The 123,964-nt window shown below is 44.2% G+C and overlaps 2 protein-coding genes and 1 long non-coding RNA gene across 7 annotated transcripts in view; 1 reads left to right on the top strand and 2 right to left on the bottom strand.

Annotated features, from left to right (window-relative positions):
• The window catches only part of LOC115089536, an 11,640-nt gene extending 8,885 nt beyond the window's left edge, over positions 1-2,755 (bottom strand). Inside the window, exons 1-2 of the mRNA XM_029597599.1 lie at positions 2,676-2,755; positions 1-1,351 (exon numbers count right to left, since the gene is read on the bottom strand). The exon at positions 1-1,351 is cut by the window's left edge and continues 154 nt beyond it. Coding sequence (XP_029453459.1) covers positions 1-1,148 — 1,148 coding nt within the window. The 5' untranslated portion in view covers positions 1,149-1,351; positions 2,676-2,755. The remainder of the gene's footprint in view (positions 1,352-2,675) is intronic.
• A 56,765-nt stretch (positions 2,756-59,520) lies between these two features.
• On the bottom strand, positions 59,521-108,263 carry CNBP (CCHC-type zinc finger nucleic acid binding protein). Of its 5 annotated transcripts, XM_029600798.1 has the most exons (6): positions 108,108-108,263; positions 105,709-105,751; positions 63,540-63,680; positions 63,332-63,424; positions 61,637-61,835; positions 59,521-60,072 (listed from the first exon to the last, which is right to left on the bottom strand). In XM_029600798.1, the coding sequence occupies exons 3-6, from the start codon at positions 63,661-63,663 to the stop codon at positions 59,955-59,957; spliced, it is 534 nt and encodes a 177-aa protein (XP_029456658.1). In that variant the 5' UTR covers positions 63,664-63,680; positions 105,709-105,751; positions 108,108-108,263; the 3' UTR covers positions 59,521-59,954. The 5 variants fall into 5 exon arrangements, with proteins under 5 accessions (XP_029456658.1, XP_029456657.1, XP_029456659.1 ...); XM_029600797.1 differs by lacking the exon at positions 105,709-105,751 and having other exon boundaries at positions 108,108-108,258; XM_029600799.1 differs by lacking the exons at positions 105,709-105,751; positions 108,108-108,263 and adding an exon at positions 107,954-108,080.
• A 289-nt stretch (positions 108,264-108,552) lies between these two features.
• Positions 108,553-110,624, top strand: LOC115089535. The gene is made up of 2 exons (XR_003856147.1): positions 108,553-108,610; positions 109,643-110,624. It is a non-coding gene; the product is annotated as an uncharacterized LOC115089535 (long non-coding RNA).
• Positions 110,625-123,964: the final 13,340 nt, after the last annotated feature.

Below are 123,964 nucleotides of genomic sequence, written 5' to 3'. Positions count from 1 at the left end.
TGGTGTGAAGGATCATTTTCATCAGTGTCTGTAGCAAAATCAGTCAGATCTGCAAGTGATTGGTTATGAATGTCATCATGATGGTTTTTATGCTTCAGTTTTAGATTTAACAATTTCAGATTCCTTAGCTTGTTGACTGGAAGATTAAGTTGAAGATTGCTTTGAATTGAAGTCCTATGTAGCTGATTATCCGACGTCAGATCAGATAACCCAACCTGCAAGGTTCCTCCAGTTTTGTCCTTCTTCATCATATCATTCACATTAGCAATATTTTCTTCTTCCATCAGTTTACTACCTGTGGTTTCATCTGAAGTGTTGTTCATTTCTCTTAATATAATTTGTCTTCTGTTTTTACTTTGGTCTGAAGTCCTCTCCTCGTAACTTTCTCCATTTAGCTTTTCACCAACTAGGTCTCTCAGGCTGTTTGTAAATGTATCAGCAGACGTGTTTAATAAATCCTCACTACTGGTTTCTTTTTGGGCTTGATGATGAACCAGAATCAGAAGCTCATTCATGTGATCCCTACTTCCAGCCATCTCTTTCTGGCTCTTTGATATTTCAACCTGAGGAGAAAGATCCTTCGGTTTTGGTTTAGTCATGTCATCCCCCATCCCAGTCATCTCCTTCAGGCTGTTTGATGCTTCTACCTGAGGAGGAAGCATTTCTGGTTCTGGATTAGTCAAGTCGTTCCCAATTTCAGTCATCTCCATCAGGCTCTCTACAGGTTCTACTTGAGGAAGAGCCTCCAATTCTGGTTCATTCATGCCATCTCCAGTTCCAAACATCTTCAGGCAGTTTGATGCTTCTAGCTGAAGAAGAGACTCCAGTTCTGGTTCATTCATGTTATCCCCAATTCCAGACATCTCCTTCAGGTTCTCTACAGGTTCTAACTGACGAAGAGCTTCTGATTCCAATTCAGTCATGTAGTTCTCACTTCCAGTTGTCTCCTCTTGTATCTTTGATGGTTCTACCTGAGAAGACAAATCATCTGATGCTGTGTCAGATTTGTATTCATCTTTGCCAGCCAGCACTCCTAAGTCCTTCAAGGGTTCTTCTGCCTGAGAAGTAGTAGTGCCTGATTCTGGTTCCCTTTCAGATACCACCTCCACCTTTTGTTCAGGATTCATTTCTGGTCTGGCACATAACATGTGGATCCGAGTATGTCTTCCTGGGGAAAGGCTGCTAGAAATATGGGAAATGTAAGGGTCTTTGTTTTCAATCCTGTTACCTTCACCCAACTATTATCTTGTCTCCAGGGATCACTTGGATGTATAACATCAATGTCATTTTAACTTGCCAATCTATCTTCCACCTTAAAAAGGCAGCCTTATTACAGCCATATATAAAAGCCCTGCAATTAAAATTAAATGAATTAATCAAATTGAAATCACCTATGAACATTATTTCCAATAGGGCTAAATGAATCATTTTCATACGGATAATTAGTTATTAAAGTATAAAATTGTATTTAATCAAAAAAAAAGTCATACAGTAAAACAGATGCATTTAATGCATACTGTACTTTAAAGTAATACTGTTTCATAACATAGCCCTGCCTGCAGCAAGCTATGGCTCAGGCTTATGCAGTAGCTTTCGGGGATTTTAATTTGGTGAGTCCCGGAAAGGGAGCGGGGCTCAAATCTGCCCGTAGTGACAACTTCTGCTTGTTGCTAGCAGTAGTGTGGCTTCTGTGATTTTCAGATAAAAAAATTTGTCATCCAAAATTGCTTTGCTGCTACCATAGCGAGACATCAGTACAATTGGCAGCTATGAGACTCTGCCGGACTCTGGGGCTCGATAAAATCTCCACGAAAACAAAACAAAACTGTGAGCTCTAGCTATAGTAGAATCCGCTTCTCTTTTTATCTTATTTTTAAAGGTCTCTGGAAAGAGGATCTTACCATCGAGGCGCAAAAGAGACAATATTTTCCTAGGACTGACTTGCTTGCTTGTTTGTACCTTGGCAGCTAGTTTTCCCCCCATTTCAAAAACTCTGTATTTATTGCTCTTACAATTACATAGATTGCACCAGGGCATAAGCATCAGTGTGCCAGAAGGAAAAAAAAAGGGCATATACACTTCTGTGAACCTCTTGCACAGTCTGAACGTGCTGAATGAATATTCAGCAGCTGTCGGACCCACAGGCACCTACTACAGAGAGAGAGAGAGAGAGAGAGTCGCCTGGTTCCCTTGTAAAACATTTGGTTTATTTACCGTGCAAAAGGAAGGATCAACATCAGTGTTCTGGAGCTATGTAATGCTTCCTAGAAATATGTTTCACTTCTGCACTTATGTGGATAAAAACAAAAATGCAATAGCTTATTATTTATTTACTATTTCAACTTATCACCAGTCTTTCCAATGTGTGTTCGAAGCGAGGGGCAACAGATGCAATATATAAAATAAAGAAACAGAGATATAGAATACATCGAATAAAATAGCCTAAAATCACTAAAAAAACAAACAAACAAATAATCATCATGAGTGTAAGTATTCTCTCTGGCAGCTAAAAAAAAATAACTAAGAGGAAGGGGGATCTAGTAAAATAATAAGAAAAATAAACAAATAGGTTCAAAGTTTAACAAGTTCAAACGCTTCATATGGCATAAGATCACAAATACGATGCCATCGATTGAAACAACGTTTCACATTTCAGAATGTTTTAGCTTTCATACCTCTGGATTGTGATTTTTGTTCATTGGTCCTTACCGAAAGGCGCCTGCCAGCCTTTCTTTGCCACTGCCTTCAAGCTCTCTCCGACTCTCGTTTGAAAGATGGGAACTGGCAATACTGTTTGGTGACCAAGGGTCACATGATCAGGGTTTCAATTGCCCTCTCGGAGCTCAGCTGAATTCCTCGCACTTTTTTCAGGCGCATTGTTTTAGGGGGCGTTGAAAGCTTTGACTGACGGCGTGGCTAGAAACCCTATCACCACCAGCGGCGGATATATCCCCACTTCTCCCCTCCCCCAAATGAATTTTATTTGTTAGAGACCCACTAACAATAATAACACTAACACAAGACCTTGCTGTGCTGTACAATTTTTTTCCGAACTAGGGCAACTTGCTAACTGTTAAATGGATTTCCACACTACTTTATTTTTCCTGAGGACACTGCATGACAGCTTGCAAAAAAGAGAAGAAACATCATTTTTAGCACCGGTTGTGCCATTAGGCAGACCAGTCAAGCGCCTAGGGCAGAGATTCTCAATGCTTTATATATATATATATATATATATTTATTTTTTTTTACATTTTTTTTACAAGTATGAAAGGTAACTGAATTCTGAATGATTATGAAAGATGTGCAAATGGACAGTAGCCAGTTGAAGCCCTGATGAATGGAGCTACTGCACACAAGTTTCAAACTAGTACTAATTCAGACCCTTTGGTTGTCCGTTCACTGACTGGCCAATAATGAGAAATAAAATTCACCTTTTCTCACATGGATAGAAAAATTATCACTAATTTAATATATAGTGCTTTTAAAATCATTTACAGAATTAAACTGGTTTACCAAATATTTTAAACAATTACAGAAAATTAAAGTTTTATTATGAAAACTAACACTCATTACATCCAGCTTATAAAGGAGATTATAAACCTTTTTTTCCTAAACACCTGTCAGATATGTCAAAACCTCACAGGGCAGTCAAACAATTTATTTAAAACTGTTCCCAGAAGAAGGGACTACTGGGAGATGATAAGAGAGGTCCATAAAATCTTGAAGGGGAAATAGAGAACAGTTATTCACCCTTTCAAACAGAACTAACATCAGCAGACTCTCCATGAAGCTAATAAATGCCACTTTTAAACCAAATTGGAGAAACTATTTTTTCACCCAGCACACTACACTGTAAAATTTGTTGCCAGCTGATGTGGTGAAAGCAGCATAGTCTCGTTTAAAAATTTACCAAACGTAAATATTTCAAAACAACAGACATCAAATACTACCCAATAATTAAAATAGGGATGAAAAAATTCCCCTGCCATCCACACCTGGTAACTTTTTGATTTCCAGTCATTCTGAGATTGTTGTGAAGGAGGGTGAACAAACTTTATTTATTTATTTATTTATTTAGTGTTTTTTTATACTGGCATTCACGATAGGCATCACATCATGCTGGTTTACATTAAACTTTATCTTCTCTCAAACATACACATTCATTCTCTCAAACACAATCATATATGTTCACTCTCAAAGTCACACATATACACCCACTGGTTCTCTCCCCATCATACACACACACACTGGCTCTCTCCCTCTCTTACACACACACACACACTGGCTCTCTCCCTCTCTTGCGCACACACACAGGCTTTCTCCCTCTCATACACACACAACATACACACATTCACTGGCTCTCGCCCCCTCATGCGTGCACACACACACACACACACTGGCTCTCACCCCCTCATATACAAACATACTCAGTCAACTGGCTCTCTCCCCCCATACATGCACAGACACAGGCTCTCTTTTCCTCATATGCACACATACTCAGTTAACTGGCTCTCTCCCCCTCATACACGCACAGACACATAAACTTGCTCTCTCCCCTTTGTTGCACTACCTGCCCTGAAACCCATGCTGCTCCTTTCTCTCCTACTTCCCCCTAGCCTTGGCCACTTTCCATTGATAGTGCAGTGAGAGAAATCCCATGAGCCCTGTCACTGCCACTGCTGCTCATTTTAATCCTTTTGCTGCTAAGGCTCAGAGAACCCCACCCTGCCACTGCTGCTGCTCTTTTTTTTCCTCTCTAGCCCCACAGTGTGGCTCCGCTGTGCCTGTCTCTCTCCTTGATGTCTGCATAGCAGCCCTGCCCCCAGCAGATCTGTGTGAATGTCCCTGTGCACACATGTGCTGCAGTGATTACTCACAGTTCAACACCCACTCATTCACCATCACCAACCCCTTCCCTCCCCTTTCTCACATCCTCTTTCAAACTCCCGTCTCACCTCCATTCTCTCCCTTTTCTCTCACTTGCTCCCCTTCCTTCACCTCCTTCACACACCATTTCCTTCCTTTACTCATCTGTAACTCATTCCCTTCTCTCATCTCCAGTCCTCAGCTCTCATACTCCTCTTCCCATTCACCCCATTTCCTTCCTTCTCACTCACTATCCTTCCCTCCCAATTTTCACTCACCCCTTCCCCTACCCTCCCAGCCAGTCATTCTCTCCCTTCCTCTGAGTCACTTCTTCCCTTCCCTCACCTCATCTCCCATTTGAGTCAGCCTCTCCAGTTGTCTTCTTTCTTCCTGCAGCAGCTACGGTATGTCACCATTGGATTTGGGCCCAGCCATCCCACTGCATGGTCTTCTTCAACATCTTTGAGTGCCCCTGTGCAAATACTCTTCTTGATGGCAGGGTGTCAGATCCCTGCTAGCACGTCACTACCTGGCAGCCCCATGTGCGGGTTCTTACCTTGCTGGCGGAGAGTGGGTGGGAACCCCATCAGCTTTTCATCTAATGCTCGTTACCCCACTGAGCCTGGGCCACATTTGCATTTATATAAAAAAAAAAAGGCCACAGGGGTGTTTGCTGCCTGCAGGGTCACTTTCTGCCACCTTAAAATTTTGCAGCTTGTCATACTAATGGTAGAAGCGCCGTAGGTGTGACGGACAGTGGAGATGGGCGTCTAATCAACCGCTTGGCTGGTGCCTGGTCCAGCAATGGCCCGGCTCTAATGCAGGACTGGCTCACCATCTTACTGTTTTTTTTGGTCATCGCCCACACCTTGATTCATCAAGAAAGATGGAGAGTTAGCAACCAAAGAACGTGGGAAGATGGTGGGCCTTCACTATAGCCACACCACCACGGGGTCTGTAGTACAGTAGTAGCATTTTTTTTTTTAAACAGGAGGTGAACCTTTAATAGTTTTACTGCAGCATGTGACCAACAACATTTTTGGGGGTCACATATGCAGGCAACTAAGTGGTCAGGCAGACTTACCTGGTGCCAGCCAGCTTTGGAGGAATGCAGCAGTGCAAGATAAACTAGGAAGAACCAAAGCAGTCAGGTCAGGCTGCAAGTGTAATGTGCAGCTATGCTGGCACTGGCTACCACTCCAACACGGGGACACAGCCACAATGCAAAGTAGGAGCTGGGGGGGAGATCACATGACCAGCCTACTGGGGCATGTTCGATCCCCCAGTAGGCCAGTTCGCCCTGGTCACAAGCAGGGTAGAGAAGGATTCAAGGGTGATATGTATGCCTCAGCTTGAGACCAACATGGAGACAGCAACTGACCCAGAATCCTCTGCTATCTTAGCCTTCCTGGCTATGTGAACTTTAAATGTCTTACTGAGCCTAACCTGCAGGAATTCCAAGGACACCTGGACAGCAGTTAAAGCTGGAGACACTTTGTGATGCCTAATTATAGGGTCACAAAAGCAGAAGGAAATGGTTGGAACTTCAGGCTAGACTGTCACTACAGGGGCACCATTTACAGTGGCATCTGTAAACACAGCCTAAGATGTGATAATTGCCCTGACCAGCAAGATTCTAACAGAACAAAGGACTATCTAAAGAGTGATGGTAAATGGGCCCCGCCTTGGAGAAATAATCAGAGTAGTTTAGGGATAATCTATCATGCTGTTGACATGACAATCAATGTAAATGATTCTCTGGGTACTCACACACTTTTAGAATTTCTAACCTAGTACTATATTGTATTTTACCTATAAAAGAAGGATCAGTTCATGTATACAATGAGATGCTGGTGGTCAGTTTGTCAGAGAAGTGGATCAGCATCTCCCAAGAATACTTATATTGATCAATAAAAAATGATACTTTCAACAAAATCTAAGTGTTCTTGTATCCCTGGGTAAGCGTCATAAAGTGTAATTTTGTGCTTAACAAGGGGAGGATCAAAAGCTACAGGCTTGAGCATAGAACCTATCAAGGTTGATGACATGCCAGAAGATGCTGAAACCCTATCATGATTGTAAGGGAGACCACCGCAGCACAGGAAGAATCTTGCTGCGGCACACTAGTGCGCCATGGCACAGTGATTGAGAAGCTCTGGCCTAGGGTAGTGTTTGCCAAGGACCAGCAAGCTACTTCATTAAATTACATGGGGCAGTTGCAATATTGATGAGTGAAGGAGGGGATAGTGGATGGGAGAGTCACCCAGAAAATGAAAGAGCAAGGGGGTATACTATTTCCCAACCTGGTCTTTTATCTCATGGGTCAGCTTTGCAGCTGAAGGTGACCAGACAGTTTAAGAATTTATTTTTTTTTAAATTGTTCTTATTAAAAAAAAAAAAAAAGCAGTCTTCCCCCTTCCCTCTCCCAGATAATCAACAGTATTACACTTAGAAAAGAAAAAATATAATCTCCCTCTTCCTCCAAGCCAGCCATCAGTTGATCATTACAAAATAATCCCTCCCTCTTTCACTTCACCATCCAGTCAGCCACAAGTTGCTATTAAAAGAAAAAATTTTTTTTTTAAATCCCTCTTCTTTCCTCCCACCTAATCTGCCACTAGCTCATCATTACAAAAAAAGGATAGGAAATTCCTCCCTCTCTCTCCCTCCTTCCTACCAACCAGCAACACTACTACGATTGGTATCCTCACACTATGGACTTTTTTCCCCATGGGGGTCGGTCCCAAGACACGATCTCTGGGAGCGAAGCAACTGTAGCTGAATGTTAATGAGCCAGTATGAGACTAAGTCAGCATCTGCTCTGCTCTCAGGCCCTACCCCATCCTGATTTCTGTATGGTAGGCAGAGCCTGAGAGCAAAGCAGATCCTGACAGTACCATGCCAGCTCATTAACATACGAACATAAGAAAGAACATAAGAAATTGACATGCTGGGTGAGACCAAGGGTCCATCAAGCCCAGCATCCTGTTTCCAACAGAGGCCAAAACCAGGCCACAAGAACCTCGCAATTACTCAAACACTAAGAAGATCCCATGCTACTGATGCAATTAATAGCAGTGGCTATTCCCTAAGTATAATTGATTAATAGCCATTCTTGTATGTCATGTGATTTCTTGTAAATTGAGCCCAATGAAATTTAAGGTTAAACTTGACATACTTTTGGCCTTGTAGCAAGGCCTTGGAATTTTCTTCTCTCCTTTCCCCCCCCCCTGTGGTGTGCTGATTTTGTGTGAGTGCCAGGGATCCTGCTAGGAAATGCTTATGGTGGGCATGGCCCACTTCCAATGCTGCATTGGCAGCATCAAGCAGCAGGCAGTTTGGCTGCTTGGGAGGAGGGGGAGTCTGGCGCTCACTCTCTAGTGCCATATCAGCAGCATGGGAGAACAAGCGATTTCGCTGGTGGGGGTTGGGACTTGAAATGCTGCAGGTGCTTTGGCCACACTGGCGTCCATCAGTTGCTGAAGCCCTTGAGAGATTGTATCTGTAGCTCTGGAGCTGCTATTTACTCAGTCTAAAATTAGACTAAAATTAGGATTATCACTTTTGGAAGAATCTGGGAATTTATGGGTGAAAATTGGTTTAAACTGAAAGCGAAGGCTTCTTTATATACTAAGCTTGCAGATCTAGCCCAGAGGTCTCAAAAGGCCTGCTAAGCAAGGATTAGATCGCCTGATCCTGTGCATCCTTGAAGGCTGTGCTCCCCTCTACAGGAATATAGTGATCTTTCTTGTGAATGTACAAACCAATGCATCCACTTGCTTGACCCTTAACTTCTCCCTCATCCGCTAGCAGAAGATGCTAGCATAAGGTGAATCCCAGTCAAAAGAGATCAACTTGAAGGATACTAATGAAACAGGAGAGTTAGGGCATCCCAACAGAGGTTCTAATAAAAGCAAACATAGTCCACATGCCTATACGTAAAAAATCACCTGAACTAAAGATTTCCAAATTATCACTATCAATTGAAAAGCAGGCTGTTAATATAAACAAATAACACAGTTTGAAAAGTCTGTATGTCAATGCCAGAAGTCTAAGAAGTAAGATGGGAGAGTTAGAGTGTATAGCAGTAAATGATAAGATTGACTTAATTGGCATTTCAGAGACCTGGTGGAAGGAGGATAACCAATGGGACAGTGCTATATCAGGGTACAAATTATATTGCAATGATAGGGAGGATCAACTTGGTGGGGGGGTGGCACTTTATATCCTGGAGGGTATAGAGTCCAACAGGATAAAGATCATACAAGAGACTGAGGGGGTTATTTTCTAAGCGTTTATCGCGTGTGTTAGGGCCCTAACGCACACGATAAACCCCTATCGCACACGAAAAGGGCCTTTTCGCGTGATAGGATGCAAATTAGGGGGAGGGGAGGAGGCGGGGTGGGGAGGGAAGAGTTGGCAGTAGTGCACCAAATAGCACCACCTTTCACGGTGGCACTATTCGGTGCGAAAGCCGGCAACTGGCGCACCGCCATGGTGCGAATGCTCAGGGCTTTCGCAGGCCTTTCCCCCCCCCCCCCCTTCGCCCCCCTGCTTTCGCAGGATTCATCATTCTGCGAAGAATGATGAATCCTGGCCTAAGTGCTCAGTACAATCTAGAAATCCCATGTGTGTTGGGTAAGAGTATAAGTGATAGGAGTATACTACCATCCACCTGGACAAAATGGTAAGACAGATGATGAAATGCTAAGAGAAATCAGGGAGGCTAACCAATTTGGCAGTGCAGTAATAATGGGAGATTTCAATTACCACAGTACGCTGGTGCAGGATAAAGATTTAATCACCATTAATTTCTATGGTATACTTTACTTGAAAAATTGAACATCAAGGATATATATAGTTCAAACAGGCAACTCCATGAATTCCAAGTAGTACTTTAAACTCGGTCCCCCGACACGGTCCCGTGTTTCGCCAGGCTGCGTCGGGGGGGACCAGGGGTACATTCAAATCTCTAAAATGTCACCCGGAGCGCCCGGGTGACATTTTAGAGATTTGAATGTACCCCTGGTCCCCCCCGACGCAGCCTGGCGAAACACGGGACCGTGTCGGGGGACCGAGTTTAAAGTACTACTTGGAATTCATGGAGTTGCCTGTTTGAACTATATATATCCTTGATGTTCAATTTTTCAAGTAAAGTATACCATAGAAATTAATGGTGATTAAATCTTTATCCTGCACCAGCGTACTGTGATACTTGCTTATGTGCAAGGTTTTGCTTCTTTTCTCTCTAGATTTCAATTACCCCAATATTGACTGGGTAAATGTAACATCACGATATGCTAGAGACATAAAGGTCCTGGATGGAATAAACGACTGCTTCATGGAACAATTGGTTCAGGAACCAACGAGAGAGGGAGCTATTTTAGATTTAATTCCTAGTGGAACGCAGGATTTGGTGAGAGACGCAATGGTGGTGGGGCCACTTGGCAATAGTGATCATAACATGATCAAATTTGAACTAATAACTGGAAGGGGGACAATAAGTAAATCTACAGCTCTAACGCTAAATTTTCAAAAGGGAAACTGATACAATGAGGTAAATAGTTAGAAAAAAACCTGAAAGGTGCAGCTGCAAATGTTAAAAGTGTTCAACAGGCATGGACATTGTTTAAAAATACAATCTTAGACGCGCAGTCCAGATGTACTCCACGCATTAAGAAAGGTGGAAGGAAGGCAAAATGATTATTGGCATGGTTAAAAGGTGAGGTGAAAGAGGTTATTTTAGCCAAAAAAAAATCCTTCAAAAATTGGAAGAAGGATCCATCTGAAGAAAATAGGAAAAAGCATTAGCATTGTCAAGTTAAGTGTAAACATTGATAAGAGAGGCAAAGAGGGAATTGGAAATTAAGTTAGCCGTAGAGGCAAAAACTCATAATAAAAACTTTATAAAATATATCAGAAGTAAGAAACCTGTGAGGGAGTTGGTTGGACCGCTAGATGACCAAGGGGTTAAAGGGGCTCTTAGGGAAGATGAGGCCATTGCAGAAAAACTAAATGAATTCTTAGCTTCTGTGTTTACTGAGGATGTTGGTGAATTACCAGTTTCGGAGATGGTTTTCAAGGGTGATGAGTCAGATGAACTGAACCAAATCAATGTGAACCTGGAAGAAATAGTAGGCCAGATTGACAAACTAAAGAGTAGCAAATCACCCTGACCAGATGGTATGCATCCCAGGGTTCTGAAGGAACTAAAAAATGAAATTTCAGATCTATTAGTAAAAATTTCTAACCTATCATTAAAATCATCCATTGTACCTAAAGACTGGAGGGTGGCCAATGTAACCCCAATATTTAAAAAGGTCTCCAGGAGTGATCCGAGAAACTATAGACCATTGAGCCTGACTTCAGTGGCAGGAAAAATAGTGGAAACGATTCTAAAGATCAAAATTAGAGAGCATATAAAAAGATGTGGTTTAATGGAACACAGTCAACATGGATTTACCCAAGGGAAGTCTTGCCTCACAAATCTGCTTCATTTTTTTTGAAGGGGTTAATAAACATGTGGATAAAGGTGAACCGGTAGATGTAGTGTATTTGGATTTTCAGAAGGCGTTTGACAAAGTCCCTCATAAGAGGCTTCAAAGAAAACTATAAAGTCTTGGGATAGGAGGCGATGTCCTTTTGTGGATTACAAACTGGTTAAAAGACAGGAAACAGAGTAGAATTAAATGGTCAATTTTCTCAGTGGAAAAGGGTAAACCGTGGAGTGCCTCAGGGATCTGTACTTGGACTGGTGCTTTTCAGTATATTTATAAATGATCTGGAAAGGAATACGATGAGTGAGTTATCAAATTTGCAGATACAAAATTATTCAGAGTAATTAAATCACAAGTGGATTGTGATAAATTGCAGGAGGACCTTGCGAGACTGGAAGATTGGGCATCCAAATGGCAGATGTGGACAAGTGCAAGGTGTTGCATATAGGGAAAAATTACCCATGCAGAAGTTACATGATCTTTGGTTCCATATTAAGAGCTTAACCCAGGAAAAATATCTAGGCATCACAATGGATAATACATTGAAATCATCAGTTCAGTGTGGTGCAGCAGTCAGAAAAGCAAACAGAATGTTAGGAATTATTAGGAAGGGAATGATGAATAAAACAGAAAATGTCATAATGCCTCTGAATCACTCCCTAGTGAGATCGCACCTTGAGTACTGTGTATAGTTCTGGTCACTGCATCTCAAAAAAGATATAGTTGCACTGGAGAAGGTACAGAGAAGGGCGACCAAAATGATATATGGGATGGAACATCTCCCCTATGAGGAAATGCTAAAGAGGTTAGGGCTGTTCAGCTTGGAGAAGAGGCAGCTGAGGGGGGATATGATGGAGGTCTTTAAAATCATGAGAGGTCTAGAACGGGTAGATGTAAATCGGTTATTTACACTTTTGGATAATAGAAGAACAAAGAGACACTCCATGAAGTTAGCAAATAGCACATTTAAAACTAATCGGAGAAAATTATTTTTCACTCAACGCACAATTAAGCTCTGGAATTTGTTGCCAGAGGATGTGGTTAGTGCAGTTAGTGTAGCTGGGTTTAAAAAAGGTTTGGATAAGTTCTTGGAGGAGTTAGCTTAGGAAATGGCTTCTGCTACTACTGGCATCAGTAGCATGGGATCTTCTTAGTGTTTGGGTACTTGCCAGGTTTTTGTAGCCTGGTTTGGCCACTGTTGGAAACAGGATGCTGGGCTTAATGGACCCTTGGTCTGACCCAGTAAGGCAATTTCTTATGTTCTTAACTTCTTGATTGCCCTGTGCATAGGGAAAGCTTTCACAGGTTTTTTCCTGTCTGCCATGATAGTATCATCTGCCATCTTATCTTCTTCCCCCTTCTTCTCTGCAGTTTTCAAAATCTGCAGTGCTTGAGCAATTAAGGAGACAGCTCCTTCCTAAATAAACAAATCACCAAAGATTTGTCCTCTTCGCTGTAAAAATTCTCCAACAATCTTCCCCACTATCATTCTTCCGGCCCACCTTAAGTAAGATTACTGATGAACCAGATTTTGAGGATTTCTCCTTCTCTGGATCTCAGTCTTCTTCTCCCCAGACCATAGATAACACTCCAAGGAGAGGAAAATGTAGAAGGCCTTGCACTTGCATTCTACCCAAACAAAAAGCTTTGTGCAATAAAAGGACAAATTTGAGAGACAAAGGAGAAAGCCTCCACTGACAGGGAAAAGGCTGATGCAGAACTAGAGGAAAATGGAGTCCCCGGGAAGCCCCAGGAGCTCAGCTTTTCCCCAGGAACCACTGGCAAAAGAACAGAGGGCCCCATATTCATCTTTTCTGGACCACACAGCTCCAATATGGCCACTGTACGTGTCACAGCTGCTAGCATGCCAGCAAGAATATTTTTCAAAACTGGCCCTACTATTGTGTAACCCCCTTGAACTGTGGTTGCCTGCAGCATCTGCCACAGCCCTACCCGGCTTCTAGCACTGTCATGACCTCTCCTCCATTACTGCGATCATACCGAAAGCTTGCTGTCAACTCATTTTCTCAACTTTATTCATAGAGCCCCATGCGTGGAAGCAGCAGTGTGGGCAGAGGACAATTAAGCAATAGAGATAGGGGATAAGGCTGAGGATACAGGGAGAGGGTAAGAGGAAAATTGGCACACCAAAAAGGGAAGGGAAAAAGTGGACTTCACTCAATGGATGAAAGGTAAGACAGCTAATCCAGTCAGCTCCATACACCTAAATGCCCCCAGGTCCAAGGCTATGCTCATCAACAAGGGTGGATCAGCCCCAAGGATTGTCACCCCAAAAGCATCCAAATCTTCTTCCTCTTCACCCAGCCTAGGCCTGGCTTCACCTCTCAGCACAGGACATCTACCTACCATCTCCTGAAGTCAGAGAATACCAGCAGGCTGATATCACAAAAGACCCTATAAGGGATGACATCAGCAATTCTTTTGTTCTCTGGCTCCTGCTGCTGATGGGAGAGCATAAACCTAGGTAGTTGGACTGGTCAAAGAGGAATATTTAATAACTTTCACCATAGCTGTTCTCAATACCTCCACTGATTTACAGTTTTACTGATTACTCTTCCATCAGGGGTATCTCCCCAACAAACATCGAAGCAAAAAAAATGCATTCAGTCTTTCTGCATTAGGCTTATCATCCTTTAATGCCCCTTTAAACTTTTGATCAACTGACTCCCTCTCAGGCTTCCTGTTTCCAATATATTTTAAAAAGTTATTATGAATTTTTTCCTCTAAGGCCAGCTTCTTTTCAAATTCTCTTTTAGCTCATCTTATCAATATTTTACATCTAATTTGACAATGCTTGTGCTTATATTTACAGATGGATCTTTTTTTCCAATTTTTGAAAGAAGACATTTTGGCTAAAATAGCCTTTCACCTCAGCTTTTTTTTTTTTTTTTTTTGAAACTATGTTTTATTAAGGTTTTTTAAATGCATACATCATCCAACTAAACCATATACAACAATGCTCAAACAGTTCCCCCCCACTTTCCCCTTTCCTTTCCCCCCCCCCTCAAATTTGTATACAGTTTCAGAATGTATGATCGTTGATCTCGTAGGTGATCAATGGTCCTCCACTTCAGTCCGTATGGTATCATCTCGTTCAGGAGGCAAAGCAGTACTCCACGGATCCTGGATGGTGCTTGTACTAGAAGGCAAGTGTCGGATAAAACCAGACCATATCTTCTTTGTAGCTATAGATCTCCTTGGCATAACATCATTGAGAACAGCATATTCCATGGAACAAAGGCTCAGCATTCGTTGAAACCATTGGTCATAATTCAGATTTCCCGTATGTAACCAATTAGCCAAAATAACCTTTTTCCCCATAAGACTTGCCTTCATGAGAAACAGACGTTCCTGTGGTGTTAAATGTAAGCGGTCTGAGGGGTCCAGGCCAAATAACCATAATGTGGGGTCAAAATGGAGAAATTTTTTCAAAATTTTTTGACAGGCTCGACGAATCAATCCCCAAAAATGGTATATCACCCTACATTCCCAAAAACAGTGATAGTACTGGAGCATTTCGGGCATTGACTAGTCTGTGTAATACGCATTTGCTGTGCTCTTGAGGGGGTGATGTAACTCTGCCAAAGAAATCTATAGCCAGTTTCCCGTAAAAGGACATTCTCCGACACTCCTAATAAATCTGTAAAACATGTCTCAAACTCAGAGAGTGTTAAAGAGAACAGTGACCACTCCACCCACCGTCTATGAAGTTGGGCGAGGACATGTGTGTCCTTCTGTCTAATAAGCTCTTTATAATAATAGGAAGTGTTGGGTTTATTATTTTTTTTTGTCTGCAATAAATCACTGAGCTTCTGAGTTTCAACTGTCACTGCCAATCGGAGTCGCTCTGTGTAAATAAAGTGGTGCACTTGCAGATAAGCATAATAATCTGTAACCGGTATATGAAAGAGATGCTGAAGGGTGTGAAAGGGGAGAACCTCCCTCGTCACTCTGTCTGACAGGTCCGATATGAAATGAAGACCTAGAGCTCCCCATCTGTGAAAAACCCCCTTCTCTTGTCCTGGTGGAAAAAGGTCATGTCTGATAATGGTAAGCATAGATGTCAATCGGTGTGGAATCTTGCCCAAATGACACAACTTATACCACGCTTTCCGACTGGTGTGTAAGAATTCTTGGGCTCTAAGGTAGTGAGGAATCTGGCAGGTATCAATCTGTAACAAAGGGTTTAGTGATGAGACTCCATACCACTCTAGGAGGTATTTATGGGGAGTGAAAGTTGATGTAGCAAACACCCAGTCTCTTACATGTCTATGACTACAAGCCAAATTATATATTTGTAAATCTGGGCAATCTAGCCCCCCTTGATCCATCGGACGTGCTAAGACAGTTAAAGGTATTCTAGCTTTTTTCCCCTTCCAGAGAAACAATCTGAGACTTCTGTTCAGTTGGGTATGATCACCTTTGGTAATCCAAAGTGGTAACAGCTGTAAGACATATAGCCATTTAGGGAGCAGAATCATTTTAAATAATTGTATACGGCCTGTTAAAGACAATGGTAAATTCATCCATCTCTTTAGCGCAGTTCGTGTGGTTACCATCAGAGGTTTGATATTAGCTTTATATAAATGGTTTATATTAGTGGGAATATTTACCCCTAAGTATTTGAGACTGCTCGTCACCCAGTGAAGCGGGAAGTCTCCTGGCCAGGCAGCATGTACATAGCCAGTTACATCTATGGCTTCTGATTTCTCGTAGTTTATCTTAAGACAGGAGAAACAACCAAACTCATCTAATAGCTCTAGGACGACTGGTAGTGAACATAATGGTTGTGTAAGGAATACCAAAAGATCGTCCGCAAAAGCGGCTATCTTGAAAATTTGAGTCGGTCCTCCAAATCCTTTTATCTCTGGGCAGGCATCAATTTTTCGTAGCAGGGGATCAATATAAAGGATATATAAAAGAGGGGACAGCGTGCACCCATGCCGAACTCCCCTCTGTATTTGGACTGCCTCCGATAGGCAGCCATTAGCCAAAATGCGTGCGGTAGGGTTGTGGTACAGTAAAGAGATGTATTGGAGGAAATCACCCCTAAGGCCAAAACGTTGTAGAACAGAGTATAGGTAAGGCCACGCCACCCGGTCAAAGGCCTTTTCGGAGTCAAACCCTATGGCCAATGCTGCAATGTCTTGGTGTTGACAGATATGTTGGGCCGTGATAAGTTTAATTATATTTGCAGTGGGGTTTCTTTCCCTGACAAAACCTGTTTGGTGGTGTGATGCTAGAGTAGTGAGGAAAACTTTCAAACGGTCGGCCAGAATTTTTGTTAAAATTTTAAAATCACAATTCAGTAAAGATATCGGTCTATAAGAGGAGGGTTGTTGTGAGTCCTTTCCTGGTTTGGGAAGAACCGTAATGTACGCTTCATTAAAGTGCTCAGGGAAACAATTTTGTTTCAGGCCCTCCGTATAGTAGGCTGTTAAGTGGATACTAATGTGCATTTGCAATATTTTATAAAAATCATAAGGGAGACCATCAGGGCCAGGGGACTTCCCTGGCTTGGTAGCTGCTATAGTCTGTAATACCTCATAGTTCTGTATAGGTCTGTTCAAAAATATAAGCTGTGCCGCTGTTAGTGTCGGTAAGGAGACATCCTGAAAGAACAAGTCATCTCCACTACGGTCACCAGCCGGGCCAGGCGTGTACAATGCCTGGCCCGGCTGGTGTAGGAGTAGGTCACAAATCTCTTTTTCATTGTTCGTGGTCTCACCCGATTTAGTTTTCAAAGTCGCAATGAAAGAGTGTGGTCGCTTTGCCTTTATTAAGTTTGCCATTAGTTTTCCTGGTTTGTTTCCAAACCGGAAATAATGTTGTTCCCCTTTCTGAAGGTAATGAAGCGCTCGTGTGTGTAGTAAGGTATTTAGTCTTCCCAGGAGACTATAATAATCGTTCCGGTGACTAGGTACATTACGTTGATTCAATTGCCGTTTAGCTTGTTGGAGCAGGGTTTCTAAAAGAAGAATATCTTGATTCAATTGTTTGTTACGGAAGTGTACATATGCAATAATCTCACCTCGGATTACAGCCTTCCCCGTTTCCCAGAAGAGTTGGGGGTTATCTACATGTTGGTGGTTGTGAGTGGCATAATCCTTCCATTTTTCTCGTAACATAGCTTGAAACTTAACATCATTTTTTAAAAAACTAGGAAAACGCCACTGCCGGGCGCTATGACTTGGTGAGGGGGAGCCTAAAGTGATCGAAATTGGGGCATGATCTGATATGGCTTGCTGTTCAATTTTTGCCTCAACTATATGAAAAAACTGTGATTGTGAAATTAGTATGTAATCAATGCGGGATAATGTCCCATGGGCCCTGGAGATGTGAGTATAATCTTTTTCACTGGGGTGTAGTGTCCGCCATACATCCAAGAGACCCAAATGGTGACACAGGTAAGCTACCCCCTTTTTCTTTTTTCCCGGAAGCATGTTCTGTGGGGGGGATTTGTCACACGAAGGGTCTGAGAGACAATTGAAATCCCCCACAAGATAGATCGCGCCCTGTCCGTGAGTGTGTAACAGATTGGTCATAGTAACAAAAAAATCATGTGAATAGTCATTTGGTGCATAAATATTGCAGATAGTAGTTAAAGTATTGTTCCATAGGCCAATTAACAAAATGTACCGCCCGTCCGGGTCAGGCATACTCTGAATAATTTGGAATTTGGCCGATTTATGTATTAGAATTGCGACCCCCCCTTTCCTGTGTACCGCTGAAGCATAAACACATGTATTCACCCATTCTCTTTGCAATTTTTGACTCTCTAAATCTGTCAGGTGAGTTTCCTGTAAGCAGGCTATCTCAGCCCGTAAATGTTTAAGATGGGATAATACTTTCTTCCTTTTGATTGGTGTTCCCAGGCCATTAACATTCCATGATATTAACTTGGGCATACTAACTTCAGAAAACCCAGCAATGAAAAGGTACAAAACCAGATTTGAGAGGGATGCCCCCAGCCTAGCATCCTCTCTCTTAGGACTTCAATAGTAGGTCCACAAGCCATGGAACCACTCAGCCAACAGAGAAATACGAATCGTACAATGAAACCTTCGAGATCATACCATAACATTTTGCAATTACACTGCCCTTTCCCATCCCCCCCTCCCTCCCTTTACCCCCCCTCATTCCCTTAATCCCCAACCCTGTCTCCCCATATCCCAAACCCCTAATACTCATTTATGTATAAACTCTCCTCTGACTAGAGAAGAGGGTCTGGAGAGCACTAATGATGTGTTTTGCCACCATTCCACCTAAAAGAGAAAACTGGAGAAACTACTACTAAATTGTAGAAACTCAGATAAGAAAACAGCATAATAACCAGCTGCATCACGAGCGGCCGCTTAATGTCAAAGCCCCAAGATAGATAAGGATAATAAAGTTCCACATTGCAATAGTCATACGTTCAAACTTATCCACGTCCAGGAGCTTCATCCGTCAAGGTTAGGGCCGCATCTCTGTGTAATAAAAGAAAATCCGCAGCGCAGCGGAAAGTTCCATGGCGCTAAGCCTTTTTGTCTTATTTGTTTTGTTTTTTGGTTTGTTTTTTTTTGAGGTCCGTCGGCAAGCCCGCCGTCATAAGCCCACCTAGCCAAAGGAAAAGGGAAAAAAAACCTCCATACAGAATGCAGTCCTGGTCCTTAGGCCTCGTGGTGAAGGCCGCAGCGCACAGTGCGGCCCCAGCAAACTTTAAGCGTCTTTCCATAAAAGAAACATTACGACATCAAAAAAAAATGGTCAATAATTCCAAATTGCATAGCTAATATTATTTGGGGGATAAGCCTCATTAGCCATCAAGATTCGACTAACGTCACTTGGCATTAACTTGGGCTGCCCCAGATGTAACTCATTCTGCCATGATCCCTGTTGCGAATTCAGTTGCGGAGGTGAGGTCCGTAAAAAGTTGTGGTTTCCCTTTATACCAAATTTTGAGATTTGCCGGGTATTGCAGTTGAAAGCGAATATTCTTCTGGTATAAATTCGAACAGAGTGGGCTAAATGCTTTCCGTTTTTGAGTTAACTGTACGGAGAAATCTTGAAATACCCGGACCGTCTCCGTTTGATACTTTAAATTTCGGTTGGTACGGTAAGCCTGCAATATTTGTTGTTTCTGTGCCCAATTTAAGAAACGGGCTATAACCATTCGTGGTCTGTTGTCCCCCTCCTTCCTCCTACCTAGTCGGTGCGCTCGTTCAATGTGAAGGGAGGTAGCTAAGTCCAGGAGCTCCAATGCCTCCGGCAGCCATTTTGAGAGAACATTCGCCAGATTTACTTCTTCTATGGATTCAGGTAAGCCCAGAAATCTGACATTGTTCCGACGAGCCCTGTTCTCAAGGTCGTCGAGTTTTTCCTCGTAGGTTGAAATTTGCTTTTCCAAAACGGAGATTTTAGCTGTTGTCGAGGCTCGGTCGTCCTCCAAGTCTGAGACTCGAGCTTCCACTAAGTCCATGCAGGGGTGTAGTTCCTCGATTGTTTCATTTCCTGAAATTTTGCCGTTAGGTCCAAAAATCTGGTGTCTAATGCTTGTACCACTGCGTCCGTGACCTGTTTTATTGTGTCATTTAATAGCTCCATGCAGGATGCGGTGTTCTGTGGGGAGGAGGGACTGCGGCCTACCGGCGGCGCCATCTTGTCCCCAGCATCCTTAGTTTTTTCCTTTTCCTTTCTCTCTCCTTTCAGGGGCATGCCAGCGTTAGATTTTAGCATGAATTTGTCGATAGACATGTAGGGCACTCAATGCGGAGCTAGCTGAAGTTTTTCGATGACTGGAGTGGAGTATATTGGTGGATTGTGGTGAATGGTGGCAAGAGCTGACCCGGGAGACGTCCGTTCAGCTGCACCACATCACGTGGTCTCCTTCACCTCAGCTTTTAACCATGTCAGCAGTCATTCGGCCTTACTTCCACTTTTTTTTTTTAATGTGTAGTATACATCTGGACTGGGCTTCCAAGATGTTATTTTCAAGCAATGACCACACTTGATGTAAACTCTTTGCAGCTGCAGCTTTCAGGTTTTTTTTCTATTTTCAGTCTCCCTTTTAAGTTTTATGCTAAAGCTGTAGATTTACTTTATGTAGTCCCTGTATTCATTATGTCAAATTTTATCCCACTGTGATCGCTGTTGCAGAGTGGCCCCACACCATCCTTAGCTATTGCACCAAAGCCCGTCTTCCACTAAGAATTAGGTCTAAAATGGCTCCCAGGCCAATTCCTCCATGAAGCAGTTATTTATTTTATCTAGAAGCTTTACCTCCCTAGCATGTCCTGATGTTGCATTTAACCAGTCAACAGTGGGGTAATTGAAATCTCCCATTATTATTGTGCTGTCAAATTTGTTAGTTTCCCTAATTTCTGTTAGTATTTCATCATCCATTTGTTCATTTTGGCTAGGTGGCAGTAGTATACCCTCACCCCTCTATTCTTTGCCATCACACATGCAAATTCCACTAGTGCATTTAATCTCTTGCAAGATCTTTATCCTGCTGGACTCTATGCCATCCCTATCATAAAGGGCCATCCCTCTTCACCAAGGTGATTCACCCTATCATTTCAATATAATTTGTATCCTAGTATAGCACCATCTCATTGGTTATCCTTTCACCAGGTCTCTGAAGTGCCAATTATGTCTACCTTCAATCAGTGCTATACATTCTAATTCTTCCATCTTACTTTTTACACTTTTGGCATTAGGATACACACATTTCAAAAGTATGGTTTTTTGTTAGTATTAATCTATTTATTAATTAACAGGGGTCCCATCCCCAAAATGTTGTTCAGTTCCTAACACAACTAAAGCCCTCTTCCCTGCATCATCATCATATCCATGCATTGAGACTCTAGGGTCCTGCACATGGAACAGGAAACATTTTAGAGAATACTACTCTGAAGATTCTGGATTTCAACTTTCTATCTGAGTCTGAATTGGGCTTCCAAAACCTCCCTCCCATATCTTCCTATGTCATTGGTGCTCACATGTACCATGACAGCCGGCTCCTTCAGAGCACTGTCTATAATACTATCTAGTTGATGCATAGGGTCCACCATCTTTGCACCAAGTGCAGAAGTTTCCAAGCAATCTTCATGTTCACCAGCCACCCACTTATCTATATTCCTAATAATCAACTATAACAGCCAACCTAACCCTTCCCTCTTAGGTACTAGTCCTTAGAAACTCATCCTTGGTAAAAAAAAAAAAAAAAAAAAGGATATTGTATCACCTGAAAAGCAGGTCCTTGTTACAGAATCACTTCCTGTTATACTAAGTAATGCTGTCCAACCAGGTGAATTTGATCCTCCAAAGCAGTACAGGGGCTGTCGGACTGGTGTTGGTAATTGGCTACTATATCCCTGAAGGGCACCTCAGCTCCTCCAGCTCTGCTACTCTAGCCTCCAGAGAGAGATCAGATTTGTTCTGAAAGCCAGGAACTCTTTGCACCAGACACACACATACAAGCTCTCAACAACTGTTACATAAGAATATAAGACTTGCCATAATGGGTCAGACCAAAGGTCAATCAAGCCCAGTTTCCTGTTTCCAACAGTGGCCAATCTAGGTCACAAGTAGGTACATAGATTCCATGATGCTTATCCCAAGGATAAGCAGTGGATTTCCTCTAGTCCATCTTAATAATGGTTTATAGACTTTTCGTCCAGGAACTTGTCCAAACCATTTTTAAACCCCGCTACACTAACAGCTTTCTCATCATCTACCAATAAATTCCAGAGCTTAATTATACACTGAGTAAAAAAATATTTTCTATTTGTTTTAAAATGTACTATTTAGTAACTTCATTACATCTCCTAGTCTTAGAGCTTTTGGAAAGAATAAACAACCAATTTGCATTCACCCATTACATTCTGATCATTATTTTATAGCCCTCTATCATACCCCCCCTCAGTCGTCTTTTCTCCAAGCCAAAGAGCCCTACTCTCTTTAGCCTTTCTTCATAGGGGGAATTGTGCCATCCCTTTTATCATTCTGGTCGCCCTTTTCTATAATTTTTCTAATTCTGCTATATCTTTTTTGAGATACGGTGAACAGAATTGCACACAATACTCAAGATATAGTCATATCATGGTGCAATTTGGAGGCATTATAATAGTTTGTTTTATTCTCTATTCTTTTCCTAATAATTCCTAGGATTCGTTTTGCTTTCTTGGCTGCCACCGCACATTGAGCAGAGGATTAACACATCATGCAAAATGACACCTACATCCTTTTCCTGAGCGGGGACTCCTAATGTGGTACCTTGCATTGGGTAACTATAATTTAGATCGCTCTTCCCTAAGTGCATCACTTTTCACTTGTCCACATTAAATGTTATCTGCTATTTGCATGCCAAGTCTCACAAGGTCCTCTTGCAATCATCCTGTCATTTAACAGCTTTGAATAATTTTCTCTGATCTGCAACTGATCATCTCACTCGCTATTCCCATTTCCAAGTCTCTTATAAATATGTTAAAAAGCAATGGTCCCAGAACAGATCCCTGGTGTAGTCCATTATTCATCTTTCTTTATAGAGAAAACTGATCATTTAGCCCTATTATGTTTATTTTTTAGCCAGTTCCCAATCGATAATAGGCCATTGCCTTATTCCATGATTTTTTTTTACATTTCCTCAGAAGTCTTTCATGAGAAAATTTGTCAATTGCTTTCTGAAAATCCAGATACACTATATCAACTGGCCCATCTTTATGCACATCTTTATTTATACCTTAAAAAAAAAGGTATTAGATTGGTGAGGCAAGACCCCCTTGACTAAATCCACCTTGGCTTGTCCCCTTAAATTTTACTCTCAGAAATTAATGCCTGCCCAAAGGCAGGAGTTAATTTCGGCCGGCACCAGGAAAGTGTACAGAAAAGCAGAAAAAACTGCTTTTCTGTACACCCTCTGACTTAATATCATAGCGATATTAAGTCGGAAGCCCCCACCACTCGCGGTTGGAAGATTGACACTCAATTTTGCTGGCGTCCATTTTCTGAACCTGTGGCTGTCAGCGAGTTCAACAACCGACGCCGGTAAAATTAAGTGTCGGCTGTCAAACCCGCTGACAGCTGCCGCTTCTGTTAATAAGGAGGCACTAGGGACGAGCTAGTGTCCCTAGCGCCTCATTACACGGGCCCTCATTTAAATACAAAATCGCGTGCCCAGGAGAGTGGCCTGGGCGCGCGTCGGGAGAGCAGACACTCGCCTCGGAGCGCCGGCTCTCCCGTGCATTTTACTGTATCGGCCCGTAAGAGATTTGCAAAGTTGCAACTTGGTCGTTAAAGATGTGCACTAAGTATCATTACTGTCTGGACAACTTCTCAAGGAATGACAAATTCAGACAAGCATTTTTGAACAGCCTGTTCACCCAGTGTACTCTCCATAGTGGAGACCACTACAACCCTTCCGCTTGGGACTCCCCCTATTTTGGCTAACTCAGCCCTGCTTATCAACAGAAAATGTTTGCTTATCATAAACAGTGTTTCCAGAGATAGCTGGATGAATTAGCCATTGTAAATTCCCACCCTCCTCCCTGGAGATTCTAATACCTAGTTATGTTAGCTCTAAAATTGACAGACTCTAAGGCAAATTTCCACATTTGCTCAGACCTAAAAGCTCTACTAGCTAGGAGAGGCAAGTCTGTTCTGTGCTGCAGAATGACCTCATCCACATACCATGCCTAATTTATGCTGCTATCTACAGCAAACTATTTACAGTACACAAACTTGCATATCCAAGGTTTGGTACAATCTATCAATCTACCACAGCTTTGAATTAGCTCTAGTGTGACACCAATACCAAATGTTTTCATGACTGGCTACATCATTAAGATTCTATGCAGGATAAAACAATACTATAACAATTAGTAAAACAAAACTAGAATCCTTTAATTTCTAATCTACTGTCAATAGGATAAACTCCAATCACATGCACCAAGGCATGCATGAAAGGATTCAGCACTTTATTTTTTTTTTAAATCATACTGATATTTGATGGCCCAGCTGCTTAGTTTGTCTAATTAATTTTTCATAATCATCCATAATTTTAAATCCTTCATTGTAGTTGTTCCAGATATAACTAAAGCATCAGTATAGAAGGGAGTTGGATCAAGCGCTGTGGCTCAGTAGCAGTGCTGCACACTACCATAAGCTAGATCCCACCTTCCAATTCTCTTTTCAGCTCTTTTGCTTATGCTTCTCAGGTCAGACAGAGATACAGATGCCACAGAGGTAGTATTCATGGCCCTTGGAGAGAAATGGAATCTGTCATCTCACAATGTTAACAACTAGTAACCAGTTTTGCAGCCCATGCTTCGAGTGTTCCAGACCTGGTAGCCCTAAGTTAGCAGTGCTACTACAATGACTGGACCGTAAACAGGAAGGAGAGACACTAAAGGAAAAAAAAAAAAAAAAGCCCTACATAGTTGTGCATAAAGATTAACAGTACCAGATTTCAGCCCTACTTCTGAGCAAAAAGGTCTTAAGGAGCAGAAAACTAGGTTAAAAAAAAGAGTCTATCAGCTCAGCCAGATCATCTGTCTTTCCATGTTTATAAACTCTGGAAAAAAAAACCCAAAAATAAAAAACGTTAACTTGTTTTACATGTATTTTATATGTACACCACCTTGGTTCTTGATGGGAAGAAAGGTATTAAATTAAACTAAAACTGCTGCAGACCCACATGCTGTCTTTTATATCAGTTTGATGTTTTTAACTGAATTGCAGTACACAAAGTAAAAAAAATAAAAAGTAATTGTGTGGATTATGCAAAGTAACAGCAACTACACACACTGATACTTTAAATAATTTATTTCTGTGTAACATATACACAATTCAATTCATATGGAAAGGATAATTTTGTTTAAATTGTTCCTGTGCAGTCACAAAGGTAAGTAGACAGGAATGCAGTTCTGAATGATTCCCAGAAGTTAAGAATGTCATTGCCTCCTTTATGCACCCACAGATTGTTTTACAACAGAATGCATTCTTAAGAGGATTTTAAATTGAGACTGCATCTGTAGTAACTTTCAAAGACTGCTTTAGTGCTAGAAACATGCTTAAAATCAGCATGCAGGAGCCTTTTCAAGCAGCAGGTTTTTTTTTTGTTTTTTTTTAAATTATTTCTTCCACATGCTGAAAAAGCTAAGCTGAACACTGCTATTTCCTGCACCCTTTTATTTGAGGAGTTTAGGGAAGCACACAGGGAGAAAATTCATAACTTCCAAAGGAAGAAATTAAGTGCTAAATTCTATTTCTCCTTTGGTAGAAATAGAATTTCAGACATTGGTGCATTCTGCAAAGTTTGATTATTTTCAGAACAATCATTTTCCCTTTTACCTAAACTCCACCCAGGGCAGAGCATAGTTTTTCTTGTCCCACTACATTTTTCCTTATGCTTCTAACAAGTACTTTATTCTATACACCTTGCAGATGCCTCTTAAGGATCTCTCATTACAAGCGTGATGGCATAATAGCAGCAGCGTAAGCTATGAACTGGAGAAACCAGGGTTCAAAATCCAGCTGCTACTTTGTGACTTTGTTAGTCACTTCACCCTCTGTTGCCTCAGCTACAAACTTGGGGACTGATTTACTAACACTTTTCTCCCATTCGCAGGCAAATTTTAAAAGCCCTATGTGTGGCGGGCAGGCTCGCACCATGCAGATTTTAAGAAGCACCCAAGTAGATGCGTATCTCCCCGTAGGCGCACAAATCAAAAAGTTAAAAAAAAAAGGGGTATGGCATGGCCATGGTCTGGGCAGAGCATGGGCGTTCCGGGAAGGGCACTTGAAATGTTAAGTATTTACACGCCCAAGCAAGTGCCAGGGTCCCCAACCACATAAGTTTACTTCGCTGACACTCAAATTTGAGCTCAGGTGCATCCTGTTTCCATTGATCATCCTTGACATGTTTCTCCAACTTGATTGGAGTCCACCTCTGGTAAAATTCAATTGATCGGCCATGATTTGGAAAAACACACTGGTGAAATTACTTACCTTATTTATTTATTATTTTTATATACTGACACATTGGTTTACATTCAGGTAGTATGTATTTCCCTATCCCCAGAGGGCTTATAATCTAAGTTGTTGTACCTGAGGCAATGGAGGGTAAAGTGACTTGCCTAAGGTCACAAGGAGCAACAGTGGGACTTGAATCCTGGTCTCCTGGTTTGTAGCCCACTGCTCTAACCACTAGGCTATTCCTTCCCCCAACTAGGACATCCATCCTACTGGGTGTCAACGTTTGTCGGTTGAGGGCACTGGCGGTTTCCAGCTATAACCAATTCAACCAGTTCAAAATAATCAAGTTATTCAGTCATGCATATATCCACAATTGCAGATAATTTCATTTTCCTTAGTGTAGACAGATGGACTCAGGACCAATGGATATAGTGTACTCCTGATAGCAGTTGGAGATGGATCAGATTTCAATCTGACGTCAGCCCTAGTACATATACCCCTGCAGGAAGTGCAGCTCTTCAGTATTCTCCTCGAACAGCAATTGTGGATATATGCATGACTGAATAACTTGAATAACTTGATTAACTTTATAACTTGATTAACTTGATTATTTTGAACTGGTTGAATTGGTTGGAGACCGCCAGTGCCCTCAACCGAGAAACAGTGACACCCGGTAGGATGGGTGTCCTAGTTGGGGGAAAGCATGGCTTACCCGTGAATCACTCGCTGTCGGGTTGTCACCCGAGAATTCCTTGAATAACGGCAGCCGTGGGTGGGATGCTGAGTCCATCTGTCTACACCAGGGAAAACAAAATGATAAAGTAAGTAATTTCTCCATTTCCTAGCGTGTAGCAGATGGACTCAAGACTAATGGGATGTATAAATGCTACTCCCGAACTGGGTGGGAGACTGCCCTTGCAAATGCTGTGTCCTCTTGAGCCTGAACATCCAGGCGGTAAAACCTAGAGAAGGTGTGGATGGAGGACCATGTCGCCGCCCGACAGATCTCGGCGGGTGACAGCATCTTGGTTTCCGCCCAGGACACTGCCTGGGCTCTAGTGGAATGGGCCTTGACTTGTAAAGGCGGTGGCTTGCCTGCTTCTACGTAGGTCGCCTTGATGACTTCTTTGATCCAGCGGGCTATGGTTGCTCACGAGGCCGCTTCCCCTTGCTTCTTCCCGCTGTGAAGGACAAATAGATGGTCCGTCTTTCGTATGGATTCCGACCTTTGCAGGTATCAGACTAGGAGTCTGCCGACGTTGAGGTGGCGTAGACTACAAGACTCTTCCGAATACGTATGCTCATCTGGCGATGGTAGCGAGATGGTTTGTTTGAGATGGAAGTGAGAAACCACTTTGGGGAGGAAGGACGGGACCGTGCGTAACTGGATGGTTCCCAGGGTGAGTCTGAGGAACGGCTCCCAGCAGGACAGTCCTTGAAGCTTGGAGATACGACGGGCCGAACAGACTACCACCAGGAAGGCTGTCTTCAGTGTTAATAGTCGGAGAGACAGGCCGCGAAGAGGTTGAAGGAGGCTCCTGCTAAGAAATCTAGGACCAGGTTGAGGTTCCAAAGAGGCACCGGCCATTTTAGGTGTGGTCGGATTTGCTTGACTCCTTTCAGAAAGCGGGAGACATCCGGGTGAGAGGCTAGGCTGCCGCTCTCACTCCTCGTTCCGTAGCATGACAATGCGGCCATCTGCACCTTGATGGAGTTGAGAGACAATCCCTTCTGTAGTCCGTGCTGCAGGAATTCCAAAATCGCAGGAATTTTGACTGAGAGTGGAATGATGCTGCGTTCCTCACACCAGGCTTCGAATACTCTCCAAATCCTTTTGTATGTTAGGGATGTGGAGAACTTGCGTGCTCGGAGCAGGGTGTCAATTACTGCCCCTGAGTATCCGCTCTTCCTCAGGCAAGTCCTCTCAATGGCCAGGCCGTAAGAGAGAATCGAGCTGGATCCTCGTGGAGGATCAGCCCTTGTTGGAGCAGGTCCCTGTGTGGTGGTAGTGGGAGGGGGCTCCCTGTCAGCAGCCTTCACATGTCTGCATACCACAGTCTTTTTGGCCAGTCCGGGGCCACTAGAAGTACTGGTCCTTTGTGGTGTTCTATCTTGTGGATGATTGCGCCCAATAGGGGCCATGGCGGGAAGGCATATAATAGAGTTTCCTGTGGCCAGGTCTGTACCAGGGCATCGATTCCCTGGGACTGAGGTTCCCACCTGCGGCTGAAGAAGCTGGGTACTTGGGCATTGGACCGGTTTGCCAGGAGGTCCATGGTTGGTGTTCCCCAAAGTTTTACTATCAATTGGAATGCTGTGGTCGACAGCCTTCATTCTCCTGGGTCTAGACTTTCTCTGCTGAAGTAATCCGCAGCGACGTTGTCTTTCTCTGCAATGTGGATGGCTGAGATCTCTTGAAGGTTCGCTTCCGCCCATGACATTAGGGGGGTCTACTTCCAGAGACACCTGTTGGCTTCTGGTTCCTCCCTGACGGTTGATGTAGGCCACTGTTGTGGCGTTGTCCAACATTACTCTGACTGATTTGTCTCGGAGTAGGCAGGCTAGTCTGACTGCCCGGGCTACTAGGCGATTGATGTTCCATCCCGACTCTTCTTTGTTCCATTGCCCCTGGGCGGTTAGCTCCTGGCTGTGTGCTCCCCATCTTCGTAGGCTGGCGTCCATGGTGAGCAGGATCCAGGTTGGTGAGGATAGTCTCATTCCCTGGCTCAGATGGCCTTCTTGTAGCCACCATCATAGTTGGGTCCAAATTTTGTCTGGGAGCTGAAGATGTACGGTGTAGTTCTGGGACAGCGGATTCCATCGTGATAGTAGTGAGCACTGTAGGGGTCTCATGTGAGCTCTTGCCCGTGGCACTACTTCCAGTGTGGATGCCATGAGGCCGAGGACTTGGAGGTAGACCCATACCGTGGGATGAAGCTCGCTCAACAGGGTTCGCAACTGGGTCATCAGTTTTGATCTCCTTGTTAGTGTCAGGATGACCTTGTCTTGTTTGGTGTCGAATCGGACCCCCAAGTATTCTAGAGATTGGGAGGGCTGCAGACAGCTCTTGTTTGTGTTGACCACCCATCCGAGGCTCTCCAGTAGAGTTTTGACTCTGTTGGTTGTCTGGTGACTTTCCTCTGGGGATTTCGCCCTGATCAGCCAATCGTCTAGATAAGGGTGTACGAGGATTCCTTCCTTCCTCAGTGTTGCTACTACCACCATGATCTTGGTGAACGTCCACCCGAATGGTAGTGCCCGGAACTGGTAGTGACGGTCCAGAATCGTGAAGCGTAGAAAACGCTGATGCTCTTGATGGATTGGAATGTGTAGGTAGGCTTCCGACAGATCCAGGGATGTAAGGAACTCTCCCAGTTGTATCGCCCTTATTACCGAGCGTAGGGTTTCCATGCATAAGCGAGGAATGTTCAGGTGGCGGTTGACCGACTTGAGGTCCAGGATGGGCCGGAACGTTCCTTCTTTCTTGGGAACGATAAAATAGATGGAATAATGACCAGTATTTATTTGTTGTGCGGGCACCGGTGTTATAGCCTCTAAGGCTAGCAATCTAGTCAGTGTAGCTTCCACTGCCATCCTCTTGGAAGGGTCGTGGCAGGGGGATTCCACAAACTTCTCCAGAGGGAGGTGGTGGAAATCCAGGTAATATCCCTCTCGAATGATGGCTAGGACCCACTTGTCCGAAGTTCTCAACCCATCTTTGGTAGAATAGGGCAAGTCTGCTCCCTATGGCTTCTGCCTTTGGACGGGTCGGCTGATTTTCATTGTGGGGTGCGGCTGGGCCTGAGCCAGCTCCCCTTTTGTTGTGCTTGTTCTGAAAGGACTGGCTCCTGCCTGCGGGGCGAGCCACTTGATATGTGCTTCTGTATGGGTTGAAGCGCTGTGATCCTCTGCCCCTGGAAGTTCGGGGGAAGGGTAGCTGGTTTCTCTTATTCCTGTCCTCCAGTAGCCGCGGCAGTGGGGATTCGCCCCATTTGTTGGCTAGCTTCTCTAGTTTGCTTCCAAACAGGAGAGTTCCCTTGAAGGGCATCCTTGTGAGTCTTGTTTTGGAAGATGCGTTGGCCGACCAGCTTCGGAGCCAGAGTTGTCTTCTGGCTGCCATGGCTGATGACACTCCTCTAGCTGCGGTGCGCACCAGATCAGAAGTGGCATCAGTGAGGAATGATACTACTGGTTCCAGGGCTTCCCCAGGAGTATTGTTCCCGGTCTGTGATAAGCAGGCGCGTGTCACCAAGGCACAACAGGCCGCGATCTGTAGAGACATAGCGGAGATGTCAAAAGACTGTTTGAGGATGGATTCCAGACGTCTGTCTTGAGCATCCTTGAGTGCTGCTCCTCCCTCAACTGGGATAGTAGTGCGCTTTGAGACCGCACAGACCAAGGCATCCACTTTCGGACATGCCAGGAGATCTTTGGCAGCTGGGTCCAGAGGGTACATGGCTGCCAGGACACGCCCCCCTTTGAATGTAGTCTCCGGGGTATCCCATTCCAGGTCAATTAGCTGCTGGACGGCTTGTAATAGTGGGAAATGATGGGAGGATTGACGGAGTTCCTGTAGGAGGGAGTTCGTCTTAAGTTACCCCGAGGCGCTTGTGCCCAGGATAGCGAGCTCTTTCAGGCTGTGTGTGACCAGGTCTGGAAGCTCGTCCTTGGTGAAGAAGCACCTCATGGTTCGGTGGGGCTCTGTCCCCGGGGGGAGTTCCCCTTCCTCTAGGGGTTCTGATTCCTCATCTGAGTTGTCCGTGTCCCCGAAGGTGGGGCTTCTGGGTGGTGGAATCACTTTCCCTGGGCATAGAGGGTCCCGGGATGTTGAGGTCCTCTGGTGGAGGTTGTGGCTGTATTATCGGAGGCCCCGGTTGCATGTGGACGAAGGTATACAGGCCTTTGAAGAATTCCACTCAGGAGATAGATGCTGGGTCTAAATTAAGAGGCGCTGTGTCCCTGGGGAGTGCCGTTTGAGGGAGGGTCCCGCTGGGAGATGCTAGGTCCGGCGTACTGTTCGAGAAGCTGGAACCCGGTACTGGCTGAGGGCCATGGGCTGGATCCCCCAGGGCCTCCTCTCACTGTATACACAGGGCAGTGGCCTCCTCATGCTGTGCAGCTCTAATGTGGCATGCTGGGCAAAGGCCCTGAGTCTTGAGCTTCTTTTCTGGTGGTGCCATGGCTTGTGCGCATAAAAACAGGGCCCTTCACCGCCATGCTCGAAGTTGCACCCACTGCCTCTCAGCCTTACCCGATGTCAGGGGCTAGGTCCCCGCCGAGGGTCGGCCGTCGGGCCAAGGCTTACCTCCGAGGGATCGCGGAAATCACCTCGGGAATTCTCAACTGGGGGAGGGAGGCTCATCTGTAGGGGTAAAATTTCTTCTTGTTTTTGTTTTCTTTGCTAAATTACTCTAACGCTGTACTAGTGTGCATAGAGTCCCGAACTGCTATGGAGACGGAAAATACTGAAGAGCTGCACTTCCTGCAGGGGTATATGTACTAGGGCTGACGTCAGATTGAAATCTGATCCATCTCCAACTGCTATCAGGAGTACACTATACCCATTGGTCCTGAGTCCATCTGCTACACGCTAGGAAAACCTGTTTAAGGTCCCACAGTTGACAGTGCATGTCATAGCAAAATCAAAGCTATGAAGTCAAAGGCATTGTCTGTAGACCTCTGGGACAGAATTGTGTCAAGGCCCAGATCTGGGGAAGAGTACAAAAAAATAATGCTACAGCATTGAAGGTCCTGAAGAACACCGTGGCCTCCATCATTCTTAAATGTAAGAAGTTTGGAATCACCAACACTCTTCCTAGAGCTGGATGCTCACCCAAACTGAGCAATCCAAGAAGGGCCTTGTTCCGGGAGGTGACCAAGAACCTGATGGTCTGACAGAGCTGCAGCTATGGGAGAATTTTCCAAAAAAACCATCGGTGCAGCACTCCACCAATCAGGCCTTTATGATAAGAGTGGCCAGACTTAAGCCACTCCTCAATAAAAGGCACATAGGACAGCCTGTTTGGAGTTTTCCAAAATGCACTTAAGAAACATAAAGCATGAGAAACAAGATTCTCTGGTCTGATGAAACTAAGATTGACCTCTTTGGCCTAAATGCCAGGCACCACCCATCACTTAGCAAATACCAGACCTACAGAAAAGCATGATGGTGGCAGCATGCCATGGGGATTTCTTTCAGCTGCAGGAAGTGGATCAAGGGAAAGATGAACAAAGATCATTGATGAAAACCTGCTCCAGAGCATTCTGGCTGTCAGAGTAGAGCAACTATTCACCTTCAAACAGGAAAACACCCTTAAGCACACAGCTAAGACAGTGCAGGAGTGGCTTCAGTACAAGTCGCTGAATGTCCTTGAGTTGCGCAGCCAGAGCCCAGACTTGAATCTGATCGCACATCTGTAGAGACCTGAAAATAGCTGTGCTTCGACATTCCCCCTGCAACCTGACAGAGCTTGAAAGGAAAATGCCCAAAGCCAGGTGTACTAAGATTGCAGCATCAGACCCAAGATCACTTGAGGTTGTAATCACTGCAAAAGGTGCCTCAACAAGGTAAAGGGTCTGAATACTTATGTAAATGTAATATTTCCATTTTTCTTATGTTGCACAAATTTCTACAAACCTGATTTTGCTTTGTTATTGTGGGTAGACTGAGGGGGAAAAAAAAGAAAATTGGTTCTTACCTGATAATTTTCGTTCCTGTAGTACCACGGATCAGTCCAGACTCCTGGGTTTTGCCCCCCCCCCCCCCCCCCCCCTCTAGCAGATGGAGACAGAAGTTTACAAACCAAAACTCCGCTATATCTAGGCTGGTGCCACCTACAGTCTGGCAGTATTACGTAATGTCAAAGCAGAATAGATTAACCAAACATCTCCAACTAACTATATACCGAAAACGACTAATATTTACACCGGCTCAAAAAACCCCCAACTGGGAACAGAATCCGTGCCATCGATAACAGAAAAATACTGAATAGTACTATGACTAAAAAAATGGACACACACAGTACGGCCTCTCCCGTTGCTAACAGCATGACCGGGCGGGACTCTGGACTGATGAGTGGTACTACAGGAACGAAAATTATCAGGTAAAAACCAATTTTCTTTTCCCTGTATGTACCCGGATCAGTCCAGACTCCTGGGATGTACCAGAGCTTACCTTACTTGGGATGGGATCCGGAGAGGCCCGCTCTGAGCACTCCTTCCCCAAATCCAGCATGTCCTGGAGCCTTAACATCCAGACGATAATGTCTGGCAAACATATGCAAAGACTTCCATGTGGTCGCCCTACAAATCTCCTCTGTAGAAATTTGCTGACATTCCGCCCAGGATGTGGCCTGAGAGCGAGTAGAATGAGCGCGGAGACCCAATGGCAGAGACCTTCCCTGCACTAGATACGCCGAACTTATGGTCTCCTTCAACCAATGAGCAATTGTAGCCTTAGAAGCAGCATTACCTCATCTAGGACCACTCCAAAGGTCGAATAGATGGTCTGAGACCCTGAACGCATTGGTCACTTCCAAATAGCGCAACAGCGTTTGCCTCACATCCAATTTTCGGAGCTCCTTAGACAACGGATCCGAGCTGTCCAAATCCAAAAACGATGGCAGCTCGACCGTCTGATTTACATGAAAAGAAGAAACCACCTTGGGCAGAAAAGAGGGTACCGTGCGAAGCGAAACTCCCGACTCTGAAATTCGCAAAAAAGGCTCCCGGCAAGACAGGGCCTGAAGCTCGGAAATCCGCCGTGCCGAAACGATAGCCACTAAAAACACCACCTTCAAAGTTAAATCTTTCAAGGTGACTTTACGAATAGGCTCAAAGGTAGCGCCGCACAACGCCTTAAGGACCACATTCAAATTCCAGGATGGACAAGGCTGCCGAAATGGCGGACGTAAATGCTTTACCCCCTTAAGAAACCGCACTACATCCGGATGAGCCGCCAAAGACGTCCCCTGAATCCGACCGTGCAAAGAACCCAGTGTCGCTACTTGGACCCGCAACGAACTACACGAGAGTCCCTTAGTCAAACCATCCTAAAGAAATTGTAAGATATCCGACACGGTCGCCCGAGTAGGGACCACCTCCCGAGTAAGGCACCATGATTAAAATAACTTCCAGACCCGCACATAAGATAACAACGTAGACGCTTTCCGGGATCATAGAAGAGTGGTTACCACCGCATCCGAATATCCCTTGGACTTCAACCTTTGCCTCTCAAAAGCCATGCCACTAGACAAAAGCGATCGACCTGGTCGAAACAAATGGGCCCCTGATGCAGAAGATCTGGCACATACGGAAAACGAATGGGTTCCTCCAACGCCAGATTCAGTAGATCCGCAAACCACGGACGACATGGCCATTCGGGAGCGACGAGTACCACTTCTGCCGGGTGTAACTCTATTAGCTGTAACACCCTGCTGATGAGTGGCCACGGAGGGAACACATATAGTAGTACATCCGTCGGCCACGGCAGTGCTAGAGCGTCCATGCCCTCCGCTGCTGTCTCCCTGCCTCGAGCGAAGAAACGAGGAGCTTTTATATTCTTGAAGGTTGCCATCAAGTCCAAGGCAGGGGTTCCCCACCGTGTACAAATGAGTCGATACGTGTCCTCCAAGAGTTCCCACTCTCCGGGGTCCAGCCAATTGCGACTGAGAAAATCTGCATGAATATTCTCTACCCCAGCAATGTGTGAGGCCACTATGCTGCACAAATGCTTTTCTGCCCATGCTATCAAGTGTCGAGCTTCAGTCGCAACTGATTGACTCTTGGTTCCCCCCTGACGATTGATGTAAGCCACCGTGGTCGCGTTGTCTGAGAGAGCCCTGACGGACTTTCCGCGAACTAGTGGGAGAAAAGCCTGTAGAGCCAGACGGACCACACTGGTCTCCAGTCGACCAAGAAACCTCCTGCGGGGACCATTGACCCTGTACCGACTTCCGGAGACAGAGCGCTTCCCAACCATATAGACTGGCGACTAGGGATGTGAATCGTTTTTTGACGATTTAAAATATCGTCCGATATATTTTAAATTGTCAAAAATCGTTAGGGCCACGATACAATACCAATTCCCCCGATTTATCGTTAAAAAATCGTAAATCGGGGGAAGGGGGAGGGCAGGAAAACCGGCACACTAAAACCCCCTAAAACCCACCCCCGACCCTTTAAATTAAATCCCCCCCCCCCCAAATGCTTTAAATTACCTGGGGATCCAGCGGTGGTCCAGAACGGCGGCGGTCCGGAACGGCCCCCTCAATTGAATCCTTTTGTCTTCAGCCGGCGCCATTTTGCAAAATGGCCGCCGCAAAATGGCGGCGGCCATAGACAAAAACGATTCGACGCAGGAGGTCATTCCGGACCCCCGCTGGACTTTTGGCAAGTCTTGTGGGGGTCAGGAGGCCCCCCCAAGCTGGCCAAAAGTTTCTGGGAGTCCAGCGGGGTTCAGGAAGCGATTTCTTGCCGCGAATCGTTTTCCGTACGGAAAATGGCGCTGGCAGGAGATCGACTGCAGGAGGTCGTTCAGCGGGGGTTCCGGACCGCCGCTGAACGACCTCCTGCAGTCGATCTCCTGTCTCAATGTCCATTCTTGCTTCATAAAGAATCCCGTTTCAAGAATCCCGACTTGGGCAAGTTTCGACATCCAATGTCTTCATCAGGGATTGTTTCCCCCTTTGTTCTTCCTTTTTCTTTTTTATGAAATTCAAAGCAGTGTTTCTCGTATTCAATCACTGGTACAGGTTTATTGATGATGTTTTCTTTATATGGCAGGGGACCAGTGAACAACTGACCACATTTGTGACATGGATTAACACACTGGATGGTAACTTGAAATTCACCCATGACTGTAGTACAAAAAGCATTGCTTATTTGGATGTGATGATCAAAACTGAAAATAACATACTCCATACTAGTCAATAGAAAATCCACGGACAGAAATAATCTGCTCCGTTATGAGAGCTATCACCTGGTGGAGTTCAAGCGAGGGCTTCCGGTCTCCCAATTTTTTCGGATACGCCGAATTTGTGCCATGTTAGAAGAATTTAAAACACAAGCTGACATTTTAAGCCAAAGATTTTTTGGAAAGAGGATACCCGAGGAGTGTAGTAAAGAAAGCTTACAAAAGAGCTAGATATAGTGATAGAGAGGCTTTGTTGCAGTACAAACCCATTAAGGAACAGAATCGATTGGTATGCACATTGCCACAAAGCACATCCACAGCAGCCATCAAGACGTCCATTAGAAAACATTGGCATATAGTGGCACTCTATAAGATTTTGGAAGAGGAACCCCTCATGACAACACAGAGAGGGAGGAACATCCGGGATCAAGTAGTGCACGCACAGCAGAAGATGAAGAAGCCCTGTGGTAGAGGGTACCACAGTAAATGTGGGAATTGCACTGTTTGCGACACTACAATTGAGGGAGAGGAGTCGATTCATCCAGTTACTGGATACAAAGTACACAGAAAATTCACAACAGACTGTATTACTAAAGCAGTAATATATGTAATAATATGTCCCTGCCCAAAGGTATATGTTGGCCGTACCAGTCGGCCAGTCAAAGTACGGATAGTGGAGCACCGTTCCCGATTAAACACCTGCACGGTAACAGCACCTATAGTACTTCATTGTATGGAGGCTAATCATACATATGACCAACTAAGATGGACGGTGATTGATAACATCGACGAAGAAAAACAGGGGAGTCTGTTATTGCTAAACTATCGGGAGCAAGCATGGATTTTTAAATTAAGCTCTGAACAGCCAGCAGGGTTCAACGAGCAATTGGATAGGATGTCTCTGGTTTAACAGGCTATGATTGGTCGAGCCGGTATCCGGGGAGTTCTTTAAACAGCAAGCAGGAAGTGAATGAGAGTTGAGTACCGTCAGAGCCAGCATTATATGGAGGCTTGTGGAGCACCGAATTGAGACTGGAAGAAGCGGTTGAATACGAGAAACATTGCTTTGAATTTCATAAAAGAAAAAGGAAGAATAAAGGGGGAAACAATCCCTGATGAAGACATTGGGTGTCGAAACTTGCAAAAGTCAGGATTCGGGATTCTTGAAATGGGATTCTTTATGAAGCAAGAATGGACATTGAGACAGTTCAAAGCTAAGTAAAATTCAATCTTTTGTCTGACGGTTTATTATACAAGTAAGAAGTGTGGTTTCACTCGAAGATATTATATGGACATAAGTTAAAATAAGTTTAAATAAAAGACAAAAAGAATAAAGGTAACCTGTTGCCCACTATCAAAATTTTTTTAAAAAAAATTCACATTTTCAATAAAAGAAAGGGAGGATGGAGGGTGAGTTAATGATTAAAAAAGGAAGGCACCGAAGGAGGGTTGCCTATTGACAAACGTATGAAACCATCCTCTTTTCTCTAAAAAAGGATTTGGTGTGCCAATGGTACAATCATTTGAAGTGAGCAACAGAGTGTGCCTAAAAAATTTACATATGCCAGGTGTGTTTTTGTGAGTAATAGAAGGTTAAAAAGCATCAGTTCCCATACAGATTGCTGGGGCACTGCACTATTTACCATCCTCTTTTGAGAGAAGGGACTGGTTAGTCTTACTCTCTTTCCTGTCTTTTAACCAGTTCACAATCCACATGCAGCCCCGATTATGTAAGCCATGGGACACCAACTTAGGGCTCAAGACTCATGTAATGAGGGCTGCACGATACCAGAAGAGGCCTGCAGGATGGCCACCACTGGTCCCATCCCACCACAGCTGAAGAAGGGTCTATTAGTGGCTGAAGTAGACACCATGGGTACATGGGTGTGGGAACTTGCACGTGCATTTTGTGTGCAGAGGAGCCAGAGACAGAGCTTTACAGACACAGCCTATCAGCAAAATGTACACAGTGCTGCATAGGGTGTCTTATTCACAACTAATGTAGTTTTCAGAAAAAGCACAAAATATTATTTAACAAAGAAGCACCCTTTGTGTCTTTATGTACACCTGAGAGACAAGGCTTTATAGAGAGCATATGGTCTTTGCACAGTGCACCTTCTGCTGTTCAGGTGACACAACGTAACTGAAGATAGATAAAAGGGACAGTCTGTAACAAAAACAATATGCCCAAAGTAGGAATGGAGATAAGTTCAGTCTGTTTTGTGCACTCTCTAACGTGTAGAATCTTCTCACATCATAAGTGCCTGTTCCCAGCAATAGTGCAGTGTGAATCGGTGGAGGGAACTCCACATCACAGATGTCTATGGAGACCGATCATAGGTGGGCTACTGACACTGAGCCTTGACATGGTCCATCCAATTCAATCGCACCTAGACAAACAGAAGAAAATGCTACCTGCTAGCCATTAAAAGAGGGTGTGGCAAGGGCATTCCCAGGTTGGTAGCAGCATCAGAAACAAAAAAGGTGGGAGGAATTGCTATTGCCTTCAGTTCACTCCAGGTAGAAAGTCAAGGCTCTCCTACAGTGCAAGTTCATGTTGGTGGAAATGGGGCTTGGGAAGGAATGGTGGAAGGATGACCCACTAAGTAAGATTGAATTCAGACACTACCTTAGGCAGAAAGGAGGGCACAGTACCACCCTATCATGATAAAACATATCCATACTTATACTTTGCAGAGTGCAATATTTACCAGCCTTAATCTACAAGAGGTATTTGTACAGCAAAATTGCTTACCTGTAGTAGGTATTATTCCAGGACAGCAGGATGTAGTCTTTACATATGGGTGACGTTACTGGAAGGAGCCCTATCACAGAAAACTTTTGACTGGTACACTGAGCATGCCCAGCATGCCATGATCCCTCAAGCCACAGGGATCTCTCTTCAGTCTCGTTTGTAGCAATAAGTGGTAGCAAAAATAAAATAATAAAACGTTTCGGACCCAACTCCGCGGGGTGTCGGGTGGGTTTCGTGAGGGCTACATCCTGCTGTCCTGGGATAACACCTATTACAGGTAAGCAATTTTGCTTCATCCCAGGACAAGCAGGATGATAGTCCTCACATATGGGTGATTAGCAAGCTACAGGCTGAGTTATCTTTGTGTTGTACCAACAGCATGCAACTTGTGCATCGGGCACAACAACTGGTGTACTGTTGGAAAAAATGAGGCAGCTTGAAATCACAGCAGGTTGGATGTGGAAGAAGTTGGGGTTATACTGGAAATAAGTTCTTAGACAAATTGTCCAAAGGCTGAATCTTGTCGTCCTTCCTTGTCCAGGCCGTAATGAGCGGCAAATGTAAGAAGAGAGGTCCATGTTGCAGCCTTGCAGATGTCAGCAACCGGAACTGAACGATAATGTGCTACTGAGGTTATCGTTGCTCTAACTGAGTGCACCTTTACTCGTCCCTGGAGAGAAAGGCCCGCTTTTTCATAGCAGAAATCAATACAGTCTGCTAGCCAGTTAGAGAGTGTTTGTTTGCCCACTGCGTTACCCGGTTTGTTTTTGTCAAAGGAAACAAAGAGCTGGGTAGACTTCCTATAGACTTTAGTGCGTTCTAGATAATATGCTAGCGTGCATTTATAGTCTAAGGTGTGCAAAACTCTTTCACCTTGAAGCAAGTGGGGTCTTGGAAAGAATGTGGGCAAATTTATTGACCGATTCAAGTGGAAGTCAATAATCACCTTGGAAGGAATTTAGGGTGAGTACGGAGTACCACACGGTCATGTAGGAACCTAGTATATGGTATGTTACAAGTGCTTGTAACTCACTAACTCTTCTAGCAGATGTAATAGCTACTAGAAAAAGAACTTTCCATGTAAGAAATTTAAAATCGCATGAATCTATGGGTTCAAAAGGAGAACGCATGAGCCTTGCGAGTACCACATTAAGGTCCCATTCTGTAACTGGTGGCTGCAGAGGGGGTTTAAGCTTAATTAAATCTATCATAAACCTACTGACAAGGGGTTGCGCTGATATCGTGGCATCCCCTATTCCTTTGTGGTAGACTGATATCGCACTGATGAAGTCTGGAGACCAGAGTCTGAAAGGTGCCAGAGATAATCTAGTAAAGAGGATGTAGGGCAGGAAAAAGGGTCAATACTTTTCTGTGTGCACCACGTCGTGAACCTTTTCCACTTACAATGATAGGAGTTTTGGGTGGAAGGCTTTCATGAAGCTACAAGCACTTGAGAGACATTAGTTGAAAGATTGAGTGGTTGCAGGATCAAGCTTTCAACATCCAGGCGGTGAGGGGATAGGGTTTGAAGGTTGGGATGGCACAATCTGTCCTGATCTTGAGTTACGAGAGTGAGGGCTGTGCCCAGGCGAATTGGTTCCCTGCTCAAGAGGTCACGGAGTATGGGAAACCATACTTGTCGAGGCCAATATGGGGTTATGAGTATCATTGACCCTTTGTCCTGTTGTAGCTTCACTAGAGTTTTGGTTATGAGCGGTATCAAGGGATACGCATAAAAAAGACCTGAGTTCCAGGGATGAGCAACGGCATCCATGGCTGGTTTCCTGCTTGTGCAGGGAGCAGAATCTGTCCACTTTGTGATTCATCTCAGATGCAGAGAGGTCCATTGTTGGTTGACCCCAATGTTGGAATATCCTGGTCGCTACTGAAGGATCCAGGGACCACTTGTGGGGTTGGAACTGACGACTTAGGCGGTCTGCAACTACGTTGTGAATGCCCGCCAGATAAGTGGCCCGGAGAAACATGGAATGTCTCAGGGCCCAGTCCCAAATTTGTGCGGCTTCTTGGTAAAGGAGATAAGAGTCCGTGCCTCCCTGTTTGTTCAGGTGCCACATGGCAACTGTGTTGTCTGTTTGTATTAGCACAGTCTTGTGTGAAAGGCAGTCTTTGAATGCATAGAGAGCATAACGTATAGCTCAAAGCGCCAAGATGTTTATTTGGAAAGTTGCTTCAAGTGTTGTCCAAGTATTTTGAGTCTGAAGACCTTCTGTAGGTACTCCCCAACCCAAGGTGGATACATCTGTAGTTAAAGTTACTTGCGGAACTGGTTGCTGGAAAGGTAGGCCTTTGAGCAAATTGTTCGTGTTCGGCCACCAGAGGAGAGATAAACGTAACTGGTGGGATATGTGAGTTGGAAACGACAGTGGTTGAATGGCTTGGAGCCACTGAGATTTCAATGTCCATTGCGTTATTCTCATGGCTAATCTGGCCATAGAAGTGACATGAACTGTGGAAGCCATGTGGCCGAGTAGAGTGAGGAACTGATGAGCTGTCGCTGTTTGCTTTGTGCGCAGAGAGTTCACTAAAGTGGACAGAGTCTCTGCGTGGTCTTTTGGGAGGAAGGCTTTGGACACGGTGGTATTCAGTTCTGCTCCGATGAATTGTAGAAGGTGAGATGGTAGCAGGTGGGATTTTGGGTAATTTATTATAAAGCCCAACGAGTGAAGCAGATTGATTGTTAGTTTGAGAGATACGGAAAGACATGTATTCCCGTCTTGCGTAAATGGGCCACTGCCACCGCCAGACACTTTGGGGTAGATTTTAAAAATTTGCACGATCGCGTACTTTTGTTCGCGCACCAGGCGCGAACAAAAGTACACTGGATTTTATAAGATATGCGCGTAGCCGCGTGTATCTTATAAAATCCGGGGTCGGCGCGCGCAAGGGGGTGCACATTTGTGCAACCTGCGCGCGCCGAGCCCAGCGTGCGCTGCCTGTTCCCTCCGAGGCCGCTCCGATTTCGGAGCGGCCTCGGAGGGAACTTTCCTTCGCCCTCCCCCCACCTCCCCCCCCCCCCCCCCCCCCGGCCCTATCTAAACCCCCCCTTACCTTTGTTGGAAGATTTACACCTGCTAAAAGCAGTAAATGGCAGATTTACGCCTGCTAAAAGCAGAAGTAAATCTGCGCGCACCAGCGGGCTGCTGGCGCGCCATCACCCAACCCGGGGGCTAGTCCGTAGGCCTCGACCACACCCCCGAGCCGGCACCACGCCCCCAGGCCTGCCCCCGAAACGCCCAGCATGCCATGATATTCTCAGCCACAGGAGTCTCCCTTCAGTCTCATTTGTAGAAATATGTGTGAGCTAAAAAAATAAATTAATAAAACGTATCGGACCCAACACCGCGGGGAGGTGGGTTGGTTCTGTGAGGACTACATCCTGCTGTCCTGGGATAACACCTATTACAAAGTAAGCAATTTTGCTTTATCCCAGGACAAGCAGGATGATAGTCCTCACATATGGGTGATTAGCAAGCTACAGGCTGAGTCATTCTTATATTGTACCAACAGCATACAACTTGTCCAACGAGCACAACTGGTGTACTGCTGGAAAGAATGAGGCAGCCTGAAATCACAGCAGGATGGATGTAGAAGGAGTTGGAGTTATACTGGAAATAATGGCATCTGTTCTCCGATTCACTGCAGGGATTGAGCAGGGGTGTTCCCACATTTGTTGTTGCAATTCCAAAAGGACTTGACTGATTTATTTATTTATTTTTATTTAACAACTTTTCTATACCGACATTAAAATACACATCATATCGGTTTACATTGTAACAAAAGGTAGAAAATACAAATAACAGGGGGTGGGGGGAAAACTAAGAACGAGGGGTCTGAGGGGGAGACCCCAAACTAAGATAGGATAGGGGAGAAGGCGAGAGGAACAGTAACAAGGTTAATTAAATGCAAAGGAGCACAAGATATACTATAAATAATATACAAATGGAGCCAGGAATCGAAAGGGTGGGGGCAGTTATACGATTAAGTGAATATACCGTTATACACATATGCAATTATACAAAGGGGGGGGGGGGGGGGGGGTTACCGGGGGTCTGGGGGGTGAAAATGTTAATCTGGGAAGGCTTGATGGAAGAGCCATGTTTTTAACTGTTTTCTAAATTTGAAGGGGCAGGGTTCCATACGGAGGTTGGGCGGTAGTTCATTCCAGAGCTTAGGGCCGGCAATGGAGAAGGCGCGATTCCTGGTGGTCGAGAGGCGGGCTTTTTTGAGAGAGGGAACTAGGAGAGTACATTTATGAATTGTTCTGGTCGGGCGTGAGGGTTGTGTGGGTTGGAGGGGTTCATTAAGCCAGGAGGAGTTGTGGTTGTAAATGGCTTTGTGTGTAATGGTGATGGCTTTGAACAGGATGCGGTAGGGGATAGGGAGCCAGTGAAGGTTTTTGAGGATAGGGGTAATATGATCTGATTTGCGTGAGTTGCTGATGATCCTTGCAGTGGCATTTTGCAGTACCTGGAGGGGTCTGATAGAGGAGGAGGGAAGGCCCAGATACAGGGAGTTGCAGTAGTCTAGCTTAGATGTTAAGGTGGCTTGTATGACAGTTTTGAGGTCATGGGTATGGAGAAGGGGCTTGAATTTTTTTAGGATCATGAGTTTGTAGAAACCTCCCTTGATGACAGAGGTGATATGGTTTTTGAGGTTCAGATTGGGGTCGAGTAGGACACCTAAATTCCTTACTTGATGGATTGGGATAGCCATAATTTCCTTTGGTGCATCCACAAACTGCAGTACATCTGGAGCCTTATGTCTAGTATCCTCCTCTGTGATTAATTCAAATGGAATTGTATCTGCCATTTCTTTGATAAAATTTGTAAATGACAAATCTTCTGGAGGGGATTTCTTTCTCTCCTCTGGTGGAGAGGGTTCTGATTGCAGTTCCTCTGACTCTGTGTCAACATCCTTCCAAGGTGTATATTGAGGATTTAAACACAGCCTTTGTTGGGATGTGTTGTGGCATCGTTTGAAGTGAGGGCATCGATGGGGAAATCGATGGGACTCTATGGAAATCGATGCCTTGTATCCTCCGATGGACCTGGATGGATTGGCATCGATGTGTCCTTGAAAGGCATCGAGGGTGTCTTCGGGACTCGATGTCGATGGAACCCCGATGGTCCTGGGGCAGAATCGGAGTTTCCGCCGTCATCCTCTGATGATCTGAGAGCCGGCATGGCTGGAGTCATCGGTGGGGGTATCGGCATTGATGGCTACATCGATGGAGTCTGTGCCGTCGGAAAAGCTAGTAATAAGGCAACTAGTCTATTCCGCAAAAGCTGGAAAATCGACTGCTCCGATGTCAGTGCCGGCACCAATGGCACTGTCGGAGGCTGTAGGTTCTTCAGAGCCTCAACGACGGCCTGTTGGACTAAAGTAGTCACTTCTTCCCTTGAAATCAGGGCAGTATCCACTGCTACTGGGGAAGGCACTGATGGCGCTAATGGCACGTCCTCTGACACCAAGCCCGGTGGAGAGCGCCGCGGTTCTTAGTGTACAGCTGGTGGAGTTGGCTCTAGTACATGGACTTTCTTGGGCATTGGATCGATGGCGATGCTGCTTTTTCTCCCGATGACTTTTCGATGTCGAAGACGATGCTAGCGATGATATCGACTGTGCCAGTGACGGACGGTCATCGGCCCGTGTTTCACCTCCATGTTTGGTTACCTCGGGAGGTGTTATTCTTGGGGACGACGTCGACGATGAAATCTTTTTTAATAATTCTTCCATCTTATCCAAACAGGCACGCCTACCCTTCGGTGTCATCTGGGCACAGGTTGAGCAAGCCCGGACGTCGTGGCCTGATCCCAGGCAGAGAACACATACATAATGCGGGTCAGTAATGGACATAGTCCGGTTGCAATCCGGACATTTTTAAAACCTTGATGCCATGATAAAGTTATGGCCTAATGACGGTCGATAAGTGGCGGGAATAGACAGTGGGATGATCGGAATCGATCAAAACTATCTGAAAAATGTACTCACCAAGACTATGTCGAAGGGAGACCCAATTATGAGAGAAATGTGACTGAAAATGTGAAAAGAAAAAGTTTTCTTCTCTGAGAAAATGTGAGACAATTCTTTTTCCAGAGCTCCTGAACTGCTTTGCTACAGCAAGGCGGGAAAAAAAGAAAAAAAAAAAAGAGACTGAAGGGAGACCCATGTGGCTGAGAATATCATGGCATGCTGGGCATGCTCAGTAGGCCCACAGTGCCAGCCAAAAGTTTCTAGAAACTCTTGACAGAAGTTTTCCATACCAGGGCTCCATCTGATGTCACCCATATGTGAGGACTATCATCCTGCTTGTCCTGGGATAAAGCAAGCTTGCGCATAGCAGAAGGCGATGCAAGGCACCAGGCAGTTGGATAGTCTGTTTACCTACTGCCACTACCAATCTAGTGGTAGCATAGGACATAAAGCGGAGTGGTCTGCCTGTGACCAGCTGTCCATCCTAAATAGAAAGCCAAGGCCCTCTTATAGGCCAAAGTATGAAGAGCCCATTGCCCCTGGATGGGAATGAGGGCTGGGAAAGAAGGTGGGTAAAACAATTGCCTAAATGATGTAGAAATCACTCTCGACCTTAGGCAAGAACTTGGGGTGTGTATGCAAGACCAGACGATCATGAAAAAAGCTCATGTATAGTGGGTACGTAACCAAGGCCCAAAGCTCGCTGACTCTACAAGCCAAAGTAATCGCCACTAGGAATATAGCTTTCCAAGTGAGAAACTTCAGGTCGCAGGAACACAATGGCTTGAAGGGAGGATGCATGAGCTGCATCAGGATAATGTTGAGGTCCCAGGACACAAAAAAAAAAAAAAAAAAAGGGGGGGGGGGCTTCAAACAGACCCCTCATAAGCGACAAACTAAAGGCCACACTGAGATGGGTGTGCCAGTGATAGTGCTATTAGTGTGTGCCAGCGAGCTAAGATGAACTCTAAGCTGGTTTGAAGCCCAGACTGGGAAAGGTACTCCAAGTAGTACAAAAACTCAGGAAGGAGCACATGTGAATGGATCAGCTGGAGAATCTGCTCCATTTCAACCTATAAGACTTCCTGGTGGAAGGCTTTCTAGAAGCCACCAGCACCTGGGAGACCCTTGCTGAGAGGGCCGGGGCTGAAGAACTAGGCGCTCAACATGCACACATTAGGGCCAAAACCCGGAGGTTCGGATGGCAGAGTGCCCTGGTTATCAGAGTTGCAACGGCTGCCAGCCGAATGGGATCCTGAAGGAGAGGGAACCAGATCTGCTGGGGCCAATAGGGTGCCATGAGTATCATGGACCCTCTGTCCTGCTGACGTTTCAATAGTGTCTTCAAGAGAAGGATAAGTGTACAGGAAACCCTTCCCTCAGTGAAGGGAGAAGCTATCCAAGGACACACACACAACAGGGAGCAGAAAATGCTCACCTTGTAGTTGAATGGGGAGGCAAAGATGTCCACATCTGGGGTACCCCACCAATGAAAAATCCTGGCTGCAATCACTAGATTTAGGGACCACTCGTGCAGCTGAAAAGAGTGGCTCAGCTGGTCCACCAGTACTTTCAGAGTCCCAGGCAGGTACGTCACTCGTAGGAACATCCCCTCTGACAAGGCCCAGGACACCTCTGCATTACCTTGTGACAGAGGAGTAACAAATCCCATCCCTCCCTGCTTGTTGATATATATCATGATTTGGTTGTCTATCAGACTCAGAACTTCCTTGTGAGGTGACAGGTCCCGGAACACGCAGAGGGTGTAACGGATCACCCGAAGCTCTAAAATGTTTATCCGACAGAATTCTTGAGCGGTCCAGAGACCCTGCATGTGGAGGCTGTCCACATGGGCTCTCCAGCCCGGAGGAGAGGGGGTGGTAAGGACCAGTTGAGGCAGGATAGCCTGGAAGGAAAGTCCCCTCCAATTTGGAGGGGTTTTCCCAACAGGACAGAGATGCCCTCAGAGGTTCTGTGACAGAGACAGGTCTCAAGCTCCTGGGAGGTCTGTTGCTATGGTGAATGCAAGGTCCATTGTGCCCTTGCATACACAAGCAGACAAATGGGGTAACGGACTGAAGCCACCATGTGGCCCAACAAAAGGAGCAGAAGGTGGGAACTCACATGCTGGCTGCTGTGCATGAAGGTTGCTAACAAGGCGAGGACAATAGCTTTCACCTGCACCATGTCCAGCCTGGCTCCTATAAAGTCCAGTTGGGGAGACTAGCAGAGGTGAGACTTTGGGTAGTTAAACCCCCATGGATTGCAGTGTCCTCACGGTCAGGGCTAAAGTGTTCAGTGCCCCTGTGCATGGAGTCACTCAACCAGTCATCCAGGTATGGGAAGACTGGCACCACACAGTGCCTGAGGTACACATCCACCACTGCTAGGCATTTGGTGAACACACAAGGGGTAGAGGCCAACCCAAAAGGCAGCACCTTGTACTGGTAGTGAGCCTTCCCCACCACGAGGTGGTGGTATTTTCTGTGGCTGGGGAAAATAGCTATGTGAGTGTAAGCTTCCTTGAGATCAAGGGAGCAGAGCCAGTCTCCTCTTTTGAGAAGGGGGATTAGAGTGCCCACAGAAACCATCTTGAACTTTTAAGAGAAATTTGTTCAACACCCTGAGGTTGAGAATGGGGCGTAAACCTGCTGAGGACGAGGAACAGGCTCTACCACTCCTGTTAGAAGGGTGGAGAGTTCTGTCCGAAGTATGACCCGCTGTGCAGACGAAGCTCACGATTGACATGGGGGAGAGTTCTCTGGAAGCAGTCTGAAAATGGCCTGGAAGATTTGCTAGCGGAGGCCTGATTGAGGACTGCGTGGTGGTCCTTCAACTGACCTACTGCATCTCTGACCTTGCCCCAAAACAGTTGTCACCTGCTGCATGGAGGTCAGCCAGCTTCTCCTGCATCTCTGGATGGGGGTTGAAGGCCAGCTTCTCCTGCATCTCTGGATGGGGGTTGAAAGCCAGAGCCAGACCATTCTACAGGCACCAATGCCCACCTAGACTACCCGGGCCGCTGTCTCAAACACACTGTAGGTGGATCTCCCCTTGTGTTGGCCAGCCTCCAGACACTGCAGGACAATAGCAGAGAGCAACTCCTGTTGCAGCAAGCTGTGAGGTCCGGGACCTGCTTCCACAGGTTTCAGTTGTATTGGTTCATATACAACTGGCAAGCAGCAATACAGGCTATGAGCATCTAGCTCCCTATGTTCTCACCCCGAAGGGGCAGAGGCATGGGTGCAGGAGCATTTGGCCTTCTTGAGGCAGACTCCACAGCTGACTCCTCTTAAATCTCCAATGCCTAGTGTAAGAAACAGGTGGTGTCTGCCTTCCTATTGACTGGAGATATGGAGATTAGGTGTTCCCACGTCTGAAGGAGAAGATCCTTAAAGGTGCCACGGATGGGAACCTCTATTATTTCCTTAGGATTGTCGACAAATTAGAGTACTTCCAACATCTTGTATCGCACATCCTCCATGAGAAGCTGGAAGGGAATAGCTTCAGCCATGGGCCCGACCAACCCCACAAAGGAGAGGTCCTCAAGGGGGGGGGGGGGGGGGGGCGCTGGCACCTTTCCTCCTGTGGGGAAGGCTCGGAAAGGGGGTCATCCAAGAATTCAGGCAAAGAATGAGGAACCATCCCCCAAATGAGTCATAAGGGCCCTTGTTACTAAGGCCATCGTGGGGCTTGCGTGAGGCCTATGGAGAACCCTAGCCCTGGGCTCAGAAGGTAGCGAGGGCACAGTGGGAGTAGACTGTCCCCCCATAAAATAGGGGAACCAGAGGCCACACGGCCCAGGCAATGGCTTGGGGTACAGAGGCTTTGGAAACACAGCACCAGCCACATCTTCCTCCTCTGAGGAATCAATAATGGGAATCACTCCTGAGGGGGCATCAGTGGCTGCTGGGGAACCAAAAGGTCCCTCTGTCAATAGTTGCATCATGAGCACACTGGAGACGTCCAGACACTCAAGCAGGGGCACCCTAGCCAGCAGAGGCTCAATGCTTCGCAGAGCTCAGAGTACTGCACTCTACAACATGCAGTCCAACTCCTACTGGAAGTCTGGCAAAGCCAGGACTGTGGGAGGGGGACGAGGCGTCAGCAGTACTTCCTCTGTTCTCTGAAGAGGCATGGAACCTGGCAGATAATCGGTGGGGATGACCAGGGGCCACTGAGAAATGGGATGTTGGGAAAGGAAGTAAAAATGTTTTCTACCTACCATGCTGAGGAGGCAACCACCGCAAAGAGGGACCCCCTTGATGGAACAGGAAAAATCCCTAGACCAAAAAAAAAGCAGAGCACCAAGAACCACAAGGCAACTGCACCACAGAAAGAGACTGAAAGGGGACCTCACCTGGACCCACTGCTCAGTGGGCCAGTCAAGTTTCTAAAAACTGACAAAAGTTGTGTGTGCTGGGCTCCATCAGATGATGTCACCCATATGCAAGGACTACCATCCTGCTTGTCCTAGAACAGAGGTGTATTAATGGCAAAACACTTGAGCCCTTTACGACAGTCAAGTCTCACAAATGAATTTGTATGAGCTCTCTTCTTCAGGGCAATGCTTTGGGAGCTTTATGGCCAAAGCCAGAACATCCCTGTTCCCAGTATTGTGCTCTGATGCTTCTTTGCCTTCACTTGACACTCAGCCTCAGAACTCCAATGCAGGAGTAGCCAAACTCTTGGTCTTTAGACAGGAAGTTAGATGAGGGCATGTGTCTGCAGTCTTTGATGCTAGAACTAGAGAGAGCTTAATGCCCTCTTAATACTGAGGCATCACCAGCATCCGGTGCAGCTCCTGGGTGCCTTGTATTTATGCTGTCAGGCCCAATGCATGGTGTCATAAGTGCTCCATGAGCTCTTATGCAGGACCAGTACCCCCTCAGCATCATAGTAGAGAAATTACTTACCTGATAATTTTGTTTTCCTTAGTGTCGACAGATGGACTCAGGACCAATGGGTATAGCGTACTCCTGTTAGCAGTTGGAGACGGATCAGATTTCAATTTCACTTCAGCCCCTAGTACATATACCCCTACAGGAAGTGCAGCTCTTCAGTATTCTCCTCAAAAAGCATTGTGGATACGTGTGACTGACTGATTAACTTAACAATTTGGTTAACTTGAATAACTTCATAACTTGGTTAAATGTTCAAAACTTGATTAACATGATTTACTTGAACTGGTTGATTGACTATAAGAACATAAGAAAATGCCATACTGGGTCAGACCAAGGGTCCATCAAGCCCAGCATCCTGTTTCCAACAGTGGCCAATCCAGGCCATAAGAACCTGGTAAGTACCCAAAAACTAAGTCTATTCCATGCTATTAGTGTTATTCTCTAAGTGAACTTAATAGCAGGTAATGGACTTCTCCTCCAAGAACTTATCCAATCCTTTTTTAAACACAGATATACTAACTGCACTAACAACATCCTCTGGCAACAAATTCCAGAGTTTAATTGTGCATTGAGTAAAAAAAAAAAACAAACTTTCTCCGATTAGTTTTAAATGTGCCCCATGCTAACTTCATAGAGTGCCCCCTAGCCTTTCTATTATCCGAAAGAGTAAATAACCGATTCACATCTACCCGTTCTAGACCTCTCATGATTTTAAACATCTCTATCATATCCCCCCTCAGCCGGCTCTTCGCCAAGCTGACTAGTCCTAACCTCTTTAGTCTTTCTTCATAAGGGAGCTGTTCCATTCCCCTTATCATTTTGGTAGCCCTTCTCTGTACCTTCTCCATCGCAATTATATCTTTTTTTAGATGCAGCGACCAGAACTGTACACAGTATTCAAGGTGCGGTCTCACCATGGAGCGATATCATAATGCATTTGTATTTTCCATTTTATTCACCATTCCCTTTCTAATAATTCCCAACATTGTTTGCTTTTTTGACTGCCGCAGCACACTGAACAGACTATTTCAATGTGTTATCCACTATGACGCCTAGATCTCTTTCTTGGGTTGTAGCACTCAATATGGAACCCAACATTGTGTAATTATAGCATGGGTTATTTTTTCCCTATATGCATCACCTTGCACCTATCCACATTAAATTTCATCTACCATTTGGATGCCCAATTTTCCAATCTCACAAGGTCTTCCTGCAATTTATCACAATCTGCTTGTGATTTAATTACTCTGAACAATTTTGTGTCATCTGCAAATCTGATTACCTCACTTGTATTTCTTTCCAGATCATTTATAAATATATTGAAAAGTAAGGGTCCCAATAAAGATCCCTGAGGCAGTCCACTCCCTTCCACTGAGAAAATTGTCCATTTAATCCTACTGTTTCCTGTCTTTTAGCCAGTTTGCAGTCCACAAAAGGACATCGCCACCTATCCCATGACTTTTTACTTTTCCTAGAAGCCTCTCAGGAGGAACTCTGTCAAACACTTTCTGAAAATCCAAATACACTACATCTACCGGTTCACCTTTATCCACATGTTTAACTCCTTCAAAAAAGTGAAGATTTGTAAGGCAAAACTTACCTTGGGTAAAGCTATGCTGATTTTGTTCCATTAAACCATGTCTTTCTATATGTTCTATGATTTTGTTTAGAACACTTTCCACTATTTTTCCTGGCACTGAAGTCAGACCAACTGGGCTGTAGTTTCCCGGATCGCCCCTGGAGCCCTTTTTAAATATTGGTATTACATGTGCTATCCTCCAGTCTTCAGGTACAATGGATGATTTTAATGATAGGTTACAAATTTTTACTAATAGGTCTGAAATTTCATTTAGTTCCATCAGAACTCTGGGGTGTATACCATCCAGTCCAGGCGATTTACTACTCTTCAGTTTGTCAATCAGGTCCACCACATCTTCTAGGTTCACCATGATTTGATTCAGTCCCTCTGAGCTGGAGCCCACCAGTGACTTAACCGGAAAGCGTCGACAGAAGGCAGGGTGGATGCCCAAGGTAAATGAAAATATGGCTTACCCTTGAATCATTGGAAAGACCATGCATAACAGCAGCCAAGGGTGGGATGCTGAGTCCAACTGTCTACACTAAGGAAAATGAAATTATCAGGTAAGTAATTTCTCCATTTCCTGGCATGTAGCAGATGGACTCAGGACCAATGGGATGTATAAAAGCTACTCCCAAACTGGGTGGGAGGCTGCCCGTGACCCACTTAGTATTGCCGTTGCAAATGCTGTGTCCTCCCGAGCCTGAACATCCAGATGATAGAATCTGGAGAAGGGATGGATAGAGGACCATGTAGCCGCCCTGCATCTATCAGCATTCTAGTTTCTGCCCAGGATACTGCCTGGGCTCTGGTAGAATGGGCCTTGACGTATAGAGGTGGTGGCTTGCCTGCTTCCACATAGGCTGCCTTGATGACTTCCTTGATCCAGTGGACGATGATTGCCCGTGAGGCCGCTTCCCCTTGTCTCTTTCCACTGTGAAGGCTGAAAAGGCGGTCCGTTTTTCATACAGGTTCCGACGTTTCCAGGTATCTGGATATGAGTCTGCCACTGTTGAGGTGGTGTAGACTACGGGCTTCTTCAAGCCATCCGTCATTGGTAGCGAGATGGTCTGGTTAAGGTGGAAGTGTGAGACCACTTTGGGGAGGAAGGAGAGAACCGTGCATAGTTGGATGGACCCTGTTCTGCTGTGAGCCTGAGGAACGGCTCACAGCAGAACAGTGCTTGTAGTTCCGAGATGCGGCGGGCTGAACACACTGCCAGCAAAAACACAGTCTTTAAAGGTTAACAGGCGGAGGGACAGGCCTTGGAGGGGTCTAAAGGTGGTTCCCACTAGGAAATCCAAAACTAGATTGAGGTTCCACAGATGTACCAGCCACTTTAGTGGTGAGCGAATGTGTTTGACTCCTTTCAGGAAGCGTGACACGTCCAGGTGAGAGGCTATGCTGTCGCCCTCGCTCTTGGAGCTGTAGCATGATAATGTAGGCACCTGTACCTTGATGGAGTTGAGGGACAGACCCTTCTATACTCCATTCTGTAAGAATTGCAGGATCACGGGAACTTTAAAAATGAGCATGGCTTGATGTTGTGGTCTTCGCACCAGGCTTCAAATACTCTCCAGCTCCTTATGTATGTTAAGGATGTGGAGAACTTGCGTGCTCAGAGGAGAGTGTCGATTACCACCCCCGAGTATCCGATCTCTCTCAGGCAGGCCCTCTGAAGGGCCAGACCATAAGAGAATTGAGCTGGGTCCTCGTGGAAGATCAGACCTTGTTGTAACAGGTCCCTGTATGGGGGCAGGGGTAGGGGGTTCCCTGCCAGCAGTCTTCTCATGTCTGCGTACCAGGGTCTTCTTGGCTAATCCGGAGCCACCAGAACTAGCCACCTGCGTAGTTGTATCTTGTGAATGATTGCGCCCAATAGGGGCCACGGCGGGAAGGTGTATAGTAGGGTGCCCGGTGGCCAGGTCTGTACCAGGGCATCGATCCCTTGGGACTGCGGTTCACACCTGCGGATGAAGTATCTGGATACTTGGGCATTGGATCTGTTTGCCAGAAGGTCCATGTCCAGTATCCCCCACCGATTCACTATCATTTTGAAGGCTGAGGATGACCGCCTCCATTCTCCTGGGTCTAGACTTTCCCTGCTGAGGAAGTCTGCCATGATGTTGTCTTTCCCGGCAACGTGGATGGCAGAGATCTCCTGGAGATTTGCTTCCACCCACACCAGAGGGTCTATTTCTAGGGACACCTGTTGGCTTCTGGTTCCCCCCTGCAGGTTGATGTAGGCCACCGTCGTGGCATTGTCCGACATTACTCTGACCGCTTTGTTTCGAAGTCTGTGAGCGAACCGCAGACAGGCTGGTCTGACTGCCCGTGCTTTTAGGCAGTTGATGTTCCATCCCACCTCTTCTGCATTCCACTGCCCTTGGGCGGTTAAGTCCTCGCAGTATGCTCCCTGTCCTCAGACTGGCATCTGTGGTGAGTAGGGTCCAGGTTAGGGAGGATAGTCTTTATTCTCGGCTCATGTGGCTGGCCTGCAGCCACCACCATAGCTGGGTCCGAACTCTGCCCGGGAGTGAGAAGACGTATGGTGTAGTTCTGGGACCGTGGGCTCCACTGTGATAGAAGTGAGCGCTGTAGGGGCCTCAAGTGGGCTCGCGCCCAAGGCACAACTTCCAGGGTAGATGCCATCAGCCTGCGGACTTGCAGGTAATACCATGCTCTGGGACGAGGATAGTCAGCCAGTTCCACAATTGTGATCTTGTGGGGGTCAGGCTGACCTTGTCCTCTTTGGTGTCAACTCTGACTCAAAGGTATTCCAGCGATTGTGAGGGCTGTAGGGAGCTTTTGTTTGTGTTGACCACCCATCCTAGGCTCTCCAGTAGAGTTATGACTCTGCTGGTTGCTTGGCAGCTTTCCTCTGGTGACTTTGCCCTGATCAGCCAATCGTCCAGGTAAGGGTGAATGAGGATTCCTTCCTTCCTCAGTGTTGCCTCCACCACTACTATTACCTTGGTGAATGTCCAGAGTGCTGTGGCTAACCTGAAGGGTAGTGCCTGGAACTGGTAGTGATGGTTCAGGACTGAAGCATAGGTAGCGCTGGTGTTCCTGATGAAATGGGATGTGTAGGTAGGCCTCCGAAAGATCCAGGGATGTGAGAAACTTTCCCGGTTGTATTACCCTTATGACGGATCGTAGGGTTTCCATGCAGAAGCAGGGAATCCTCAGGTGGCAGTTGACAGACTTGAGGTCCAGGATGGTCCTGAATGTTCCCTATTTCTTGGAGACTATTATTCTATTTATTTTATGTCCAGTATTTGTTTGTGGAGGCAGTGGGGTTATGGCTTCAAGGGCCAGTAGTCTGGACAGTGTAGCTTCCACTGCTGCCCTCTTGAAGAGGTCGTGGCAGGGGACTCCATGAACTTGGCCGGAGGGGTTCGTAGAAAATCCAGGTAGTACCCCTCCTGAATGATGGCTAGGACCCACTTGTCCGAAGTTCTTGACCCATCTGTGGTAGAACAGGGCTAATCTGCCCCCTATGGCTTCTTCCCTTGGACGGTCGGCTGAATCTCATTGTGGGGTGCGGCTGGGGCCTGTACCCGAGCTGGTTCCCCTCTTGTTGTGCTTGTTCCGAAAGGACTGGTTCCTGCCTGCAGGGCGGGGCGCTTGATAGTTGCTCCTGTAAGGATTGAAGCGCTGTGAACTTCTGCCCCTGGAGGACCTGGGGAAGGGTCGCTGGTTTGGCAATGGGGCCTCGGCCCATTTGTCAACCAGTTTCTCTAGTTCACTGCCGAACAAGGCATCCTTGTGAGGCGCGTTTTGGAAGATGCGTCGACCGACCAGCTTCGGAGCCAGAGTTGCCTCCTGGCCGCCACCGCAGATGACACTCTTCTGGCCACTGTTCGCACTAGGTCGGAGGCAGCGTCCGCTAGGAATGATACTGCTGGTTCCATGTCTTCTCCCAGGGTGTTGTTCCTGCTTTGTGATAAGCAGGCACGTGTCACCACGGTGCAGCAGGCCGCAATTTGTAGAGACATAGCGGCTACGTCAAATGACTGAGGATGGACTCCAGCCGACTGTCATGTGCATCCTTGGAGCGCAGCTCCTCCCTCCACTGGAATGGTAGTGCGCTTGGAGACCGCGCAGACCATGGCATCAACTCTTGGGCACGCAAGATCTTTGGTTGCCGGGTACAGGGCTGCCAAAGCTCATCCCCCTTTGAATGTGGACTCCGGAGCATTCCATTCCAGGTCAATCAGCTGTTGTGCTGATTGAAACAGAGGGAAGTGGCGAGAAGTCTGGCAAAGACCCTCCAGCAGGGGGTTTGGTTTAAGTTCCCCCAAAGTACCTAGGCCCGGGATAGCGAGCTCTGTCAGACATAGGTTGACCAGGTCTGGGAGCTCGTCCTTTGTGAAGAAGTGTCTCATGGTTCGGTGAGGCTCTGTCCTCAAGGGGAGCTCCCCCTCTTCTAGGGGTTTGGCTTCCTCCTCCTCAGATATGTCAGTGTCCCCATAGGTGGGGCTTCTGGGTCCTCTGGTGGAGCATGTGGCTGGTCAGCCAGAGGTTCAGTTTGCATTTGAACAGAGGCGTGAATCACCTTTAAGAACTCCACCCATGAGAGACACTGGGTCCAAGATGAGGGGTGCTGGTTCCTTGGGAGTCCCCATCTGTGAGGAGGTCCCCCTGGGATCTGCTAGGTCTGGGGTACCCCCTGAGGAGCTAGAACTCTGCCCTGGGTGGGACTGGAGCTCCCAGGGCCTCCTCACACTGCAGCCTCCTCGCTTTGTGTGGCCCAGATGTGGCATGCTGGGGAGAGGCCTTGAGCCTTTATCCCTGTTTCTGGTAGTGCCATGGCTGTCGACGCGCAAGCTCTTATGCGCTCAAGATGAGCGTGTAAGTTGTGCGCGCAGCTGTGCATCCAGTAGATACGTGCTCGGCTCTGTGCGTGCAACTTGTGCACGCAAGGTTTTATTTGCACGTAAGTGTATGCGCACAAGTGCTTTGTGTGCCTAGCTCGGAATTGTGTGCTCGGGCCGAACGGCTAGGCGAATAGGGCCAAGATGGTGACGGCGAGCACACTGGCAATATGGCGAACCCCTTGAAGAGTCTCCACATGGGTAGACCCTTGGAAATAGCTGGAGCCCGGCCCTGCTAGGGCGGATCACCCCGGTGGCACTGGTCCTGGCTGATGACCTGTGCTCCTCTATCCTCGGAGATCGGATTCAAGCACATTTCTGCCTTGTCTTCGGTGCTTCCCGGGTGGTCTCCGGCTGGGGGGGCCAAATACCTTCACCGCTGCGTTCGAGGGTGCACCTGCTGCCTCTCAGCCACGCCTGAGGATTGGGGCTAGGTCCTCACTGTGATTCGGCTGCCAGACCAAGACTTACCTCAGAGGGACCATGGAAATCACCTCTGGAATCTCACCTGGGGGAGGGACCCGAGGGTATCACCACAGGAGAGCGGGGCTAGTCTTCAGGTAGGTTTCTTCTTTAAAATTTGGCTTTTTCACCTTTGAATTTGGTTCCAACGCTGTGAGCGTGCAGATAGTCCCTAACTGCTATGGAGACTGAAAATACTGAAGAGCTGCACTTCCTGCAAGGGTATATGTACTAGGGGCTGATGTCAGATTGAAATCTGATCCGTTTCCAACTGCTAGCAGGAGTATGCTATACCCATTGGTCCTGAGTCCATCTGTCTACACACTAGGAAATTGTGTATTAACATGCTAGGATATCATGCAATGGGCCAGAGGTATAGGATATATCTATCATAGACATGACACTGTCAAACAGGGGGCATTATTTGAAGCCATGGGCGGACATCTCCATGACTGGATGAAAAACCAAGGAGGCAAAATTCTAACTTGAAGACTGAGCAATCTATGCCCTTCAGTGCAATCACCAGGCACAACAATGGAATGGAAATATTTGGGGGGGGGAAAGAATGACAGACTGCAGTGCCCCTAAATAATGCCTGCCAGATTAGTCAGTGGAAGACATCCCCAAGACAAGCAGAAGGCCATGAGTGGTTGCTCTGCAGAAGAGTGAGGGGCTCCTGTATGGATATGTGATATCCCAATTGCACATAGCCAGTAGGGCAGTGGTCCCCAACCCTGTCCTGGGGGCCCACCAGCCAATCAGGATTTCAGGATATCCACCATGAATATGCATGAGAGAAAATGTGCATGGTGGATATCCTGAAAACCCGACTGGCTGGTGGGCCCCCAGGAGAGGGCTGGGGACCACTGCAGTAGGGTACAGTAAGTTCTAGAAACATTTTCATAAAGTTCCAGGGAGGGCTCCATTGGATAAAATCACTCACTTGTGAGGACTTCATACTGCTTGCCCTCTGAGAATTTAAAGGCTGATCATATTGTGGTGTTATAAACTTCTGTCTTTGCAGTTTGCATAACATTTTTATTTTGATACATAATTTCTCTATGGTAATAGGATATCAAGACAGTAAAACCTCCTCTGAACCACCCCCACTCATTTTACTCCATTCCAGGACAAGCCCACCTGCCATGGTTCCATCCTAGCCTAAGCAGGTTGATTTAACCAACACCTTCTCACATGGGCAGGCAATTGCCATCACCACTGCCTTCTGTCCCATCCTGTCGTGGAAAAAGGGCAGAACGTGAAAGTGGTTGCAGTCCATGTTTTGGACGCCATGGTTTTCCTACCCTCACTTGAGAGAATCTGAGACAGTTGACCCAGTCTTACCCAATAAAAAAATGTTACAACAGAAGAGCTAGGAGCCAGAGTGAATTTGCACAGGTACCAGAGGCAGCTGTTGCATCCTCTTGTCAAGTACAGTTGCTACAATGTTTGCATTACATAGGTGGGACAATTAAGAGGATAAATCCTCAGTTGAGCTACCATCTGAGGAACCTGCACATTTTTTTTCTTGAATAGATGCTTTTCAAATGGTTGTGTTGTATTCCTTAATATAGTCACCTATTGTACCTTTAGTTTATGTTTAGCATAAACAGATTAAAACAATTTAAGTCAGTCAATCTAGCTTCTGTTACTTACATTGCGTGTAATTAATTTTTGCTTTTTTTTTTTTAAGCAGCACTTCCAGAGTACCATTTACACAGAACACTACACGAGTGCAGAAGATTTTGTGAGAACTAGTTCACTGATCAAGTCATAACTTTGTCCAATTACTATTTTTTTCAATCCTATTCTACATAGTACTTATAGAACCAAACAGCTTTAATTTAATTTTTTTTTTTTAATATGTATAGACCAAACCCAGGAGAACAGTTTAATAGCTGACTCACAGCAAGTGCATAAGCTTTCCAATGTATGGTTTATCCATTGTATACACTGAAACCCATTGCATGAACCTTTTTATACAAAAAGTTTGATGGTAAAGAAGTCATCTTAAACTACAAGTAAAATAAATGATGCAGAGTGTAAGGAGAGGAATCTACAATCATGAACAACCTTTCAAATTTAGTTTGACAATTTTCACTTTACATTATGTATAAAGGAGGGTAGCACAAAAGAAGAGTATGGAAGAATGGATTTGTAGACTAATAAAAGAGCATTTGCATGTCCTAGTTCCATTCACTACAAGCAATAGAAAAAAAAAATTGAAACAAAGAAGCTTTAGTCAAACTCCCCTTCCTCCTCCAGCTTTATTGATAGTTTAAAATTACATTTCTATATTCTATGACTTCAGTTGCTTTTACCATCTGACTTTAAAAACTGATTACAAGCAAATGAAACTCAACAGTTGCCTAAGTGATATAGTATACAAAAATAACGTCTTGATTTCTGTGAAAACATTTCTCTAACTCCTGAAGAGTTCCAAATTGTTTTCTCTGCCATTTGCACTGATGTATTTTCTGGACTTTAGGTTTCTTAGCATCTGAATTTTATTCAAAACCTTGCCATTGACAGCAATGTTATAATATTCAGTGACCGAATTTTTGTTATGTTTTTAGTCCTGATTTCTCTCCCATGGCCACCGACTAGCAATGCAAATCTTGCTTTTTGTTTACTCGCACTCCGCTTTAAACTGTAGGTAGAGGGCCCGATACAGATGTACTTGATGTTATGAACTTCTGAGGTCAGACAATCCAAGGCCATCATTGCAATAAAGTTAAATTACTTGGGGAAGTTCACACTTCCAAGATTTTTTTTTTTTTTTTTAAATATACATCTCCACTCACATAAGTTCACTTGCCCAGGAACCTGGTGAGGATTTACTGGTCTGATAACTCCTCCCACTTATTAATCCCTATTCACCAGCGGCATGGAAAGGGGGTTCTTTAACAAAGCATTATACATAACACCTCTACCAAACTAAACATAAACATTTTTTGTAGTTAAATGCAGAAAGTCGATTTTTCCACCCCTTTCCTCCTTTTACACGTCAAGTAAAGCTCACTGGCCTGGGACTAGACTCTATCCGCCAACCTTTGACCAGTGAAGAGGATTCAGAGAAAATACAACCATCAAATCAGAAAAAGGAGGGGCGACAAAGGAAAATATTAAGCTGTAGCTTCAATTGTGCATTCCCGTGCAAGGTGCCCTGACTCTCCACAGCGATAACAGTTGACTTCACTTGTCTTGCTGCAGTTGATGGCTACATGGCCAGTCTCGCCACACCTAAAAAAAGGAATATTGAAGAACTGAAAAATCACAAGATGTTCATGTCTGCACTCATAGCTCAAATCTTCTAATGTTAGGGATCAATTTATTACTAAATTGCTGTTGCAGTCACAATCAGTTTGGTTAGTGTCTGAGCCTAAATTGATTAGTGGTTGATGAAAATAAAGAGTTAACTTCACGTTTTATCAAGGAAAGTCTTGTCTCTGTACACTGCTCAGGTATATGACCCACAGCTGCATACTGAGCTTTCACACCCACTGTCCTTCCAGTGTACTTGACCTCATAGCCAAGAACAGGTTAGTCATTATTGTGGTTCCCAATAGGGCCCACATGATTACAGATTATGAATAAAGTCACTGTTGTAAAGTCCCAAAGAAATAGCATAGTCAGACTTTCTATGAAAAGGTTGCCTATATCAAAAACTTGACTATGTACATAATACCAATAATCATAGGATTAATAAAAAAGGCAAATTACCTGCAAAGGGAATTTTTCAGTGGTCACATCCTGCAAAGATTCATATTCACAATCAGTGTAACTTTCAAAGCCAACAAGCAATTTCCAAACATAACAAGCCATGTTGACTTGCAAAGTCACACGGAACAGGACAAGACCAGAGTGTTGACTTGAAAATGGCTTTGCAAAATCTAAAATTTGTTTCAAACATTGCTTTTGGCAGGTTGTATGACTAAACATGCGCATTGCATACCATGCTATCTAAGCAGGCTGCTGCTTTGTATAAAAGTTACAGGTTCTAGTAGAAATTTACTCAAAATATAAAATAAAAAAACATGGGCTATATTCTAAGCAGAAAAACAACAAGTTTTTATACTAATGCAAGACAGCTAATTCTAACACATCCTTAACTAAGCAAACTGTGAAAACTTAGGTATTCCCCCAATTCAAACAAAACATGTCATATTGTCTTGACAATAGAAAGTGGTTTCTATTCCTGAATAAATCCTAAAATTTAAGAGGGACAGCATATCACCCCTCAAAATATTTCAAGTACTTCAAATGTACTTATGAAAGTGGTTTCTCAGTTCATACATTAGATTTATTAGTATAAATCAGACTAACTTTAATTAACTGCCATTTTATGTATTATTGTAGCAGTGTCTCAGGTTAAGCTGGTTTCAGCCAGAATTTCAGATCTGTGTAGATCACTTAAAAACAGGAATGTACTCAACTATGCAAGAGTGGTTTATATTTCATAATATACTAAAATCATTTCACTGTATGCATGACATTTCCAGCATCAAGAATGAAATTTTGCTTCAACATTTTCATTCCTGTAAATTAAAGTTTTACTGAAATGTCAGGGCATCTTAATAATGCAGCAATATTCTACAATTGAACACAACCTTTGCAACAGCTTTCACAGGAAACTGCACTTCACTGTTTTTCATTTCAGAAATGACTTTTTAGCACAGTTTAGTGAAAGTTTAAGCAGATTTAGGCATTTTGCAGGTTATTTTATAGGAACCAATCTCATTTTTAACCCTGGATACAACTCATTAGCTGTACCAGTTCCATGGGATATATTCTAAGCAGAACTCACCTGTAGCATTTGACTTTGGTGCAGTCTTTCTGAATGTGGCCGAATTCTCCACAAGAATAACATTTCTGCTCATCCGCATGATCACAGTCCCGAGCCAGATGGCCAGGTTTGCCACAGTTGTAGCAGCACTGCTCTCGCTCCTTTCTGGGCTCCTTGCAATCCTTGGCAATATGGCCACCTCTGCCACAATTATAGCAGGCTACAAAGAAGTTATTTGATTAATTATGCACAGGTACAATTGCATTAAGTCACCTCCTGTGGGGGTAAAGCTACATAGAACAGGAAGCTAGCGTTCTGGAGGAATATACCCTGGTGATGCCCAAGATATTTAGTTTGAGAATAGAATGCACATGCAATTGCTTTAAGTTACTGCTCTGATTGAACATGTTTTTCAACAAAATGTTACCATGAATAAGATGAAAAATATGACATTTTCATAAACAAGAATATTTACTGTATATACTCCCAACAAAAGTTGCATTAACATAGAATTTAGCATGTAAAAATCATTACAAGGCAATACTAAAATCCCAACATGCTACTCCTAGTATAATAGAGCTTTTTAATACATTAAGGCAGGGGAATATGAAGAAAGATACCAGGCAAGAGAAATATATGCTACTCAAGTATTTTTTTTAATATATAAAAAGACTTAGCAATTGTGAATCGAGCAGCTAGAAACAGCTGTCCGACTAACGGCATATGCTTGACAGGTATCGAAGAGCCAGACCATCTGCCCAGTAGCCCAAGACCTGGTCCAATAAAAGACAGGATGCCCAAGATCAGCCACAACCTGCGTGACCCGGGACCAGAAAAAACGGACACTGACATTGCCACCACATATGCAGGAAAGTGTGAGTGTCACCACATTCCTGCCAGCACAAATTTCCAGCAGCCAAGTATATTTTCAAATAGAACAATGGTGTCCAGGTCTATGCAGCAATCTAAACATTAAAGCAACTCTTTGCACAAATTGAAATGTGGTGGGGCAGAGATCCATATAAATTTTCCAGTCTTTACTAGTCAGAGCCAAATATATGGGGGCTTTATAAAAATATTGTAAAAGTTGGCAGACTTTGGGTCCTAATCTGCTAAATTTTGCTTTTTGGTTTCTCTAACATTCATAATTGCCCATGTCTTAGTTTTTGAAGCAGAGAATGGTGTATGCTGTTCAAATAAAGACTTATAAAAAAAAATAAAATAAAAATAAAAGTAGGGTTTTGAATACTTCAGTACAAAAACTAACATCCTAAATTTTTGCAAGGTCCTTAATTCATAAAAGAATCTGAATACTGTAAGAGAATTATTTCCTACCATTCAGGACTGTTTTTGGGAAGGTGGGGCAAAAGGGGTAGAACTCAGGACAACTGCTCCAGACCCAGTGCTGCAGCATCTTACACAGCAGAGATTTCAGTGCTGAGCCAGGAGGGACTGTGCTCCTTTCAATATTTCAGAGAAGGGCCCTGTCCTCATCCCTGAGTGCAATCATCACTTCAAGTTACCTTGTTTTAGTAATGAGTGGTACATTTTAGTATACAACTAGTAAATAGCAGTAGTATAACAGCAATTTCTAGCATTCTACTAGCAAATGTATCTATTTTAAAATATTCCCCAACAAAGGGGGAGGGGAGGGGTGGAGAAGTAATCCTAGAAGGCTTTATTTGGTGATGCCGCAAGCAAAATGACATCACATACCATCCTCCTGAAGCTCACAATCCTTGGCAAGATGGCCAGACTCTCCACAGCGATAACAGATGTCTGGAAGAGATGAAGAAATAAATTGGAAACCTATTTTAAATGGAGAAAAAAAGAAAAACTGATGTTTTAATCATGTAATACAACTGCAAGTTCAAAAATTCATGAAAAAGGAAAAAAAAAAGTTGAGAAATACAGTTTCTCTTACCTCTGGAAGAAGTGAAGCCACCTCGGCCACGGCTCCTTCCTCCACGACCACGACCACCTCCAGTAGGGCATTCTCGAGCCCAATGTCCAGAACGTCCACACTTAAAACATTCGTTGCTGCTCATGACTGCAGGTAGATACTCTAAAATATAAATAGAAATATCACTCTTGACATCAGTTATACAATGTTTTAACTTCAAACTTATCAGTGCTTAACCTAAAAACAACCAGAGGCCTGTAAAGTGAGCAAGCCAAGTTAAATTGATACTTTGCATAAAATTAATGTTTTGATAGCCATCATTTCTCAAAATTCTCTGCAATGGGAGGAGAAAAGCTACAGGAAAAATCAAAAATCCAACTAATAAACAATTTGTTTGTGCCATTCATGCCAGTTTAGAACAAAAAAATTCCTCTCAACTATGCAAATAGCCTTTAGAAGCTTCCCCACTAACATACTATGACAAAATAAAATTGTGATCCATTGTTTGAATGATCCAGTTTTTGATTTACATGACTCATGAAAGACTATTTTATGTTTATTTTCAACAAAAGATGGTCCACCCTTCTGAGAGACAGCACAATTTCTTAATTTTAAATTAGTCTTACCTATTTTTTTTTCCCTAAATCCTACCAGATGAGTTATGCCACCCAATTAGCAGATGAAGGCAGCGAACACCTTTTAGTGAAATCACTGGTACTTAGGATGGGGCAAGTCCAGGCAAGAGCTAGTATTCTTATAACAAAGCAATGGAAACAAGTCTATTGGGGGAAAAGAGAAAGATCCTCCAAGAAAAAAAAAAAGTGGTGATGTTACTTATAATGTTTTCTCCAATAGACAGATGTCTGGCCTCATACTCTGGTGATATAAGATTGAGCTCTACATAGAACTAGGACCTCAAAGCCTCGAGCATGCCCTACTTGGGCATATCCAACCCTAGCCACTCCCCTGTATCTCATGCAGGGCCCCTCTGTCCATGATAAAGATTTGGTTTCTCCAACTTCAAGGAGAGGTGGAGTGTTGAGGATTGACCTTGTGCAGTTAAGAAACATCTTTCTCCAAGGACAAGCAGATGCCAGTCCTCACACATGGGTCTCCCAAGCTATAGACTGCCTAACCAAAAAAAAAGGCAAAACACAAAACAAAGCTGACAGGCTGTCTTGGGTGGTGATAAGCCAACCTAACCTTTTCTGTTTTTGGTGTTTAATGGTAATCTGAACCAAAACTAGCAGGCCCTAGGAGATATGGCATTTTGTTTCTGTACCTCAGACTCCATAGGATATCATCCAAGTGTTACCTTTGCATCAGAAGCCTTTAAAGAAATACTATTGAGGGTGCCAAATTATGAAAACCCAACATTGTAGCTTTACTACCAGTCAAGGCTTCAGAACTTGAACCTTGACATGGCCCACCAGTCCCAGATTTTGGCATAGTGAACTATGCCCAGGAAGAGTAGAACTCTTGACTATAGCAATGAAAGACTGGGTGGACTATCTGAAGAAAGTCTTTAAGCCATCTTGCTATTGTTTCTTTAGAAGCTGCTTCCCCTTTGTCCTCTTCCCAAAAACCCACAAATGACCTGTCTTGAAATGAATTTGTAACTTCTAAGTATTTAATTTAAAAAAGTCTTTCATCCAGAAATTTGTAAAGGATTTCCCTTAACATTCCTTGAGCGGCTGGCAAAGTAGTTTGGTTAAAGCAAAAAGATGAAATTACTTTCAGTATGAATGAAAATAAAGGGTTATAGTGACAATTTGTTAAGTTGAAAATGGCTCTACATCAATGGTTCCCAACCCTCTCCTGGAAGATCCCCAGCCAGTCAAGTTTTCATGCTATCCACCACGAATATGCATGAGGTTTGCATGCACTACCTCCACAGTATGCAATTTTTGTCTCATGCATATTCATTATGGATAGGCTGAAAACCTGATTGGCTGGGGGTCCCCTAGAAGAGGTTTGGGAATCTCTGATCTACATGAGCAGCCAGAATTTCAGAAATTCATCTTGTCAATGTGATGGAAAAGAAAAAATAAAGTGAGATCCATGATAAAGGCTTTTCCTAAAGGCTAAAATGGAGAGGTTATTAAAGCTTTTAGAACCAAATTCAGATTCCATTGTAGTATCTTGGTTTGAAAGGATGTACACCTTTACTCCTTAAAAAACACCCCACCCACACATCAGGATGAGATGCCATGGACAGTCCTTTAATTCTCCCTCAGACACTCAGGCAGATTCAGTGAGAGCAGGAGAACGGGTACCTGCGTTGAGCACCAGCTCTCCCAATGTGCGCCCAGTCACCTTTCCTGGGCACACAATCCTATATTTAAAAATCAGGGTTTGCGCTAAAATGAGGTGCTAGGATAGATTACACTCCCGTAGTGCTTCCTTGGCCCAGAAGAAGTGGCTCTGTCAACAGGTTCAGGAAACAGATGCTTTTCCGAACCCACTGATAATCAGTTAGGAAAATGGATGCCATTAAAATTGAGCGTCCTAACTGAACCAGACAGCACTTTTTAAAATGTTCAACATTTTTGGTTCCTCCAAATTTATATCCTAGTGATATGAAGTCTGAGGGTATACAGAAAAGTAGCATTTTCTGCACATTTTTTCAGGCTGCTCATAAATTAACACCTGCCCTTGGGCACGCTAAACCCCTTACAGTATATAGGGGTAATAGAAATAGACGCGTGTCGAAAACGTGCAGCCAACCACGTGTTAAATAGTGCACTCGGCCAAGCACACTTTACAGAATCTGTCCATATGACTGCAACTTGGACAAGGAGTTGTGCTAGAGGTTTGTCTAAACCTTTCTGTAACAAGGCTAATATCTGAAATATGTTTTCCCACAAGAGATGGACTAATGTTATAAAAAAAAAACCCAAACAAAATTATGCGCAATGCGTACATAGAAGTTATGGAAGTTTGCTTTCTTGCCTTTAGTAATGTTTAAATCTGTGGGAAAAGTCTGTTTTTAATTTTGACAGTTCAAGAGTCATGCTGTAAGACAAAAAGGAGTTGGTTTTACCATCAATATTGGGCCTTTGAATCTTGACAATTATAGAGGATAATGTTTAACCTCATCAAATCTGCATACCAAGGTAGTCAGTCAGTCTGGTGTCACTAGAACCACTTGTGCCTTCTCCTCTTTCAAAGTACACAGCTTATCAGGAATCACAGACAGGTATGCCAAATCTGTCTGACCATGTTTGTATTAATGTAAGGATTTGGCATCAGGTTCTTTGCGCCTGCTATAAGATCATTGTACTTTTGCATAGCTCCATCTGTTCTATTCTCTGAAAGGCTGTATTACTCAACTCACATTCTCCTGGTTCTAAGGAAGTCTGCTTAATGTTCTTTCCCTGCAACAGGTAGTGCTGAGAGTTGTGGCAGATTGTCCTCTGCCCACTGAAAGTGGGTCAGTCTCCTGTGAAATCTCCTAGCTTTGCGTTCCTTGTTTGTTTATATAGGCTATCATTGAATTGTGAAAGAACTCTGACCACTTTTCTTTTCAGGATAGGGAGAAAAAGTAATGCTAACTGAATTGCTCATCTCTAGTCTGCTGATCCACCAAGTGGAATGTTAGACCCCACTGACCCTGGATAGTGTTGACCATGCAAGCCCCATTCTAATAAACTGGCATCTGTAGCTAGGACTATCCATTTTAGAGGATCTAGTAATACACTTTTTGACAAGTATTCTTTGTTTGACCACCAGTGAAGGCTCTTCTTCACAGACACTAGGAGGGGCAGTTGGAAGTCATAACTTTGTTGCTGTCTCCAACATAACAGCAGAGCACATTGCAGGTGTCTCGTGCATTTTTGGTCCAGGAAACAATTTATGGCTGCTGCCATTGTCCAACAGGTGAAAACAGAAGCACCAAGTGCTTGGGATTAATATGCTGAACTTCACTTGGTTGATAATCTTTTCTAGCCTTCAGTCACAGACCAAGAGTAGATAGATCGGTGAAAAGGATGGGCCAATACATTGTGGATAAAGATTCCTTTTCACCGATCTACTTTTGGTTGCTACATTGCAGATTGGATAGGCTTCCGTTGTGTTCCATGGTTTTGAAAATTGCTCCCAATAAATTTTTGATCATGACTACCGTAGATTGCTTTTTGTGTAATTGACTATCCATCCTAGACTAATACCTCCAACCAATCATGGATGAACTATAATCCCTTTCTTTAAAGGAGGCTGCTTCTACCACCATTACTTTAGTAACATTTCTCTGTGCAGTTGCTAATTCAAAAAGGGAATGCTCTGAATGGGTTGAGCTTCCAGATTATGCAGAAACAAATCTAATGATTCTCTTACTGGGATATGGAACTAGGCCTCCTTGAGATCTAGTGAAGTTAAAAGCTCCTGTCTACGAACCATAATATAGAAGATCAAAGTGTTTCCATTTGAAAATGAGGAACATGTAGGCTCCCATTTACACTTTTTAGATCTTTGATTGGGCCATATGTTCCATCTCTTTGGATTAAAAGTAAACAGAGTAACAATCATAATATCCAAGACTCACTGGTCTGTTATATGGATTCACTCTGAAAAAGTTCTGTAAACATCCCCCCCTGTTGACTGAATCAGAGACAGTGGATCCCTAGCCCATAATTGTTTCTTACATGAGGTTGACAGTCTTGTATCCTCATTCTGCCAATTGTTCTGAATAATTGTTTCACAACCTGTCTCCCAGGATGGTATTTTTCTGTAGTCTCAGTATTTGTTTCATGCTCTACAAGACCTCCAAAGTCACATTGCTTCTGTCCTTTCGTAAACATATGTGACCTAGATTCTCTTTACTAATTTGTCCAACTCCTCAAAGAGGAGTTGGACAAATTTAGAGGGAACACTGAGAGGAGAGGATCACCTTGCTGGTGGCTGAAAGGAATCAGTAAGTTTTTGCTTGAGACATTGTCTTTTTAAAAGTATTGGGGCAAAGTTAACAATTTGGGAATATTTAGTGTGTTTGTGCTTTTAATAGTCAGAAAGGCAATGAACAAACAAGTTAGACTTTGTATTTTTTAAATAGTCAGTCAATAAGGTAGCTATTTATTTATACAAATTTATATACCGTTTTCCAGTAAGGCTTACTGACCAAAACGGTTTACAGCAGTAAATAACCTTAACAATTAAAAAGGTTAAAAATTAATACTAAATAAAACTTAACAGTAAAATAGGTATGAATAAAAATACAACAGCTAGTAAGCAGTAGGTAGTGTGTTTTATTTTTTTTAAAAAGTCTGCAGAACTGAGTGTTCTGCAGACTTTTAAAGAACTGAGTGTTTGTATTTAAAAAAAAAAAACAACCCCCACAAAAAAAACAAACCCCAAAAAGTAGCCAGAAGCTAGAAATAAGCTAGGAGCAGTGTATATCTAAGTAAAAAGGTTGAATAGTTCAGCTCAGTTACTCACCTTGGAAAGGTGTTGAGGTAGTGTGATTGGGTTTGAATAGGTACCAACATTTGTTAATCAAGAGAGCAGTAAGTCACTCTGGCTGACTAACTGAAGTTAGTCTGTATTTCCCAACCCTCCCACCCCTCGCTCATCCCTTAATTTATAGGCAGGTGCCACCCCCCCCCCAAAAAAAAACCCAAAACAAAACACCAACAAAAACTTTGAGAATTCGATCAGACCCCAGTAGGCCACTACCAGACACATAGTGAATTCACTAATACATTTAAAGGACGTTAGACACATTCCTACTCCCATAGCAACCTAAAACTTAACCAGGAACTGATCAAAATTGAGATGAAGGCAGCAGCAAGAGGGGGTCTTCCCAGTCTTTTACATAGAGTGTCACATGTATGATTTTTTTTACCCACCGGTGAGAAGTTGTACATGTGCATGCGATGCAAAGAGCTCCTGGCTCTCAGAGAACGAGTCCGATCTCTGGAGGCTAGAGTGGCAGACCTGGAGGAGCTGAGGCAGATAGAGGGGTATATAGATGAGACCTTCAGGGACATAGTAGTCAAGTCCCAACTTCAGACTGGAAGCCCTGGTGCTGCCTTGGAAGAAGGTCTCATGATGGGAGAGCATCAACCAAGTGCAGCAGGAAATGATCCTGTAGCAAGGACCTGCTCTCCAGGTGATGCATTGTCCTTTCACACTGAGGATATCTCCCCAGGGCCTACTGCCCAGGAGGGAAGGGTTAGGTTGGCCATCATAGTTGGTGATTCAATTATTAGGAATGTAGATAGCTGGGTGGCTGGTGGGGAGAGGATAGCCTGGTAACATGCCTACCTGGTGCGAAGGTGGCAGACCTCACGCGTCACCTAGATAGGATTTTAGACAGTGCTGAGGAGCCGCCGACTGTCGTACATGTAGGCACCAACGACACAGGAAAGTGTGGGAGGGAGGTTCTGGAAGCCAAATTTAGGCTCTTCGGTAGAAAGCTTAAACCCAGAACCTCCAGGATAGCATTCTCTGAAATGCTCCCTGTTCCACGCGCAGGTCACCAGAGGCAGGCAGCGCTCTGGAGTCTCAATGATTGGACGAGACGATGGTGCAAGGAAGAGGGATTCAGTTTTGTTAGGAACTGGGGAACCTTTTGGGGAAGGGGGGGGAAGGGAGTCTCTTCCGAAGGGATGGGCTCCACCTTAACCAGGGTGGAACCAGACTGCTGGCACTAACCTTTAGAAAGGAGATAGCAGCTTTTAAACTAGAACAAAGGGGAAAGCCGACAGTCGCTCAGCAGCGCATGGTTCGGAGAGAGGTATCTTCAAAGGATCTAATGATGCATTAGAATTAGGGCATCCTGACAGTGAGGTTCCAATAATTAGAAAAATAGTCCACGTGCCTGTAACTAAAAACTCAGAGCTAAAAAATTCTAACTTATCCCTATCAATTAAAAAGCAGAATGAAAATACAAACAAAAACAAATTTGAAATGTTTGTATGCTAATGCCAGAAGTCTAAGAAGTAAGATGGGAGAATTAGAATGTATAGCATTGAATGATGACAGACTTAATTGGCATCTCAGAGACATGGTGGAAAGAGGATAACCAATGGGACAGTGCTATACCGGGGTACAAATTATATCACAATGACAGAGAGGAGCACCCGGGAGGAGGTGCGCTTTGTGTCTGGGATGGCATAGAGTCCAACAGGATAAAGATCCTGCATGAGACTAAATGCACAATTGAATCTTTATGGGTAGAAGTCTCTTGTGTGTCGGGGAAGACTATAGTGATAGGAGTATACTACCGTCCACCTGGTCAAGATGGTGAGACTGACAGTGAAATGCTAAGAGAATTTAGGGAAGCTAACCAAATAGGTAGTGCAGTAATAACGGGAGACTTCAATTACCCCAATATAGACTGGGTAAATGTATCATCGGGACACGCTAGAGAGATAACGTTCCTGGATGGAATAAATGATAGCTTTATGGAGCAATTGGTTCAGGAACCGAACGAGAGAGGGAGCAATTTTAGATCTAATTCTCAGTGGAGCACAGGACTTGGTGAGAGGTAACAGTGGTGGGGCCGCTTGGCAATAGTGATCATAATATGATCAAATTTGAATTCATGACTGGAAGAGGAACAGTGTGCAAATCCAAGGCTCTCATGCTAAACTTTCAAAAGGGAAACTTTGATAAAATGAGAAAAATTGTTAGAAAAAAACTGAAAGGAGCAGCTACAAAAGTAAAATGTCCAAGAGGCGTGGTCATTGTTAAAAAATACCATTCTTGAAGCATAGTCCAGATGTATTCCACATATTAAGGAAGGTGGAAAGAAGGCAAAGCAATTACCAGCATGGTTAAAAGGGGAGGTGAAAGAAGCTATTTTAGCCAAAAGATCTTCATTCAAAAATTGGAAGAATGATCCAACAGAAGAAAATAGGATAAAGCATAAACATTGGCAAGTTAAACGTAAGACATTGATAAGTCGGGCTAAGAGAGAATTTGAAAAGAAGTTGGCCGTAGAGGCGAAAACTCACAGTAAACCTTTTTAAATATATCCGAAGCAGAAAGCCTGTGAGGGAGTCAGTTGGATCATTAGATGATCGAGGGGTTAAAGGGGCACTTAGAGAAGATAAGGGCATCGCGGAAAGCTTAAATGATTTCTTTTCTTCAGTGTTTACTGAAGAGGATGTTGGGGAGGTACCCATAATGGAGAAGGTTTTCATGGGTAATGATTCAGATGGACTGAATCAAGTCACTGTGAACCTAGAAGATGTGGTAGACCTGATTGAGAAACTGAAGAGTAGTAAATCATCTGGACCGGATGGTATACACCCGAGAGTTCAGAAGGAACTGAAAAATGAAATTTCAGACTTATTAGTAAAAATTTGTAACCTATCATTAAAATCATCCAATGTACCTGAAGACTGGAGGATAGCAAATGTAACCCCAATATTTAAAAAGGGCTCCAAGGGTGATCCGGGAAACTACAGACCGGTTAGCCTGACTTCAGTGCCAGGAAAAATAGTGGAAAGTGTTCTAAACATCAAAATCACAGAACATAGAGAAAGACATTGTTTAATGGAACAAAGTCAGCATGGCTTTACTCAAAGCAAGTCTTGCCTCACAAATCTGCTTCACTTTTTTTGAAGGAGTTAATAAATATGTGGATAAAAGGTGAACCGCTAGATGCAGTATACTTGGATTTTCAGAAGGCATTTGACAAAGTTCCTCATGAGAGGCTTCTAGGAAAAGTAAAAAGTCATGGGATAGGTGGCGATGTCCTTTCGTGGATTGCAAACTGGCTAAAAGACAGGAAACAGTAGGATTAAATGGACAATTTTCTTAGTGGAAGGGAGAGGACAGTGGAGTGCCTCAGGGATCTGTATTGGGACCCTTACTTTTCAATATATTTATAAATGATCTGGAAAGAAATATGATGAGTGAGAATCAAAATTGCAGATGACACAAAATTGTTCAGAGTAGTTAAATCACAAGCAGACTGTGATAAATTGCAGGAAGACCTTGTGAGACTGGAAAATTGGGCATCCAAATGGCAGATGAAATTTAATGTGGATAAGTGCAAGGTGACGCATATAGAGAAAAATAACCCATGCTATAATTACACAATGCTGGGTTCCATATTAGGTGCTACAACCCAAGATAGAGATCTAAGCGTCATAGTGGATAACACATTGAAATCGGTTCCGTGTGCTGCAGCAGTCAAAAAAGCAAACAGAATGTTGGGAATTATTAGAAAGGGAATGGTGAATAAAACAGAAAATATCATAATGCCTCTATCGCTCCATGGTGAGACCGCACCTTGAATACTGTGTACAATTCCGGTCGCCGCATCTCAAAAAAAAAAAAAAAAAGATATAATTGCGATTGAGAAGGTACAGAGAAGTGCTACCAAAATAAGGGGAATGGAACAGCTCCCCTATGAGGAAAGACTAAGGAGGTTAGGACTTTTCAGCTTGGAGAAGAGACGGCTGAGGGGGGATATGATAGAGGTGTTTAAAATCATGAGAGGTCTAGAACGGGTAGATGTGAATCTGTTATTTACTCTTTCGGATAGTAGAAAGACTAGGGGGCACATTTAAAACTAATCTGAGAAAGTTCTTTTTTACTCAACGCACAATTAAACTCTGGAATTTGTTGCCAGAGGATGTGGTTAGTGCAGTTAGTATAGCTGTGTTTAAAAAAGGATTGGATAAGTTCTTGGAGGAGAAGTCCATTACCTTCTATTAAGTTCACTTAGAGAATAGCCACTGCTATTACTAGCAACGGTAACATGGAATAGACAGTTTTTGGGTACTTGCCAGGTTCTTATGGCCTGGATTGGGCACTGTTGGAAACAGGATGCTGGGCTTGATGGACCCTTGGTATGACCCACTATGGCATCTTCTTATGTTCTTAAAGGGTCACAGAGACAAACCTACAATCATGAATCCACAGCCAATGTCTATGACAGTGTCTGGAACCTACTGTTAAGGCTGGAGACTGAGAAAATCCTTGTGAGATTGTATAAACCATCTGCAAGGTAAGCTGCTGCTGATTCAAGTCTTGCAGACTCTTCAGCTTCTGAAAGTTGATGAATCCAGCATAAGTGCTCTAGATACATAGCTTGAACAAGATTCCTCGCTGAACAGCTGAACTATATTTGGGGGGGGGGGGGGGGGAAGAGGAGGAATGCTTCATCAAGAACTCTATTCTATAGGTTTTAAGTATGCCCCACCTTACACAAGTATGATGGTTTTCCCAATAAAGCAGATACCAATGCATCTACTTTAGGATTCTGAAAGAGGTGCTCTTAGACCTCCTTTGGCTTGGGGAAACTGTTTTACAAACCCCGATTCTGAAGAATCCCATTCTCTCAATTTCAGAATAGAGGAGAAAGGAAGTTGGCAGCTTTTGACAACCTTAATTGTTAGGTCCCAGCCTGGGGTCTCCTCAGACTTGCTTTGACAGCTTTAGTACCTTAACCACCTGGGTACTCTGTAGATTTGCTCCCTATGGAATAGGCATATTTCAGGTTCATCTTCCCCCTCAGAAAATCACTTTCCTGTAGAAGTTTTCTCCGGAGGAATCTATTAGCTGATATACATTTATTTTTATTTCGAATTTCTTCTATACCGATAACCGTTTGCACATCGTATCTGTGTACATACAACTAAGAACTATTGGGCAAGGCCCTTACATAGAACAATAGCAAAAAGGAAGCAAAACAAACTATATATAACGTGAAAGGAGCAATAAAACGGGTATGTTAGGCATAAATTATACCCTGTATAATACATAAACTATAATACAAAGTAAAGAGAGGATGGCCTTGCTCTCCTCATGCCTAGCTGAAAGTAGGTGGAATAGATCAGGTTGCATCTGTGCATTTAACATGGGGTTTTCTCTTGCATCACTGTTTCTGCAAGAAACAATGTCCAGTGAAGGAAACTAAAGATTCAAGGAAACAACAAGGTGGAAGGATAAGCCGAGACATAGGAATCTGCTCTTTGAACACTAAGTTTGAGAAGATGAGGGGGGATCTTTTCCCAATAAATGGCTCTGTGCTGTCAGGGTTTATTTTTTTGTTTGTTTTAACACAGATGGCAGCCATTATTTGAAAGGAGACTAAACCAAAGCAGAAAGTCACATAAGCAGATAGATAATGTATCTTCCAATAGTGTCTCAAAACATGCATAGATCACAGGTTCCATTGTCTATAAGAGTACATGCACATTGAAGAAAACACATTGAATAATCTAGGTGAGAGGCACAGAACACTCCACTTCAAGCCAGGGATTCTCCTCTGTCATTCAGATATTTCCAATAGGTTTTTATATGATAAAGTTAAGATATGGAAAACACACTTGCTTAACAGGTGTTCTCCAGGACACCAGGATGTTAGGCCTCACACAAGGGTGACATCTGATGGAGGCCAGCATGGGAAACTGACTGGCACACTGAGCATACATAGCATGCTGCTAACCACATGGTGTCCCTCTTCAGTCTTATTACAGAGTTTGCAAAAAAAAGAAATAAAAAACCTGAGAGAAACCCAACTCTGTACGGTGGCAGGCAGGTTTCGTGAGAACTAACATCCTGCTGACCTTGGAGAATACCTGTTACAGTTAAGAAACTGTGCTTTCTCCAACAAGCAGGATGGTAATCCTCACACATGGGTGATTAAGTAGCTTCAGGCCGCTTCGAACATGGCACCTGTTCTGTGGCACAGCGTGAACACCCAGAGCGGCAGCAATCACAGGAGCAGGCCTGCACCCAATGTCAGGGCCCACAGAGTGAGTTGGGTTTTATGGCTGAAAGATTATGGTGGACAGACTGTCCAAACTGACAATCCTGCCTGCCCATCCTTGTCTAGGCAATATTGGGAAGCAAATGTGTGGAGGAAGCGCCAGGTCGCCACCCTGCAGATCTCGTGAATGAGAACTGCATGCAAGCGAGCCACCAGAGATTGACGTGGCTCATACGGAGTGAGCTTTGACGTAATCAAGCAGCTGCAAGCCTGCCTGAGCTCAGAGGGCAATACAATCCACTACCCAATGGGATAGGGTCTGCTTTGACACCACGACTCCTGACCTGTTTTTGTTGAAGGAGACAAAGTTGAATGGAAATGCGGTGAGGCGCTGTCTGTTCCAAGTAAAAGGCTAGCACCCTCTTGCAATCCAGTGTGTGTAGAGCACGCTCACCCTGGTGAGCATGAGGCCTTGGGAAAAAAGGGCAATAGACTGGTTGAAATGGAACTCTGAAACCACCTTAGGAAAGAAACTTCAGGTGCGTTCATAGGACCACCTTGACACAAAAAAAAATATATTGTATAAAGGTAGATACAACACCAGAGCTTGCAGTTCACAGACTCTGCAAGCCAATGTAACCGCGACCAAGACAACAATTTTCCAGGAAATGTATTTCAGGTTGCAAGATCGCAATAGCTCAAACTGAAGTTTCATGAGTTGAGAGGACCATGTTGAGATCCCAGGAAACTGCTGGAGGGCGAGCAGGAGGCTGCTTTAGCTGTAATAAGCCCTCATGAATCAACCCACGAGTGGACGGCAAGAAATTGCAGTATCATCCGCGCTCCGATGGCACTGAGGTGAATTCACTGAATATTTTCTACTGGATGGTTTTCTGGATTGTAAAACACATGATACCCCTTCCGAAAAGCAGAGGGCCTACACAGTCACCTTGTCAACATCAAAACGACAAGCACCGCATGCTGTGGAGGATATTGGCTCATGCTCCCTGACTGCCAGCCAGTCAAAACCCTGTGGTGTGGTTGTAGCTGTTCATTTAGTTTGGGGCTCTCAGCCTCGCTCTGACAGGAGGTTGTGGGGCCCTGGCCCTCTGTGCTGGTGGGTAATATTTGTGGGGCCAATAAAAAAGGCCACTGATATTGCAGAGGGGCTGGATGTCAGAGGAATGGGCTGACCGTTACTGAAGGGTCTCCTGATAGTCCTTCAGCTGTGCCACTGCTTCCTGAATTCTGTCTCCAAACAGGTTGTCCCCCAAAAATAGCAAACCAGCAGGCAGTCCTGGACTTCAGGATGAAGATCAGAGGCACAGCCACGTGGCCCGCCAAGCCCTGATGCCTGCTGCAGTGGTTCTCATAACTGTCGTGAAGAAGTCATAGACAAAGCAGACTTGTCATACTCAAGGCCATTTTGAGTATGACAAGCACTTTTGGAATTCCTCCTGGAATTGTAGCAGCAGGCACTAACTGAACTCCTGAGCCTATTTCCACAGGTTTCTGGAATAGTGACCCATATATAACTGGTAACAAGCAATGCGGGCCATCAGTGTGCCCTGAAAAATGCAGCAACCCAGGGCATCAAGGGCCCTAATGCTCTCGCCTGGGGCCAGAGACAGGTGCAGATCCTCTGCCTTCTTCAGGGCAAATTCTACCACTACAGACTGGTCAGGAAGCTGGAGGTGCTAAAAGCCACTGGTAGGTTGGACCAGGAAAACTGCATCCGTCTTACAATTCACAGGAGGTACCGATATGGGATGCTTCCAAAGGCAGGCCCCCAACTCTCTGAAGATGTCATGGACAGGTACTGCCACAACCTCTTTCGGGGAATCCCTGACTTGCAGAATCTCAACCATCTTGTGCCTAGAGTCCTGATCAGTTAAAAGTTTGGAAAGGCATTGATTCTGCCATGGCCTTCAAACCCCATGAAGGAGAGATCCTCTGGGGGAGATTTCCACTGCTTCTCTGAAGGAGAAGGCTCAGAGGGAAGATCCTCTGATTCCTCAGTAGAGAATATGGATGCCTCCCCTTCCTAGAAGTCATATGGGGCCTCCCCTTCACTGTGATCCCCTGGGGATGTGGAGGCTGGAAGACCCAGCTGCATCCAGCATGTGGGCCTCCGATGGGCTTTGAGGTCGCAGGAGTGGACTGATCTGCAGGCGTCGGGGGGGTGGGGGTGGGATTGACAGCACTGAAGTCACCAGTGGAACAGATGCTGATGGCCCTGGGAGAGCTAGAAGGTGGCAAAAGCACCGTGTCTGAGCCACCATCAATCCCAATGGCCCTTCCTCCTCTGAGGAGTCACTCACTGGTATGGGGGCCGGTGGTGGTGGCAGCAGTGCCCCCTTTGGCTGCAAAGGGGCTTGGGGCACTGGAGCTGGCTGTGTCGGTAAGACATTGAGCAGCACAGAGCCACTCCAGTAAAGGCATAATCACTAGCAGAGTAGGCTCCTGTGGCGATGGCAGTCCTGGTGGAACTGAAGGCTCAAAGTCTTGCAGGGCCCGGCTGACCGCCAACCACACGCACTTCTAACTCCTCCTCAAAAGCAGCCATTGCCAAGACTGCTTGAGGAGGTGGAATCAGGATATCCTCCAGGGAGCTGGGGGTGCACAGATTCCTCCAGTGTCAGTGGAAGCTGCAGAGGGGCCGGAGGGAACTGCTTCCTCTGCCTGAAGCAGATGCCAGTCCGTGGCCTGGTTTTGACAATGAACGGTGACTTTTTCAATCGCTCTCAGTGGTCAGTCTTTTCCCTAAACAGAGGGGGAAAAGAGAGTAACCCAAGCGGGAATGGTCACTCTCTGGTAACCAGACCACGGTCACTCTCTGGTTACCAAATCGGGTCCAGGAAGCAGGTGCAGTGGTGACGAGTTGAAATTTGAACCTCTTTACCAAGAGGGGTGGAGGTTCCTGATGCTGATGATGGATCCAATCCTTTGGAGCCGAATAATTTTTCCATCTTATCGAGGTGTTCCCAACAGCACACAGGTCACAACCGCAGACGCCATGAGACGCCCCCAGGCAGAGGCAGTAGTTTCGCGACTGAAGAGGGACCCCGGGTGAGTGTATGGTTAGCGGCATGCTCAGTGTGCCAGTCAAAGGTTTCTAGAAACTTTGTTCTCCATGCCAGGCACCATCAGGTATCACCCATGTGTGAGGACTACCATTCTGCTTGCCCTCTTATCTTTGTAAGAAGTTCTCAATGACTGCTATATTGTGAACCTGCTTCAATCAATGAGAAATCAGCAGCTGAGACTTCCAATATGATGCAATATTAAGTCTAGCCATGTGGATAAGATGGTCACTTAACTTAAGCTTGCCACTGAATCGACCCAGAGCCCAAGGCGGCATGTTATAGGAAAGTCATTTGGTGTCCCAGTATGTCCTTTGATTCCACCCTCTTTCAGGAACTCTGCACCAGGGTACACTCCCATCAGGAACATGTCCCCCTCCCACACACACACACACCCTCCAGCAGAAGTGTGATTAGGAAGAGGAAAATCTAGAAAGGCAGCAGGTGTTCTGTAAGTATATAGTGTAAGCCAGGGATGGGCAATTCCAGTCCTTGAGGGCCACAAACCTGTCGAAGTTTTAGGATATCCTAATGAATATGCATGACAGATTTGCATACAACTGAGGCAGAGTGCATGCAAATCTCTCTCATGCATATTCATTAGGGATATCCTGAAAACCAGACTGGTTTGTGGCCCTCGAGGACCGAAGTGCCCACCCCTGGTGTAAGCATATATTAGTTCAGTCCTATGGCTACAAATGGAAATCTTGTGCACCCTTTCCTAGATTGTTCCCCAGTATTTGGGGTAGACTTTGACAAAGACATGTTCAATTGTTCAAAGCCATTGCATGTTCCCTCTCCTTCATTTTTCAGTGACAGCTCTATACAACAGCATTATGTTTTTCCTACCCACTCACATCAAGATCTTTTCCCACCAGTGAGCCCCAGCAGTCACTGGTTGTTAAAAATGTAAGTCTCTAGTAGTCTGCTTTGAAACAGTCGCACTTTTAACTTACTTGAGCCCTTTATCTCCTCAGAGGCAGGCAGAGTAGACACAGCTATTGTCTGCTGCTGCCCATTTGCTACAGACACTGAACCTGCAAGATTGGCAACTCTTGCCAGAATGGTGATGTCTGACAAGTCTCAAATATTGAAATCTCTTTATAAAAAAGGTAAGGGGAGAAAACCGATTTCTGCTGAATTTAAAAAAAATAAATAAAATTGTTGGTAAAGCAAAGCCCTTCTTCATAAAGCAATTAAACATGGAATCTGCAACTAAGTTCAGAAATTCTCCTCTGTTAAATACAAAGAATTTCAAAGCTTTGGAAAACTTAAAGATTCTTCCCTTTGCTAAATACAGACAATTTAAAACAAACTAAACAAACCACTTTGGGAGACTCAAGTTCCCTTATTTACAGCAAGAGGTTTCAGTTATAAGAGGCTAACTTCACTGGCCCATGGGCAAGAGCATGGCCCTCAAGCAACAGCTGATGTATAGCAAAATTGCTTACCTTGTAATAGGTGTTATCCCAGGACAGCAGGATGTAGTCCTCACATATGGGTGACATCGGTAATGGAGCCCTATGTACAGAAAACTTCTTTAAAAGTTTCTATGAAACTTTTGACTGGCACCGGAGTGCCTACTGAGCATGCCCAGCATGCTATGATATTCCCTGCCACAGGGGTCTCTCCAGTCTTGTTTTGTAGCAATAAGCGTTAGCCAAAAATAAATAAAACGTATCGGACCCAACTCCGCGGGGTGGCGGGTGGGTTTCATGAGGACTGCATCCTGCTGTCCTGGGATAACACCTATTACAAGGTAAGCAATTTTGCTTTATCCCAGGACAAGCAGGATGCTAGTCCTCACATATGGGTGATTAGCAAGCTAGAGGCTGAGTCATTTTGTGCTGAAGTAACCGTAAGGTATTGCTATTGAAATGAATCAGCCGAAATCACAGCAGGTTGGATGTAGAAGGAGTTGGGATTAAACTGGAAACAAGTTCTTTAAGACGGATTGTCCGTAGGCTGAATCTTGTCTTCCCTCTTTGTCTAAGCAGTAGTGAGCTGCAAAGGTGTGAAGAGAACTCCATGTTGCTGCTTTGCAAATGTCCAGAATAGGTACAGAGCGAAGGTTTGCTACTGAAGTTGACATCGCTCTTACTGAGTGTGCTTTTACATAGAAACATAGAAATGACGGCAGAAGAAGACCAAACGGCCCATCCAGTCTGCCCAGCAAGCTTCACATTTTTTTCTCATACTTATCTGTTTCTCTTAGCTCTTTGGTTCTATTTCCCTTCCACCCCCACCATTAATGTAGAGAGCAGTGATGGAGCTGCAACCAAGTGAAATATCAAGCTTGATTAGTTATGGGTAGTAGGGGAAGTAACCGCCGCAATAAGCAAGCTACACCCATGCTTATTTGTTTTACCCAGACTGTGTTGTTCAGCCCTTATTGGTTGTTTTTCTTCTCCCCTGCTGTTGAAGCAGGGAGCTATGCTGGATATGCTTGTAGTATCAGTTTTTCTTCTCCCCTGCCGTTGAAGCAGAGAGCTATGCTGGATATGCGTGAAGTATCAGTTTTTCTTCTCCCCTGCCGTTGAAGCAGAGAGCTATGCTGGATATGCGTGAAGTATCAGTTTTTCTTCTCCCCTGCCGTTGAAGCAGAGAGCTATGCTGGATATGCGTGAAGTATCAGGTTTTCTTCTCCCCTGCCGTTGAAGCAGGGAGCTATGCTGGATATGCGTGAAGTATCAGTTTTTCTTCTCCCCTGCCGTTGAAGCAGAGAGCTATGCTGGATATGCATTGAAAGTGAAGTATCAGGCTTATTTGGTTTGGGGTAGTAACCGCCGTAACAAGCCAGCTACTCCCCACTTTGTGAGTGCAAATCCTTTTTTCCACATTTCCTCTTGCTGTTGTAGCTTAGAGCAATGTTGGAGTCACAGTAACCATGTGTATGTTTATTGAATAAGGGTATTGTCTCCAGGCAGTAGCCGTCATTCTGGCTAGCCACCCACTCTTTGACGGCCTCTTGATTTTATGGATCCACAGTGTTTATCCCACGCCCCTTTGAAGTCCTTCACAGTTCTGGTCTTCACCACTTCCTCCGGAAGGGCATTCCAGGCATCCACCACCCTCTCCGTGAAGAAATACTTCCTGACATTGGTTCTGAATCTTCCTCCCTGGAGCTTCAAATCGTGACCCCTGGTTCTGCTGATTTTTTTCCTATGGAAAAGGTTTGTCGTTGTCTTTGGATCATTAAAACCTTTCAAGTATCTGAAAGTCTGTATCATATCACCTCTGCTCCTCCTTTCCTCCAGGGTGTACATATTTAGATTCTTCAATCTCTCCTCATAAGTCATTTGATGAAGACCTTCCACCTTTTTGGTCACCCTTCTCTGGACCGCCTCCATCTTGTCTCTGTCTCTTCGGAGATACGGTCTCCAGAACTGAACACAATACTCCAGGTGAGGTCTCACCAAGGACCTGTACAAGGGGATAATCACTTCCCTTTTCTTACTCGATATTCCTCTCTCTATGCAGCCCAGCATTCTTCTGGCTTTAGCTATCGCCTTGTCACATTGTTTCGCTGACTTCAGATCATTAGACACCATCACCCCAAGGTCTCTCTCCTGCTCCGTGCACATCAGCCTTTCTCCCCCCATCGAATACAGTTCATTCGGATTTCCATTCCCCATATGCATGACTTTGCACTTCTTGGCATTGAATGTCAGCTGCCATGTCTTCGACCACTCTTCCATCTTCCTTAAATCCCGTCTCATTCTCTCCACTCCTTCCGGCGAGTCCACTCTGTTGCAGATCTTAGTGTCATCCGCAAAAAGACATACCTTACCTTCTATCCCTTCCGCAATGTCGCTCACAAAGATATTGAAAAGGACCGGTCCCAACACCGATCCCTGCGGTACACCGCTTAAAACCGCTCTCTCTTCAAAGAGAGTTCCATTTACCATCACACATTGTCTTCTGTCCGTCAACCAGTTTGCAATCCAGGCCACCACCTCGGCACTCACTCCTAAGCTTTTCATTTTATTCACCAGTCTCCTGTGCGGGACAGTGTCAAAAGCTTTGCTGAAATCCAAGTAGATGACATCGAGTGCTCTTCCTCGATCCAATTCCTTGGTTACCCAGTCAAAAAAGTCAGATTTGTCTGACAGGATCTTCCAATGGTGAATCCATGCTGCCTCTGGTCCAGCAATTCTCCCGACTGTAGATAGTTCACTATTCTCTCTTTCAACAGTGACTCCATTACTTTTCCCACCACTGAAGTGAGGCTAACCGGTCTGTAGTTACCAGCCTCTTCTCTGTTCCCACTCTTGTGAAGCGGGACCACCACCGCTCTCCTCCAATCATTCGGCACCACTCCCGTTTCTAGGGATCTATTGAATAGGTCACACAGCGGACCCGCCAGCACATCTCTGAGCTCCCTCAGTATTCTGGGATGAACTTCATCAGGCCCCATGGCTTTGTCCACTTTCAGTTTCACCAGCTCTTCCCATACATTTTCTACTGTGAATGGAGTTACATCTACTCCATTCCCCTCCAGTTTCTTGTTAACTAGTGTCGGTCCTTCTCCAGGGTCCTCTTTAGTGAACACAGAACTGAAGTATTCATTTAATATTTCTGCCATTTCTTCGTCTCTCTCCACACATTGATCCTTTCCACCTTTCAATTTCACTATACCACTTTGAACTTTTCTCTTTTCACTGATGTATCTGAAAAATGTTTTGTTACCACTCTTTACCTCTTTGGCAATCCTCTCTTCCGCTTGACTTTTTGCCATCTTGATTAATTTCTTCGTCTCCCTCAGTTCTACCAGATATTCTTCTTTGTGTTCCTCCTTTTGGGATCTTTTATATTTCTTGAACGCTGTTCTTTTAGCCTTTATTTTGTCAGCCACCTCCTTTGAGAACCAGATAGGTTTCATTTTTCTTTTGCTTTTCTTTACTTTTCTAACATATAGATTAGTTGCCTTGGTGATTGCTCCTTTTAGATTGGTCCACTGTTGATCCACATCTCTCTCGTTTTCCCAGCCTTTTAATTCTTCCTCCAGGTACTTCCCCATTTCATCAAAGTCTGTGTTTTTGAACATCAAAACTTGGGTTTTTGTGCTTCTTTTCCGTGTCCTTTTTGTGATATTAAACCATACCGTTTGATGATCACTGGTGCTGAGGTGGGCACCCACCTGGACGTCTGAGACATTATCTCCATTAGTGAGCACTAAGTCGAGTATAGCTCCTTCTCTCGTGGGTTCCATTACCATTTGTTTGAACAAAGCTAATTGCAGGGCATCTACTATTTCTCTACTATTAGATTCTGCAGATGGGATTCTCCAGTCTACATCTGGCATATTAAAGTCTCCAACGATCACCACTTCTCCTTACTTCGCTCTTACCGAGTGTGCTTTTACTCGCCCTTGAAGAGTAAGGCCTGCTTTTTCATAGCAAAATTGTATGCAATCTGCTAACCAATTTGTCAGAGTATGTTTACCCACTGCTTTACCTGGTTTGTTTGGATCATAGGATACAAACAGCTGACTGGATTTTCTTTGGGCTGTAGTGCGGTTTAAATAGAAGGACAACGCACGTTTACAGTCCAAAGTGTGTAAGGCTCTTTCTCCCTGGTGAGAGTGAGGCCTAGGAAAGAAGGTAGGTAAAACTATCGATTGGTTCAAGTGAAATTCCGTGACAACCTTAGGAAGGAATTTTGGATGTGTCCGTAGGACTACCCTGTCATGGAGGAACTTTGTAAAAGGTTCATATGTGACTAGTGCTTGTAATTCACTGACCCTTCTAGCTGATGTAATGGCTATAAGGAAAACAGTTTTCCAAGTAAGGTATTTAAGGTCACAAGTGTTTATGGGTTCAAAAGGAGAACGCATAAGTCTAGTGAGTACCACGTTCAGATCCCATTGTATGCATGGGGTATGAACTGGAGGTTTTATGTGAGTTAGGCCTCTCATGAATTTACTGACGAGAGGTTGTGAAGAGATAGATGCCTCTCCGAGCTTGGTATGATAAGCTGAGATTGCACTTAAGTGTACCCTTACAGACGATGTCTTAAGACCAGAGTCTGAGAGATGGTAAAGGTAATCTAGTAGTGAGGTAGTGGGGCAAGTGAAAGGATCTAAATCTTTCTGAGTGCACCACAGCGTAAACAGTTTCCATTTATAGGAATAATTCTTTCTAGTGGAAGGTTTACGTGCAGCTATAAGTACTTGAGATATAGCGGATGGAAGGTTGAGAGGTTGTAAGATCAAGCTCTCAACATCCATGCTGTCAGGGACAGGGATTGAAGGTTGGGATGGCGCAACTGACCCTGTTCCCGAGTTATGAGATTGGGAGCTACTCCCAGGCGAATTGGATCCCTGACAGAGATCTAGCAGTGTGGGGAACCATACTTGTTGAGGCCAATATGGGGCTATAAGTATCATAGTTCCCTTGTCCTGTTGTAGTTTCACTAATGTTTTGGTTATGAGTGGTATCGGTGGATAAGCGTATAACAGGCCTGAATTCCAATGGCGAGCAAACGCGTCCTTTGGTAGGCTGTTTTGTTGCCAGAGGAGAGAGCAGTAATTGCTCACTTTGTAGTTGAGTTGAGATGCAAAGAGATCTATCGTCGGTTGACCCCAGCGTTGGAAAATCTTGGATGCAATTGCTGGATCCAAGGACCATTCGTGCGGTTGGAACTGACGACTGAGGCGATCCGCTACAGTGTTGTGGATGCCTGCTAGGTAGGTGGCCCGTAGAAAAATTGAGTGTGTGAGGGCCCAGTCCCAAATCTGTGCTGCTTCTTGACAAAGGAGATAAGAACCTGTCCCTCCTTGTTTGTTGATGTACCACATGGCTACTGTGTTGTCCGTTTGGATTAGAACAGTCTTGTGTGATAGGCAGTCCTTGAACGCATGTAGCGCATAGCTCGAAGCTCTAGGAAGTTTATTTGAAAAGAGGCTTCGAGCTGAGTCCACTTGCCCTGTGTCTTTAGATGACCAATGTGTGCTCCCCATCCTAAGGTGGATGCATCTGTAGTCAAAGTCACTTGTGGAACTGGCTGCTGGAAAGGTAGGCCTTTGAGCAGGTTGCCCATTGATGTCCACCAGAGGAGTGCAGATCTGAGTTCTGGTGTGATATGAATGGGAGTAGACATTGGTTGAGTGGCTTGTATCCACTGTGCTTTGAGTGTCCATTGCAGTAGGCGCATGGTCAATCTGGCCATGGGAGTGACATGAACTGTGGAAGCCATATGCCCTAGAAGAATGAGGCATTGGTGAGCGGTTACCTGGAATGGTTTGCGAAGATTGTGAGTCAACAGGACAAGTGTTTGCGCACGGTCTCTTGGAAGAAAAGCCGTTGCTAGTGTAGTGTTTAGTTCTGCACCTATGAACTGTATCAGATGAGTTGGAGACAGATGGGATTTCTGGTAGTTGATGAGGAATCCCAAGGAGTGAAGCACCTGGATAGTGAGCTTGAGAGAAGTGAGAGCTCCTTCTTTTGATTGACTTTTGATGAGCCAATCGTCCAGATAAGGGAACATGTGCACTCTGTGCTTGTGGAGGTGTGCCACTGCTGCAGCCATGCACTTTGTGAATACTCGAGGTGCTGATGCAAGGCCGAATGGCAGCACTCTGTATTGAAAATGCTGATTTAGTATCCGAAAGCGCAGGTACTGGTGATGAGGAGGATAGATGGGGATGTGAGCGTATGCATCTTGAAGATCCAGAGAGCAGAGCCAATCTCCCCTTTGAAGAAGAGGCAGAATGGTGCCTAGGGATACCATTCTGAACTTTTCCTCTCTCAGGAATTTGTTGAGATTTCTGAGGTCTAGAATGGGTCGAAGGCCTCCTGTTTTCTTTGGAATGAGGAAATATCTGGAGTAGAATCCTCTGCCCTTTTGAGGCCCAGGGACTGGTTCTATAGCCCTGGCTCTCAGAAGGGTGGATAATTCTGTTTGAAGAATTATGGAATGTTGATTTATTGTATAAGAGTGACGTGGTGGATTTTTTTGGGATAGTTAAGAAATCCAGCCTGTAACCATGAGTTATGATGGATAACACCCACTGGTCAGTGGTGATGGAGGTCCAATTGTTGTGGAAGTACTGTATGCGACCTCCTACTGGTGTTTCCTGAAACGGGTTGATGTAGCTGCTGCTCTCTGGGGCTTTTCAGAAACCAGAAGTAGTCGTCGTTTGTGGAGGTGGCTGAGGTCTTGTTGGCCTTTGCCTAGGCTGTTGGCGTTGTGTTGGGCGATTGGCTCTTGGCCTACCTGCTGGGGGATAGTACCGACGTGGACGGTAGTACGGTCTGCGAGTGTCACGTCTGGGAAATTTCCTGGAAGAAACTTGAGGTTCTGGAGGCTGAGAGGATAATTGTTTCAAGGTTTCGGTGCGGTCCCTCAAGGTTGCCACAGCTTCCTTAATCTTCTCCCCAAAGAGGTTATCCCCCAGACATGGAAGATCAGATAAATGCTCCTGAACCTCTGGGCGAAGATCCGAGGCTTTCAGCCAAGCCCATCTTCTCGCAGCTATGCCTGATGCTGACAATCTTGCTGCTGTTTCAAAGCAATCATAAGTTGCTCGAACTTCATGCTTGCCCGAGTCAAGGCCCTTGTGTATGATATTTTGGAATGACTCCTGAAACTGTTCTGGAAGAGAAAGCGTGAGTCCTGAACCTGTTTCCACAAGTTCCTTTGGTATTGATTTATATAGAGCTGGTAAGCAGAAATTTTTGACACCAGCATGGAACCCTGGAAAATCTTTCTTCCTAAAGTGTCCAGGAATCTACTTGCCTTTCCAGGTGGTAAGGAAGCATGGGATTTTTGCCTTCTTTTGGGCAGACTCAACCACCACTGATTGGTGAGGCAGTTGGGACCTCTGGAATCCTGGAGTAAGCTGTACCAGGTAAGTGGCTTCAGCCCTCTTGTTCACTGCTGGTACAGAACTTGGGTGCTCCCAAATTCTGTGCTGTAGTTCCTGAAAAACCTCATGTACCGGGATTGACAACATTTCTTTGGGAGGGTCCACAAATTGTAGGACTTCCAAAGTCTTCTGCCTCTCATCTACTTCCGTCTGGATAGGAAAGGGGATGGTGTCTGCCATTTCCTTTACGAAATTAGTAAATGAGAGGTCCTCCGGTGGAGATTTTCTATGGTCATCCGGCGGAGAGGGCTCTGAGAATAGTTCTTCATCCGAAGAATACTCAGAGGAAGAGTCCCCAGGATCATGATGTGGTGGCACAGGCGAGCGAGGCCTAACAGGCCTTGGTACTCCAGATGGGCCTGGGACTGGATCTAGTGGCAACTGCCTTGGTAGACCAGATGGTCCTGGAACTGGATCCTTTGGTAGTTGTTTGGTCAGAATGTCCAGGAGTGAGTCCAGTTTGTTAAATACTGGATGCAGGATGTTGACATCCCCGGTGGAACCGGTGTTGGAGTCGCTGGCACCGAGGAAGGAATCGGTAGAGGCGTACGCAGCATCGGTGACTGTACCGGGGTAGGAATAGTCTCCGGTTCCGCTGTCATCGTCCGTGACTTCGGAATGGGCATTGACGGCGATGGCATCGATGGTGGAATCGCCTCTCGTAGCGCTTGTTGCACCGCTTGACGTATCAGGGAGTCAAGTTCCACTCTCACAGCTGGTGAAAACAGAGCAGCTGTGGAGGGAGGCGGTGGAGGCGATGCAGATACCTCCTCAGAGCCCTGAGGAGGTTCGGAACCCGGCACCGATATCGGTGGGGAACGCCCTGCAGTAGGCCTTGGAGCCTCCGTTTCCGTCCGGGTTTTCTTTGCCGGAGAGGCCGTACCTGTGGAAGTCTCTTCGGTCATCGTCTCCTGCCGTCGTCGATGGCGATGCTTCTCCTTTTGTTTTTCGCTTCCAGCAGTCGATGCCTTCGATGATATCGACTGAGATGAAGTTGCGGCGTCTCCCGCTTCTGGATGTTTTTTCTTCAACAGAAGCTGGTGAAAGGAAGCCGATGGAGAAGACTGCGTTGAAGTAGATGCCCGTGGAAGTAGCTGTATGGAGAAAAGCTGCTCCATTTTCTCAGCCCTTAAACGACGACCTTTACTGGTCATTTCAGCACAAGACTTACACATTTGAATGTTGTGGTCTTTGCCTAAGCAAAGAACACATTGAAAATGTGGGTCGGTAATCGACATAGTTCTTGTGCAGTTAGGGCACTTTTTGAAGCCGGAGGCCATGGCGCCGGACGGCCGTCGACGGCAAAAACCCCCAGAGTTATCGCTCCCAGCCGGGAATCGATAACAGAAAAAAGTTACCGCCGGTAATAAAATCGAAAAACCCCTGCGGCTGATCAAATTTCGTACAAGGTGAAAATCACCTCAAGACTCCTAATAGCCCGCGATGCTAACTGCTTCGCGGAAAAAAGAAGACTGAAGAGAGACCCCTGTGGCAGGGAATATCATAGCATGCTGGGCATGCTCAGTAGGCACTCCGGTGCCAGTCAAAAGTTTCATAGAAACTTTTAAAGAAGTTTTCCGTACATAGGGCTCCATTACTGATGTCACCCATATGTGAGGACTAGCATCCTGCTTGTCCTGGGATAACTTAAGTGCCACAGAAGATGGGAACTACGGTATTAAGTGGTCTTCCAACAGCTGGAGCTAGATATTGACTTAACTGGTTCCCACACACAGTATAAGCTCTGCTTCCATCAGCTGAACAGGAACAAACCCAAACATACCAGACTAGTATAGCAGAAAGACTGATTTAACATCTACATACACAACTTCTAAAATCTGAGATGGTGGTAAGCAAAAAGGAATTTTAGAGTATGTATGGTGTAACAAACTGCAAGGCAGTAAAATTATAAACAGTATACATACACTTGGTAAGTAACTATGCCAATTATATATAGAATATTTAAACATGTTTTAAGTATTTAACTATTGAAAAGTTTAAACCAATTTCCAAACATACATTCCTGGATTTTTCCCCCACAGGTGAATAAATCAGTTTAAACACTAGACCCACCGAAATAGTCTGTACTCTAGAATAACCAGTGTGCATGGTTTCATGCACCTATGTCTTAGGCTCTATAACTGAAAGAAAAAAAAATCATGTGTATAAATTGACACTAATAAGTACAGACAAAAAAAATAACCATTGTCAAATTTAAGTTTTGATGATAAAGTCTGACAAGTGATTTCTTTACTGTTAGTATATGATTTTCAATGAACACTCATTGTAGGGTTTTGGTTTACTGATAGTAAATGTTTTTCAAGTAAACAGAACTAGATGCAATAACCAACAAAATCATTGAAAACTAGAGTCAAAACATGGATTGTATATGTACAGTAAAACCTAAAATGTACTTCAAACTGCTGGGTATGGCAAATATCTAGAACCATCACGTGCATGAAAATATGCAGCTATGTTTTAGGCTCTATAATTGAAAGAAAAGTTAAGATTCACTTACAATACAAATTAAAATCTTTCACATTTCGTCAGCTATTTTTACAGGTATTTGACATTCACATCAAAGTACAGTTTCACTAAAACTATTGTTATACAAGTGAGAAACGTGAAGGCTCACGATTTGTGTACCTGATCATAGCAGGTTGCAGTTCCATCATTTATGGTTCAGTATTGTACATATCTACAATGTAATTAATTCGAGTTGGGCCTACAAGTATTTCTATTTCTGGCTGTACTTACCTGGCAGATACATTATATTAATCATATAATATGTCTGAAAATGTTAAACCCCCCCCCCCCCCCCCCAATATTCAGATTTGCTCCACATATGGCCACACTTTAAAACAGCTGGCGGCATATGTGCCTAGTGAATGTTTCCCTCTTTCTGCTCATCCTGATTCATCTTCTGCAGCACTGACTTCTATCTGTACTCACCTATATGTATTGCAATTCCATAACACTGAATCATAAATGATGGAAATGCAACCTGCTATGATCAGGTACATTGATTGTGAGAGCCTTCACACCTCTCAATTGTATAACAATATGCCTGCAGCAGTTCGAGTGAACCTGTACTTTGATGTGAATGTCAAATACCTGTAAAAATAGCTGACAAAATGTGAAAGATTTTAATTTGTATTGTAAGTAAATCTTAACTTTTCTTTCAATTATAGAGCCTAAAACATAGCTGCATATTTTCATGCACATGATGGTTCTAGATGTTTGCCATACTCAGTTTGAAGTACATTTTTAGATTTTACTGTATAATACAGTATACATACCTAACTTGATCTAATCAGGCCTGTAACACATCATTCTCTTTAATATAATTGTGTGCAAAATGCTTGCACGTCTGTTTATTCTTTCTGCTTGGAGTTATACACACAAGCCACTGTGCTCATTTGTTTGTACCAGAGGCAATGGTCGGCAAACTGACTTGCCTAAGGTCAGAAGGAGCACTGCCCTGACTTGAAGCAGTCAGTTACTGAAATTCTCAACGACACAAATACCTAACTACAGCCTTTGCCAAACAAACAAATGCTAAAATCAGCAAGAACAATCAGATTTATTCTTCATGTGTACATATGGATCTGACTTCCTGCAATAACCTCACACAATACAGGGACACAAAGACTTAGAGCCTCTGCCAAAACAAAGGCAAAAAAAACCAAACCCACTCATCAGGAGCAAAGAGAAAGGAGAGGTAATAAAGGTTTGAACACTAATATTGAAACTTTGTGCAACATGCTTGTACGTTGCAAATGGATAAATTATTTACCTGATAATTTTGTTTTCTTTAGTGTACGCAGATGGACTCAGGACCAACGGGTATTGTGCTCTTCTGCTAGCAGATAGGAGACTAAATCAGATTTCAAAGCTGACCTCACTCTAGATATACCCCTGCAGCAACCTCAGCTCTTCAGCATTCTCTTCGAAAAGCCATTGTGGATATATCTTTGCTTAAATAACTTGATTAAACTTGAGTAAAACTTGAACTGGTTCAACTAATTTCCAGACTGGAGAGCACCAGTGCACTCAACTAATTAACGCCAACACCGGACAAACTGTGGGTGTCTTGAACTAGGGGTACGCCACGGCTTACCTGTATTTGCATTCAGGAGGTTCTCCTTTTCCAGGGCAGCCGTAGGCGGGATGCTGAGTCCATCTGTCTACACTAAGAAATAAAAATCAAGTAAGTAATTTCTCCATTTCCTAGCGTGTAGCCACATGGACTCAGGACCAATGGGATGTACAAAAGCTACTTCCGGACAGGGCGGGAGGCTGCCCGTGGCCCACTTAATACTGTCCTTGTGAAGGCCGCGTCTTCCCGGGCCTGAACATCCAAGCGGCAGAACCTGGAGGTGTATGGAGGACCACGTCGCCTCCTGACAAATCTCTGCGGGCGACAGCAGCTTGGTTTCTGCCCAGGAGACAGCCTGGGCCCTCAGAATGAGCCTTAACCCGTAGAGGTAAGGGCTTTCCTGCCTCTATGTAGGCTGCCTTGATTCTTTTATCCAGCGGGTTATGGTTGCTGGTCGACCGCGAGGCCGCTTCTTGTTTCTTCCCACTGTGAAGAACAAACAAGCAGTCCGTTTTGCACATCGGTTCAGATCTTTCCAGGGATTGCATCAGGAGTCTGCCGACATTCAGGAGGCAAAGAAGGTGAGAGTCTTCAGAGTCCTTAAGTTCATCCGGAGTTGGTAGCGAGATGGTTTGGTTCAAGTGAAACTCAGAAACCACTTTTGGAAAGAGGGGACAGTGCACAGTTATATGATTCCAGGTGTGAACCTAAAGGAACGGTTCCCGACAGGATAGAGCCTGTAGTTCGGAGATGCGACGAGCTGAACATATTGCCACCAGGAATGCAGTTTTCAATGTTAAGAGGCATAGTGACAGACCACATGTTGGTCTGAAGGAAGCCCCAGCTAGGAAGTCTAATACTAGATTGAGATTCCATAGAGGCACCGGCCACTTTAGGTTTGGTTGGAATTTGACCCCTTCAGGAAGCAGGACAAGTCTGGATGGGTTGATAGACATATCGTCCACTTCTGCTCTGAAGCAGGCCAGTGTGGCTACTTGGACCTTGAGGGAGTTTGAGTGACAACCCCTTCTCCAGAATCATGGGAATCTTGGCTGTCCGCAGGAGAATCCCGCAGTCCTCACACCAGGCTTCGAATACTCTCCAGATCCATAGTATGACAGGGATGTGGGGGAACTTGTGTGCTCGGAGCAGGGTGTTAATCACGGCCTTTGAGTAACTGTGCTTCTTTAAGAGAGTCCTTGTGATGCTTCTCTGTTCGCTAGACTCCAAACCTCAGCCTCTCCAGGGTCCAGTCTTGGAGAGGACTCTTAGACACTCGGAAACTCAAGTAGAAATTTACAGATTTTTCCCCACAAGTCCCCAGTCGGGATTTGAACAGTCCTGGATCTGGGTGTAAGGCAGATGCCTTCCCTGTTGAGCCAGCCGGCCCAACCAGCAAAGGTTACTATCAGTTGGAAGGCTGTGGTAGACAGCAACCATTCCCCCAGGTCCAGGCTCTCTGCTAGGAAGTCTGCTGAGACGTCTTTTCCTGTGATGTGGGAGGCAGAGGATCCCTTGTAGGTTTATCTCCACCCATGCCATGAGAGGGTCTACCTCCAGAGACACCTGCTGGCTCATGGTTCCTCCCTGGCAGTTGATGTAAGCAACCGTTGTAGCACTGTCAGACATTACTCAAATCACTTTGCCTTGGAGTCTGTGGCTGAATCGCAGGCAGGCTAGTCTGACTGCTCGAGCTTCTAGGCGGTTTATGTTCCATTGTCCCTGGGCCATCAGTTCCTGATAGTGGGCTCCCCACCCTCACAGGCTCGCATCCATGGTGAGCAAGATCCAGTTCAGTGGGGATAGGCTTACTATGCTTAGGTGGTCTTCTTGCAGCCACCACTGAGGCTGAGAACATACCTCTGCTAGTAGTTTGGGGGGGGGGGGGGGGGAAGAAATACTGTTCTGTTTGGTGTCGAAATGGGCCCCCAGGTACTCTAGAGAGATTGACAGGGCTGCAGGCTGCTCTTGCCCGTGTTCACAACCCAACCAAGTTCCTGCAGTAGGTTCTTGATTCTTCTGGTCACCTGCCGGCTCTCTTCCGAAGGACTTTACCCTGATCAGCCAGTCGTCCAGGTAAGGGTGTTCCAAAATCCCTTCCTCACTGTTGCCACCACGACCACCATAATTTGTGTGAATATTCTGGGGCAGTTGCTAGGCCGAAAAGGTAGTGCTCAGAACTAGTAATGGTGACCCAGTATCACAAAAGTGTAGAAAGCACTGGTGATCTTGGACTGGAATATGAAGGTAGGCTTCGGAGAGGCCCAGGGAAGTTAGAAACTCTCCTGGTTGTACTGCCATTAAGGAACGAAGAGTCTCCATGCAGAAGTGTAGTATCCACAGAGGACTGTTGACATTCAAGACCCAAGATGGGTCAGAATGATCCTTCTTTCTTGGGAATAACAGATGGAATAGCACCCCGTATTTTGTTGGGGGGGTAGGAACCGGAGTTATTGCCTTCAGGTTGAGCAGTTTTGTCAGTGTCTTCCACTGCCAGTCTGTGTGGGAGTGGCAAGGTGACAAATTTGTCTGGAGGGATGCTGCAGAACCTTCAACCGATGTTTAGTACCCATTTGTCGGACATGATCTTGACCCATCTTTGGTAGACTAGGGCAAGTCAACCCCCATTTCTTCTTCTTGTGGATGGGTCGGCCCATTCTCATTGGGGAGCAGGCTGGAGCCTGCCCCTGGGTCTGTTGGTTCCGAAAGGGATGGGACCTTCCGGAGGGACGAAGTGCCTGGAACTGCGAGTTCCTGTTGGGTCTAAAGGGTTGTGAGAGCCTCTGCCCTTGGTTCTTCTGGAGGAAGGGCGCACAGATCTTTTACTCCTGTCTTCTGGTAGCCGAGGCACTGGGGATTCACCCCATTTGCTGGCTAACTTCGCCAATTCGCTTCCGACTAAGAGATCCTTTTAAAAGGCATTCCTGTAAGATTCGCTCTAGAGGTTGCATCAGCAGACCAATTCCGCAGCCATAGTTGTCTTCTGGCTGCTCCTCTCGCTGAGGTATGCACCAGATCTGAGCTTGCGTCTGTCAGAAAGGCTGCTGCAGGTTCCATAGTCTCACGGTATACGTTCCGGAGTTATTTGCCCCTCTCAAGAGGAGCAAGCAGGAATGTGCCGCCAGTGTGCAGCAGGAAGCAATCTGCATTGTCATTGCTGTTGTGAAGGCCTGCTTAAGAGTGGATTCCAATCATCTATCCTGAGTATCTTTCAATGCAGCCTCTCCCTCAACGGTAATGGTTCGCCTTGAGACGGCACGGATCATGGCATCCACTTTTGGGAAACGCAGGCGTTCCTTGGTCGCTGGTTCCAGAGAGTATAGGGCTTCCAAGGCCCGATCCCCTTTTAAGCTAGCCTCCGGGGCATCCCACTCCAGGTCAACCAGTTCCTGGATGGTTTCCATCATTGGGATGTAGCATGAGGCTTTATGAAGGGACACCGGGATGGGGTTCTTCTTTGGTTCCACCATAGGATCCGTGCCTAGAATACCCAGTCTTCAGGGTCTGGGAAACAAGGGCATCCTTGTGGAAGAAGTGAAGCATGGTTTGGTATGGTTCCAGGCCTGGAGGAATTTCTCCTTCTTCCAGGGAGCAGTCGCCATCTGTGGTGTCTGGGTCCCTGTCAGGGAAATTCTTTTTGTTAGGCGAGGCATCCAAGCAGGGCCAGAAGGATCTTGTGCTTCTGGCAGGGGTTGAGCCCGGGGCGCAGCCGGGGATGACTGTGCCTGAACAAAGGCTTGCAGCCCTTGGAAAAATTCTAACCAGGAGAAGGTTCCCTGGGTCCATGTTAATCCCAGGGGAAGTCTGAGCAGGAGCCCCTCAGGTGCCCTTGTGGAGAAGCCATCTCAGAGATGCATAGATCCGGGGAGCTATTGACTGTAGTAGTTCCGGACCCATCCCCAGACAGTGAGGAAGCCCTGGAAGACTTTCCATCCCAGGGCACTGAGAGCTGTGCTCACAGCCTGGAAGGGCCAAAGCATGAGTACAAGACCTCTTCGCCTTCCTGAGAGCAGATTCCACCACCAGAGACTGGTGGGGAAGTAGATGCCTCAAGGACAATCTAAAAACAAGGGATGTACATCATGATACAGGCTTGCAGCTCTGTACCAAGCAATGGGCTCAGATGGAAGGTATCTAGAATTTTAGTGTGCATATGTGGACCTGCATCTGTTTGGTGAACAGGCAGGAGCATGGAAGAATGTAAATCCACACTGAAGATAAATATAAAAAAAAAAAAGTTTAGAAAGTATTTGTCTAAGAACTGGGAATCCTGTCCTAGTATGGCAGAGCACAATGGTTCTCTTTAGTTCTGTAAGAAACAGGAACTAGTGTAACATTGGCCCTAGCCTGGGTGCATTCAGAACCAGCCTATTTGTGAGTGGGACACAGGTCATACAACTCATCCATAGTCCTGTACCCTTTTTGCCTGGAGGATATCCCTTAGCAGCTCAAGTGCTAGCTTCACCGATATGCCCTGCATAGAGAAGACAAAGACCTTCACCTACTTCATCAAGATGAACCAATACAGAAGACAGTTGGTAATCTTGCTGACCCAAGTTTCAAACATTCTAGAGGGAAAGCTATTCATAAAGGAGAAGCAGTCAGAGGCTCAGTCTGTTAAAGCAATCAGACAAGAAAGCCCCTCCCCTCCAGTAGTCCCTTTGTTCTTTTTAGATCCTCCCTCCTTCGGGCACAGAGGAGAGCGAGTGTCGGAGGAAGCAAGCAGCAGCAGGAAAGGCCATTTGCTGCTAGGTATGGCCCCCCGTCTTCCAGGGGGAGCCTGGACTGGTATAGCAGCACCAAGGAACGAATCATCAGTTAAGCATAACTTTGCTTCCCTTGTCTGCTAGACTAGTCCATTACTCCTGGAATGTATCAAAGCAGTTTCCTATGTAGGACAGGAGGAAGACCAGGCCTTCCCAGCCCCAACAGCCACTTCCCTCCTTTGCTTAAAAATATCCATCCTGTAGTGCAGCAATAAGGTTGCAGCTCCAGAGTTCTCCCCTGGGGAAACTTATGAGACTTCTGAGGACACCTGTAGGACCTGTTTACCACTGAGTAAATATGCTGAAGAGATAGCCTCTAAATCTACCATATCAAGGAGGATGACTCACTCTTGGGATCCCCCATATAGGACAAAATGTTTTCCTGAATGGATTGGTCAACTTTAGATCCCAGTACCACCATGCTGGAAATCCAATAACTGCAGACTGCCCTTGCCCTCTTTTCCCCTGATAGCCAGCAAGACTTCTTGATTTAGATGAAAGGCAGAGGTCAATTTGAGGAGAAAGGATGGTCTGGCTTAAGTATCGCATGACATGATATTACCATATAAGGCTCTCTGCAACTCGACATATCTAGCTAAGTATATTATGACCAAGAAAGCCGTCTTCAATAAGTTCGAGAGAGGCTCTTACCAGAGCCTTCAATACTATAGAAAGAAGATTATCTGAAAGTCTGATATGCGTTGCCTTCTTTAGAAAGCATCTGGGTAGTTAGCAACCTGAGAGCCTGCAACAAGGCCTCTAAACATGCAATGGCTGTCACCAGTACTCTTTTGGACTTTAGGGCTAAGCCCTTATCAACCCTTCTGCAGGAAGTCCAGGATGTTTGTGATGTCTGCCTGCCAGAGAGAAATTCCCTCCTCCTGGCAAACCACTCATATTAGTGTCTGGAGGTTAATCAATGTTAAGGAGGTTGAAATCTTGTGGGCCTTTAGCAATAAGGTTACTACTGCCTGTGAATATCCTCTGCTTTGCAGATGTCCCCTCAAGGGTCAAGCCATAACTCAAGATGGAACTGGAAATCTTCCTACCAACAGGCCCAGCCCTGGCACCATCTGATATTTGAGTAGACTGCTTAAGCACCTCTACATTCAGCAGGTCCATTTCCATAGCACCACTATGCACCTCCAAACCCTCAACCTGGCCAGTTTGTGCACTTGATGGTGCTATGATTTGGGGCCCCTTGGATTCGTCCCAGCTTGCCTTCAGGAACAGGGACCCCTGCTTTGCTGATTAGGCAACGTCTTACTTGTCCCACCTATTTGTGTAGGAACACTTTCTGGAACCTTACTCAAAAAAAAAAATCTGCCTGTCAAAGAAAAGTTTAAACTAATTCCATGTAGGTCAAACTACCCTGTCCTACCTTATCCTTGCTACTCAAACTTAAGGTTTCCCCCAAATTTCTTCAGGGTGGGAATGAACTACTACTTTCAAGCCCTTTCAAATTTTGCAGGAACAGTTTCCTGTCTGCTACACTTAAAGTGAACCCCTTTATATGTAGGGTAGTGCCCTTGAGCACAGGCTCCCCTAAATCCAGAAAAAAAAAAATAAAATTTGAGCTTTGCTAACATTGCCCCCTTCTACCACCATCTGGGACTCTTAATGGAGGGGCCCTCCCAATATATCATTGTGCAGATTAACTGCCACCCACAGGTACAGCCAAATTAGTCCTCGGCCTCTTAGCCCCATAAGAGAACTGGAGTCTACCTCTAGGGCCTTGTGATGCAGAGGTCCCAGTTCTTCTGTTGGTATATGACCTGCCTTCTAAACCGCCGTGCATTGCCATGGCTATCTTGTCTTCTGGCAACCTCTACAGCCTGGTCTTATCCAGGTCCTTCACCAGATTTTCTAGTTCTTCCCCAGTCTCTCTTAAAGAGAAGCTTGCACAACCATGTTTTCAAAGCCTAACCTGCTGCCTAGCCTCCAAGCCACAGCAGCCTTCTGGTTGCCATTTCTTAAATCTATTGACCTAGCCAAAAGCCTGACTAGGTCAAACAAATGTCTGTCTAGAAGATCAAGGCCAATTCTAAACATAGCTGGATCCTGATTTTCTGGCAACTGCTGAGCCAATGCAGGGGTCATCCTTACCACATATCCTGTGAAAGAGGCTGTTTGGGGACTGCATCTTCCTGTCCATATGAGTCCTTCAGGGAGGTTCCCCCTTCCACCAGGATAGTAGTTTTATACACTACCCTGGACACTAGGGCATCCACTCTCCTTTATCAGGCTGGAGAGTCCTCATAAGCCTCTAAGTACCATGGGATCCCAGGGCTATTTAGGAGTTACAACCCTAGTGAATATGGTTTCAGGTTCTTGGGTCTTGCATGTTTTCTGCCTAACACAGATTGGGGGGGGCCCTCTGAGGTTGGGGCTCTTCAGTGTCCCCTTCAGGGAGAGGGACTGCTGCTGCTAGCTGGGATTAGGGTCTCTCCTTCCTTATGGGTGCTCAGAGCCTTTGTCCTGACTATGCCCCCTTCCCATAATACTTCACCCGAACACAATGGCATTCTGCTGGGCCCTTATGGGGATCTGCCTTCAGTCCATCACAGACTGAAGGAGCCTGCTACTGTGCACTTTGTTACCACAGGTAGTGCATCCATGGCCCTTGTGCACAATGAAGCACTTCCCCTCTACTGTTAGGCCAAGCTCTACAGAAGTACCCCTTAATCTTGTTTACGGGAGTCATGCTGCAGGCTCATTTTTTTTTTTGCCTATGAACCCTATGGTCAGTACCTGCTCTCACACTCCTTGCAAATGTGGCATATTTTCAGTGTCCTCCCCCCTTCACCAGGTACTCTCACATATTGTGCCTTGTTGGAACCTCTCCTGTCACAAAAGGATAACAAGCCTACCTCCTACGCCCCCACCCCTTTTTTTTTTTTTAACACTTTACTAAGGCCCACTGTAGGGCACGTCAACAAAGCAGGAAGGCAAGCTGTAACGCAGTCAGTGGAGTGAGAGAAATGAGGGAGAAGAGGCAAGGACCAAACCCAGATTTGGGAAGATGCAACTCCTTAGGGCCTTAAGAGCAGGGACCCACAGCCTAGTGCCTACCTGAGGCTAGGAGGCAGCTATGCTGTGAAAAATCAATCCTGAAAGGCTGTTCCATTAGTTAGTCCACCAGGCTCAGGCCACACCAACTCTGGAAGCAAGGAGAAGTCACTCAGGCCTTGTCTACAGCTATGGCAGACAGAAGTGATCAGAGCCTCTGACCTCTCCCCCTTATACAAAGTCTGATAGAGGGGATGTCTCCTGTCTCTAGCAGTTGAGCAAAGAGTAATGACTTGCCTAGCAGGCAATAAAGCTTTTAAAAATAAAAAGTAGTTCATCAATGGTTTAGAATAATTGTCACCAACACATGCAATTTTAAATCAACTTCGAGGGTATTTTTCACTGCAAATCCAAACAGATTAATCACTTCTCTCTGCAGTTAATTCCTTCCCTTTTTTCTCCCCCTATCCTCACCATAACATTCACATTCTCACCTAATGTTTTCCTCCCTCTTTCACAAACTCAAGCAAGTCAACTATGTTATTGAGGCAGGTGCAAAAAAGTGCAAGCACACAACGCAGTTTAATCCTGACATAAACTTCAGTACCAATGTGCAACTTTAATGCACTTGTATTTAAGTTACTGCCCTTGCATGGAAATATCATGCTAATGATTGCATTAGCTATAACCCTCCAACAGAGAGGTGTGCTGCTTACCTTCTTTTCTTAGCACTTGAAACTTTACTTCACCTCTGACTCAGAGTTAAGTTTCTAGGACTAATGTTAAATCTATGGACAGAAGCTGGACTTCTGATGGTTGGTGAACATGCTTTCTACCAAATGTGATTTATAAATAAAAATGCTTTCTATACAGAAAGTATTTGTGCTTAGAAAATGTGTGAACCAAAAAAGTTTTTGCTGAGTGCTGATTTCTTTGTACATTAGAAATTAAAATGTTTACAGCATTGTAAGTTAAAAAAAAAAATTTAGCTTCTGTATAAAAAAAACAAACAAAAAAAGCCACACAAAACAAAACTGTGCTGATTTTGGTTTTAATGCTCATCTTTTTACGTGGACCCAATGGCAGGCAATAAGCCTGCTAGTTTGTCTCCAGCTATGGGCAAAATAAGGAGGACCTGGTCTTTAAGCCCCACCTAACAAATCTGTTTTTCTGGATATGCACGATAAAAGATATGGTTTCTTTTAAAACCCAGTTTTCCCGTTGATAGCAGGGCTGAATTAGCCATGTTGTCATGGGCCTGATTGACAGATCCCATGACAGCATGGCTAACTCATCCTGCTATCTACGGAAACACCGCTTACGGTAAGCAAACTTGCTTGTATGCAAAGATTCCATGGATATTCATTCTAGATAATCTTAAAAAGTAAGCCTGGTGGGTGGGGCTCCGTGATCATTGGTCCATTTATTTGAATAAAGTGATGCCATTGCATGCTGTCATGCTAAACAGACTTAGATTTCAGAGATCAGTTGGCTAGGTAGGCCAAGGATGCTACAGCAGCAGTGGTATTCATAGCCCGGGGGCTTTTAGAGGGTAAGGGCAGGGTATTTCTCAGTCACCACACGACTGTGCCAAGTTAGACTGAGTGTATGCATAGTGGCGGGGACTGCAGTCTCCCCCTCAAAAGGGCTGTTACTAACATTTGGGCTATATAGAAAGTGGGCTAAAATAAAAGGAAACTAGACACAGGTAGCTGTGAAGGCTCATGACACCACCACTCCAGTAAGGACCAGTTCCAACTGAGCTCAAAGTCTGAAAGAGAATGAGGAAATTGCTGACCACAAAATCCTACCCCCAAACTAAAGAACAGAGTACTGATGATTTGAAAACACTGAATACCCATGAATTTTGGCACCATGCATGAACTGTAAGATAGATAGTGATTTACTTTTAACTATCAATATGCATGGGAAAGTGTCATAGGGTGTATCCAAACAGCAAGCACAAGATTTAAAGTAGCTGTAGGTCCTATTCACTGCTAAAGTTTATATTTCTAAACATAAGATGTAGCCAAGAATCAAAATTTAAAAAAACACAAACAAACCACCACACAAATCCTCACCCCCCCCCCCCAAAAGGGCATCTCCTACTCATGGAGAGTCCACCAGTTTTTCATGAACATCTTTCCCTCAAACGAGATGCTTTCTGCTACTACCTGGTGATTACTACCCTTGTTCAATAAGCCTTCACACAGTTAATGCAGCTCCAACATTGAATGTCTCCGTACTGACGGCAAGGGGAAATGTGGAAAAGATGATTTGCATTCAGACAACATCCAACAGGGCAGTGATCTTTGCAGTCTGGGTAAACAAGAATCGGGGTAACTTGCTTGATGGAACTGCATTGGCTTCCGATAGAGTGCAATACAAAGTGTTAAACATCCTACATAAGGCTATTAGTAATGAGAAGGTAGAATGGCTGAATGCAGCAATAAGGCTACTCGTACCAACGTACCACAGAGAAATTTAAGGTCAGCCAATAAGGGCCTGTTATCAACTCAATCTTTGGTATCTGCAAAGCTGACATCAGTAAGGGAAAGAGCATTATCTCTAGCTGGCTCAACGATTTGGAAGTTTACCCACAGAGTTGAGATTGGAAGCAAATACAGCACAATTTAAGAAGAAAATTAAAGCCTGGTTATTTCAGCAGGCATTTGAGACTAGAAAAGCATAGTACCACGATAGCAACAGAAATATTCTAACAGACAGCACTGGAAGAGCAATGTTTTGATTGGTTGTGTGTATGAATGGAGTTTAAAATGAAATTGTATTTTAATAATGTATGAATGAATCCATGGATGTTTTATTTTATATTGTTTAGTAGTTTAACTTTTTTACATTGTGAACAGATATGTTGGTATCCAAATACCGGTATAGAAAACATTTTAAAATAAATAAATGTCAAAAGTCAGTCACTTATCAAGTCATCAGATTGGCTGACATTTAACATTAGCAGCACATTCGTAAGGCAATGTTCGCAATTCACTTAATAGACTTTAGATGAATGTGTGAAACATTTAAAAAAACAAACACCCTACTACATCGCATTACTAAAATCTAACAGCATCATTAATGTAAATATATATCTAGGAAAGTACTTAATTTGAAGTATAACAGTTGTCAAATGGATGCATATTCATTAAAAAAAAAAACAAAAAACAAAAAACTCTGCTATACCCCTCCAGTTAAAGTTTGTGGAATGTAAAAGCTTAACAGAAAGGTTTATTCATAGTCATGAGCATGTGGAGCACATTATATAAAAAAAAAAAAAAAAAAAGGGACAGAACTGAGGCACCATATAGAATCAGATGCCGAATGCCAGTATCAGGGTGGAAGTCTAGGGTTCAGCCAAAAAATTGTTAGCAGCCAATGACATTTTTCTGCCTCTTCGCTCGTCATGCATTCAGCCTCTTCAATGTGGCCCCACCAGAGATTGCTCCTAGATTTAGCTCTAGCAGCATCTCAATGCCCAAATTTTAGATTCCTATGCGACTTGGCTCCCACGATTATTCCAGCCCTTCCAATATTTAACTTAACACAAGAGTCCATAAAAGTCAAGTCATGATCAAGAATGGTGATTTAAAATCTTGATGATATTTGCCAATGTATGGCCAAGTTATGATTTCACGCATCACTACCAAATCCACCATGACAAAGAAGTTTGCAGTTTCCTTCATAAAAAGGATTTTTAAAAATAAGACAATTCATCTGGTTCCTTTAGACCTATCATATGGTATTTAGTAGGAATATTAAAAAAAAAGTCTAAGTTTTCCAAAGTTCACATATAATGAACAAGTAAGGAACCCATTAGGTGAAATTTAAAATAGGTTATTCAAACCTGTTTCTGTGCTATCAAACCAGTTGGATAGCTGGATTTCACACATGTTCATGTATATGAAGTTTTGGAATAATATAGGAAAAAAAGAAATAAGAAGTTAGTAAGCTTGTTAAAAACAGTATGTCAAGACTAATGTGCTGTTCTATTTGCTGGTATTAACTAAAATGAATAAAAAAATATTCTACTTAGCCTGGTTTGAACCTTCATGCATTTCATATAGCAGACTTGCCAACTTGACCCCCCCTCCCAAAAAAGTGCTCAGCAACTCAGAACTCCAGGTTCTGGTGTCTGCCCAAGGACACGCCTCATACAAAGGAGGTAATGTTTAAAAGGAGTTGCGTGCATAATGTTAATATACTATTGTAGCAATGTGAAAGCCTTTTACATGTGTAAAATGTACTTACTCATGAATATCCTATGGACAATTCAATGGCATATATTGTAGCAATTTTAAAAGCCCACATACACGAGTAAAGTATTTGCATGTGCAAAACCCAATTTTAAGCATGTAAATGCTTTTTAAAATCAAGTTCCAAGTAAACCTACACATGATCACATATAGACATTAATAGCATTTGATAAGCCTCTTCTCAAATGAAAAACAAATGGCTGAAAAGTTGTCTGGGGGGGGGGGGGGGGGGGCAGCTTTACACCTTGCATTCAGCACCACTTGCTTTACATTAAACCACCATTTTTACAGCACAGAATTGTGTTTTTAGATCACTAAAAAATACTTAAGCCTTGGTAATAAAACCTAGTCACTAGCGGACCTATACAGTAAAAGTCACGAGACAGCGGGCGAATGCCTGCTCTCCCAGCACGTGATTCTATATTCAAATGAGGGCCCGCAGTAAAAAGAGGCGCTAGGGACACTAGCTCGTCCCTAACGCCTCTTTTTGGACAAGCGCGGCGGCTGTCAGTAGGTTTGACAGCCAACGGTCAATTTTGCCGGCATCGGTTCTCAAACCCGCTGACAGCTACGGATTTGGAAACCGGCAAGATTGAGCGTCCGGTTTTCAACCCGTGAGCAGCGGGCTGATCTCAACATTTTTTTTCTTTTAAACTTTCAGGACCTCCAACTTAATATCTCCATGATATTAAGTCAGAGGGTGCCCAGAAAAGCAGATTTTACTGCTTTTCTGGGCACTTTCCCGGTACACAGAGAAATTAACCCCTACCTTTGGGTAGGCACTAATTTCTGAAAGTAAAATGTGCGGCTTGGCTGCACATTTTGCTTTCTGAATCACGCAGGAATACCTAATAGGGCCATCAACATGCATTTGCATGTTGCGGGCGCTATTAGGTTCGAGGGGGTTGGGCGTGCGTTTGACGCGCTATTACCCCTTACTATTCGAATAAGGGGTAAAGCTAGCGTGTCGAAATGCGTGTCCAATTGCGGGTTAACAGTGCGCTCCGGTGGAGCACACTGTACTGTATCTGCCTGTATGTTGGCACTAAAAGTGATTTATATGGGTAAACCTTTTTACAGGCATGAGCTAGTGGGCAGTTTATCCCCCCCTCTCCCCAAGTACTTACCAGAAAAGGTGGTTATAGACAGATTGTGAGAGGAAATTACATAGAAGAGACTAATCAAATCTCTGCACAAAATTTCCCGATTTAAACTTCATTTCAATACAGGCACAAAAAGAATGTAATTGGTACCCGCAATGTGCGCACAGGCCAAATTTTTTAAAGAGAAACTTCTCAAGGCTCCTCCTTTTAAAAATGAGCTTGCAAGCTCTGCAGCCACTTTCATTGTTTCACTACTAGCAACTGGCAAATACAACCTAAACATTCAAGTGTTAAATGTTCAATATTGTCAAGTATTACATGTTTACACATTTTTAAAGAATCTGTTAACATAAAAATGTTTAAATATATTTCATTGTTAGAAAAGGAAACATGCCAGAGATCAGTCTTTTAGTAAACTAGAATTTTTAACCCATTTTTCCAAGAAAGCCCAAGGCTTTAAAGTAGTTTGCAGAAAATCTTAAAAAAAAAGTCACCTTTCAAAGACAATCTGCAGGTGTGGTTGAAAGTTTTGTTAAATTTGAACAGACTCTGGAATGTATTCAGTCTAGAACATATTACTTTTACAAGCCACTATGGGCCGGATATTGAGCACTGGGCAGGTAAGTAATTTAATTACAAAGAATATTTAGCAGCATGGATATGCCACTGAATATCTGTGGTCAAGGGGCTTCTTAGCTGGATTAAGTTAAATCAGCTCTATGGCTGATCTAACTTATCTGATTAACTTAACCAGATAAAAATGAATATTGCTACTTATCTGGTTAAGATAACTGGTTCAAGTAGTACCACCCAGATTACTGATTTTCAGCAGACAACTAGATAGCCAGTAAGACCTACTTATCCACTGCTAAACACTTTATTGGGCCCTATGAGGCTAATGTACTAAGCTATGAATGGTTTTGCATATCTGTTTATGCACATTAAAATGGGAAGATTAAATTTGCTATTGTGATATGTTGTGTGCTATTTTGCCATCTTAATGCAATTTTCCATTTGTAAAGTCATTCGCAAAACTAATGCACAATTGCTAATGAACTGAAGAACTCATCTTGAAACAGCTCATTAATGATTCAACATTTTTGTTATCAAGTACAAGATCTTTCACAGAGTATCACAAGAAAAAAGTGTCATGATTCTTTATTTCGATATTTAAATGAGCAAGCACCGGAAGTGTTTAAAAAAAACAAAAATTGTACAATCCTGGCTCACTTCTGCAGATTCCCTCATAGCATTGTACATTACCCACCATAGCAAAAATCACAAGTAAAACATGAAGATGCTAATGAAAATCAGAATGAATTACTTACTATGTCTTTAACAATTTGCTCCCAGGAATCAGATTCTATAAAACTACAAAAGATGTAGGAGACCAGAAACGTTTCAGGTATAGGAATCCAACTAATAAGTTCTCTATTCATGCACAGATAAAAGGCCTCAATTCTAGTGCAGGTATGCCAAACAAAGGGCACGATGTATTGTGCATTCAGCAAAGTGCACTTTTTTTTAATTAAAATAAATCAAACAATACTCAATGCATCAAGTAGTTTTGTTTACAACTCTTTAGAGCATAGAACTGAATATACTGATCAATGCTCTCACATGGAAATCCCAAACTAATGCCTTAATTACAAATGAACCCCCAGAGGCACACACCAGTGTAACTCCTGATGTCTTAACACTGGAAATTTTACTCCTGTTTTGAAATGGAATAAAGTTTCCAGTGCTAGTACACGTCCACTAGCAAAAATAAGTTACTATCAGGACTTTAGTATTTTATGCACCTTATTAAAAATCCCATAATGTGTGCAAAAAGTATGTTTTCTGTGCATTAAAAAAAAATCTATCCACATAAAACCTGTGAGTGTGCGCTTTTTCTTTGTGCACATTTTCTGGTCTGGGCATTTTTAAACTCTGAATGCATTAGCATATAATTAGCTTACCACACTAAGTCAAAATTAACTTGTGTTAGATTTCAGATACTTTAATATTCAGATAAGTAACTCCCACCCCCCAAAGAGTTTAGAAATGAGCTCATCAAGAAAGCCCTACTTATTGTACAATTTATGTAGTAGTTGACAGAAACCTGGGTCTCAATTTACTCCTCAGAAAATCTTTTGGAAAAATTTCTGAAACAGAAGTAATATTTAAAAAAAAAAAATCTAAAAAATGAGGCACGTTTTCCATGGCATACGTTCGAATACTTTAAAAAGCATAACTAGGTTATTAACTGTCAAGTTTATAAATAAAGAAGCATAGCAAAAATAGTAAGACGTCGGCATACGACGACCAAGTGCTACATCATGTGCTAAATTAATTCTATTCTCTGGTTCTCTATCACGTTCGGTAGAGAAGCTCATACTTAAAAACACCATTACCTCCCCATGTCTTTGTACCTCCGCCTTCCATAGCTGCCCCAAGCATGTTAACTCCCCTTACGGCGATGGCCTCCGCCTCCTTCCCTGGAAGGCTATTCCAGGCCTCGTCTTCTATGGCTCTTACAAAACCTAGGTCCTCCCTGCCTTTACCACTAGCCTGTAAATCCATACAGCCCCAAAAAATACCTTTGAAAGCTTCCAACATATTTTAGGTACGTGCAACTTGCATCCAAGTACGTAATAGCAAGTCTATAACGTTTTCAAATCTTTAAAGTGATTACTACACAGTGGTATTTATGTGCCTTTCAAGCAAAGAAAATTTCTCATTCCCTCCTTATTAGGAAATACCACGAGCTCAACAGCTCCGCTGAGTTTCCAACGATTTCATCATGGCTGTGCACGTACGTACTATGTTCTTTCAGGAACACCGCACACAATCTAATACTACATAACTAGAAATCGACCGAGTTTCCACGTTGCAGCTTGAAAACAAAATGTCAAACCGTTCATCCAATATTAACACAACCTACAAACGATTTACAAACTGAAATGAAGTCTAGCTTTAAAAAAAAAAAAGATTAAGATAGTGTAAGATTTGTTTCAGTACAGTAACTTGTATGAGTTTTACACTTTCGCAAGAAACAAAATAGATCAATCGGCTAATATAGATGTTTTAACGCCTAAACCTCTAATTAAATAGCCGCTCAAATAAGCGCTCTTCCGGTGGCGGCAACCTAAAAAAAAAAAAGTTTCTCCGAGTCTATCCACTGTGAGACAGGCACATGGCCTCCATCCTTTTCCTAGGCCGCAAAAGGGGTTAAACGAGACAGTGGGCGCGGGAACATTTAATCACTTACTACTCTAGTCCAACAAAAAAAAAAATTCGCGCCCAAAATAGGAGTAAAAGTCACCGACATCAGGCTACACTCCTCTTCCTAGTAAAGCTTCCCGCCTTCCCCACAATGGTGCCAGCCCAGAACTGGGCCCAGCACCTCCACGGCGCTCTCCAGCGTCCCAGGCCACAGCAGAATGCATCAATTCATACAATGTTGTACACCGCGCTTCCCCACCCCCCCCAAAGCCTGAAACACCCATCACACCGCAAAGCCGCCCTTCAATTGCGCTTCCCGCACAAGGCCTGACGCAGTAGGCCCCAATGCGCCGCCATCAAACCCACTTGTTTACTTCGGAGTAAGAGCAGCTCAATCCCCCGAAGGCTATAAGCGATCCACACCACTCCTTGAAACTCGGTCTCGATATTAGCAAGCCCGGTCAAGTCTTCCCGGTACCAGACCCGGCAGATACCGCACCATTCCCGCCTAGTCACTCACCTCAGACGCTCGCGCTTTCTCTCCTCCCCTGTTTATTTTCGGTTCCTCCTCGCTGCGCCACATGCGGTTTGCACACGACCCCACAACCCGCCGCTTTGCGCACGACTCCTTCTGCCGGCCAACCAATGAGCGACCGAACGTGAGAAACGCAACTTCTGGCTATAAACCAATGAGAACTCGCGCATTAGCACTAGAGACCCGCCTTCTCCCCCGCGAGAGACCCAAAAATAGGGATGGGCGGCATCTCGCTCAGAAAGAAAGGGTGATAGTTAAGTGGGTGTGCGACTAGACAGTAGTGGCTGGTGATAGGTGCTTTTTGTTTCTCGGGTTCCCAAATGTCGTTAAAATCCCGTCAGGTTGCCAATGATCTCAGCCGGGCGGGGCAATATGTGTGTTGGACCAATCGCATATGTTTGTACAGGATCCCTCCCATCCCCACCCCATTCCTTCTCTTGTCAGGTTGCGGATACTTTGGCTTTTCCATCCGATTGCATTTTTTCCGTGTGAGTCACTGCGAAATGAGCCAGAGAAAAAAATTGCTATTAATCGGTTCTGTGTTTTTTAATGTGTTTTTTTTTCGCCGTTTTGCAAGTTTGACTGCTTCACTTAATACCATGAATAGTGGTGCATCCATGGGGGAGTCGGCTATGTTTTAAATCTCTCAGCCCACGACTTCTTTTTCCAGAGATCTTCTACTTGTGTCTCTCATTTGACCCTTTCCCGTTTTTGCTTTAGGAAATAATCAAAACGAGACACTTGAGAACATATTTTAACTGTTCTTAATGGAAGGTATTCGTTATTGCTAAGACTATTGCAGGCTATATTTTTGAGAAAGAAGGAAAATGCGCCTTAAGTACTGCTGCTAGTAACTTAACCGGGATTGAGCTGTGATAGGAAATCGCAAGTTCTTTTTTTTTTTTTTTATCCATTTAAAGTTTAAGGCCAAACCAAGTACAAGACATATACAGCCCCGTATGCATGTAACATCTTAATAAGAATACACAATACTGACCAAACATTTTATAGTTTTCCCATCCCTTCCCTACTGTCCCTCCCGTTTTGATCATCCATCACCTTTTATATAATTATAATAAGTATCTGCCTATAAGAAGAAAATTATAGGATCGACTATTAAATATATTAAATATTCCATACCACCTCTGTAACGCATACATCATTCAATAACTTTCTTTACCCAGTCTTCGTAAGGTTGCCAGATTTTAGTGAATTTGCCCATAGTGTCTGATCATCCTTAATTTTAAGAATTTGGGCAGATATCCTCTGCTTTTTTAAGGATTGTGCTAAAAGTTTTCTGGCTTTATTCCCACCCTCAAAAAAGCGCTGCTTTAATAAATTTAAATAGTATGAAATCTCAGATAGATTTAAGTTCTGCAGCTCCTGTCTAGCTAAATATAAGTGCCGTAAATCATCTGATTTCTTGGTCCTTTTATGCTGGGCTTCTAATTTACTAATTTTCCCTTTGAGATCGCATCTTTGCTTATTTTTTTATTTTTTTCTTATGCTCTTGCAATCAGATGCCCCTGGACTACTGCTTTAAGGCCTTCCCAGATTGACACTGCAGAAACCTCCTTCGTATCGTTTATCCGGATATTGTTAATTTCCAGTTGCTGTTGAGGGAGTGCTAGGGAGCGGTCCCGATTCCGGGGGATTGGTATGCCCTTGGACCACGGCGCGACTGCAGAGGAGCTCTGTGGAAGCGCCGAGGCAGGCAAGACATGTCCAAGCATGGGCGGACAGGCTGAAGACCAAGATCCCTGACCTCTGCCGAACCTGAATGCACCAGAAGAGACCCAACAATGCAATGCTGGTCTCTGGGGTAGCCCTCCGGCCACTCGATAGCCCTCTCGGACCTGCCACGTGGAAACGGCAGATGCGACAGGACGGACAAGGTCGAGGACAGGTGATGGTACTGGAACAGGAACAAGACGAGGATACTTGGAGACTTGGACGAGACAAGGCACATAGAACTCAGACAAGGATTCAGGATGTTCAGACGAGGACGAAGATTCAGGATGCTCAGATGTGGATAATAAGGACTCAGGGTACTCAGGCGAAGAAGAGGATTCAGGATACTCAGACAAGGACAAGAACTCAGGATACTCAGGTGAGGATGAGGACTCGGGATACAGGTACTAGTATGGGTTGAGTACTGCACCGCAGCGCGCCCTACACAGCCATCCATGGCTGGTCGCGGACCACGCTGTAAGCGAAGCAGACTCCAGCGAGGAAGTGAAGACTTGGATCAGGAAACATGGCAGAGATTCATGAGAATATGAAAAATAATTAGCTGTATGTTTGTTGCTGAGAATCAACTTAAATCTTCAGTATTATCTCTATCTAAAATCATAGAACTTTATTTCTCTCAATGTAACTCAACTATTTTTATTTTAGAGAAAAGACCTCAGTATTGGCAAGAGATCTGAATATTCAGAAACTACTTTGAAGCCAATTGTTTCAGTCTCTTATTTTTATTTTAATAAAATTACTTAAAGAGACTATTTCTTGTTTGTTTTATTATAATGTGTTCTTATAACGGTGTCACTATAATTTGATGTTAACCTGTTATTTGATGAATTTCTGTTGACAATATTTATCTAGATTGGAAAAATTACATTCCTTATAACTCGATTATTGTTTACTGCTTTGTCTACAGTTACAACTTAAATGCCAATGTTTTTACTTTATATGATCCTTATGATGTTATCATATTTCTCCAAAAATCGTGGCTTTCTCATTATATCTCCAACTTAAATGATAATGTCTTTTTCTTTTTTAACATTGGCACTTGTCTTCAGCTGTTATAGTCTTTATGATTTATTCATTATTATTCAGCTGTATTTTAAATGCTGGGACATTGTGATTTATATATTCTTATTCATCACTGGCTCATAAACCAAATGACACCATTCAACACTTTTCTCTGCAACAAGAATTAAATTTCTTTCGTAGTAGCCCTTCTTGCAAATTTCTTTTTTTCTTTCAAACCTCCAACAAATGACAATTGTGTCATTTTGTAAAGCGCATGTTTGTGCTTCTAATGTCCAATACTCCTTAACAATCCCGACAATTTTTATGATTTTGTAGCAGGGCACTTATCTGGCGCTTGCAATGTAAAACTCTTGTTTTGCCGCGCTGCCAGGCCTCCAACTCAAAGGGTCTGTTTGACCGCCGCCAACGTGGCCAACGTTTTGCTATGAAAATGCTGCTTCAGGGCGGACTAGTGTTAAAAGGTTCCTCCTTCTTTAGATGTCGGGCTCAAACTGGCTGCTCCTATTCGCTTCTCCGGAGAACTCCAGAAGACGCAGGGCTTTTTGAACCAGTGCAGCATGCATTTCACCTTACAGCCTTCATTGTTTCCCAAGGGCCTCTCTAAGACCACCTACATCCTGTCATACTTGGATGGGAGAGCCTTGTCGTGGGCATCTACCTTGTGGGAACGCAAGGACCCTATTTTGCAAGACATAGAAGGATTTATGGACTTGTTTAAATCCATTTTTTATGACCCTGCTCGTATGTCTGTTGCCGGGTTTGCTTTAGTGGACTTGAAGCAAGGCAACAGATCATTGGCTGAATTTGCCATAGAATTTAAGACTTGCAGCGGAACTTAACTGGGACCCCAGATGTCTCAAGACTCTCTTCTGCAGAGGCCTGGATACCCGCTTGAAAGACGAGCTGGCCGCTCGCCAGACACCTGACTCGCTGGAAGAATTGATAGCCTTGGCTACTCGGATGGATTGTCGGCTCCGAGACAAGGTGAAGGAACTCCGGTCTAAGGTGTTAACTGGGTTGAAACAGGCCAGTACCCCTGCACCTCGGATGGGTCCAACAATTCCTGCTGTTGATAAAGATGAACCGATGCAACTTGGTCATGGTCACTTGACCTCAAAAGAGAGAAGATTTCGGAAGAAACGCGGCCTGTGCATTTACTGTGGTCAGCCCGGCCATGATGTCTCTACATGCCCCATTCGTCTGGGAAACGGACGGGCCTAAGTCCCGCGGGAGGACTGTTCTTGGGCCATATTGCGTTATCTCCTCCGCTCTCTCTCGTTCAGTCTCTGTGACCTCTGAACCAGCTACGGTTCGGACCCCTGCCCTGTTGGACTCAGGGGCAGGAGGCAACTTTATTCTCATTATTCTCAGACGTCTTGTGGAAGACCTGAGGAGTCCCTTCATCAAATTAGAAGATCTATTATTGCATCGCAACTTGAAGTGGGCTTTGAACGTTCCTTTACATCGCCACTTCTCTTGAGGATCTTAATGACGTCCACAGCAATTCTACTCCTGGCTGCTGATATTCATAGTGGTTGCTATGTTCACCATGGCTAGATGGCGCTCTACATCTTTACCGTCTTCACGGACTATAACTTAGAGATATCTGCTACGATTGTTTCACTCGGAAGTCGTGTCTGAAGAACTACAGCACAATTAGATCCGAAGAAGATATCTCTAGCTACCAGCCTGTTTGAATTGCTGGTGCTGCTACCATCTCTCTTCCAGCTTCATCTACGGAAGAGTTATCCAGAAGTGAGTTTTTGGACGTACCCCAACATTGCCACTTCTGTTGAAGGTTCTGTGACGTCCATAGCAGCTAAGTTATTGCTGCTGAATTCAACATCTCATCCAGTTACATTACTGAAGATGTACCCTTAGAAGTGGGGTTGGACGGACTCCAACATTGCCACTTCCACTGAAGGTTCAGTGACGTCATAGCAGCTGAGCTATTGCTGCTGAATTCAACATCTCATCCAGTTACATTACTGAAGAGTTACCTTTAGACGTGGGGTTGGACGTACCCCAACATCACCACTTCCGTTGAAGTCTCAGTGGCATCTATAGCAGTTAGCTATTGCTGCTAAATACCATCCTCATCCAGCATCTTCTACTGGAGAGTCATCTTTAGAAGTGGATTTTGGACATTCTTCAACATCACCACTTCCACTGAATTCCTCAGTGACGTCCACAGCAGCTCTACCCATTGCTGCTGATATCATCAATGTACACTCTGAAAGATTCTTCCAAATCTCAAGATCCATCTGTCACCATTGCAGAAGACAAATTAGAACTCAAGATCAAAGAGATTCTGGATGTTCGTTACAGAGGCAAGACTTTTGTATACCTTCTGATTTGGGAAGGCTTCGGCCCCGATTTGATCACTTGGGAGCCTCAGACCAATATCTTGGATAAAGAGATGCTTCATCAGTTTCACCTCGCACATCCTTTGAAACCTAAGCCTGGTACCCGAAGAGGAGATTGCCCTTTGAAGGGGGGTACTGTTGCGTCCGTCTGCTCGACGCCCTCACTCTGCCCTTTTCACCTCTGTGGCAACTCCCTCTGGGTCTGATGGACGGTTAGCTGCCGTGGCGTCTTCTTGCCGTCTCCCTCCGGCGTCCCCGGACCAGCACGACACTGCGGATCCGGCATGTTGCCTGATGACGTAGGGCACGTGCGCTCCTATTGATGTACCAGCAAGGGAGTGAACCTCGGGGGCGTCCCCCTGAGATGACTAATCCGCTTCCAATATAAAAGGTCTCAGTATTTGCTAACGAATCAGGTTAGCAAGGATTCGTTCCAAGCTACTCTGCCTCCTCGGACTTACCAGGGGTACCTGCTCCTCGGGGGCCTCGCTCTCTTTTCTTTATTTCAGATTACAGATAGAAACCGGTACTCGCTCCTCGAGGGCCCATGTTCCTGAACACTCTGAAAATTCTCTACTGCCTGGAAGCTATCACAGATACAGACATTTGTGAGTTACCATCGCTCTCTCAGAGCTTTCCCTGGAACCAGGTACTCGCTGCTCGAGGGCCTAACCCTTTCCAGCTACTGAGCTTCCTTAAGACCTTATGTGAGTTTTGTCATCCAGTTTTGGCTATGAACACAGCATACCCTGTCTACTCACTATAAGTTTCTCTACAGCTCAGCAACCCTGGGATCACTGTTCCAGTTCCTGAGGGACTTCAGCCCTGCCGGACATATCAGCTTATTGCTGCCACCTCTGGTGGTTCTATTAACCTGTCTAATAAAAGAACTATCTGTGTCTGTCTCCATACCCAAGCCTAGCCAGTGGTCCCTCTCAGGATATCCTCCTGGGGGCGCAGTCCACATAGAAGGTTTGTGTAGCTGTGCCGCTTTAAGATAAGTAACTTGGTTTCCGAGTTTTTCAATTTCTTGACATTTTGATTTTCTGTTTGTCAGCACCCTTTTCAACAATTTATAAAGCACTCCTGAGGAAGCGATCTTAGTATCGCGAAACACCGGCCGCTGTCGGGGATTCAACTTCTGAAGCTTATTCTCAGGGACCAGCTGATATTCTAAGACTGTTTTGAATCACACTTAAAATATATACTTTAAAACATCTAACCGCAAGTGACGAGTAGTCCGGACGGCAAGTGTTTATCACTGCCGTCGTCTGGCTTGCTGATGCGGTATCATTTAAAATCGAGAATTTTTTGATTTTGAGTGTGGTCTGCACAGCATTGGAATTTATTCTACTTTGTCTTTTTTGTTTCGTGGTTTGATTGATAAGACTAGTGCCGCAGTTCTTTGTTTCATTGTCAAGCTCTTATCTTTAACACTAATAATACCCCCTCAATTATAATTAGCTGATCAGCACCCTTCTGCTAATCTGAAAGACTTCCTAAAGTATTCCAAGCAAAAATTATATTTAAAGCACCAATGACACTTTTCCATGGTGATTTGCCATCATCTTATAAAGTGCATTTTTCTTCTACAAATAGCAGAATCTCCATTAGAATATATACAAATCCCTCTTCTCGATCTAATTTTATTATTGTTTGCTTCTTGATTCCTGTCTCTGTGTTACACCTTCACACAATCACTCACACTCAACACCAGGGGCGTAGCTATGGCATTGCAGGGGGGGGGGGAGGGGGAGAGGGCAGACCTGGATTAACCATAAAGAAAAGTAAGCAGGTACATAGGGCACCAACGGAAGGGATGCAACACAGAGTGCTGAAAATTTCCATTTTTTCTGTTGCATCCTAGTTATAAGTAAATCATTTGCTTACATTGCTTACTTTTTAGTGTTAAATAAAATTATTTTAAAAGTTTATATTTACTATAGTTATGGGGTCTTGTCTGAAAGAAAACTGAATTTTTAATCTATTTTACCTTCAGCACTTATTGGGGCCGATGCAATATTTTGGCGCAGAAAGCAGCCACTGAACAGTTAATATAAGAACACAACAACATGCCATGCTGGGTCAGACCAAGGGTCCATCAAGCCCAGCATCCTGTTTCCAACAGTGGCCAATCCAGGCCATAAGAACCTGGCAAGTACCCAAAAACCAAGTCTATTCCATGCTACTGTTGCTAGTAATAGCAGTGGCTATTTTCTAAGTCAACTTAATGAATAGCAGGTAATCTACTTCTCCTCCAAGAACTTATCCAATCCTTTTTTAAACATAGCTATACTAACTGCACTAACCACATCCTCTGGCAACTAATTCCAGAGTTTAATTGTGCGTTGAGTGAAAAAGAAGTTTCTCCGATTAGTTTTAAATGTGCCACATGCTAACTTCATGGAGTGCCCTCTAGTCTTTCTATTATCTGAAAGAGTAAATAACCAATTCACATATACCCGTTCTAGACCTCTCATGATTTTAAACACCTCTATCATATCCCCCCTCAGCCATCTCTTCTCCAAGCTGAAAAGTCCTAACCTCTTTAGTCTGTCCTCATAGGGGAGCTGTTCCATTCCCCTTATCATTTTGGTCGCCCTTCTCTGTACCTTCTCCATCGCAATAATATCTTTTTTGAGATGCGGCAACCAGAATTGTACACAGTATTCAAGGTGCGGTCTCACCGTGGAGCGATACAGAGGCATTATGACATTTTCCGTTTTATTCACCATTCCCTAATAATTCCCAACATTCTGTTTGTTTTTTTGACTGCCGCAGCACACTGAACTGACAATTTCAATGTGTTAGTCACTATGACGCCTAGATCTCTTTCTTGGGTGGTAGCACCTAATATGGAACCTAACATTGTGTAACTATAGCATGGGTTATTTTTCCCTATATGCATCACCTTACACTTATCCACATTAAATTTCATCTGCCATTTCGATGCTCAATTTTCCAGTCTCACAAGGTCTTCCTGCAATTTATCACAATCTGCTTGTGATTTAACTACTCTGAACAATTTTGTATCATCTGCAAATTTGATTACCTTACTTGTCATATTTCTTTCCAGATCATTTATAAATATATTGAAAAGTAAGGGTCCCAATACAGATCCCTGAGGCACTCCACTGCCCACTCCCTTCCACTGAGAAAATTGTCCATTTAATCCTACTCTCTGTTTCCTGTCTTTTAGCCAGTTTGTAATCCATGAAAGGACATCGCCACCTATCCCATGACTTTTTACTTTTCCTACAAGCCTCTCATGAGGAACTTTGTCAAACACCTTTTGAACATCCAAGTACACTACATCTACCGGTTCACCTTTATCCACATGTTTATTAACTCTTTCAAAAAAGTGAAGCAGATTTGTGAGGCAAGACTTGCCCTGGGTAAAGCCATGCTGACTTTGTTCCATTAAACCATGTCTTTCTATATGTTCTGTGATTTTGATGTTTAGAACACTTTCCACTATTTTTCCTGGCACTGAAGTCAGCTAACCGGTCTGTAGTTTCCCGGATCACCCCGGAGCCCTTTTTAAATATTGGGTTTACAATAGCTATCCTCCCGTCTTCAGGACAATGGATGATTTTAATGATAGGTTACACATTTTTACTAATAGGTCTGAAATTTCATTTTTGTGTTCCTTCAGAACTCTGGGGTGTATACCATCCGGTCCAGGTGATTTACTACTCTTCAGTTTGTCAATCAGGTATGCCACATCTTCTAGGTTTACCGTGGTTTGGTTCAGTCCATCTGAATCATTACCCATGAAAACCTTCTCCAGTACGGGGACCTCACCAACATCCTCTTCAGTAAACACTGAAGCAAAGAAATCATTTAATCTTTCCGCGATGGCCTTTCCTTTTCTAATTGCCCTTTTAACCCCTTGATCATCTAACGGTCCAACTGACTCCCTCACAGGCTTTCTGCTTCAGATATATTTTAAAAAATTTTTACTGTGAGTTTTTGCCTCTACGGCCAACTTCTTTTAAAATTCTCTCTTAGCCTGTCTTATCAATGTTTTACATTTAACTTGCCAACGCTTATGCATTATCCTATTTTCTTCTGTTGGATCCTTCCAATTTTTGAATGAAGATCTTTTGACTAAAATAGCTTCTTTCACCTCTCCTTTTAACCATGCCGGTAATAGTTTTGCCTTATTTATTTTATTTATTTTGATTTTTTCTATACCGGCATTCGTGATAACATCACATCAAGCCGGTTTACAGTAAACAATGGGGTAATAACTGGAACATAGAACCAAATATGTAATATACATATTATAAATACAGTTACAATAAACAAGGATACGTACAACTAGGAGTAAGAAGAAGAAAAGATAGGAACTTTAACATGTTGTATTAACCTGTAGAATGGTAAAGTTTCCAAAGATGGAAGTGAATGATTTACAATGAATTGTTCAGTTCAAAAATGCAGTTTTTAACAATGAGGAAGAAAACATAAGTAATGAAGATTCTGGATGTTTATAAAGTGTAGGGGAAGATTATCAGGATGGTTATAAAAGAGAATTGTTGCTTGGAATTTGAATATCGGAGAGAATTGTTTTTAGTCTGAGTCTGGGAAGGCTTGTTTCCACCTTTCTTAATGTGTGGAATACATCTGGACTGTGCTTCTAGGATGGTATTTTTTAACAATGACCACGCCTCTTGCACACTTTTTACCTTGGTAAAAAGTGCTCCTTGCTCCTTTCAGTTTTTTTCTAACAATTTTTCTCTTTTTATCAAAATTTCCCTTTTGAAAGTTTAGCACGAGAGCCGTGGATTTGCTTACTGTCCCCCTTCCAGTCATTAATTCAATTTGATCATATTATGATCACTATTGCCAAGCGGCCCCACCACCGTTACCTCTCTCACCAAATCCTATGCTCCACTGAGAATTAGATCTAAAATTTCTCCCTCTCTTGTCGGTTCCTGAACCAATTGCTCCATATCAAGAATTCAAAAAAAGACTGAAAACTTTTCTCTTCCAACAAGCTTTCCCAGACGCTTAATTTTACTGTGACGGACAGACTTCCTTATTACTAGGTATCCCTTAATTATGGACACTATACCAAATACTACTTTTAAGAATCTGCAACAGGACAACTATCTTTGAGTTCAAAATTCACTTTATCTCATATATATATTTGGCATTGTTAATATTTATTTCTACGTTTCTACATCATCGGAGGGCGATGGCTGCATAAAACGCGGCGAATTCGGAGGGGCTTCGAGCCTGGGCCTCCGACTGCTCTCTGCAACATCCTGAGAGCCTTATTCTGCTGGAAAAACCTGGACTTTGCACCTACTTTGCACCCTGTACCCGCGGCAAGCCAGCCGGACCGATTTCCTGGTCACGCCCCCCTGCTGACATCATCGGAGGGCGACGGCTGCATAAAACGCGGCGAATTCGGAGGGGCTTCGAGCCTGGGCCTCCGCTCTCTGCAACATCCTGAGAGCCTTATTCTGCTGGAAAAACCTGGACTTTGCACCTACTTTGCACCCTGTACCCGCGGCAAGCCAGCCGGACTGATTTCCTGGTCACGCCCCCCTGCTGACATCATCGGAGGGCGACGGCTGCATAAAACGCCACGAATTCCTAAGCGCCGCGCGACGAAGGGGCGCGACAAAGGGGCATGCCCCTTTGTTTTGCCCCTTCGTTTTTCCCCTCGTTTCCCCACTGGTTCTGGCTTAACCTTTACTGTAACCGGTAACCCGTTGTCGCAATGAACATCTCCACAATGTTAGGTCAGGGAAAATATGGTAATATGTCTCCATGTCAAGCACAACCAAAGTCATATCAGTCTGGACATAAGAAATACATAAATCGAACCCTAACTGCTATAAGATCCACGTTCTGTACTGCAGCTATGTTTACTCTATCCTTTATTCTTTGTAACGCACAATCTGTTCGAAAAAAAGTCCCCATTCTGAAAGACCTCTTACATATCAATAAGCCCGATTTTTTCCTTATTACAGAATCTTGGTTAACCACATCAGATACAGCTATAGTAAACAATTTAACTCCCACAGGTTATACGACCATATCTGAACCCAGAATAAACCGCCGAGGAGGAGGTTTGTTAGCTATCATCAAATCCTCCTTGAATCCAATAAAAAAACAAATAATATCATCAGGTTCGTTTGAAATACTTTTGATTGCCACTACAATACTAAACATAGGAATTATCTATTGTCCCCTGGTTGTCTCAACTCTGAACTCTCAAATTTTCTAGAAACTATCTCTACACTTCCTATAGATCTAAACAAAACAATACTGCTGGGTGACTTTAATCTACATATCTCTAATCCTTCCATAATCACTAGTTCCTTTTTGGATGCCATGTCTGGCCTCGGCTGGGATCAACTCATCAAAACCCCTACGCATATCAAAGGTCAAACATTAGACCTAGTATTTTTCAACCCACTTCAACATTTTCCAACTCCGAACAACATCACAGTAGTACCCATTCCCTGGTCTGATCACTACAGAATTCATTTCACTCTAAATTTAAATAAAAATCCATATACAACAACAAAGAAACAATCAATAATACATAGAAGGAAATTCATTAGCGCAGACACATTTGTAGAGACAATCGCCCCTAACATACCTACCACAGTTCTTTCCAACATAAATGATACAATACACTCTTGGAATACTACAATTACAACCACCCTCGATACAATTGCTCCGTTTAAGCAGATCAAACAAAATAGAAATAAAAAGAAAATAGACGCTCCCTGGTACACAAAATCACTGCACACCCTTAAAACTCTCCTTAGGAAACTAGAACGTAAATGGCGTAACAATAAAACCACAGAACTAAAAAACAACTATCGCTGTACCCTACGCCGTTATAATAAAGAAATAAATCAAACAAAAAAACTCTACTATGCCAACATCATTGCCAAAGCCAATGGCAATCCAAATACACTATTCAATATAGTAAAAACCTTAACCTCTTCCCAAAATGAAAACTTCATAAATGTCGATACCAACTTCTGTAATAAAATCGCTAAACATTTTGAAACTAAAGTACTTAACATTTCTGCTGAATTCTCAAACCTTCCTTATCCCACTCAAAAAAATGAAGTACCCAGTCAATCATGGTCAGAATTCACCCCTACCTCAGACACTTCTATTCTAGCCATTATAAACAAACAAAAACCCTCCAACTCCCCTTATAATCCATGCTCTGGAGCCTTTTTCAAAGCTCTCAAACTTGAAGCCTGCTCTTTTCTTACTCTTCTAGTTAATCAATCTCTAGAATCAGGTGAATTCCCCACACTTTAAAAAAGACCTCTATACTACCAATCTTAAAAGCTAAAGCAAAAGATACATCTGATCTCAACAATTACAGACCTATAGCATCTCTTACTTCCCTGGCCAAACTAATAGAATCTGTAGTACTCCATCAGTTAACCGATTTTCTTACAGAGCACAATATTCTTCATATTAATCAACATGGATTTAGAAAAGGTCATTCCACAGAAACACTTCTTCTATCCTCTTTTGATACTTTTTTCCGTGCATTCGACTCATATACAGACTACATTATAGTTTTCTTAGATATATCAGCAGCATTCGATACCATTAATCATCAGATACTCATTTCAGGTCTTCAAAACATAGGCATCACAGGTACAGTTTTGAACTGGTTTACATCCTTCCTCTCCAACCGACCTCAACAAGTCAATTATAGTCAGCACTGCTCTTCCCCATATATCATTAATTCCGGCGTTCCTCAGGGCTCATCTCTTTCTCCTATTCTGTTCAACATATATCTACTTCCTTTATGCTACATTCTATCCTCTCTTAATCTTCAGTTCAAAATTTATGCAGACGACATCCAATTTTTTGTCCCATATAAATCATCCTGGTCAGACACTCTATCTTTAGTTTCTCTATACTTATCTACAATCAACTCTTGGCTCTCCCACAATCGATTAAAACTGAATCCAGCAAAAACTGAGCTCGTATACTTAACTTCCATCTCTGATTCTTCATTAGGTCCACCATCACATCTTACAATCAATAATGTTACTATCCCCATAACACGCTCTGCTATAAGCCTAGGTGTAAACATTAATTCAGATCTTTCTCTAAAACAACACATATCCTCACTTACAAAAAAATCGTTTTTCAAACTACGTCTGTTAAAACATCTTCGTCCTCTACTATTTTACCGAGATTACAGAACCATTCTTCAATCCTTAATCTTCTCTGGCTTAGACTATTGTAATGCTCTCTTCTTAGGATTGTCAGACTCTTCACTATACCCCCTTCAACTGATCCAAAACTCTGCAGCCCGGATACTAACCAGAACATCTTTACGTCATCATATCACCCCTATTCTACAATCATTACACTGGTTACCCATAAAGTTCAGAATAAAATACAAAATTCTCTCTATTATCCATAGTTTAATTCATAACCATAATCATACTTCTACCTGGCTTTGTTCAATACTGCGCATATACAAACCGACGCGACACTTAAGATCACTTAACCAAAATTTACTAGATATCCCTTCTCCTAAACAAGCCAGATTAGACCTCACTAGAAAAAGAGCCTTTTCAATAGCCGGTCCAACACTTTGGAACACTTTACCAAACCATCTTCGCTCGATATCCAACCCTGCACATTTCAAAAAATCTCTCAAAACATATCTTTTTCAACTTGCATTCAACACGTCTTCTAATTAAACTTAATCATCAATACCGAAATTACCCTCTTAAACATAGTTACACCCATTACAATCCCATTTATACTACACATAACTACAACATACCTGCTCATTCACACGTTTCCAACTATCATACCCTTCTCCCTTCTTCCCTTTATCTCATATAATTTTTACGCTCTATTTCTCCCACTTCCCCTTCCTCCTCCCGTTCCCCTTCCCCCCCTTTTTCCCCTTTTCCCCCAAAACAATAAGCCCATGGTTCCAAACTTTTTATATTTTTAATAACCTTATATACTAGCATTCTGTCTAGTTATTACCAATTTTTATGTAAAGTTTAAAAATTCCATTTTATTTTGATTATTTTATTTTTGGTTTTAAATCTGTGAACCGTTTTTGATAAAATTTCTTTTTTAAAAAACGGTATATAAATACTTTTTAAATAAATAAAATAAATAAATAAATAGTTATACTGCTTATATTAAATAATATAATTCTTTATTTATTACCAGTTAAACTATTATTTTTATTTATCATTATGTTAAATTGTCTACCAGTTATACTGTTCCATATGTTCTACAGTTCCATGTAAAGCTCCGCTCTCTGTTGAGCAGTTCTTCGTTTTATGTAAACCGGAGTGATTTGTAGTCCCTACAAGAACTTCGGTATATAAAAATTAAAAATAAATAAATAAATAATAAATAAAAATGTCATTTATTCCATCCAGGAACTTTATATCTCTAGCATGTACCGATGATACATTTACCCAGTCAATATTGGGGTAATTGAAGTCTCCCATTATTACCGCACTACCAATTTGGTTAGCTTCCCTAATATCTCTTAGCATTTCACTGTCCGTCTCACCATCTTGACCAGGTGGACGGTAGTATACTCCTATCACTATAGTTTTCCCTGACACACAAGGGATTTCTACCCATAAAGATTCAGTTGTGCATTTAGTCTCATGCAGGATGTTTATCCTGTTAGATTCTATGCCATCCCGGACATAAAGCGCCACACCTCCTCCCGACTGCTCCTCTCTGTCATTTCTTTATTAATGCGCCCCCAGGGGGGGCACCATGCAATATTTAAATTAGGGGGTCACGTTAGCATGGAGGCATTAATTTCTGATTGCTAAATGTTCATCCCAGATGCACATTTGTTTTTTGCATAGGGAGTGAATGCCTAATAGCCTCATTCACATGCATTTGTATGTGATGAGCGCTATTAGATTCACTCCGCGGTTGGACGCGGGTTGTAGAGGTGCATTAGTTAGCGCCTCTACAACCCGCATCCAACTTCGGGTTAACAGTGCGCTCAGCCCCATTGAGTCTTAGGGCTAGATTTTAAAAGTCTTGCGTGCGTAAATCCTGCCGGATTTACGCGCGCAGGGCACTCGCTCGCCGGCGTGCCTATTTTGTATACGCCGCGTCCCGGGGCTTCGTAAAAGGGGCGGGAGGGGGTGTGTCCAGGGTCAGGGGGCGGTCCATGGCGGGTCCAGGGGGCGTGGCGATGGTTCGGGGGCGGGCCGGGAGGGCGGTCCTGAGTCTCCCGGCACTGCGGCCTGTGCCGGGGGATGCCGAGGCGGCGCGCGCAAGTTACGCCTGCTTCAAGCAGGCGTAACTTGCCCAACAAAGGTAGGGGGGGATTTAGGTAGGGCTGGGGGGTGGGGTAGATAGGAGAAGGGAGGGGAAGATGGGGGGACGTGGAAGGAAAGTTCCCTCCGAGGCAGGCTGTGCGGCTCGGCGTGCTCAGGCTGCCGATTTTGCACAGTATGTTTTTAAGATCTACTTCTTAATGTCTTGTCAGTTAAGCAATGAAAGGGCTGAGGGGGGGGGGGCACCTTTTTGGGTTGTGCTTAGGGCATGGGGGGGAGGGCGGGAAAGGCCTGTGCCCTTTCACATTTGGCTCAGGCCCCTCCCTAGCAGTCTAATTATTCCCCCTCCTCTCAGCACCTTAAAACTTCAGGGATGCCTGGTGTGGTTGGAAATCTGTTTAGGTAAATGCTC

Source organism: Rhinatrema bivittatum, chromosome 4, assembly GCF_901001135.1.
Source record: "Rhinatrema bivittatum chromosome 4, aRhiBiv1.1, whole genome shotgun sequence".
NCBI classification, from domain to species: domain Eukaryota; kingdom Metazoa; phylum Chordata; class Amphibia; order Gymnophiona; family Rhinatrematidae; genus Rhinatrema; species Rhinatrema bivittatum.
The sequence above is the reverse complement of the archived record's forward strand: the minus strand, read 5'-3'. Positions and strand labels throughout refer to the sequence as shown.

Bases quoted from the DNA above. Each gene is read 5' to 3' on its own strand.
- CNBP (XM_029600798.1), bottom strand. From the start codon at position 63,663: ATGAGCAGCAACGAATGTTTTAAGTGTGGACGTTCTGGACATTGGGCT. The intron at 61,836-63,331 runs GTATGTGATGTC...ACTTCTTTGTAG, and splicing joins TTGTGAGCTTCAGGAGGATG to CCTGCTATAATTGTGGCAGA. The intron at 60,073-61,636 runs GTGAGTTCTGCT...TCCTTTTTTTAG, and splicing joins ACCAAAGTCAAATGCTACAG to GTGTGGCGAGACTGGCCATG.